The 144179-nt window shown below is 39.0% G+C and overlaps 1 protein-coding gene across 1 annotated transcript; it reads left to right on the forward strand.

Annotated features, from left to right (window-relative positions):
• Positions 1–21321: 21321 nt before the first annotated feature.
• Positions 21322–93936, forward strand: SLC6A2 (solute carrier family 6 member 2; the record flags this gene model as incomplete). The annotated part of the gene is made up of 15 exons (XM_082489527.1): positions 21322–21351; positions 23234–23531; positions 45706–45837; positions 49566–49803; positions 63315–63453; positions 64246–64380; positions 68780–68883; positions 71458–71582; positions 72250–72362; positions 75144–75272; positions 78020–78119; positions 86931–87031; positions 89633–89800; positions 92272–92343; positions 93913–93936. 15 exons carry the CDS (start codon positions 21322–21324, stop codon positions 93934–93936), a joined length of 1908 nt encoding a protein of 635 aa, XP_082345653.1.
• Positions 93937–144179: the final 50243 nt, after the last annotated feature.

Raw genomic sequence — 144179 nt, forward strand, 5'->3', positions numbered from 1 at the left:
AAGTCCTCAGCTTTTCAACCAGCAGTAAGCTTTTCAAGACAACTTCTATTCCAACCAGCGAGAAAAAGACAGGTGGGCAAAGATGGCAAAGACAACCACTTCAAGGTCTTGGAATGCCAAGGGTGCCTCACGCATGCTCCTGTTGAATCCAGCCACGTCCAACAGCTGGAGCACTACGCTGCCTAACAGTGTAGCATATTTAGGACTAGTGATTTTATAAAAACCTGCGAGTCACACAAGCACTTTGCAATTACAGCTAAAAAATGTGCATATAAATCTACATATCCCAACAGTTTAAGGAAGAAAGGCCACAAATGGGTTTGGTATATAGCAGTGATTCAACTATGCTCTGAAAAGAAATCAGCTAAATGTTAGAGACACTAACTCAATATACACACATCTGCTTGATGTGCGGGAAGGGAATACATTAATTTCTAGGCATCATTGTGCCTCAGGGAGCTTTTAAAAGGACCAAACTAAAAGCAGTCTGCAATAAATGGGCATTACATTAAGTGGCAGAGCAGGAACTAAACAGAAGGAGAAGGTTAAAAATACTAAACAGAAAATGGTTCTCAATCAGGCATTGAGGGATGACCCCTTTCTGCCTGAGACTTCCTGAGGTGCAAGTTCTTAATTCTGTGGGGTGCTTAAGGATCATTTTGAGTCCTCCATAGTTGAGCTAGAAAGGTATATGTGGTCCCATGTCACCATAGGAAACATAATTTATTTAATCAGTACTCCTCTGCCATGCTGTAACATGGATTTTAATGATAAATCCTTCACAGATACCAAAATAACACACTGTAGAGTACACAGAAACTCTAGCAATCTTAACAAGGGTGAGAATCAGATGAGGACAAGTCTATTACAAGAGGAAAACACAACTAATTCTCAAGAACAGAGGCCCCATGGGCTGCTGTTTTTCATGTTTTCTGATAGCTATTGTATATGCATTATGAATAAATCTCATTTTTATTTTTCCAAAGCTAGGCTCCTGTTTCTGAATGCATGAAAGGCAATGGTGGGTCACCTAGAAGAGTGGACCTTCCTTGTTCACCCTGGAACAAGGAAGATATTAATACTGTAAATCGTGATCAATTTATTTAAGGAAGGTGAATCAACAGGGTCTCCACTGGCCACACCAGAGGTTGATTTCTGAGGGAAAGATCTGATCCAAGAAAATTAAAATGGTACTTGTACTTCTTTTGCTGTATCCGTGACGCTGCCTAAATAAACGCAGAAATAGAGATACCACATCCAGGTTTCATGTCAGATCATACTGCTATAAGACCTGGTCCTAAACTGCCAAAAATCACATAGCTCCTGGCTGGTTGCTATCCATCAGCAGAACTATGAGGAGCAGTTAACACTTTGACGGAAAGCATCCAAAAATGGATCTCCTATTTTCACAGTCAAAAGCTGCGCAGCAGCATTAGTCAGAGGTACTAAGAGGTAGCTGCTGCTTCTAAGCTTTTGTACTCATCTACATCAGAACAGGGTAGGTGCCAAATTGTATTCCCACAGTGTTCCTGTGGGTGTTACCTCCTCTTCCTTATCAGCTTGCTCCGTATCTTTGGGGGGAAAGAAAAGTTCAGTGATTCTCAAATGGTTTGCAAGGGAAATTTTGAAAGATGGTAAGAGCCCTGAGAGTCCAAAGAAGGGTCGCGTTGTGTGACAGGTCTGATGACTGTTCACAGAATTGCCTGGCCACATCTGTCATCTGCCCACCAATTCCCATCTAAAACAAAGCGTTCCCTGGGCATCAGAAGTCTGAGAAACATTTGTTGAGATCTTTTTTTCTAGGGTGGTCAGCACACCAGGGCCCTATTCCTGGGTAATTCCTCAGGCACCATGCCAGTGCAAATAAACACACCATTCTGCCTGAGCAGGCTTCTGGTGGGATTTGCGTAGGTGCCAAGGGCTACTCAGAATGCATGGATGTGGAAAATCAGGGCCTGAAGCTTAGAAACTAAATGTAAAAAATGTCCTTACATACACAAACACACCCACACTCTTTGGACGGTCTACCTGTCAACTGTTTGACCACAGCCTTCAACAAGGAAAGCAGCCTGAGATTTCATGCTAAGAATTACATAGCTCTCGCTATGAGAATGTCACAGGAAAAAATTTAAAATCCACTTTTAAGAAAGGCTTGGGAGGTTTGTAGTTACGGTCTGTGTGATTTGCTAGGAAGGTTGGACTCTGTTCAGTGGCCTTTGACTTAACATTTTTCCTATCGGTTTTGCAACCCTTGGAACAGCCTACCCTTCTCCCTACTTTCTCCCTTCACGTTTCCACCTAAAACACAGCCGCTACCATCAAAAGCTGTATTCCATAAGGATTAAAGTTAAGAAATTGTAAAATTAAAACGTAAAAATTACTAAATTGGGTGGAATTCAGGGGGCACATGCAGTATTCAGGTAACTACTTTCACTGGCCCGCAGATAGACCAAACTTGCTGAAGGTTGCAAGGGATTTTAACGGCATTTAATTAATTCATTCTAAATCTTTACTCAATGAAATAACATTTATTAGACTGACTAGCGGTAGGGAGACATTTGTCAGCAGTGCTTAAGTTGGCAGACTCTCTGTTACTATACATAGCCAGAGAGGCAGAAAGTAAACATCTTATAGGATTAGCAGCTATGTTCATAGCTGAGATGAAATTTGGGCATTTCATTAGTATAAGATTGATTCTGACATTTCATAAAGCCAAAATGCAAACAAAAAAATGTGTCTGATATAAATACAGTATGCAGCACTTACTCAGATAAAGTTCAAGAAGCGCAGCAGGTTTAGTGCCATGACAAAGGAAATACAGAAAGGTCATTTAAGGACCCAACTTCTGTTAAGCACTTAAGTGTATGCTTAATCCTGTGGGCATCAATCAGATACTTTGTACTTATTAAAAGCACACTAATAATTAGAAAACATGAAAAATTTCCATGGCTAGTTGTTGTTAATGGTGGTAAGAATTACACCACCCTTGCGAAGGAAAACAATATCACAATAAATTAAATTTTATGAAAGTTTTCATTTATTGTGCCATCCTCTTAGTTTAAGATATTCTATAACAACCACACTGGTGAGACTTTAGAGACACATGACAATGATATAACAGGAAATACTTCATTACCTTAGCTACTTACTGTCGTCTTTTTTTTAAGCCCCCCACGCCACAACAGGTGGAAAGTAAATATATGCCCTTCCTCTATTCTCACAACCCGATTATTTTACATTTTCATGCTGTTACATGCTTTCATGTGCTACAAGTAAATCAATTATGTTAACTTTTTTCATCAGTTAGTTTGTATTAGACTATCCAGAAAATATTCTGTTGAAAATCTTCTTTTGCATGTTAAAATGAGGTTATATGAGGCTCATCTTTAAAGTTACACCTGCATGCTCATTGCTTTGTTCTAAACTGGTCATAGGTAAGAGTGAGCACGTTTCCCTATTTTCTAGAAGTCTCCTTGAGCGTGTTATCTCTCGAGGTTATATAATGGCTGCACGAGACTCAATTTATCAGTGTAACGGTACTACAGCTACAACAGGAATCATTTAAACCAGCCATGGGTTTTATATAGGAGATTAGGGACTTGTCTTTTCTTGGAATTGCTAGCAAAATTAAGGCATTTTGAGAATGTTACTTAGCTTATTTTTCATTGGGAATTTGGTATTAGCAAGAGTACCCAGTAAAAACATACAAAAAATTATGCCCTTCCTATAAACCCAGCAAATAGCATTTGTTTGCAGAGGTGAGAATTCATTAGACGAGACCTGTCATTAGAGGCCCCCGCAGAGGAAGACTGCCTGGCCTTGCCATACAGCCTAGTCCATTGCACAACAATCTCTACTGTTAGAAAAGTTTTTCTCATGGTCTAACCCGAACGCTTCTGCAGCTGAAGTCACCAGGTCTTGTGCTCACCTTGCTCAAGGAGAATTGACTAATTTCTCCTTCTTTGCAGAGCAACTATTTATATCTGTACATACGTATACTCAGAGCGCATCATCGTGCTTGTTTCACTCTTGCACCTCCCAGCCTGCCTTTCTTAAGCCAAAAAGCAAAACCTCTCACATTCTTCCCTCACAGGTTGCACTTTCTAGACCTCTGCTTATTTTCATTTAAGCTTGCTGGAAACAGCACTTCAACGCCAGCCCGGCCATTCCTCAGCAGACTAGAAGGCTTTCTTTACGTAGTTTGCAGTCAATATTCCTGCTCATACACATGCAGCATAAGGCCTGGCTTTTCTAAAACAACACAGCATTGCCCACCCATATACCGTCATCGCTGATGTGTAAGCCCTAGATCCTCTTCTAAAGAACTGCTCCTTAACCACCTTCGCCCTTTCTCTCTTCCTACAACTGCTCACTCCTGCCTACTGCAGTATCTTAGCTTTATTCCTACTGAATTTTAAAGATCGGTTTATCAAGAACGTTTTTATCAGCTCAGATTATTGTTAAAAAGAGCTTTCTTCTAAAAAAAAAAAAATAATTACGGCCCTTTTGTTAAGGACATTATCTTCCTAAAACTTCACTAAGCATCTGACAGTGCACTAGAAGCAAAACACTGCAAATTAGAAAGACATGATGAAAGCTTAGAGGCTATAATTGTTCAAAAAGAATAATTTCCTTTTCAAAGGTAAACATCAGCCTTGCAGACAAAGATAAGGCCAAGTGCACAATTAGATACGCAAGTATGTGCTTCTGCTCATATCTCCTGATATCAAAGATTGCAGGAAAATTCAAAATGTTTTCTTAAAACGTAAAAAAGAAACGAACAGGAAAAAGTGTAGGAGACTAGGAGGAGTCATACCAGAACTCCCAGCAGCTTTTAGGAAAGCTGTTTTCCTCAATGCCGGAAGTCTTTGAAACTGCAGATAACCAGCCATGAACTACAGCAGCCATTCAAAGCAGAAATAATTTAAAATGTTTAGATTTTGTACACTGGTCTTCTGAATGAAAGCATGCCAATCTCCATAATGTTGTTTAATTACATGCCTTTGACAGCCCGTCTCTTGTAAGCAGAAAATTAAATCATCAATATATCCTGGGGAGAGAGAAACAGTAACATTTTCACCTATGCAGTCTGAATGCAGGTTTGAACTATCATTAACTCAAAGCTACACTAAACCTTAAACAACCTTTGAAATAAACATGAGCGGGAGCCATTCTTTCTACCTTTGCTGTTGCCAATTTTCAAGGCAAACGTCTAGGCTTGTTATAGTGGAAACTTCTCTTTTAGTAGAAAAGATCCTCTGTGGGCCAAAGAGAAGCAGCCCTCCAGACAATGACAAGTAATAGGAGACACCTTTGGCAAAATTCTCCATTATTATTCATTTTATCACAATGGACTTTGCAGCTCTAAAAGAAGAAACGGCCATTGAACTAAGTATTATATAAAGCACATAATAATGGTTTCTACCTTTCCTGAGTATTTAACAGTTTAAGAATAGAAAAGGCAAAAGGAAAGCGACTGCCTTGCCAACGTTACACAGGAGGGTACCAGCACAGCAGAGGCAGAAATACAAGAGTTCTGACTCCCGATTAAGTGAGTTCCCCATGGGTGCTCATGCTGTCCCAAACCCCGTCAACAAATTTGACGTTCTTTGCTTTAACACCCCCACTGATTTTTCTTTTTTTCAGATGAGAGAAGGCAAACTCAGCATCGGATCGTGAAAAGCACAGATTAAACAGATTTGATAATTTATGGCAAGATGGTGCATTTAGACTTTCAGCATCTCTTTCCCTATCAAAAGACTTGTACTTCTTACCTGCAGCTATCTCTGACTTGCTTGCTGTCACTAGGCATTTTCAGTGATATCAAGCCTGATTCTTTCCACCATGATTTGGTGCACGCTAAGGTGCAAAAGAAAGATCTCAGGTCTCCATACAGTTACACAGGGGTCCGTAAGCAAGCTCTGCCCTAGTAGACAGTGACCTGCCAGCACCGGTCAGTGTCTGACCTTCTGGTGGAGTCAGTCTGTCTCAATTTACTCTTCTTCCAGCCTAATGCGAACAATTTCACAGTAGACTAAAAACCCCTCCCCTCCACCTAATCTCTTATTATTTTCCCAAGTGGAGTCCATCTAGCTTACATCAAAGAATTAGTCTCATTAAGCTATTGTTTTATAAGTCTGTTAATATTTTTCCTGTCCATAATACAGAAGACACTGCTGATGGAAATATGTCAACAGGAAAACAAACAGGCAGCATTTGACATGCTATTAGTCCAAGTCTGGGTGGATAAATAAATCATAGATCAAATATTCATAAGGGGGAAAACACTGTTTACTTCCAATGGATTCATTACGCACATATCTCCCATACAGCACGGTGACAAACACATGCCATAAAAAGGATGTCACAATGTACCCAAGAAAGGACTGTTGATGCAACGAGGACAATGTATGCCCTTCTCAGAAAGTGCTTCTGTCTCTTGGGAATATATCACACTGGCCATACAAAACAAAGGCAGATAGAAGTGTCCTTTAGCTATATCACTGTGTAAGGCAGGGTAATTCATCATGACTGAATCATTCCTAATCACTGCATGTTTCTCTGAAAGTGATTTGTGCTGTACGTGTAATAAATATTAAATATTTCACCCCTTTCTTTAAAATATTGAAACTCCCACAACTTTTCTTAAATGAAAAATATATTTGAATCCTACCCATCAGGGCACCCCACCATCTTCTAAGAAAATACAAAATAACTTAATAACATCAAGTTGTTAGCCATCTACAAATATTTCAGCTCACAATGCTCTCCATAATAAATGATACTGATGTAGCAAAACTGAACCCAATTTATTTGGTGATGCTTCCTAATTAAAAATACCAGTAATATCATCTTGGCAATTGTTTCAAATGCAACTATAATAAAGCCAGGATGATAGAGTTAGCACCTCTTCTCTCCTAAAAACAGTGCTATTGCAATCAGGTCACCCAAACTCTAAGGAATAAAACACATACAGATGTGGAGCCATCAGTTAGTAGAAGTCTAGCTCATGTCTTTAGTGCTGAAATGAGCCATCAAACAAGAATATTCATTTGCGGTTAGAAGTTTGCCACTAGACAGATGCCTGTGACCCACTGGTGGCACCCACTTTCAGACAGTGGGGAATGATTAAAAAAAAAAGCAAGAGCTTTTTTCTATTTCTTCAGAAGCAGTTACTTCAGAGGAAACATCTCAGGTAGGTAAAAATTTACCTTGATCTCTAGATAAATGCTGTGTGAAAGCACCCAAAGACAGAAGGTCATGTTGTTTAAAGCTCAAAGGTACCTCTGTGCCCAAAGTACCATTTTCCAAAAGCCACCTATAGTTTAGAGGACCAGCTATCATTAAAATACATTTTCAGTCTGTTTTTCAGCCCAACCAAGCGCAGGGTACAAAGAGGGTGTGATAGAAGGGAAGAAAATCCCTGTTAACTCCATTTTAATTGTGAAAACCAGCTGTCTGGAGGACCTAAGCACAGGACTGGTTAAAAAGCACAAGCCAGTCTTCCCCCACTGCTTTCTTAGAGCAAAGAAGGCCTGAGGAGAAGCCAGGCAGCGTTCACACTACTGGCAGAAGAACAACTCTCATCCAGGTAATGAGGCAACTGCAACTAGCGGCAGAGCATGACACGGTCCTTTTGGCTTACAGGTATCTCCCTCTTGCCAAACGCCAAGTAGTTTTCACTCAGCATTGCTGTGGGGATAACGGAAGATGTTTGCCACCCAGTGCAACAAACCCCGTGTAGTTTCTTTGCTGAAAGCCTCATTTATGCACAAGGAAGCTCATCTCGTCTATATGGCACAGTAGCACATGGACTTAGTTATTGCTACTGCAAGTCGGTGCCGGCTCACAGGGCAAGTCTCTGCGTGTAGGCTTCCTTCCAACAAAGGCAACTCCTATTGAGTTTTTTCTTTAGTCAGGGCTGGGTGAGGGAACACTGCCGCGGTGCCGTATTTTGCTCTGGCCTCTTCTTACTTACAAGCTTCTACTGTAACTAGTCAATGTTCATGAGCATACTCATTACAACTTTGCTTTCTCATTAATTGATAAATGGTTCAAAAGCCAGTGCTGACTTTCTCTGAATCTCTCATCACCGTGAGACAGAATTTAATTAATAGTTTTAATTGAGCACATTCAGCCCTGGGTTACACCACAGACCTTCTTCCATGGCTTTAGCCTTACTTACCACTCTTGCTATATGGTTGCAATCACATGGTGTGTCCCCTACTCGTTGATTGGAAGAAAATATTTTCAACTATCCCAAAAAAGGAGGGAATACAAACCACCGACCTAAACCACAGCCTTCCAGGAAACATTAATGCTCTTCCAAGCAATATTAATTAAGGTAACTTTAGTTGCATAACTGTTTCAATGAATGTCTGGCAACTAGCAACCTGAATTGCATTTGTTCCTACACAATAGAATAAACTGAACTTACTACTTTTAATTGCTGAAACACTTCCCAAACGGGTGTTTATTCCTCCCAGATTCAGTCAGCACTCAGTATTAAGCCACAAAATTATTTAGATTGTACCGCTTCTCCTTTACCTTCACTGTCCTCATTTCTGTCTCTTCTCTGTACAGAACATTAGACACTGGAAGTTACACAGATTAAGTTTGCATTTCAAATAACTACGCTTACTAACTGGGGGCAAAGAGACTGTATAGTCTCAATATAAAGAACTGTATTTAAATCACATCTGTGCACCACAGTTGTGTGTGAAAAACAAAAAATTCAATGAATCAAGAAATGCAGCAAAAGCCATGCGTAATGTTAAACAAATGAAGGTGCCTTATTACCCCTTCCTTGGACCTTACTAAATAAGTTTCTGGGAGAAGCAGAGCAGCTGAGGCTTTCTCAGAGACAGACTAAATGAGACCTCCTCGCTCCAGGAACAGGTCTCCCTCATTTGTTTGTTTTAAAAATCATTAAACAATCCTGAAACTCAACTGCATCCCTCCAGAGACACATTAAGGGTGACTTTTTACATACTACAGGTAAATGCTCACTATTAAAAAAAAAAAAAAAAAATGTGGGGGGTTTTCCTAACAAACTCCCAATAAAGTCATACATCAAGGTCAGTCGCTTGCTGCAATTCAGTAAAGGATGCATTCCCAACAGGAGATCACATAGCAGATTTTACCAAATTCAGCAAACTTCAAGGGAGATTCAAAGAATTGCTGCTTCATTCCTGCAAAAGGAACCAATTAAAGACTCAGTGCTAAAAGGAATTTTGAATGTATTGCTCTTGAATGAAACAATGTTTGAAGAAGGAAATGAATTTGTTTATGAGACACATTGTTGCCTTTGCTGAGTTTTACCACCACAGTTTTCCTCCAAGAGGAAATATATTATTAAACAAGAAGGAAGAAAGCCTCTTTCAATCCCAGTAAGGCAGCCTAATGTTAATGTCAGCAACAGCATGGTAAGGCTCCTACCGGAGTTTTGTTTGGCATTTTTAACTATAAACCCTCTACAACTGCCAAGTTCCAATTTACATCCAAATTTCTTCCAAAAGGTTGGGATTTTGACTCGAGCCTATTACATATTCTTAACTGTTTGTGTTTTTTTAAAAAAACTTGGATTCTTTAGGGCTTACACTGGCCTTGTGTTAGACATTTTACAGAGCCTATCATAACAGGGCCCCAGACCCCACCAAAATACAAATAGTAATTTATTCAGCACAGCAATCTGACCTTTCAATGTACATTTTTGGAAGCTGCGTTATCAGGTATATCTGCCAAGAAACAGGCCCCAGAAAATAGGTCCTACAAACTGTATACCAGAATCAGGTAATTACATTGTATGATAATGAACTAGTACAGTTAAGGAAGCATCAATACTGCCTTAGTGGTTCCTAAAAGTAAAAAAACTGAATTAGTGTGCCATCAGAGCTGTGTTATAATACCACAGAAAGACAGCATGAAGCTTCCAGCACTTCTCTGTTCCTGGCCTCATACTCATTCCAGTAAGAGGACCGTGCCCTGCTGCTGCCTCGCTAGCTCCCACCCATTTTCTCCTTCTCCCCGTCGGGGCTGCAGAGACTTACCCGACGGCAGGGACTGGAACCAAGTTTTTCCTGAGATCAACTCACAGGAGGGAAAAAAGAATGAGGGTAAGAGAAAATAGGGAAAAGTATAAGATAAATAATATGGGAGTCATCGGTCAATGATAATGATTAATTTATTGAGAATGACAATACTGAAGTGCTGTTGCTGCATTAAACCCTGCTTATGCCTCCTTACAGACACAGAGATCAAGAGTTGCGGGGGCTGAAGCCCTTAGGAAAGGGAGATGTTGGAGACAACTGCAGCAATCCCAGAACCAAAAGAAGCAGGCAAAATAGTAACTGACCTAGATTAGTAAAATGTAGGTAGTTTTGCCTTTAGTAGCCCTCTCCCTGATGAAGTTATTGACCATACCAGCTTAATTTGGTCCTATCTTCTTATTTTCTCTCTTCTAGTCTTGTTAAGTCAGCATATACTGACGTAACTAAATATACAATATTCCTTCAAAGTAGAGTTTGCCTTCCAAATTTTACCCAGGGTCTCCTAGAGCACAGCCCTGATGAAAAAAAAAAAAAAAAAATATGCAGGGAGCTTCAGAGAAGTCCCACACCCAAACAACTCCTCCTCTCATCCTCAAACTCCCCCATAATTTCCTCTGTACTTGTTAATTTGTTGAAAGGGCTCCTGTGCTAACCAGAGATCAGAGTCCAGCAAATACACTAGCCTATTCCTTCTTGCAACCTAAATAAACAAATTGGCTCTTAGCAGCCAGCACATCCAAGTCCTAACCAAGCAGTACCTCTACCTATCTCTTTTTAATTTTTTTTCTGTCCCATAAGAAAAAAAAAAAAAACAAAAGATGAGAAACCACATTTCCCTGCTTCCTCTGAAAGTTTTGAGTCTAACTCAACTCATCTGCATCAGACTGCCTTAGCTCAGAGCCCTCACTGGAAAGATTCTGAACTCTTGGTGGCTGGAGTTGAACTCGAGGCAAACCACACTGCTGTGTGGCCCAGCAGGAGCCCGAGCCCCTCTTAAAGAGGTATTGAATATATTTGACACTCCCTCCCCCAGAAAATCTGCAAACTGCTAATGAGATGCAGAAGCCAGGGATGAGATTGGCCCTTAGATTTCTATTGGCAGTATGTATGGAAGCTCAGGCAGATCCTTATCCAAACTTTAGAAATTCAAAACGAACAAACCAAACAGAAAACACTAGGATTACAAGAATGTATTAAGAAATAGCACTGCCTACATTAATAATATGCAGACTAATAATTAACAACAGCCTGCCATCAACAGCAAAAACTTCTTTGAGGAATTAGGAGTGGGCACGTACAACAACTCATTGTTCTATGCTGCTCAGAAGCTCACACATGTATGCCAGTATATCTTTATTTTCTGTAAAAACATGCTAGTTTGCTTGTGGCTTGACATCCTTTCACACACAGTCAGCTCACCCTCTCCCCCCCCCTTTTTTTTATTTTTAAAATTTCATTGTGCTCCTTTGTGCAGGAAATCTCTGCACTGTACAGCTGCAGGACAGGACAACTGAGTGGAACATCATACAATTAGGGCCTGATCCCATTTGCTTCCCCATCTCTATCTCCCTACCACCACAGACCTGCAGAACGTGAGGTATCTTAGAAAGGTTCTGAGATATCTCCCTGAATGCACAGAAAGAGGCTCAAGTGGTTTCCCTCTCCTGAAGACATTCAAAACCACACTGAAAAACCCTCTTAAATTCACTTTGGGTTTTTTTTCCAAAAAATAGCAAGGCATACATTTTTATTATCCTTCCATTTCTGAGACCTCATGGCTCATATTTTCAAGCTCATGAGCTAGAAATTTCACTTTTTGTTCTTGAATGGAAGCTAGGTTTCTAATAGAATCACATGAATTCAGAAGGTGGGACTTTACGAAAACACCCTAAATATTGTCAGGTTTAGGCAAGCTGGCAGCCCTGGGCCCACCCGCAAGGACGGAGGATCCCGGGGGAGCTGCAGTATAGCAGCCCATCTGCACCAGGCCACACCACCCACCAGCCCTCCCCAGCTCTGTTCCAACTCAGCCTCGCTGCCAGGCACTCCCTGGGGCTGGCACTCTCTCCGATTCTCTTTTACAAGAGATTCCCTTCTGCAGGAGGTCCTTTCAGAGCAGGCACTGCTGTTCCACCCTGCGCTCGTTTTTCTGGGTTCCTCTCTATGGCCAGAAAAGCAACTATATTTGCACCATCCCAGTTCCTCCCCTCACACAGCAAAGGCAGGCCCAGGTCCCATCCCATTCCCACTGCACTGTCCTTAGTGTACGAATGGTGTCACTTAAAACAGGAGTGAATGGTGTCATTTGGGTTCCCATTCTGTACCCAAATCCTAAAAAAACAGCGGCCACAGTTCACCAGAGGCAGAAGCACAGATGTAGGGTAGTCAGGCACATAGAATCATAGAATTGTCTAGGTTGGAAGAGACCCTTGGGATCAGCGAGTCCAACCATCTACCCTACTCTACAAAGTTCTCCCCTACACCATATCCCCCAACACCACATCTAAATGTCTCTTAAACACATCCAGGGATGGTGACTCAACCACCTCCCTGGGCAGTCTATTCCAATGCCCGACCAGCACATAACACAATGTTCTGCCATGCTTGGAGATAAGCTGTGCAGCAACTTACTTTGTCTTTCCAGTGCACAGTCATATTCTCTATCCCTAAATTTGAAAAATCCAAATTACAGACACAGGGAAGGCAGGCAGAACACGCTTCTGAAGGGATTATGTGGATTAATCAAGTCAATAATGACAATCTGCGAAGGGCTATGAGAGACCACCGGCAGGATAGAGAATGGGGAGACTGCAAATGTAGGTGTTCACTACAAAAGAAAAGGAGCAGAGCTGTCTGCTCTTCTTAACAAGGTCAGTTCTCCTTATACCTCATGAAGTGCAATGGGACTCCAGTCACCAACGTGGAATCCTAGTGTTGCCATACGTGCCACCCTGGTCCCTCCTAGGAATGCTAAAAACTTTGTACTCTAATGTGTATCAGAAGAGCAATCATCCTGATATTAACCTACCCAGGAGATGGACTTCAGGTACAAAAGAGACTGTATAGTCTGCAGATGTATCCTCAGTCTACAGAAAAGTCTACAGAAAATTAATATTTAGAGGATCTAATTTTGACCACAGACTAGCAGATGACCTCTTCTACAGCATAATGTGAGCTGCTGGTGGTCTGTCTCCTCTCCCTCTAATCTTTTGCTACAGTATTCTTCTGTCTCTAACTGTGCATAAGCACGGGATGCAGTCCACTGTAGACTCGCTATTACAACAGGGTTCTAGCCGCTGCTATCAAACAAGTCACAATACTCTCTCAGAAACAACACAGGAATTGTTAATGACAGTATAGAGGTGAGTATTTTCAACTTCCCCATCATACTTTCCCAATGCATGATAATTTTTCACCTTGGTCACCTTGAAATTATACTTTCTTATTATAACTTGGACACTGAGAGAATGCAACATGCAAATCTTCAGAAAGCAAAAGAGATTTTTTAATGTTGAGAATGCATCTAATCACCCCATCTTTCCTTCAGCGTATAATGTCTCACAAAGAATCTCTCATGCTGATTAACCTTATGGTATCACTGTTCTTTCAGTACATAAAAATTGAAGCTTTGGCTGGGAAAAGTATCATCTTATTTTTTAATTACATAATTTTACGTTTAGCCATTTCTATGCTTTTGTTTTACCAAGATGCAAGCAATATATACTTTGATTAAGAACAGTCTGAAAACTAAATAATCACAGCAAGAAGGGATGACCATGTTTACCTGCTGGTTACACCTCAGCTCATTTATTTGTAATGAGCAAAGAAACAACCGATTCTTCAAATTTACATCTAACTTCAAAATCAGCGTTTTCATTCCCTTTCCTTTTACGTCAAAGATTCTTGTCTGCTCAGGACAAGAAGCAATCAGGCAAAATTTGGTATTAGCTTTAGGAAACCTACATGGAATTAGTAAGCCACAAAAGTTTCAATTCCTGGAAATGGCAGAGAGACAGAAGACGTCTGGTGCGCGAAAGGGCTGGCTGTCAGGGGGATGTCTGAGGCAGAGCCGTGTTCTCTTCCATTCGCTTGTGCCACAGCAAAATCTTAACTAAAACATTATCTCAGCAACATTTCCTAAACTTTGATTGTTTGACTTTGCAGCTGGGACTGATTCATAGGTCTCATATATATGCTTTAAGTCGGAACATTTGCTGCATCTTTAAGGAAGTTTGTGCCTGCCTTATTTTCAAAGCAGGTGTCTTTAATTTCTGTAGAATATCACTGCGCTCTAGTCATTTTAGAGGTCTAGAGCATTTGATAGGAGTAAGAGAGCAGGCACCCAAGCCAAGACCCAGCTTCCCCGCAGAGATTTTTTTCTGAAGTGTCAGGTTGGGCAGTACCAGCAATCCCAGCTGCCGCCTACGTACCAGCGCCGGCCCGCTGGTCCCCGCGGCTGGAGGGAGGGACAACCAGCAGGTGGAGCTTTAGGGCAAGCCAAAAGCACACTTTTTGCCTTTCCTTCCACAGCGTTTACTTGCAAGTCGCTGTTAACTGTACCCCCAGCGCCAGCCAGGCAAGGCTTCCTGCCAGAAACGCAGAGCCCCTCACAGACCAGAAGCCAAAGCCCCATAATTATCATCTCTCTAGACACTCACTCCATAGCCCCGATTCGGACAAACGCAACCCCATCCTGGCACCTGCTTTATCTGCTCCGCCGGACACACGGCAACACAACGTGCTACAGCATCCTCACCCAGGCAATGCTGCCTCTGCCCATTTGTGTGCCCTCCTTTTCGCAGTTCCAATAGTCATCCGAGTATATGGTCGCTTTAATATATGTACACGCAAAGCAATGAGTCAGGCAAGTATAAGTTCACTTTAATATATTTACACTCGAAGCAATAATGCAAGTATTCTTTTTCTATATCTTTTCATTCTTTGCAAATCGAGTTCAGCGACTATGGAACCATTTGTGCTTAGTCTGGAAACGCAGAGAAGGAATTAGACGTTAAGTGAGCACCAACAGGGAAATCCCGTCTCCTACTACCCTGCGGTATTTCCATCTACATTAAATACATACAGGAGTTTATTTGAAGTTGCTCTCACTGAGTAAAGCTTGTCTCTGACTTTTCAAAGAACAAGTATAGCGAGAAAAATATTTTTTCTTGACTCCATTCTACAGCCTCCCACTCTGGTACTACTCCATTTGCTAGTGCTCAGGCACTGGGTGTCTCCAGAAGGAATTTATACTGTATCCTACATTGCTGGCCAACATTTTGGGCTTACCTGCTTTTTTAACATACACACACTGCACTTCTAAAACATTGACTTCTCCGTGTAATGTGGTTGTCACAGTGCAGCCTTCCCTTTTAATCCCTGAGCTGAAATGCAGTGATACATACAGGTACGTAAGTGTGTGAGACAGTGAGGACTATGGGTCACTTAGGTTTTTTGGTGACAAATGATTTTAGATGCACAATTAACATAGAGATGGCTCATTATAACTTTTTTTCCTCACTTAGAAAATGTGTCCCTTCTGCAGGGATGTGCAGTGTGACATCTCCCCCACTGCTCTCCCCCAGCACTCCCCAGCGGTCTTGCCAATTTGGAAGCTCGTAGCCACTATACTTACAGAGCTCAAGCATCCACAGTCCCTACCACATTTAGGACCTAAAAGTTAACTGTTTTTACCTAGACTCGCTTTTTCCCAGGCCCACCTTCCTCCAATTCAGCTGCTTGCTTCTAACCTTTCAGCTTATCAGCATTGATTTATTTAATATAAAGTAGTGAGGTTACCTTAGATCAATTATACCTTTTTTTCTGTGCAATTTCCAATCCTTAATACATCTGTTACTGCTCAGCCGCAGGGACAACTTGTCCAGCTGGATCCTAAATTATTTCAATCCTTAATTTAATTGTATTTTTGCCACAGCCCAGCCAATGAGCATAATTATTTTATGGCTAAGAAGCCTCTTTAGAAATAATCCAATAGCCCATATTAAAATGTAGGTCATTGTGAAAACTGCCAAGTGCCTGACTTGTCATAACTTTGAAGACAGGCTCTGAGTCTCCTTCAGCATTGCTGATCCTTTCGGTGCTTGGAGGCTTAATTTTAAAACAATCAGCTCAACAGAAACAATTTACTTATAACTGTCCAAACTAGTCAATGTTAGCTGGGAAGCTGATCTGCTACTTGATGCTGCACTTGGATAAGTCCTACAACTGAGGGCAACTGGAGGTTTCCAAATACCAAATCGGTTCACAACTTGATGAACCTGTTGCTACAGAACTGTAAAGGCTTTGGACAAGAAAAATAAGTAAAACCCATTCAAACCTGTAAATGAGGTGACCATGTGAAAACATCTGTAAGATGAATGCGTAAATTTACACATGGAAAAACACACACAAAAGTTCCTAAACTTTGAGAAGAAATTATTTTTGGCTCTTAACTAATACCCATGATGGGACTTGGATCCTTTCAAATGTTTATATTTTTACAGATTCACTTTGTTTTTAAAAGAAATAAAGAACTCGTCTTGTTCAGTGTTTTGGAAAAGACTATTTTCAATTAGCTACTGTTTTGTTGTTTGTTGGGGTTTTTTTTCCCAAAGAGATGGAATCACAGTATCAGAAGCTTAAAGAAATTAGTTGCCTTACGACCACTGACAGACACAGTGGTCTTCTCTCTCAAGCTACCAGCAATGGAAAGCTAATTGCTTCTGGGTGAAGAAGGTGAATCTGACTTTTTTCTGTGCTTGTTCAGCATCTAGCACAAGAGAACTCTTGACTTGGATATAACTGCAGTGTAAGCCTTGGGCAACAGCAGGGTGAGCTGCTGCTTGCACGCCTTCCCTTATTGAAAAGGCAACTTTATTGAGCACAATTCACTTGTTTCTGAGCACTAGAAAAGCCAAAAATGACAAACAGAATTTAGATAAGCGAGGCTTTCATTACCACATCTCCTCTCCAGATCTGTGCATACCATTCTCACTGGCCACAAAGGGAGTTCTGTTTCTATACCAAAGGAAATAATTTGGTCCCAAATGTTAATATTAGGCCTAGTAGAAAGCACCAACAGTCAATAATTTAAATGTTTACACTGTTTGTTTAGGCTTTAGTGTAATCAGTGAAATCAGCTGTTTTGCATTTGGAAAAAGAATCAGCCCTATTGTGTCTTCCGATCTAGGCGCATGACGTCTCTTAAAATGGATGAGGCTACATAAAGATTGGCTTTGAACATGCTCAATAATCAGTGTAGTACAGAATAAACTTAAGATCAGAAGCCCGTGTTAAGGTGTCTATTTCTAATTAAGCAAGATATCGGTGCTCATTCGCAGTCTTTTTTGCAGCCTGCACAATTGGACATATTTTATTCGCTGTACAAGCAGAGATATCAGCAAGAGACTGGCAGCAAGAGAAAGGACAGGTCCTCCCAGCAAGCAAGGACAGATTGCTTCTGGTTTTTTTGTTTAGTCTTTTCAACAGGAGGAAAATAATATCCAGCACCTTGCCATTAGCAGTGCAGTAAAAATATCTAATCTTAGGACCATCTGAAATTCAATGAGTTTTCACATCACGATACATTTTGGGTCATCTCTCAGCCTAGCTTTGGACATCAAACAAGGTGCCTTGTTCAGGGTCTGCAGATGACAGAAATTACAAGTATCTTACAAAAGCCTTAATTTAGGGAGATACACATAATCCTATGACCACACGGAGTTGCCAAGTTAAAACCCTTTTCACAAATTCTACCCATAGGCATATAAGCACAGAAGACTGCTCCATGCAAAACGAGCTTCCCAAAGGAAGCCGGATTAATGTGGTACCTTACTCTGATAACTGCCTTTTACGAAAGCAAGGAAAACGTGGTAGATACTAATCTATCACAACTTCACAAAAGCAGCTGCTACAATGACACTTGTAATTGTTAGTCTGAGCAGAAGAGATGGAGATAAATAGAATTGTTAAGACAGGAAAGGAACTGACTAAAGAGGATATAATACTATGTTGTGCTGTAAGGATAATTACAGGCTTGGAGTGAAATTACCCATCCTGAAAGATCTGTTATTGGGAATGAGGTTATTACATATTTACATTAATAATATGCACCCAAAAGTTTGTGTTTGCTAATGGAATTTCGAGATGATGAAGTTGGCAGGCAATATTAAACCAGTGAAGAATGGGACTCACACAGGGGAAAAAAGGTATCCTAGAGTAACAGAAATGGGACAGAAGCAAACAGAATAAAATGTTAAACCTGGCCTTTAAGGATTAGAGAAATGACAGAAAAGAATGACTTGGTGTTTATAAGCCATCTGTGGACAAACATTTACTAGAGGTGTGAAAAAGGCAAGTGAGATCCCCATCTCATTAAAGCCTTGACTGACAATCCTGGGAAATACTACTGTTTCACTAAATGCTGGTAAGACTTCACCTGAAATCTAGGCCATTTTTGCTCAGAAAAGGTTTACTCCAACTAGAAAATAGAAAGATTACGTGGACATACAACATGGTGAACCCACAGGATGGACCACAGTGAACCCAAGCGTCCTGGTTCTCTTACTGTTCAAAGGAGGGACTAGGTCAGTGTGTGTCCTTGCTCCCTTCTGGACTCTGCACCAGCCAAGATGAAGGGAGGAGGATGGAGTGCACCTCATTCACAGTCAGACTGAAATTGGGAGTGCTCCCAGTTATACATAGCTTTGCAAATTGCTCTCATACGACTATCTCTGAGATAGAATAAAAGTGATGCTAAAGCAGGAGCAAGAGCTAGTGATTCAAAACAGGCCGCAAGAAAGAATATTGTTGAAGCTGGAATTTAACTGCTTCCGGTGTAAAATGTTCCAAAGTAGATCTTTAAAAGACTGTAAGTGCTAGTGAGCTGGAGAGAGGTGAAGGGGTGTGCCTATAGAGAGAGGACAGTGGTGAAACTGTGAGGAGTAAACCTCCTAGACTTCAACATCATCCTCTACACACACACGTACTCTATATGTGATAAAATGATAAAGATGTCACAGGATAGCTTGCTTGGGTGGCACTGGTGGCTCCCTTGAAGAAGGTCACCTGATGCCAAGGGTAGCAGATCCCAGGTAAAATGAGCTTGGGAGGTGTGCATTTGTGACAATCTCAAGCAACTCGCTAAGGAAGATACAAGTGCTACTATCATAAGAAACAGGGAGAGGCCCTGTCTTCCCCTAGAACTTGGCATTCTTGCATAAATGGAATACCAAAACATTGTGGAGTGCTTCTGTAATATTTTCAGTCTGAAGACAGTTTGTAGCATGACAGACACTGACTGTCAAAATGCAGGGTCGGACCAACCCAAATGGGCCCTCTCAGTGAGAGAGATGCGTTTCTTTGGCTTTGGAAGAGATACTATGATAGCAGCCCACTAACAATACAACACACAGCTTTTAAATACTAAGTAAACACTACATTTGCAATGGCAATATGATTTTAGAGATATTATGAAGCAAACCTGCCCAACCCACTCTTAACAGTCCAAGAAGCTGGAGCTGATATATATCTACTGTCATCAAAAGGTGTCTGATACAGTCTGCAGCGTGGTATCCTTTACCTGCTAACCTAGAAAGATGGGCACCCCTGCCGCTGCCATGTTCCTATTGCTGTGAAATTGTTTTAACATTGATTCAGTCAGAATGCTTTTGTCTACTTTATTCCCAGTTCCTGCAGCAACTGGCTATTCCCTGAGTTTCTTCTATCACAGAACAACCAAGCCTAACTTCATTCAGCCTATGCACTTCATTTGAAAAATGTTTAGTCTTTCAGTGCCAGTGAGCCCCGAGGCCAGAATAAGCTCAGAGTTTCTGTGGATGTACAAGGACGTGAAATTAAATAGTTGGTGTATATATCCGCTGCCCCTTTTTACTCTTTTCATTATACCTTGGATTATAATAACAAAGTGATGTCCTGGGTACCCAAGTCCAAATCCTAGCTCTCACAAGCAACTTCATTATACATCCCTGCTCATAAAACAATATCCTAAACCCCAGGTCTTTAGTTCCCACTGTATTCACTTCTTTGATCCTACTGTATTCACTTCTTTGATAGTTAGATCTCTTCTTCTCATTTTCCAACTAAATTTATCATTCATCTTCTGTCCTTTGGTTTAAATGTTGGTGGCGGTGGGTTTTTTTCTCAGTGACATTTACCTTAATTTTTTTATAAAGCAATCATATCCCCCCTCAGTCACTGTTTTGCTTGGCTCAACTGCCAAGCTCTCATGAAAAGTATCAGACATAACATGAAGCAAGATTCTTTCAGATGCACCAACTGTAAAGTGCGAGTTCCAACATATTTGAACACTGTTTGATACAGCCCTTCTCAAAAGCTGGTATGTAGGACGTAACACCAGGGGCAGAGGTGAAGAATTCAAACCCCACTGCCAACAAGCACAGTGAGCCTTCACACCAGCTGCAAACGCAGATCTGGAAGCACACACTAAATTGCTGTTCATCAGGATGTTTTTTTCTTCATAGACACTAACGTATGAGAGTGACAATCCCAGCTTACTGTTACAGCATACGGTATAGTCTCCTATATGTTGCAAAGAGAATGATAGATACAAATTTGAATAACTGATGACTAACCTAGCAACACCTGACTATTTTCTAAAGTAAATTATAGCCTATTTCCCAGTCAACAGTGGGATATTGCTAACAGCCTGCCATCTTGCCCGGCTCCATTGAGGTTTCTAAATACAATATTCCCTTCTCTGACTTCAACTCTACCCGCTGTCAGGGTCCATTAGGCATAACAAGATCCAGACAGATTCAAGATTAAGCAACTTTTTTATAAAATCCAATTGAGGACTTTCTTACCTTGAGGGTGCAGCAGATATTACATTAACCAGATTGTGCACACTTTCCATGCAAGAACTAAAGACGTACGTATATATGCACAGTGAATTAATTCTCTTAGGAAATAAGCGGGGGCTTTCTAGATTCCTCCCACCATAGACATCATGATCAAGCTCAGCTAATTGAGACCTTGTGGGGAAAAGGGTGTTCCTTAGCAAGGCCTTATTTTTCCAGAAGCAATATGTGAGTGCTGCTGTCTAGCGTAGGAAGTCTGTGCAGATTATTAAGGCAGTAATAGTCACGTGGAGAGAGGGGGACCAGGTTTAAAAAGCTCCTTACTGGCTAGGCTACAGCTTCAGCTCCCAGAGAGACTGCAGTCCCAGAGCGGTGGAACCGAGAAGAAGGAATCCCCCTTCAGTCATCTTCCCCCTCCCCATAGGTACCAGGGAATGGGACAGAGACACCCCCAGTGCTACTTGGTGAGTCTGTCCGCAAGACGGCTTCAGGGCTCTGCAGCTGGGAGCGGAGGCTCTCCTTATGCCCAGAGCACAGCTTGTCCTTTATTTGCTATGGGAGAATGGGTGCGCAGGCTCACTGAAACGCAGGGGAGTGTGGGCATATTTGGGGGCACTGCATATAACACAGGTATGTATTTGATGCACATAGTGGCAGTGACTGATGGATGATATGAGGAGTAGGCAGCAGTGTAGCTGCGCGTGAGTGTAAAGACGTGGGTTGTACTGCATGGGCAAACAGTGAGTGTTTACACGGTACTATGTAATGACTGCACAGGGGAAGTACTTGCAGCACGTATGGCATGAAGTATCAAAAATAATAGAGAAAATGGTTTTATGTGGTGTATTTGGAGAAGATGAGGGCAGGAAACCGCGGAGTAACAGAAACAGAACATGAGAGCTGCATGTTCTAAGCATGCAATTGCTCTGAAACAGTACAGCCATGGCTCAAATACTTCACCCAGGCAAGGGCTTTAGGATCCAAGTCACAGTTTGGATCTTGGAGCTTGAACCAAGAGCTTTTTGCACAAGCAGAAAATCTGCAAATTGCCAATAGCTGTCTTACTAGCATCTTTGTAGTCTGTGGCCTAAAGAGAGAGGGCGGGAAGATGCCCATATGCAAGCTTTAACTCTGACTTGGGATTCTTTTTCACATTCTGAGTTTGCAGAGGACCCTGGTATTCTTTGTGAACTCTGACTAGCACTGCTTCATATATTACAATTATAATACTGTGTATTATCAGTCCTAGCAGAGTGAATAAGAACAATAGGCTGTAACACCACTGAGAATCCTCTGCGATCTGACCTATTCTCATTGATGCCAGGCCGAAGGGAAGCTATTAAACATGGGGGGGTGGGGAGTTTCTGCCTTTTGTGCTCAGATTTTATTCCCTAAACAGACACTGAACATACAGTTACTGCTCACAGCTGTAACAGGAAGAGCCCTGAAAACCCTTTTCTGCAGCGGTATTTAGCCAACTTCTGGCACCAATCACTGTTGTTCTGCCAGCTAAATCTTTGCTCATTTTACACCTAAAAGACTCAGGTCCCATTTGGAATAGCGGTAAATAGTTAATGTCCTGCAAATACTTCAACCTGACAGCTGAATCCTCCCAGCCCCATGCCTTCCAGGAAAGAAAAAGCCGGCCATCCATCAATCCTGGCACGGGAATACTAGCAGTGTCCAGCTCTGCCCTTCAACCTGCACCCCCACCAGGTTCTGATGTCAAAAGCCAAATTCTACTGTTTAACTAAAGCCACGCTAGCAGACAGGGGAAAAACCAGCCGGGAAAGAGGGGCAGCGGGCAATCCGTATGAGCTCTACCTGTCGCCTGCTAACGGCACTTTCAGGTTGCTTGACCGGGGGCGCGTATTTAGCCCGGCGGGAAGGAGCAGCCCCGAGCGCCCCGCAGCCTGCGGCAGGACAAGCCCTAACTCTCCGAGCGCAAGGTGAACCTGCCGCTGGTGGCCAAGGGGCAGCGCTGGGCTCCGGCCGGCCCCGCTCCGCTCCCCCCCGGCTCGGGAGGCTGCGGCTCGCTGCCCGCCGGCGGCGGGGCTGCCCCAGGTGCGCGGGCGGCGGGGCGGGCTGCGGGCAGCGGCGGCGCGGCCGCTCCCCCGCGGAGGAAGGGCGCGGGAAGCCCCGCTCCCCGGGGGCACCCCGGTCCCCCCTCTCCCGCCTCATTTGCATGGCTCTTATTACGGCCGTGCCTCGCTCCTGCCGCGCTGACACCGGGCGGGCTGGAGCGCGGAGTCGCCTCCAGCGGGAAGTGCACTTCCGTTATCTGCGCTCCCCCACCCCGCCTCGCCCGCTCCCCCTCCTCAGCTCGCTTCTCTCTGGATGTTTAAGGCAAGGATGAACAAACAGATCCAGCCCGACCGCAAAGTGTCGGTGGTGGCCCCCTTGCCGGAGCGCCCGGGGCCGCCGCCCCCGAGGAAGGACGTGGAGCTGATCCTGGTGAAGGAGCACAACGGGGTGCAGTACACCGCCAGCAGCCTCCTGCCCGCCGCCCCCGCCCCGCGCTACGGCGCCCAGGACAGGGAGACCTGGGGCAAGAAGATCGACTTCCTCCTCTCCGTCATCGGCTTCGCCGTGGACCTGGCCAACGTCTGGCGGTTTCCCTACCTCTGCTACAAAAATGGAGGGGGTAAGCGCGCACCGCTTTTGCGAGGTCTTCTCTCCCCGGCCCCAAACCCGCACCGCCGCGAGGGCGGCATCCCCTCCTCCTCGCCGGAGTTTCGGGGGGAAAGCCGAGAGCCGAGGCTCACCCCGTTCTGCCCGGCAGCGGCGGCACCGCCGCTCTGCCCCGGCGCTTCCCCCCCTTCGCCCCCCGGCACCGCGCGTCCCGCCGAGCGGGCACCCGCCGCGGCTCCGGGCCCCCGCCGCGCCGCTCCCATCCTTCGGGCTACGGACTGCTCGCACGTCCCTCCGAGTTCAGCTGAAGTTTGGAGCACGGGCGCGTTTGCCTTCTGCTGCCACTTCAGCCTGCCTAACACTTTTTTCGTTCGCAAATAAAATAGCATCGGGGAGGGGGGACCCCAAACAAAACCACTTGAGCAGAAACACAACATCTAGAAAAGTTGGCGCCGGGCCACTGAAAGGTTTCTTGGGGGCAGTTTTAACGTGGGATCAGGATTTCTGCCCTCCATTCTGCAGTTTGGGGGTTCTCCCTCCTCCAAAGTAGGTAGGAGACTTGTTACAAACAAAACGTCACCTCCTGCACAGTTTGGCAATGACAGCTACAACAACAACAACAACAAAAAAAAAAAGACACACAATAACTACAGTTAGCTCAGATTGTCTGGCACATCTTCAGTCAGACCTTAACTCCATCATCCCCTTTCATCTCCCTGAAATAAGCTGTGCTGTCAGTGATGACTCCACGCTGGGATGGAGTAACACCATCTGCAAGCCGGGCAGGTGCCTGGGGTGCTTTCAGATCACACGCAGAAAGAACAGACCCTGCCTGGCAGATGGAGGGAGGACTGTTTGTGTGAATGGTGAATGATAGAGCGAGAAGAACCGCTAGATAGAAAGCGTGTTCCGTAAGATAGTTCTGTATGTCTTGATAATGTGGTTGCCTGGTGATAAAGGCTAATGGTTCACACTTGTAGCATAAAATACTTGCTTCCTGTGAAAAGAGGAATGCAGGATGGGAAAATCCCTATCAATTAACATGGAATTACACCATCCTTGGAACTTGACAGGATACTAGAAAGGGCTGGTACTGAAACGCTTGGTCTAGTTGGGTACCTCCAAAACTTCTGAGGGGAGTCAGAAAATCTCTCCGCTTACCACCCAGAAAGGCTGAAGAAAGTAGTAAATACTGAAAAATAACCTCCATCCTTATTTGATTATGTCCAAAAGTAATTCTAGCAATTCACACCACAGCAGCACAATGAATCCAACAGGCTTCCACAGTGTCAGGTGCAGGTGTAGCGGCAGCGTCACGCATGCCACTTAGCACATATGCATCATCACCACATCTCCAGGTCATCTGGCAATTTTTAGGGAAAGAGATATGTTCCCTCTGTCTCACATTGCACAAGGTGACACCCAGAGTGCTTGAACTCGTTTCTATCCTATTTTGGGTGACTTAATTTCCTAACCTGCTTCCTTTATAATTTGCTGCTAGCTCAGGTGCAGGAGGTAACAGTCTGCAACTCTATTGCACTTTGATTAGTCTCCATGCATTATCTTATGTCAGTTCAGCTAGAGAAACCTGAGTCTTCGTCAGCATCTTTTAATTCAAATACTTCCAAATTTCAGTGGAGAGACAGCTAACCACTTCACAGCTATAAGAGGCACCTTTCAATGACAAGTTTGCACCGATTCTTCCAGACCATCAAAGTGGAATCAGAGCTTTACAAGCAAAGGTAGAGAGGCCCTATGCTATCAAAGTCTATCGAGTGGCTGAGAACTGCTTGCTGATACAGAGATTACAAACACTCATTTACTCTGCTCTTCAGTAGAGAACAAACCACAGTGCGAAGCATCTCAAATCAACACCTCGGATGTCATTCCTGAACACACATAATATCACAACATCCTTTACTGGCACATAAAAGACTTATTTTACCATAAAATGAAAGATGTGATAATCCTAATGGTCAAACCCCATCAACAACGGGCTTTTCCTAAGGAGGTGTTCTCATGGAGGACATCAGCTAGCTAAGCTGGACAGACACATCAGCTGTGGTTAATAGGAGGACAAACTAATTTTTACAACTTGATTGGTTTTGGTTTAATGAAGTTTACTCATATCTAGATATTGAGATTATTTGTCTTTTTCTAAGCTGTTTGATAGAGTATGGCCATCAGCATATCAATCATGACAGAATTTCCAGGATAGACCCTGCAACAGGGAATGGAAATATAGCCAGAACTGGTTAACAGCTCTCTTCTCTTTACAAGAATTGTCTCTATGGTATCTTCAAAAATTTCCATTCATTGCCCCCCATGTTGGACATATACATGTATCAGTTTCGTTTAGTAGAACTCCTGTAAGAGATTCAGGCTCTAAAGTACTGTACTAAGTTTCAAGCCAACTCAGTCCCTTCTCTCTGTCAAACCGGGTTTGAGAGCTTGTTTGCTCTATGGGTAAATCTTCCTACAAAAGCAAAGAACATGAGGGCAACAGGCAGAGCTATAGGATATTCTTGGCTTTCGTTGCTATCTTTCCAGTCCTAAATCACAGATATTCTTAAACATTTTTTTTTTCCCCACTGCTACTGCAGAAGGGAACTTTATTAGCACTGCAGCAAGTTTTGCTACCTCAAAAGAATAATCCAATGGGTTTCATGTAAGTGCTGGCTTATGTATCCCTGTACAGAAGACGTAATAAAAATAAAGTACTAATAGACATACAGAAAATTTAATTTCATTATCTTAGTAGTTTTGCTGGACTGCTGAGCAAGCTAAAGAGACAAAATCAGGTGGCGTTTCTATACCTGTATATCATGCTCAAACTTGCTCTTTGAACAGTTTTACAAGATGCTCATAAAAGAGTTATAGTTTGCCTTTTTAGATTTATAAGGAGCTACTAGATAAAGGAAAAAAAAAAAAAACCCGACTGAACTTGAATTGGATGGCATGTATAAAGTAAACCAGTGGAAGGGAAAAGGTTTCCTTTCTTCCTCCCTCAGCTTCTCTTTGTTCTGAAAGCCTCAGCGATTCAACTAGAGCTGACTAGCTTTTTGACAAAGATAGTGAAACGTGGGTTACAAACTTGTGTATCTTCAACACACTGATACAAAACAGGTGGTGAAAAGGAAGGACACTATAATGCCATACGTACTAAGCCACTAAGGTATTTTAACACGTTTTCAGCATAACTTGTGCTATCTAGCAAAAAGAAATTGTTACCCTTCTAAAATCGATACCCACAAAGGTTCTACAAATGCTCTTAGATGTTGAACAACAGCGGCAAGGACACGGAAGTGGTAGAAAATGGCATCCCCCTTTACATCTGAAAAAAGCAACGTGGGTGATGTGGACTGTTATGTTCTTAAGACTGGCTATGATTAATTTAAGATGCCAGCAGACACGCTAAGGGCCTTTCCATGCTTGTAAAAATAGGTGGTTCTCAATAAAGCGTGAGAACTTACAGGAACTCAGAAGGAAAGTATAAATACGTGCTGTATTCCCCTCATTCACTGTTGAATTTTACAAGGACATGGATGCATATACACCCCCACCTTCTTACTAGCCAAATCCTTGAGTGAGTTTCTTTGATAAACTCCTGGGAAATTTCCTGATTAAAAACTAAACATACAGGCTTTTGCGTTAGATCTTGAAGTTCCACACACACAAAACTCTGATAGCTTACTATAGTGAGTTTTACTTACACGAGGCATACACCACCCAGTGGTAGTTAAATAGACTTTTTTATGTTAGGTAACTTTAGAGACAGCACCTGTGGCGTTAACAAAAATCCTATTTGTATTTTAACAAGCTCCCAGTAACAAAAAGCTAGAGAGTACGCAGCATCCAGCAGCACTAACATGCTGAATGAATAGCCAGAAACATCTGTGTTTTGGGAGTAGCCTGCTGAGAGACCCCAATGGGACTTCTGCACAAAGATAGATGGCAGAATGTAACCCTTCTGTGAACAACTGTGATTTTTGGAAACATTCTTCTGCTATTAAAAAAAATAATCCCCAGTCTTTAGTAAGATCTAAAAAGGTAGGGCATTTATTTTTTTTGTAGCAGTTACCTACTTCCATAGGATTTGCCTGCCTTAGAAGGGCAAAGACAGATCCAGTGGCTGTATTAGAATATGAAACGGCCCACAGAAAACTTTCAGGACAATTTAGCATGAACAGACTGGACGAGGTCTTGCCCTCACTGACTTCTTGGAAGTGGGATATGCCCACTATGTGCTCTAAACTACTTTATAAAATGATAGGGAGGCTCTGTACAGATGGAAAAATTCTGCAAGCTCTCATTAAGCAGACACAGCGACACTCCAGAGGGGGGAATTCTCAAACATTGCCTTGTCAGTGTTGCTGATCAATGCACACCACAACTTCCATGTATTTGACTGCTGCTCACAGCACAAAGGAAAAACACTGCAGCAAATCAAATACTTTTTGTGCAGTCCATTTGTGAGAGTTTCAAGGAACGGGATATGTCACTGGAGAAATCATCAACTACGGTCATTTCTACTGGCTATTCTCACAAGTGCTGTATCCTCATTATAACTCATTTCTGGCAAAAGCCCATTTTTTCTATTTTTAAAAAGAGACTCCCTAGCTGCATGACTCTCTAAGTGGTTAGCATCAATGTACTCAAAACAAGCCTTCATAACACATCCAACCTTTTAAGTGCTCCCCAGTTCTGTAAGAGGCTATGCAGAATTAAAGAACAAGAGTATTAAAATTAGACTCTCATCAACTTAGGGAAAGATTTACCCTGATATTTGGATTATATCTAAAATTTTACTGATGCCAAATGAAGTTGAGTAATGCCTAGTATGATTAACTGATGTGCTCACAGTGGGGGAGGATGATGCTTAGTCGTAGTTAACAAAGCTATTGTAGTTTTTGTACAAGATACTTTTAATTTTAATGTTCATTTTTGTTTCATTTTCCTGCATAGTCATAGGCAAAATTAGTATTTCCTATTGAAATCTGTGGAAAAATACTTTACCAACATAAAGTACTTTTTTCCTGAGCCAAAGTATTTGCAAGGTCAGTCATGTTCAGACTACTCATTAGGAAGCATGTAATTGTCGGATTAGTCACTGGAGACTTATTGTATCATAAGAATCAGATTAAGCTTTTCATGAATTTACGAATAGCTGCAGATAAATATTTTAACAGTTCTCTAGCTATCATAATATACACTTTTAATCTCCTCTGAAGCATTACTTTTTAAGTGTTTTTAGACCACACTATTTCTAGAAGAAATTGTTTACTTCAAAGAACAGTTTGCCGGCAATCAATACACTTTAGAACAGAAGTATCTTACAATGTATCCTAATGCTCCCTTTCCTATTCATACTTCCATAAGCTGTAACACAGGGCTGAGCAATCCACGGCACAGATACCAAAGACAGCGTACAACGAAATCTGAATATCCTCAAACAGGGCCAGCACAAAGGCAGGAGCCAAGAACTGTCGCACGTTGAGAATGACCCCTGTGAAAGTATCAGGTCCCACAGAGCTGTGAGCCTGGCTGGTGCACCGCTTCCCCAAAAGCAATGCTGCGATGCTGACCAGAAGCACCTTGCCTTTCTACCAAGCTCTGCCGCCTGCATTTTGCCAAGTGTCTGCCAGCAAATTTAATCACTATTTTGAGAAATAATATAATCTGGTACTTTACACTTCAAAGGTGGATGATGACCTTTGCTTTGTAATATCAGGGTTTACATTCTAAAATAGCATTGATAATGATAAGAATAAATCAACTTCGAAGTAATGTCACTGCAAAGCCTACGCCGAGAGTTTGACTCATCTATCAATCACAGCTTAGGTGCAAATATAGTGATTTTGGTTTCCCAATAAGGTGTTTTCAGTTCCCTTTAGTACATTGAACCAGTGACTTCCGATAGGTTACGCTGACCCCCACACTGTGCCCAGGAGCTTTGGGCTCCTGGGCATCACGCGGCATTGGGGACAACATTCAGTTGTGTGGTGTGACAGTACCACCTTCCCCAGAGCTGGATTCAGTGGCCAGCTCACGGTTGCTCTCTTCCTTTTCCCATGTGACTTCATCACTTCTTTTTCCTTTCCTCGATCAGCCACTAATCACCTGGAGAGCGCAGATTCACCTAGGCTCACCGGCATTGTAGCTCACATACCACTTGCCAGCTGCTTCTCTGAAATCCCCTGTTCTCCTCTACATGTCTTGTTGGCTCTGCAAAATAAATCTTCAGAACTGTAATGTCTGCAAGGTTATGAACTACTGTGTCATACACCTATCACCTATGAAGCATTATGAATAGTTGATAAGGAAGAACTGAATCTTCCTCACCCAAATCTTTCATCAGTTCTAACATTCTAGTTTCTGACTTTGGGGTGAGATACCATGAAATGGTGTATAAGTGGTACACTATATGGACTCTCAGCTAAATACCTGGCTGAGCAGACAAGTTATTTGTCCCTGAGCAATTGTAGCAACCCTTAGATTGACAGTTTTACAAAGGTTCTAGAGATATACAAGCAGAGAAAGTTTCTAGACAAGATTCATAATATTTAGCTTGATATTACACCTTAAGAGGACCATTCTGTGATTAACGCAAGGCAAGCATTCAGATCTGATCTCAGGGGTGCTCCAATCAATCACCAAAACTGGTTTGCATTTTTGGTCCTCCATGTTACCAAGACAATGAAAAAGCTGGTGAGCTGTTCTGACAAAAGCAAAGATACCTCTTTCTAAGCAAGCTGAATCAACACATTTTGATTACCACTCAGCAGCACTTTATTCTAAAGTAAGAGACAAAAGACATCAAGTAGTAAACTTAGTTCTGTTTGGAAATTCAAAATCTGTGCTTAAGGTCTCTTGCCCACCGCCCCTCCACCTTCATTCCTGTATGCCCTCCTCAATTCTGCCAAGAAACTGAAGTACTGAAATATCCCTTGAAAGCCATTCCAATAGGATATATATCCCTCCTGGACAAGTAAATCCTGAAAGTCGCATTAGGAAGCCTTCCATGTTCATATTAACACCTATTAAAACAGATACACGAGTTTCTTAACTTTTGGCTAGGGGTCTCAGGTTTTGGATATTCATTCAAGCTGAAATAGCAGGCACTTAAGCTTCATCTGTTCCTAGTCTGCTTTCTCACTAACATCTTTTTAACTTCTTTATTAAATTTGCTGGGAGCAATGGAAAATAGAAAGGCCATATTAGGAGTGTAGCAGCCAACAGCCCTCCTTTACTGAAGAAATCAAAATATCTCTAAGGAGACTGAGACATGGTCGACATGGTTTTGGGGCAGAATTTCCCTTTCATTTTTTGGCAAAATATCACAAACCTGTCTGTCAGTTCAGTGAATATGTGAATACAGCGCCAGCGGTCTAAAGATGTTATTTCAAGAAAGATATTTTCCTCCCCATGCTTACACTGATACGAAAAAGAACGCTAATACAACAGCTTACACATAAGATCAGAGGGAACGTACAGCTTTAGTGAGTGTTTAGATATGCTGTGAGGGAAATGATTAAAATCAGTCCACAAATTACTGAACCTCTTGCTGTGAATTAAAATGAAAACAAATGGTTTAAAGAATTTTGAGCAGTTCTGAGGAACAGCATCAAATAGATCACGCCTTCATTTTTCCTATGTTTAATGTGAAGCACATCAGCAACTCTGAGTTTTAAAGCCTTTGTCCCAGGTTAACCAATTGATTAAATAGTTAAGAACTGCAGTATGGTTCTCTAATATCAGTTTGTACTGTGAACTCCATAGCATTTACATACATTGTAATGATTTGATGATGTTGTACCTAACTGCTCTCAGCACTATTACAAAATAATAAACCATAACCAAATAAATTCTATACTTAGAGATATATTTATATTAAAATATTATCATTCAGGAGGCAGGAGACAAATTCAAGTGGAGTGTCTTTGTAACACAGTTCCAGATCTTTCAGTACTACCTTGCTCTTAGTACTTTCCAGTCTCTCTGTATATATCCTTCAGCTAGAATATACAAAACCATGATAATGGATTTGGGGAAATCTTTCAACTGACTCTTGACTTCTTGACTTGAAATGTGACAAGAAATTATTATTATTAAAGTTGAAATAAGTCGTATTCAGGACAACTCCACTGCCCTGGTCCAGTTTCAATGAACAGTATGTAAAGATTCCAGGAATATCACACTGATTATAAACCTTCAGTTTCCCTTCCTCAGGGCATTTGGAGACAAAGGATTCATGTCAGTAGCCTATTACCTATGTCTTGACAACTATAATTCCCTCTTCCAACTACAACTCCTTAATCTTCCCCTTTTCCCTGCCTCCGAGTCTTGAACCTTTCATGGCAAGATTTCATCCTAATGGTGTAGATCTTATGCAGTGGTACCCAGTCAGAATAGTTTCAAATGAAAGGCTTTTCTGACATTCAAAATTTGACTTCCTGAAGATGTATACTCGAGTCCTTCAGGACATCAGTGCCAAAAGTGTCTAGACCCCCAGTAATGCTGAATAATCCCTGTTCTCATGGAAATTCTGGAGATAACACTGTAGTATAATTCAGCATCTTAACTTCTGTATAGATTCAACAGACTTAAATTTAGCTATCCAGATTTTGAAATCTTCAATCCATAAAGAAAGGAGAAGAAGGTGGGGGGAATGGAAGGGTAACAGTTAAGTTCCTTGCCTCGTGACATATTATTTTTCATTAAGACTACAGGAAAGAACCACTAAACTACTTGTCAAAGCTATCCTTTGTTTTATTTTCACTCTGCTTTCTCCTTTCCCCTATTCTCTATTTAAAGAAGTTTTGCAATCTCTCTCCTGAAGCATGACAAAGGTGACAGCACAGTACTTCACTTTGAGAACTAGGGTCTACCATTCAGAAACTGAAATTGTCAGCAGGCTTACGTCTGCATACGTAAGCCACATTCTTCTTTACACTCATATTCATCCAAAGCACACTACCAACTTTCCAGTGCACGGAATTTCATGATAACATATTACTAAACAAAACTTGGACAGGATTGGGCAGGCAGTTGTCTTTTGCCAGTCCATAAATGTTTTTTATGACTAGCATTCTGATTGCTGGTATGCAGTAAGACAAACTGCCCTTATTATACAATAAGGCTTTTTATAGAAGACAGTAATTTTTCCAGTGCTCCTACTCTTTAAGGCTTTATGAGCACAACCACTCACTTTCAAAAGCACAAGGGATTGCAGAAGCTGTGCTTTTAATGCAGGTATTAACTGGTTGCTATTGCTTGGCTATTACTATTGTTGCAGAATATATGCTAATTTAAGTGTCCAAAATATGATCCAACACTCCCAGACTGGTGGTGTTAGACTACACAAATATAAAGCCTTTCTTGGACTGCTTTGTTATAGACTGCTTCCCTAGAACAAACCCAGCACCAGAAGAGCAGTACTGGTTTGATCCCGCCCCACTGAAGTACACAGGAGTTGTGACTTCAACAGCAGAAGAGTATTACTCCTTTACAGTCTTTATTTCAGAGCTGGAGCAAAATATTGCATGATTTCCAAGCACTGCAATTAGTGACAGAGCGAGTAAAAAGCCATGTCTTGCTATAGCATTCTTATTAGTTTGAGAAACAGCTTTTGTGGCATTGATGTACAGGAAGGATTGTGGCCGGGTAATTGCATAGCATTCATCTCTACTGAAGTCTGCAGAACTGTGGGAAGCCACTGATTTTCTAGCCCATCGGCCGCATGGAAGAATACACCCTATCTCGTTGCCTCACTGACCATACAAACAAGCTGTTACCATGGGCCTAGTGTATGTACTGAAAAGAGAAGCCCAGTACTGGGGATCTTATTTTTTTTGCTAGCTATTTATAATTTATTCTGCACCTTCTGAACTATGTGTACTGAATAGCACTCTTCACTGATTTAACTTTTATTTCTCTTTCTCTCTTTTTCTCTTCTGTAATCAACCACCTCTCGCAATGTCTATCCTGAAGCGTGCCAAAGGTGACAATGCATTACCTGCCCTTAACATCCGTATCTTGAGGAAAAAGTATGATACTGATTTCAGTCAAATTCCAGTTTAATAAAAAAAAAGGAGGGGGGGAGGCTGGACTTTTTCTGATGCACCACTCTTACAACGGAAAACTTTTTTCAGACCACAAGGTGGAGCAGTAAACCCTTATAGATCTTATTAGATCCTAACCTGATAATTAATGTAACAGCAACCTACTGCATTTATTAAAAAAAAAAAAAAAATTACTGGAGGACCTAAGAGGGTGGCTCATGACTTTCAAATACAGAGCTGCCCAGTAATAGCAATGATTGTTCCCAATCAGACTCTTCTTGGATCTCCTGATTAATTGCATTTATTAGGACATTACAGGAGTGGCAGCTTTTAGTGATGCCTAATTCACATCAAGGAGCTCACTTGTCAGCTCAGCCACAATGACAACAAGGAGACAATCCATTGATAACAAGATGTTACCCCCTGAACGCATAATTTTTTAAATGAGTGCAACATTAAAATGGAGATACACTCTCTTCCCCCCAAGGAATGATGCAGGAGGAAATAATTTCTCAAATACTAAGTTTAGGAGGTTGTTCTCTGCAGTCGCCTCAAAACATTTACCTTTAGAAAACAAACAAGGTCCACACAGACTCGCTATCATTCTACAATATAGAATGCCAGTTCTATATTGTAGAACTATGAAGAATGTTTCTTCTTTAATGTTAACATAACCCGCCTTCCGGCAGGTCTCAGCACCTTGCCTTCTTAGCAGAAGCATCGTCATTTCACAACACCAGTAACAGAAAGCAGAGTTTCAGTGACAAAGAACAATTAATATATTGGACTAACTATGGTGTTAGAAAATTCAAGGCCAAATGTTACCAAAACATCAAGTTCACAGCTTAGAAGTTACTCAGAGGTATCCTTGCTACCCGACTCTTTGTTGGCATGCAGGACTATACCTCTCTACTGATGTCCAATAAGACTGATGCAAGAAGAAAGCTCCAGTGCCCCCAGCTGAGCGGTGATTATAGCTGTACATCGGCATCTTATGTATAAGATTTATCACAAAACTACAGAAAAGCTTGTGCTGTGCAGTGCTTTTGCCTCCTCTCTAAAGAGAAATGCAGATGTGTCAATGAGATCACGAGGCAGGTGTTGGTGAGACCAGAGACACTCCAGGATGTTGTTTTGGGGAAGACTTTGAGCATTTGCTCTTTTTCTGCAGTTTGTTTCTCATTTATGTATGGCTCTACAGCCTTAGTTAAAATCAATAGATTCATAAACCACAAGGGAGAAATCCTGACCCAGCTGAAGTCAATGGGTGGTTTTTTTCCATTGACGTCACCAGAGCCAGGATTTCAACCCAAATAACAGACGTCTCTCTCTTAAGGACTCCTAAGTAGACAGAATTTCCAGACTAAGAATTATGTGAGAAGAAAAACAGAGTAAAGTAATAAAAAACTATTCAGACTAAACTGATACAGAAGACTTCCACTGACTAATAACTGATCTTCACTCAGTGCAACAGCTCAGTACTTTACCTAATAAGCAAAATGTCAGGACTTACATAGATGATGATCATTATTACACAAAATGAATTTAGTCTGTGAGAGTTAGGCTATGACCTCGGCATTCTCCTATGTAGGGCTCAAGCAATAAAAAAAGTACTATTTTAAGAAGTGCTTTTTACTCTCACAGTTTCATAGAGACGAATAATTAGGCAAGAATCTCTTTCTAGCTCTCAAGGCTAAAGAGAAAAGCTGGGAAAATACAAAGCAAGTACAAGACTAAACCCCAGCAGGCAAATAAAAGGATCAGACTAGAAGATCTCCTTTTAAGACATTTTAAATTATCCTGGGGTCTAACCCATGGTTTTTGAAATTGGCGGTTGTAGGAATATAGCTGGCATCGATTACTCTCTCTCCCTTGACTCTTCCCCAAAAGCAAGTGAGTGAAAACAGTTACCAGGCTGTTCCTAAATTGCAGGTTAATCCTTCATTGACGCATACAGAAGCTGATGACATGTCTCCAACCCTAACCCAAGAGATTTGGAGATCTTCAAGATTACCTACATTTTTCCTTCTAAATACTGTTTTACAGTCATGACGTATTATGAGTTTAAAAGCTGTTTAGAAATATGAAAAAATATAGCTGCGTGATAGGTTGAAAACAGCAAGCTCAGCCACACTGATTCATCATAAAGTGTGAGTAATCAGTGAACAAAATTGTCCCACAATCTGCCCTAGCAAAAGTTTGCACTGTGATGAAACAAGAAGGATTTTGCTTTAAACTGTTAATAAGCCTCTGCTTCATCTTGGCAATGAGCTATGATGGGCCCTGAGGTCATTTTCACATTCTTCTATGGCATTTCAAGCCAGGAGGCCCTGCGCAGAATGGCAGTGACAAAGTATGTACTGGACAGCTTGGACTGAGGGGAAAGTTTACTTCATTGCTTGAAGCCTATCAGGAAAATAGTCCACTAAATAAGAACAAACATAAAGCTCGGGTTTCACACTTAAATAAAAACTTCTGTCTGGTTGATTCACAGACAAAAAAAGGGAGAGTAGTCGCACAGAAAACGAAGGAAGGGTGTTGCTAGCCAGTACAGCTAGGCTGATGCAGCACTGTTGTGGTTTACCCTTTGGAGTCAAGGGAACATCAAGGGAAGCAGTTCTTATAGCCCTCCTCTTGCAGGGATGCTACTGAAAAGTTTTGCTTTGTGCCCACAATGCCCAGATTCTCAGAGACCCCACCTGACGGCTCTGCATTGTGTACAGAATATTTCCAGCACTACCCTAGGCCATATACAGATTTTTTTCCAAACGCAGAAGTTTTCTGTAAGGAACGTGTGACAGTTTTTGTGAAATTCTCATGTTCAGTGCTAATGGAAAGGTACAAAGTAAAAAAAAGCCACAGCCATTTGGAAGCTACCCTTGCCCAGACCTTCCAAAATTTTAGCACACTCCAACAGCAACTATAATATTTCATAAGAGTCCAGGGTTTTGCATTGTTCTAGGCAATTATGCAGTAGTAGCCATCACTGTAATGCAAAATTTGCCAAAATCGTTGCTAACAGCTTCACACACAGCCATTAAAGTTTACAAATAATTTAAACGGATGCAACATTTGTCTTCTATAAGAAAATATTATTTATGACTAGCTAGCATACTATCTACTTCAAAATATGTGTGAAAATGTATTTTGTAGTTTACATAGCATGTCTAAGAAATATAGATGTAGGAGAAAACTGTACATAAAGAGTACTTCCATGTAGTGTTGACAGAAAACATAGGTGGGTTTTAATAAAACATGGAGAATGGCTTTATAGTGTATGTAACATTGCCTTCTACTTTAAAGCCCTGTATAAACACCCATTATATGTAGTTTACAGTGTAGTTATTCTGCTTCCTTTAGCAGCATCAGAAAGAACATTCATCCTGAAGGCTTCATTTCTAATGACTGAGAGTGAAGGTTAGATTTACTAGAATTCTTATAGATAGGAACGTATAACTGTCTCATATTTCTGTGACGGAATATAACCCTTGATTAATATAGGATGAATTTAGAGGATTCTGTTGTGCAAGAGTTTGTAAAGATTAACATAGGACAGAAAGTATTCCACTATTGCAAATAAATCTCTAATAAAGCCTGGAAGGAAAAGGAATGTTTTGCTTTGGTTGTTGAGTCCAAAAACTGGAGTTACAACTTAAAATTGGATTAATCACTAAATGGTAAGGCAAGTTCTAAGCGTACCTCAGAGTGTTTGTACTTGATTCTTCTCTAGCAGAATTTCAAGGCATTTACCTCCTATTGGTTTGTACATTAATCCTCCTGAAAGCTGGCTGGCACTTGTCTGGAGCTGATTTAAGATGTCTTAAGCACTTTGTTTTACCCTGGCACAGTTATGAATCTCATGCTGCCTAAAATGGGTACTGCGTCCTCTCCAGAGGGTGCTTAGCTCTGGGGCTTTTCTTTTTTATTTTGACAAGCTGCAAAAGAAAAAGCAATCTTTAAGAGAAACACCCTCCATCTGAGGTTGTGTTGTGAATCAGAAATTGCACTGTTGCCTGTACAGAACAAAGCACTTTTAACATGCCGTGTCCCACTGTGTACATTAGCTACTACTGTGGCTCTAATTAGCTCTGCCAGGGCAGTTTTATCACCTCATATTAGCCACCCAACGCAGGTGGCATAACTGGGAGGTGAGTATCCCCATGTATCCCATGTACAATGTACACAGGACAGTGAGCAGCGAGCGCAGGGGCAATCCTGAGAATGTCAGAAAGAGGAGAAAGACCAAAGCAAGGACTAACACTGCCTGAATGAGGGACTGAATTCCAGAGGGTTCATCCCAGGCTCTTTTCTGGTAAGGTGGAGTGGCATCTCAGGGATAGAAACTTGGCATTCCTGAAGCATCAAATGCTCAGAAAGTGGGTACCGTAGCTTAATGTGGGTACAAAAAGTGCTCGCAAAACCCTTCAGCCTGCCAGTATACGAACCCGTGGCATCAAGAAATACCTATAAGGTGGGAATTTTAGACAGAAAAGCAGGAATCACTATTACACTAATTCATTAGTTTAGTTCACTGAGTCTCTTCAGATTATAAAAAGAAGGCTGAAACACTCAATTGCAGCGCTTAAGCATCTTCACAGAAAGTAAGCAGAAAGTATTGCATGGTATTCTAATTTATCAGGGAAAGCACTGCCACAATCAAATGTCAGATATATTCAAATTAGAAATAATGATTTTAAAAAAAAAAAAAATATTTTTTTATAACACCAAAGTTCTTAACCTATGAAATAAACTACCAAAAAAAGCAAAGGATGTGCCTGGTACCTTCAGATCAGGATTGTATGTTCTTCTGTCTGAAACGCTAGTTTATGTTAGACAGGCAGTTAGATCAAAGTATCCATTCTGGCATCAAATCAGATGGATCCATGAATTTTGAAAACATTCATTTTAGTTTACAGCTGACTGAGGCAAACCAAACACAAATGAACATACAAGTTCTCTGAGAAGGGAGAGAGAACCATGACTAACAGTCTGCTCTGAACCAAAGTAAAACTGTAGTTGCCAAATCTTCCTGGCACCAAGCAAGGACTTCCCTACACTGAAGAGACAGCTAAAGCCGATGAAGTAGTATTTCCTTTCACGTACATGACTATATTCTGTACATCACAGAAAATAGTTTTTCAGTACACGCATTTCAAGGAAAACTTCTCACATGAGGTTATGTTATTATGGATTTTCTAGTGCTGGAATCCACCAAAACCTGCTTCTCTTGATCCACAAGTTCACAGCAAATAGCTTCTAATGTCTTCATTCAAAAATCTTTTTAGCCATAGATGTTCTGCCACCAATAAATCAATGTACATCTCAAGTACAGCCTGCACCTTACATGGGTGGTTTTGTTGGTAATGCAATTGCAGGTGAATACATCCTTGTGTCACCCGTAATAATTGCAAGGTTGGGGAAAAACACAAATAGAGCACTCCTATTAATAAAGTGATAAAATAGTATTTTCTCTTCTTAATTTAGCATCTCTTAAGCTTCCAGTCATGTCTATTGTGAAGCAGCAGCGTTCCCCAGCTAGGCATCTGCACGCTGACCCGACAGTCGAGCACTAGGCACTTCCTCTGACCAGCACCTTCTGAAGAGTTTGGGAACTAGAAAGTTTGCTGTTTTGTTCCCAACAGTGTTAGCTATTCCAGGAAAAGATAGTACCACTCCTACAAACCCTGTCCTATTGAACATTAATAATAGGCATTTTATAAATCACATAACAAAATGGTCTACAAGCTGGCTTCACATTCCAGCTCACACTCTCCATTTTTGTTTAAACCAGTCACATAGTTAAAAAAGAAAAAGCCACAAAATCAACAAGATGGATTTGGGCAGAAATTTTAGTAGCTAGACCTTCACATTGTTACAAACTTCAGGTCAGTCACCAAACTACCGTCAAAACTCCCCTTGATGCTAATTCATTTATTTAGAAACAAAGGGGGCAGCTCTAATAGTACCTCTGCTATAAGGAGGCATGATATGAAAACAAAAGCTATCACTGCAGCCTTTTAAATTTTTGGACTTTCTACAGTCACACTCACGGCAGAAGATGGGAATGGCTCAATTTCCTAAGCTAGCAGCAGTGAGAGCGTTGTGAAGGTCAGCAGCAGGAACCCCCCCCAAAGCTCCAGAGCTCCCACTGCCACACTGGCCATCGTGAACCAACCTGATTTACGTTCTCTCAAACTCACCATGTCTCTTTATTTATTCTTTCATTTCCTATCAAACAACATAGGCCAGGGTTCTGTTCTTGTACGTTCCTGCGATTATCTTTACATTACACACTGTTGTAAATGTGATCATTTCATTAATTTATGTAAACAGGACTTTAGCCAATGACTTGGGTGTTATTTATGAATGAATCATGCTGCTCTGAGTGGCTGGGTATATTTAACTGTCATTAATTTGTTCAAAATAGCTACTAATGAGTTTCTTTAGCTCATTACTCTTGTAATAAAAAGCCAGAGAGATGACTGGGTTTGCATGGAAGGGCTTGGGTAACCCTTTCTGTTGCATCCCACTGTCCAGCTTATAAATACACTTCAAGTCACTTCAAATGATTTCAAGGCAGCAGCAGGTTAACAGCTCAAGACAAAAAATGCCGGCTTCAGCTGGCATCAGCCCATGAACAGCATTGAACCATTTCTGGAAACTATTTGTTTTCACTTTCTTTTGAGTGAAAGGAACACTATTAAAATTGGAATTCTAGAAAAAATGAAGGCTCCAAGCCCAAATTGAGAGTAGAAATATAAATAGGTTCAAATCTAGCAATGGTTTGTTAGAGGGATTAGCTAAACATAAGGGCTTCAAAAGAAACACGTCACTCACCATGGTATAGGTCCACTGGTTTTATGATTCAGAAATATTTTCCATGAAAAAAGTTGCATACTTGGAAGATTTTATTGCATACTTGGAGGATTTTATACGTGCAAAGTGCTGCTGAAGTTTTTATAGTATGTCACGCAGTCTGTTTTGCAGAAAAATGTTATTTTTGACTACTATAATCTATTGCTGGCTGGGCTCAACATCATCATACAGCTGCTGTTAAAATCATCATTTTGGCTTTGACACTGAGGTTACATCATACTCCTTTGTTTCTCTGACTTCTCTTTGCCGTGCCACGCAAACCCTTATTGCATTTAATCTCAGGTCAGTAAAGGTCTACCCTTCGACCCCTTCCTTCCCAGGAGCCAGCAGCAGGTTCAGGCTCGCCTCCTTCAGAGGTGCCCTCAGTGGCTGTGCAAGCCAGCTGGTAGCTAGTCTGCTGAAGAGCCAGAACGAACGTTCATGTACTAAGAAATGCCTGCCTTCCCAATTACCTCGTTTTTCTACCTGTGGCGACCTTGTACGATCTAGATTTCAAGATCTCTGCATCAGGGACTTCCTTTTCCATTCACAAGAGTCTGCACCGATTAGAGTTTCCACCCATTTTCCTCGTTGTCCAAGCAAATGTACTGCATTCTATCAACTGTTTGCTGATATTGTTTGAAGTACTATTCTGTATGGAAAAAAACAAGCAGTGTTGATCAGATACAGAGATTAGCTTATATTTCAATTCACCAGTTGGGAGATCTTTGTTTTTAGACTCTTTTCCTGCACAAATACTGGAAACGCTCCTATCTGAAAATATACTACAATATTTGCTCAAAGTTTGTTGTTTTAGCAGACATTCCCACCAGTTAACATTTTGACTAGAATAACCATGGTAACAAATGCAGAAGGCTAACGAGCACAAATAGTTCAAAGTTGTTTCAACTACCCCTGTCCTGGCCGACTTCTTGTATGTGCATCAACAATCCTTTTAGGATAAGAGCAGCTGTTTAAATGATCTTTTTTCAGTCATTAGTAAATTGATGCTTCTTTCCTTCTGGTATTTAAAAGCAAGATGAGACCTACTTGTAGGAGTAAGAGGACTATTTAGAGCTGCATTTCCCTTTGCTTCCCACCTCTTATAAGATCTGTGAATGCTGAAGAACAGAGGGAAGAGATGCTCTTTGCATGGATTCTGTTATAACAAAATTAAGAAGCTGTTTCAGCACTGAACACAGGAATGCAAAGCCTGTTTTGTATTTTGTCCTTCATTAAGTAAATGCAATAGTGTTGGGGGTGTTTTTTTTAAAAAAAAAAAAAAAAAAAAAAACAAACCTGTGTAAATTTCCACTTGGAGTTTCACACAGATGGTTCCTGTAGAAGCTGAGGGTTTGACCTAATCTAGTTTTGCGTAAGACACAAGGCTGTCTGAACTCCATGTACACACTGGTACCTTAAGGGGTGTATATGCATCTCATGAAATCTGTTAACAGCGAGATGTAGCAATTCACAACAGTCCAAGGCCAACCTGTGGATTTTGAACTGCACATAACTCAGTAGCAAGTCAAGTATGTCTCTTAAATCAGGGCTGTATTACAGATGTTAATTACTTCAGATTTTTAGCTGTAAAGGGAAATTAGGCAACATTGGGGATTGCTGAGACCGGTGTTGCCTTGTGGGATGCAGCTGTGTGCTCAGCCCCATCCCATCACGCAGTAGGGGAGTGGAATCCCCTCGAGTGCTATCAGTGTGTTACTGCCAATGCAACAATCCCACAGATTGCGTTCCCTCAGCTCTCTGAGGTAGGTAGATTTTGGCAAGCTAGTCTGAAGCATTAGCCAAACTGCACGCTCCCTAAGAGTTCAGCTGTCTGGGCTGTACAAATCTGACTGGTCCCTCGGACTCATGCAATTAAAGCACAGCAGTTTCCTGGGGCCAGTGGCGCAGGCAGGAGTGACGCAGCTGGTGTCATGTCGCTCTTCCTGAGACATTTTGATTCCATAGACCAGGTAGGCATTAGCAGTGAGGCTGCTCCTTCAGAGAAGTCTAGTGTGATGCTCAAATTCACACCAGTGGACCTAAAGCAAGAGGCCCACCAGGATGCCGGTTTGCCTCCTCCCTGCCCCACAGATGTTCGCACAGGCAGGGCGGTATGAAGCCTCCTTCCAAACAACCCCTCTTGCTCACAAGATACTGTACACAAACCAGTCCTATGATGGAGCCCCTGCGCAATCACAAAGTGAGGGTGATCATATATCACCCATGTGCTGTTTGTAAGTATTTGCATATCATTCTAGTTTACAGCAATTTGCTCAATACTTTGACCATGATTTATTTTCCTTTGAAGTGCCCACGATCTCAGAAAGGGTTCAGTGAACGCCATGAAGTTTGATTCTGGATATTGGCTGGGAAGAGGAGAGGAAATATCAAGATATTTACAAAATACCTGACTTTTTGGTATTTTTTACCTAATCAGAAGCTGCTAAACGAGAAGTTTCCAGAAGTCTCCAAAACATTAAGTCAACTTAATGTGACTAAGCACCCTTACTTTGAGATTTATCTCAATTTCAAAATATTTCAATCATTTAGTTACCTGAAAAGTAACCCAGCTATGAAATCCTGCCATACTGCGTAACTGCTCTTTGCTCAAAATTACACCACACCTTATTAATCCCTTGCGGGGGCAGGGCGGGGGAAGAAAAAAAAAAAAAAAAAGAGAGAGAAACCTCCTTTAACTAAAGCCTGGAATGACTCGCAGCCAAATAGATGACGCTCAAGCAAGTATGCCTAAGTACAGTACACTTCACAGTTCATCATGGTATTAGTCATACTTAAAAAACACGTATTTTAAACTAACATTTAATATGTATGTCCACTACGCATCTCCAGGATTAATTTCCTCAAACACAAATTTCCCTATTCAATTTGTGGCAAAGTGTTTTCCACAGTCTCTTGACATTGACGTTAATCAAACAGCAGTCCGTGCAGACTCCATACCTCCCAAATACAAGCTAGGTTTGTGAGTCAGCTCCACACACTGCAATACTATAGAAGCAAGACAAGTATGGCACTTTAAAGGCCGTCACTTACAAGACATCTGACAGTAATATCACCTAAAATACTTCTAGATATAGTGAAAGCATTACGTAGTACCCCAGATTGATTTAGCTGAGTATGTTTCAACATTGAACAGAGCTCAGAACTGCAAGGTATCAAGTGTTTGTTGAATACAAATATTTTTTTCTCTACAATATTCAAACATATGACAGTTCAACATGACAACCATAGAAAGCAGCTTATGAACAACACTGAAGTATTATTAAAACATGTATCGCTAGTACTGTAGGTGGCTTATGTAAATACAGGTTGCATTCACACTACACTCCATATAAACTTCATGAATAAGATTCTTGCCCCCAAAGTGATACCAACCAATATATTCCTGCTTTTAGGATACATTCTCAAAGCTTTAAGCTATTTTTTATTTCTGTTGATATACCTGATCTCTGTTTCCCTTGCTAGATTTCAGCTTTCAAATGCCTAAACTTATGACTGACTGCTGAATACATTACCCTTACCATTATGTTACAGCACGTTACTTTTAGAACTAGATTTGTGGTATGACTAAGAGAACAGAGTTTGCTTTTCTATTCTTATTCTCCAGTATATACTCAAAATTCCCTCTCTGAATAGTCATGGTAGGCAGCTTACGCTAGTAATATCTGTGAAAAGCAAACATGAAAGGTAAGGGAGCAACAACTATTCAGACTTTTAAAAGAACGACTGTAGTTTCAGAAGTACCTCTTAAATATGCAGTTTTTTCTGTTTACTGGCATGTTTTAGATAGCTGCAGTCATGCTTTTAGCTTTTATGGACTACACACACCTTCTGCAAGTTTATGTATTTGGAAACAATGCAAACTTACTTCCTTTTGCAAAGGAAGTTTTCAAATTACTACACCAGTACAGCAGATTTTAAAGGTTTGCAAAGGTTCCTTATTACCTGCTGTTGGGAAAAATAGAGAGCTGCTGCTGGTTTTGTTTTTTTTTCTTTTCCTGAACAACATCACTGTGATTTTCACAGTCCAGTTTCTTTTTCATAAGTAACTCCCAAGGACAGCAATCAGTTATTCAGGATGTGTAGTTACTCTTTCAGGTCCTTATTTATCAAAACAATCTAATCTTTTTATACAGACAAATCTTACATGAATTGAACTTTTCTGGACCAAGCTATGCAATAAAATAAAAGCTACACTTTACAGGTACCACAAAGCAGAGGACTGACAGAGAATCCAGTTATTAAACATGATACCAACTATAATTGTTTTATAGTATCATATGTAGCCATGCCCTTTGACCTGAGATCATATAAAATCACTAAGAAATTTTCAGATCATTTCTAATGTTAGATGATCCTTTTGTATTTCAGTTGGCAATACTCTTAATGGCACTGACACATCGGGATTTTTCTACAGGTGATAGTTTCTGTGGCATGGACTCACAGGAGAATCCTCAGTCAAGTAAAGCTCTGTATTTCAGGAAGGTGCAAGCAGCCCCAGCACTGCCCTGCTGCAATATAAAGATGCTGTACTTGGGGCTAGCAGTGAAACCTAGTACATACTCCCCATTAATGGCAATGAGTATCACTAGGTTGGAAAGGGATGTGTTGTCTAACACATTTCATAAGGGAATTTATTATAGCAAAACGCAAAATATGCCATGGAAGCCCAAATTCCGTATGGCTGACCAGTAGTGATTAATTTTCAAGCCAGAGGTTCCTGCAGACACTTTAAACAGTATGATTTAAATCACACTTACAAGAACTTGCACAACATTTCTTTTCCCCTGTTACTGGCCTCCATGCTCCCTTTTGGACATACTACACTAAAAAACACTTGACAAAAATTTTCAGAGTCCCTTTCACTTTTACCTCTGCAAGTGTGTTTGGCATCATTTCTTCAGATAGACATTCATTTTCAGGGACACTTTTTTTTGCCTTTGAAGTCAAAAGCAGAGGGGAAGCATTAGGGGTAAATAGAAGCCATGGTCTACAGCTTTTTTTCAGGGGTTCTGTCTCTGAGACCTTAACAAACAAACAAAAACAAACAAACAAACAAAAAACAAACAAACAAACAAAAAAAAAAAACAAAAAAAAAACAGGAAAGGGACAAAAGAACATGGGTTCTTCCTTCCTGGTATTTCCTTTCTACTTCCCAAAGGCAGTTGCTTTGTCTTTAGCCAGTAGAAGCAAGCAATAAAGCAAAATGTAACTAAAACCAACTACAATATCTAATTATTCTCTTTTCAGGTGCTTTTCTTATTCCTTATATCCTCTTCTTAATCATTGCTGGAATGCCCCTGTTCTATATGGAATTAGCACTGGGACAGTATAACCGAGAAGGGGCTGCCACTGTGTGGAAAATCTGTCCAGTTTTCAAAGGTAAGTGTCCCTCTGCTCACTTGAATAGCACTGTGAGGGTGCCACACAAACAAAGTAAAGGTCTCTCATCTTTCCACAGACAGCATGATATTTGCTGACCTTTCCCCAGCCCTTGAAGTCAGAAGTCTTTTTGTTATCACAGGTGGAGCACAAAATGGGAAAAGCCACAGCAATCATCTTCAGGGTGATTGCTAAGGAGTGCAACAGAGGAGTTCAGCCCCATCCTCCCTTTCCCCAGCATATTGGGGAGTAGGAGGAACTGGGTATCGCTAGGTGGAGGGTGGGGTTGGCAATGCAAGCATTTGGAAATAACAAATCCCATACAGGTCAGTTCAGCCCTGTCTCCGCCAGCAACTAATACAACCACTGTCTCCATTCAGCTCATTGTGCAGCGCTTTCTCTGCAGAAGTCAGCATGCAACTCATATGGAGTTGTAAAGACTGTAGTTCAGCCACTAGACTTGTAACATCACATGAGTTATCTGTGGCTCTGTACCTCAGTTTTCCTGCCTATGAAATGGGAGCAATGATTCTGATAGACTTGGTAAAGTGGTTTTCAAATCCAGCAATGAAAAGCACTTATTAAAACCTAAACATTATTATTACTATTGAGTGTTTTCCATGAGGGTTAACTCCCCAGTGCCACTGAATAAAAGGCTGTGGTCTGTTGCCTTGTGCACTGAGTTGCAATCATTCTGCAAGGAAGAAATAGCTGAGGTTAGATGTCTGGATGCTGATCAGGGTGTTTGGCATTGATCAGGGAGAAAGAGATCTCCCTGGGTGAAAGAAGCCATATGCTTTCTGTACATGAAACAATTCTTGAGGCTCCTTAAATATTTTTCTTAAGCATTGCTTACCAGCAAAAATGGTACGTTCCCCTACATCTATACCAGATTGTATCTAAAATCTTATGTAAAAGCCTTTTCAACACAGAGCTATTTGAAATTAAACCAGTCAAGCTCTGCTGATCTTAGAAGCTTAAAATTCAGATCGTGTTCATCCCGTCACTGACAAAAGCTGAGGAGCTTAACAACAGCAATCCAAACTTGGCGGATCTGGTGCTTGGATATAGGTTACACTGAGTAAATGTTAGTCTTCTTTCTCGAAATACAGCTTTCCTCTTCAAGGGGTCTAGTGCCACAGAATAGGAAAACTGCAGTTTTTTTTCTTATCAGTCAAACCTAAAACTCACAGGAAAATTAGAGATATAATAAAAAATAAATAAGCAAGCTAATAAAAAACGTGCCCCAAAATTTTAAAATGAATTCATATAGATTTACCTAGCCCTTCTATAATCGCTTCATGGGAGACAAAATTCATCCCAGCACCCTGGAACCTGAAGACCCTTGCTCAATCAAAATTCCTGCCAGTATCAGTTAATACCTTTGGATGGCAACAAGGATTTTGAAAACCTAACTGAAAACCTTAGACCTTTAGGATCTCAAAGTGTTTGAGCCAAATACCACTGTGCTCAGAGGTACTCTATCTGTTGACTTCAGGATTGAAAAGATGATGAGAAAGGAAAATAGAACCTTCATGTATAGTCTTGTTGACATTCCAGCTGTGTTTTTAAGCTGACATTTTCAAGGTGGACTAAACATACACTACTGTTGATTTTTAAGTGTTCTTATTACTAGGACACAGAATAGCATAAGTTATTTGATTCTCAAAAACTAATAAGCATTGAGTTGTATTTGCACCTCAGCACTAGTATGAACCCAGGACTTCTAAAGTTTATCAAATCTTCTGATAACACACAAACACATTTCACTGCTAACGCTTTTGAGTTGTTTCTAGGATAACTCAAATCACTCACATAAAAAGTACACAGTCTACACAAATTTATAACAGCTGCTCTAAATGAGCAGCACTATAGTACTAATTTTAGTTACGAATAATATTGCTATGAACTCTAAGGACTCTACTTCTAATGAGATGCTCTCATAACACATGCAATTAAAAATATACCCTGTAACCTTTGCAACACAGTCTGTTTTCATCTCTGCATTTTCCGGGGTCTATTTTAGAGTGTGGGCGGTGCAGCATTACTTTTAAGAAAAGCTAGACCTAGAAACACGAGAGCAAATTCATTCCTGAACATTCTTATGATTTCAGAGGAGTGACATTTAAGATACATTTGATCCAGTATTTTTTAATCTTAGTATTAAATAGCTGTCATTGTCCTAAATTGGAGGAATTTCGGAAAATCATCCAATTAGAGGGCAACATATATTATTCATACTTAGTATTTTAACATTCACATCAACATTTAAGAATTATCCCCCTGGGTGATTCACCCCTCCGCTCCATTCTGTTGATCATAATGCATCACTAGAGTTTGAGCATTAATGTACCGGATTCATTTAAGCACCAAGGATTTGAAGATGCAGTTTCATCTTTACTTTCACAATCTTTTCCCCCAATGTTAGGGATGAGCAAACTGGTCTATGTATCCTGAAGCCTCCTGAAGAGCAAAGAGTAACTTTGGTATATGCAGCAGCCTTTGAACTGCCAACTCCTTCAGGGTCAGCAGCTGTTCCTTATGCAAATTTTAAACCAAGAATTAATGCTCAAAGTGAGTGCTACTTCCTTGCTTTATCAAGAAATATGAAGACCTAATAATCTCCAACTACTAGGCCTCCAATGCAGCACCTCCAAAAAACTGAAGAAAATTAGAAGTACAGGTTTACATTTAGGTGCTGTGACAGTACAGTGATGATAATCATAAAACAGCTGTAGTCTCTACCTGTTGTAAGTAATACAACTTTGGGATAGGATTCAGAGAACAACACTGCACACAGAGTAAAGGAAGAAATTATATAGGCCAAAGTAAAGCAAACTTCCTGAATAATTCTGGCAACAAACTTTTGTTCTGCTCTGACATTAGTACCAAAGCTTCCTCCCAAACCACTGGAAAATGTCCATTTTCATGAGGAGAACATGCACACTCTGGGACTCTCTCCCTAAAGGGACCCTCCAAGCACACTGCACAGTACTCAAATATACAAACCAAATGTTCAAAGTCAAAAGAGAGTGCTTACAGTGGGGATTCTGTAATCCTGGGGAGATAATAAAATGGTTTGAAGGTCCGCACACAGTTTAGCCCCAAGCTTCTTATTCACCAGGATTTAATGGCATGCCCAAGAACCACTTGAGCCCCTCAGTGGAACAGCACAGATTGTTTCATGCATGTCTTGGACCTAGTTAAACACCAGTGGAAACCAATCTGGAGAGTAACAATGGGAAAGAAACAGGAGAGGGATCAGTGTCTGTTCCAAACTAGCTCAGGGTGGGAACGTGAGGCATAGGGAAGCTTCACTTAAGTCTCGAGCTTTACTTTTCCAAGAAAAGTTGCCAAGGACTCTGACATTATGAAGATGAAGTGAGTTTCACTCCTAACATGGGCTTGCAATCTTCTCCATTGGAAGGAAATCAGCAACAGAGTTTTACAAGAGCAAATTTTGACATTGCACTGCTTAATTTCTTCTCTGGCAAACAGCTGGACTTCCTAAAAGCCAGTCATTTTCCAAAATCATTAATATAATTGTTTGTTTTAAGGTCAGTGACACTGTGTCCACATGCGTGCATGCAAACATAAAAAAATTCCTTTTACTGGTCTGAAGATCTAAAATGAATTTGCAACCATGTATGGCTGAGTTTAACTACAGTGTTTGCATATACTGTTGCACATAAAACGCAATGTATAATCTAGTTTTCCTTTGTCTTTAGGTGTAGGCTATGCAGTGATACTCATAGCTCTTTACGTGGGTTTCTACTACAACGTTATCATAGCTTGGTCTCTGTATTATCTATTTTCATCATTCACATTTGAGCTTCCCTGGACAAACTGCGACAACAGTTGGAATAGCCCAAACTGTACAGATCCCAAACTCTTCAATGCATCAGTGCTTGGCAATGGTACCAAATATTCAAAGTACAAGCTCACTCCTGCGGCTGAATTTTATGAGTAAGTGTTGACTTGGCTTTGCTATTTATTCAACATTTTATGTCTAAGAGTGTTTCCTCTAGAAGGTAAAATAGCTTAGCACCCAGCCTCTAGAATAAGCATCAGAAGACTAAGGTTAAAATGGATTTGTAATGTTGATCTGTATACCTGTGTGATTAAGACTCTTGCATCTGCAAGCTTTGATTTCTCTTGTACAAATGCAATACTTGCCACTGAGCAAAATGGAATTGGACAGAAGACACAAGTCTTCCCCAATGTATCACTTCTGCTTGCACCAACTTTGCCAGGGCAAGGAAACACAGCAATATTCTGACAAAGATGACTGTATGCCCAACTGAGCCTACTCTTAAGGCTTTAAAATAATCATTTGTTCAACAGACTTGGCCTGATTCTCTACTTGCAAAATATCTCAGAGCAGACCTCTGTTTGCTCAGCAGCTTCAATAGTTCAATGAAGTGAGAGGAAGTGCTGAGCAGGAGGAGAGCGCCACAGTTGTAGAAAGATGGGCTTTTTCTAATTCCTAAGCAAAAGAGCATTCTGCAATATGGGCCAAGACAGACAAAGGCACACTCAAATCAAACACTTGGAACCAAAACCAAAAAGGTATAGAAATCAACAACCGAACTATAAAACAAAGATATCAATCTGTGTATAAATAATTGCATTATGGACCTGCAGGGGAAAAAGGGATTTGATTAGGATAAAGAAAGGACGATAGGCATCAGGCTAATTGAATCATCTGTTGAATTAATCTGAATAATCAATTAATATTTCTGTGTTGGGAATAGAAGGGTATCAGGGCACACACCTGCTGAGCAGAGAGTCCAACCCTGTAGAAACAAAGGGACACGACTCTTCCCATAAATAACCTAGTGTGTGTTAGAGCATGCCTGGCTACAGTAGGGATCTTGAGGTCTGTGTTTATAGCTCTGAAACATTTGTGGCTGCTATTTCTGCTCTGAAGGCAGCACAGTGAAAGATCAGTAGTGATACATGAACTGTTGGCAGGGATTTGGGTAAACTAAACTCAGTGCTTTGAAAACAATAAGGGGGGTTGAGTTCAAAGGAACTCACTACAATGGCAAATAATGACAGCTATGAAATCCACTGCCCTTACAAAGACAATATATGATGTGTTCGTAATCCAAATGCAAAGATAGATCATTTATAACAAAAGGGTATATATGCATGTAGTCAGTTAAAGAACTTGACTTTGAAGTGAACTAAAAGAAATTATACATTCAGCAACTTCAAACAAAGAACTGCATGATTACAAAATTTTCATTTGAACAGCATTTTTTATAATTTTCTTGTGCTTAGGCCTTTTTAAAGCAAAATACAATCCCTATATTCTTGCTTTGCTCCTTTAAAGTGGTTCAATGCATTTTCTGTTATCGCATCATGCTTGGGGTATGATTTTGACTCTGTAGTGGGTGAGGTTGTCGTAGAATCTATTCACAATGTTTTGATTTAGTTCCACTAATCTGGGAAACAGCTCAATTTGTGATTCTGTCTGTACACCGAAATTTGAAATATTAGGAGTCTTTCTTCACCATGAAATAGATTCAAGGTGCAGTTTTCAGAAGGTAAGAATAAAAAGGGAATTTGACTTTTCATTACACTTTGATCCCTAAATTTTGGGGCCATAATTAAGTCCCTAAGCTCTGTATTTATTAGCAACTAGATTATATTACAAAAATGAGAAGAGTAACCACTCATGTAACACAATCTGTAACATCTGCTTCCCCAGCTGTAAAAACAGGGAATCACAAGGGGCATTATGTTCACTTATCCAGTATTTGGATTAGCTCATCAAGTCCAGCCGTACAGCTCAGGTGTAGACCCAAACTTGTGCAAAGTTTTAGTGTACTCAGAGCCAATCTACTAATGACAGCCCAATTCAGAAAACAGTGTTTCTTCTCTTGTATCAACCTAATTCATTCCCATAGTCTTTTTACAACAGGGAGAGCTGAATCTTCTGATTATAAAGTTTCATATTATGTGCAACAGGGTCAGGAAATAGAAGTGATGATGTAATATTTAATTTGCATCGGTATAGTTGGTTTACAAAATGATGCACCATTTTTGGATGCAGTATGTTAAGTAATAGTTCAACTAAGGGTCTTGACTGGCTACATTCCCTCTGAAAACCCCTTCAAGTAAAGGCTGAATATTCCTTTAAGAATATTGGGTGTCCTTATACCATATTGCACTACTGTTTGAACAGAAGCTGAACTTGACCCAGGTGCTTGTATAGGAATCACACCTGATTCTTCCTGGTAGATAGCCATTAGTCACTTCCTAAACAACAAATCTCTGCCAGAGGAGAACTACAGTTCCTGATAGAATAGTTTGTGTCAGGTCAGTCTATTTCTTACAGCCAGAAATCCTAAATTATTGACTGGATAGATAATTTATCCTTCCTTAGTAATACTGTGGATGAAGAGTTTTTAAGTAACAGCATCATGAAGACACCAGTTTCCAAATTCTACAATCACGTCTACTTTCTTAAGGTTTGTACTGCGATCCAGTGGTGCAAGGTACTAGCAATATTAGCTGTTATTAGCAGTAGCAGAAACAATTACTTTTTGGGCAGTAGATTTAATATGACAGATTTCAGATTTTGAGTTTTGATCAGTTATATAGAGAAACAAGGAAACAGCAGCTACTTTTATACCAGATGGAAATCAAATTATGCCACTCAGACTTCAGTTGGATACCTATGGAAGCCCAGCCCCTGCACTAATACAACCAGGTATCATAATTAGTGTTATTAAAACAGGGATTGAAAACAGCAATAGCAGTGCTGCCCACTGTAAAAATATCATAGAAAGGGGGTGATTTTGTCAGCTGAGGTGAAAATAAATTCCACTATTCTCCTCAGTACTACCAAGACATACAGGAGACCATCCAATTTGGAGTATTTGGGGTTGTGTTTTCAACCACAGTAACTAGCATAACAAGAACTTGCTGCTCTGTGTTACTGGGATGGCACTGCAGCTTAAGGAAAGCTTGTTAAGGATGCTAAATGTGCCCAAGCACTAAAGTCTTCAGCCTCAAGGCTACATGGGAAGTGGTACAGCTTGAACTTGGCTCTCTAGGTTGTATATTTACTTCAAGAACACAGGCAAACTTGCTTTGTGGTGGGCAGGCTGAACTGGAAGCAGGGAGAGCAGAAACACCAAACATCTGTTTTGCAGTTGGAGAATGACCGAAGAGAGGTACTTCAAAAACAAGACACCAGCAGAAAGCTGGGGTGGTTACCCTTAAGAGAAACAGATACTTCTTCTCTTTGGGACACAATTCCCTCACACAAAGCTGGCCTGACCATGAATTTAGTATAGATTATTTCCTAAAACCATGCAGCTGCAGAGCTGACTGATCTCCACCAGCACAGGAATAAACTGTAGGAAGAAGTGGGAGTACTGTGATGTGATAGTTCATCTGTCTTCAAGAAAAGCACCTCCAAGTTCAACAGAAATATGCTGATTCTCACCACTTACATTGAGTGAGAGAAGGGAAAACTTGCTAAGAATCTAGGCCAAATCTTTCAGCTGTCCAGTATTTGGCGGGGAGGGAAAGCAGGGAGAAACCTCTAAGCCTCAGACTTGGAAGAAATCACTTCAACAATTTCCATGCCAAAGCAGTGACAGACAGACTTTGACAAACATATTTGGCTTTTGTTTCCAAGCCTTAAGAGTTGGGCAATAATTCAGGTTGAAGTGGTTTTACACTTAAGACTTCCTAGAGTGTTTCATTTTACTAAGTCTGGTTTCAGTTGTTCAGGCTTAACTCAGGCCAAGGTACCACTGACATAATGGGACAGTTGTTTACAACAGGAAGGAATGGGACCTCTACAATACTTCATTAGAGATAGTTAAAATCAATTATAAAGTAATTGCACACTGCAAACTTAGCAAAGCAAGCACTCCAAAAATCTGATAACAACTGGTGCCCTTGTGCTAGCAATAGTCAGTCATAATAGAAATACAGTTAGGAATAAAATGTCAATTCCATATCTCTTTGGAGGTGCACATTACTTTAATTACTTCCCTCTTGAGAGGTTTGGAATTAAACACACAAAATGCAAAGGATCTTCCATCCTTTCAATGCATGTTAAAAAAAATTCATTATAAATGCTTTTTTGGAAGAACATAAGTGCACCGCTGCAAAAAAGTTCCCCTAGCTTTTCCACATCACTCCTATTTAAATATTTTATCTGAATACAGGCATACTTTATACTTGTTCTCTCCGTTCTTGTGACTGGGAAAAATCTGTTACCATCTTGCTTTGATTTACGCTGACAATTAAAAAATACCAGTTTGGAGGAACAAAAGCACTATTCTTCTCACAAGGTACTGTGCCTGTAAAAAATCACAATCTGCTGTAGGAACAAATCCTGGCAATTTTAAACAAAACAGTGAAATTGTCAACTAATGTATTGAGCTATGTCTATTTTCCTCTGATAGTACTTTTTCACAGGGCTGTAACCCATTCTTTCTGCATAAGTAAAACATTTTTACAGGGAAATTTTTGTCCCAGATTCAGTAAAGAAAATTCACAGAAATCACAAGTCTGCCAGCTGTGAGTAATCACAAAAAGCTACCTACAAACAAGGAGTAAAGGCAACGTTCAGTCACAGCAGTCTACAGCTGTCATATTTATGAACAGCAATTTATGAGGAGTGTGTGAACCAACAATATTCTGAAAAAACCCTCAAAGGTTACTCAAGTACAGCAAAGGTTACTTTTATAGATCAATAGGTTTTTGCTTCGGGGTACAAGTCTTCCCTGGAAATACCACCACAGACCAAAGGGCCCATATAGTTCATTATCATGTCAAACGGAGTGATCAACACTATGAGCTTCAAAGGAAGATGCAGGATCCTATCCCCATAGAACAATTGTGAAGCAATCACTCCCGAGAGAGCAAACACAACTTCAAAAGTAAACATAAGCAATTCTGCCTATAAATGCTTATAAAAACTGAATCAGACAAGAACTAATGAGAGTGGGTAGCCCTATATTCTGCTAATCACATCTGGTAAGAACAGGCTCTGAGCTCATGCTAAACATGATCAGCAGTTCTCAATGATGTACCCCTTTCCTGGACAACAAACCTCCACTGAATATATCTGAAGCTTCTTTAAGAGGTTTTTCTTCATGCAACATCCATACCCTGTAAACGAATTAGAGTTCATAAGCAATGAGAAATTAAGAGCCTCTCTAGATAGCTAGACTTATTCATCTTTTACACCTTAATTGAAAGGAAAGCTGCCAGATGTTTCTGACAGGCTTGAAGTTGGGTAGCAGTCATCTCTTTACCTTCATAGAGCTCACACAATCAAAGACTAACAATAATTCTAGCCAGGTTCTGCACCTTCACCCCTAGAAAACCTGCTGAATGTAACAGAACTCCTCCGATTTCAGTGCACTTAGAATCAGGTATATTATTAAATACTTTATGTGAGAAATTTGTGGCCACATTGCCGAAACTGCAATAAGCAAGCTGCTTTAGATAACAATTCTATATTAAATGCACAGGCATATTTAGGAAGCGTATGGGTGCACTGTTTATTCAACAATAGTCTGAGACTAACACATTGCATCCCTACACGTTGTATATTTACTTTTTGACTGTGTTGACTTTTTTGGACTCAACTAAGTAACTCAAGCTTTCTCTTTTTGACTTAGTGTACAGAAATATCTGGTACGAGTATTTATGTGCATAAAATAAAAACAGCTATCCACAAGTATTTAAATGCACAGCTTTGAAATTTACTTTTCCGGTATGTTCACATCTTCACATTTGTTGACCATTTACTTACACAAAGAGAAAAGAAATTAAATGTGAGTACAGTGGAGGTCAATCCATATAAGCGTGTACATATGTTCTTCGGCTTTGGACAGCTTTATGGAAATTACTCCTAAGCCACAACACACCCTTGTGTAGCAAGTCCAGAAGAGTGGAAGAATGACTACTTTGCCAGCTTAAATTTGCAGGGGGGGTTTATGAGATATTGCAAATGTCAGGAGCTGCAAATTATACTGCATGCAGTTGGCTTGCTTTGTACTAACTTGTAGGAATTCTAAGTGCTTATCTTTACATATAGAATCCTGTGTAGTTTGGTAGCAGTACCAGGCTCTGAGCAATAATTACAGCAGCTGAGGTCAGTGCTGCAGCACCTCCCCTATATTACCTTGCATTTGAAATTCTGGTGAGCAGAAGCAGAGCCCTTCTCTGTGGAACATCACCTGTACATATGGCTCAAGACAAAGCCAATAAAGGTGTCACACACAACACCCACTTATTTGTATTCACCTGTTTCTCATCAAATGACCTCTACAACACAGTACTGACATAGTATCATGGCTAGTGTTTCTGTGTAGCTTCCTACAGGGAAAGTGCTTGCTCATCCAAAACTATCACATCTAAGTATTAATCCATGAAAAGGCTACAGACTTAACCTCACTGTGTAAAGGAGCCAGCAGTACAACAAATGTCAAACCATAAAGTGTCCATTCATTTGTTTAAATGTGTCAGCAGTCCTCACTTTGTTGCACATGGGCCTATGGTTGACTTTGTTCTGGCAACTTTGTGTCCTTTCACGCAGCTTTTCTGAAATCAGTAAAGCTTCGTGAAAGCTCAACAGCTTCTTTGGAGAGGCTGAGGCTCTTTTATGACTCTCCTGTCTCGGGCAGTGCATGGCCCACAGAGAGTGCTGACTGAAGCACCACTTAACTTCCTGACTGAGGGCTGGGGCAGTTGGGAGCACATGTGCTCTGACTGCTTTCCATGTATCCTCAAACAATCCTTTTTCAGGAGTTCAGTATTCATTAGATCTACGGAGGGGTGAAATTCAAGCGTTTCCATGCTATCTGCAAATCTCAATATAATGCGTTTAAAAGCAGATTTTGAAAATCTTTTTTTTTTCTGTGTGCTATGCAGGCTTGAATGTGCTGAAGAGTGGCACAAATACTGGGGGAGGTCAGAATTATTAAGTTAATGGGAGAACTAAGCTGGGTAAAGACTTCAGTGAGTTGAGATAAACATTCTAGGTGAATGAAGAGTTTAGTCCTGGTGGCCACGTATGATTCCAGGATTATCTCAATTCAAAAAGAAATACCATTTCATTCCATACAAATAATAATTTATTATATGGAAGCCAGGGTGCCACTGGTGAGTTATTTTTCTGTGATTCCCAAAAATCTAGCTTGAAGTCCACTACACAGGTCCATTCTCCAACACAAGAGGGAGCTGAAATATCTTGAGAAACAGAAAAACCCAAAGGTGTTGGCAAAAGAGAAGGCAGTATCCAAGAGAGGTGGAGTGAGCGCATCCAGCTGAACCCAGGCCGGCTGCTGCAGAGCCCCTGGCACACCTCTGAAGCATGCCCAGGGTCCGGGAGAGGTATATAGCGCACATGTAGCACTGCACGTCAGATGGCTCAGCACCTTTTTCCTATGTTCTTGTCTGGTGGAGAGCACTCACCTGGAGCCAGGCTATCCTTCTGCATCGCAGTGATGCCATACTGGGATGTTTACAAAGCACCCAGAGGCACCCAAGCAGCTCAGCCAGCGTCTGTATGTGTGGCAGAACTGGGTCTGAGCTAGGCTAACCCTGTTGCAGTCTGCTGACTTCACGTGGAGCCACTCTGCTATCTCTGCACTACAGCCCTATCCCCAGAATTACAGTGAGGAGACACTGGTGTTCAGGCTGCACGGAGCCAACTCGGGTCTGCAGGGTTTGTACCACAGCTGTGGATGCACACCTGGTGGACACAAACTGCCACGGAAGTAGTACAGCTGAATGTAAGCAGTGCTGTACCTGAAGTAAAAATACCTGGAGCCTGGCAAACTCCGTGCAAAAAGAACCCTATCCACATCTGCTTAATGCAGATAGCCCAACCTTCCACAGATGAAAGAACCAACTGTATTTCATACTCTGAAGGTAAGTGGCAGCAACGACAACTGAACTGCGGTTGCCCAAATATATAACACGAGAGATGCATGTAGGAGAGCCTTCTAATTGAGCACAATTATCATGCTTCAAATTGCCTTCTAAATTGAGTATGTAATTTAATTTCTATACATTGCACACTGTATACACTAAGAGTCGTTTTAGCATCTTCAATCTACAATTTGCATTAAGTTTTAAATCATAAAAACTAGTTTAACTACCAGAATAGGACATAGAGCTCAGGAGACCGGGACTGTATCTATTTATATCTTAGCCAATTTGCTGATACTTACTGTATGCAAGCCATTTGGGTTTGATCCCATAAAACTGACTCCTAACTTTTAGAAGTACTTGCAAGTTCTTAGACGTATTTAAGTTTTTAGAAGTATTTAATATGTTAACTAACAAACGAATACATTTGTTAGTTAACATACTAATTTTCTGTCAAGTTGATGACATTTTTGCAATCTGAACAAAGCTGATACAACACATTTAAAAATTGTTTAGATGAGTGATATGCTTCTATTGATCACATCAAATTTAGGCAAATTAACTTTTGCCTTTAATGCAAAGAGAAAGAATGAACCTATAGGAGCTGTGTGATCATATTAGGATTGAAACCTAAAGTTGTAATTGATTTGGGATTGGGAAAATGAGGCCCTACTCCAAGATCTTTAATTGATGTGTTTGTACAAAACCTTCTAAGTTTCCAAAATACAATGATGTAAATCTGCTTAAGGATGAATAATACAAAAGGGTCCTTAGAAAGAGCCAGTCTGACAAAAAAGTCTAGGAGAATTCTACCCCTAAAACTCTTACTCCTGTTTTCTGGCTATGGATTAACTCTTTTGGAGTGAACAAGATACAGAGTAATTTTTAGATCGTGACCCTTGATATTTCTTTTTCATTTGGTTTGGTTCCCTGTTTATACTCAAATACTCACCACTTCCATAAAGAGTATGTTCTGAATTGCTCAGAGTGAAGACAAAGCAAAGGTTTATAATAATCCGTATTTTATAGATGGGAACACTAGGACACGGAATAATTTATTGGTTCCAACATTGCCTATTATTAGAACTATGACTGGATCCTTCATTTACTGAGTCCCACTGAGCAGCTGCCCCCTGCCTCCTCAATAATTTGTCTTTAGTAGGATTTATGTGTGAATACAGCTGGGCTTCCCGTTTCCTCTTCATAATCCAACACCAAATTAAAAAGGACCCAAGTGCTGCACAAAGACAAAACAGAAGACAGTGGTACCAGCAAACAGATTACTGTTTGCTGATTTCAACAGAAGTGAACTATTTCCCTTTAGCTGAACACAGTCTGGAAGTAAGGCAAGAATTGGTGCCAGATTTACTGGGTGACTAGGGGAATCTTGCCAGCAGAAAGCATAGGGAAGGAGAGGACCAGAAGAAACGTCCCAAAGAGAAACTAGAGTCTCTATATGCAGCTTCAATCTGAAATGCCTTCACATTCCTGCTCCTCTTGCAGACAGGCAGAAAGACTCTTGGGACCCATATTTACAGAGATGTACCGTCTCAAATTCATTGCAAATGTAATTTACACTCCCTTACATGGAAAGCAGTCAGCATAAATCAGGCTTCGCTGCACAAATTACTGATAGAAAAATAGTTAATTTCTTATCTCTAGTGCATGTTCTTTGATTCTTGGTGCTGTACTAACTAACTATTGCTAGAGGTATGACAGGAATATCAGAAAGCTTAAACAATTTATTAGCTCCTCTTGTATTTTGCTCAGCAAAATATAATATGTCCCTGTTCTACTTTCTGTCAGCTCCATCTGCTAATGTTTATTCTCAATCTTTCCCCCGTAACATTTTCTTCTCCTTTTTTCACGCATTTCTCATCTACTTTCATTCTGTTCTCAACAACAACATTCCGCAGGCAAAAATACTAATCCTAGTTGTCTTACTGCATCTGATTTTTCCTTTCTCTTTGAATCAGAGTTGTAAATTATAAGAGTTTATTTTGTTAGCAGAATTGGACAAATATCTCTATACTTGTGAAACAACAATCACTTTCAGAAGCTTTTACTTAAGACATTCTCAGTAGCTTTGGACATAATTTAAAGAAGTTGACAGACAACACAGGCTGATACCAATCGGTGCTGTATTTCCTCTGGTTCCCTGGCTTAAGGATTTAACATCAGTTTATGCCGTTCCGTCCATGACTTGTACATGTCTTTACAGTACTGGGAAATGGGACAATCCTACGACTAGTGAAGGCAACTTCAATTCAGGAATGGATGCTGGCCACATTGCATTATTCTGTTGTAACATCAAAAGGCTGAAAATTTGGGTGTTTTGACCTCAGAGCTTCGTCAACGGGGAATCTTGCAGTATCTCCTTACTTCACATTTTCCTCTTTGTGGCCAGCATAAGGGAAGTGACTGAGTATAATCTAAAGGACCCCATGAGGGATTTATTACTAAACCTGCCTTAAAAGACACAGGCTAAAAATAGCCTCAGCTGCTTGATGTGAGATAAGAATAATTGTGGCATAATTGAGCTAACTGGATTTTCTGTAGCATCACTGATGTATGCTAACTTGGATGTACACGATGAATGCAAAGTTCTTTTCAAATTTGCCCTTCTCCAAAAAATGACTGTTTTTCAAAGAACATTACAGAGCTATATCCTCTAAGCCAAGAAAGTTTAGTCTATATAATACTTTGGCTGCTGCTTTCTCCTCCTCAATCTCTACGCATGTCAGCACATCTTAACCTACATCACAGTCTAGCACTAGATGTTTTATACTTTATGGTGCCACTGGAACAGAAATGTAGCTTCTAATAGGTAAACATTCATGAACCACTTCCTAGCAACTCTCAAAAAGGGCATCTTTTGGAAAGCTTCTATGACTTCTCTTCAGAGGTCACAAAGAAAAACAAAAAAAGAAAAAATGAAAAGGAAGCAAAACCCACCAGAACTGCAGCTCAGAAACAGCAGCTGCCTATGGAGGTTTCCTCGCTTAGCTGCCCAGTTACACAGCTGTTTTGACTAGTTTAAAAAGTATTTTTCTCTTCCTATTTTATGATCCGTTAACCTGATTAAGGGAGCAGAACACTTGGAATGGAGATTCTCCTGAAAATCCTGGGAATCCCACATTTGAAACGGCAGTTCTGGCAAGTGTTCCAAACAGTAAGACATTGCTAGCTGCTTCTTGGAAAGCAAACCCTAAAGGAAGCCGGCTTCTTTACAAATCCAGAAAATATTTGGGCAAGAATAATAAAAAGTTAAACGGGCACAAAGAATGCAAGTTCAGATTCAGTTTTTCTGAGTAGACATCTACACATCATAATCCAAATTACTTTTTTTTACAACATCCAGCTCTGATAGTGACAGCAGTGTAACTGTGATAGCACAGATTGCCTAAAGCCTCCCAAGGTCCTGGACAAATGCTCTGATCAGAAGCCTATGAAGCTTTCCCCAGCTACACTTATTGCTGTCCAAGCTGGTAAATTCAGAATGGAATGAGGAAATCCCTGCCCAGGATTCACTTACACCTGTGGATCCTCTGGCAAATTATACTTTATTAGCAGAAATACAGGTAGTTTTTATTCACACTCTAAGTAATGAGAACTACCTATTTATTTGCATTTAAATAAAGATAATGGGGTTTTAGATGAGATAAAGAAGTCTGCCTCTATGACTGTTTCCACAGGTAACAGCTATATTGTTATATAAGAGTTAAATTCACTTCCTACTTTCTAAATAGGAACATTCTTGAATATATGCCACAAACACATGGTCACTTGTTATTAGCCTTACAATGCAACAGAAACAGATCAGCTGTTTAATTTAGGAGGACATTTTCTACAAGTCTTTTATCCAACCTGGGATAAATCACTGAAACAGTTAAAAAATACAGCATTTCTTATTAAACCTGAGAAACTACAGAAGCAGAACTATTAAATTCTTAGCTGATCATATCTTGATGCTTTGGGGATCAAAAGGGAATTGTATGCAACTCTTTCATATTACTAGATGGATCGTTCTAATGGGCCGTAATTTTCCCAGCAAGTTTCTACAGTTTAAGTAGTACAGAGACATTTTTCAGCTTTCCTCATTTAAGTTGACACAGGTTTGGCCTTTCATAGAACTTAAACTATCTCACTCTTCTCTGACTTGATAAGACAAGTAAGTTAATTCTGAAGCACCATCAATCTAGTAAGAGATTGTATGCAGATAGCCAATAAGGCTGGAATTATACTCCTCAGGCTTTAGTTTCTACATGTCTGCAGTCATGCAGGGCAAATCACTCAGTGCTTCAGCTTCTCTAAAACGTAGATGTCTTCATAAAACATGTCAAGGTCCTCCAGTAAAAAGGACTTCTTTGATTTGATTTGTTTGTACTATCACAGTGCTAAGACAAGCCAAAAGAGATCAACTTTCTATTTTACCCAAGCAGTGCATAGCAAATAAAAGGTGATAGAGAAAGGGAGGTGACAAGGAAGGTCATGACTGTTTTATCTGGATGGGCACTAAAACACTAAGAAACTGAATCCCTGAGCCAGCATCCTGTAGATCTGTATCAGACCCAGGAGTTAGCTCTGCGATTCTCCTCTAGTGCAGGGCTCCAGCCACAATGCCTCTTTGCAAATACAGCTTTCAGTAAAGCAAAATCTTTCTGCACTGTTTAGATTTCAAAAAGCAGCAAGAGACACTTTGATAGCATAGAACTGAGTTAAAGCACGGGAGGTCGTTTATGAAATCTCTCCCATATCCCTGTGCCTGTTGCACACAATGTGTTTTGACAACTCTAATTGTAGATATCACCAGTCATGGGAACAAATGCTCTTTCCTACATTTCCATCCATTTCATTATATAGGTCTCAAAAGAATCAGCTTGCCCTGGTAAGCAACAGAATTTCTTCTGCTATCACTCCACTGTCTCAGTGAACAACACAGTTACACAACTACATCCAATTTAAATTTACCAACAGTTTCTTTTCCTATCCAACTACTTTTTTGCAGCCTCACAATAGCCCATTCAAAAAGAAGTTGAAAGTAACTTTGGAACTGCCCAAGTTGGAGGAAGCCACCTGTTTGCTTACCTAGAATCACAAAATAGTTTAGGTCAAAAGAGATCTCTGAAGGTCATCTAATACCTTTTTACCCAAAACAAGGCTAACTTCAAAAGTAAATCAGTCTGCTCAAGGCCTTTACTGGCCAAGTTTTAAGATCTGCAGGGATGGAAATTCTCTGGGCATCTGTTCAGTATTCAAGCAAGAATCAAGGAATGGTATTTCCAAAACCCACAAACACTTCCGGTGAAGGAGAACCGAGTGCTGTTCTTAGGGCACTACAGTGCTAAACAGACACTGATGGGCTAGTGAGAACATAAAGACATTGCAGAAAGAAGCACAATACATGGCTTCTCAAAACAGGTTTCACTAACTGCTAGCAATGTCAGTATGGCAGCTACTACTGCAGCACACCATCCACTTCTGCTGCCCACAGGATGAGATATGTAAAAACCTTTTTCCCCCCGGTGACTTCACTTTGTTTCTGTGTATCTGGTATGTAGGCGAGGAGTTCTGCATCTGCACGAAAGCCGTGGAATCCATGACCTTGGCTTGCCTCGCTGGCAACTCTCCCTCTGCCTCTTGGTGGTGGTAATCATTCTTTTCTTTAGTCTGTGGAAAGGCGTGAAGACTTCAGGAAAGGTAGAGCTAATATTGTCCTTCTATCTCAACTACATTCTGTCTCCTTTAAGAAGTCTAATTTTAGAAAGTGAGAGACTAAATCACTGCTTCTGAGGGATCCTCAGGGACCAAACCATGTGAGATGCCTTCATAGACATACAGTGGAAATACACAACCCAGATTAACCCTTTATTTTATTGACAAGTTTTGCTTGTGCGATGTTCTAACTGGAAATTTCATTAGCATATTATTTTCAATTCAACATGAGTAGTCTCATCTAGAAAATATTTTTAAAGACTAAAGTTTCTTAAATGTGCTTCTTATTCTTCACCAAAAGTAGTAATGTTTTGATGCTTTAAAATGCTTTGGTCTTATTACATAAAATGCTTTGACGAGAAATATGTGATGAAAGTAATTTGAAATTACTCTTTGACATCCCTCAGAAAACAGAAATTCTAGGGCTGGATACATCTGAGAGCTTTTTGTACACTGTCATGAAACATCACCTAAGATCAGGCAATGACTGCACTTGTTCAGTAAACAAATATATAGCTAATTAGCAGTCTAACACACACTGGTAATGTATAAGCACTTCAAGTATTCTGTTTGCCAAAAATGTCTCATATTGGTATCTGTAAACGTACATATGTAAACACTCGCAACGCCTAACAGCATTTTCCCCTGAGATGTCCTATAAAGAGCTTCACCACAAAACCGAAGGGACAAACCCAAGAAAGTGCCAGCTGTATTTTTCACACATTCTTCAATCTTCTGTAACAGCTGATTAACTTTGGGGATCTCTGTTGTTTGCAGGTTGTTTGGATAACAGCCACTTTGCCTTATGTTGTATTATTTGTCTTGTTAATACATGGAATAACCCTCCCTGGTGCATACAATGGAATAAATGCATACCTGCACATAGATTTCAGAAGATTAAAAGAAGCCACAGTAAGTGTACTCTTCTGCTTTCATTCCCTTGTTTTTATTAAACCTGTAGCCTCTCATTAAAACTGAAAATACTAGAGCTAATTTCTGAAATTATATAGCCACACTTCTGCTTTTGCATAAGCACTAGTCCACTATCCCTGATAGCCTAATTTTCCAACACTGTCCCTCGCAGGACTATCTCAGCCTGAACCCAAACTGTTTTGATCACAAAAAAAACCTGTACAAGGGCAGTTTGGGGCGCGGCAGTCCCTTGAAGTCCATGCTTTGACTGTGCACCCTGTAAACTCCAGTATCCTTTATGCATTAAAATTCAGTCATGCAAAAATTTAGTTCTCAAAAGGTTAATAATTCCCTCAAACAAGAAAATACTGCTTTTTGAATAACTGGGTTAAACACTAACCTGGTAAACAAAATTCCTGGCCTATGAAAACCTTGCTAAACATACTAAGTCAGGACTAACTCACCTAATCATGGTCCTTCATACAAATGAGGTTTTCAATAGTACTTTCAATAGTAAGATAAGAACATAATGTACATTTGCCTGTATCATGTAACCACATTGCAAGACATTCTCATTAAATATGTTCAAATCAACTCAATTTGTGGAGCACCTTGGAACTAAGAATTGTTTCATCCATTGTAAAGCAAGATCTACAAGTATAGTCACTAACCCACGAAATCACCAGCATTTCAGACCTATGAAGACCAATGATCTGGTGACTACAGATAGATCTTACCACAGTGCTATTCTAACAATATAATAAATCGCTTGTAAGACAGTGGTATCTCTGTGGTCATGGTCTCATATGGTCATGAGACCATTCAAATAGTTACAAACTGAAAAGTGAAGACATAGTTCTACTAGAAGGTAGTAAACAATCTTGAAAATTTGCAGCTTTCAGAGATATCAGGAGTTTGTACATAGTTGCACTGTACATTTCCTATTTTGATTTTTCCTCAATAATTAAAAAGGCAAAGAGTGTTATAATACAGACCTATTTTATATACTTTTAGCAAAACAATCCTCCTTTGGTTTTGTAATACTAAATTTGGAAACTGGCATTTCTTCAACAAAAGTCACCACCAGAATCCAGACTCTATCTCATCCCATTTTAAAATAGTCAAAGCCAACTTCAAATATGTGACTTTCATCCACCTTTGTCACCAAGGCAGTAGCCACCTCAGTAGTTCACACTTAACACATACACATAAATACAAAGATGCAGGATGAACAAAGGAGGTGCTTAAATTTTTCTTATATATTTTAAGTGGTTTGGAAAAAAAAAAACATCAGAAGTTCAACAACATGCCTATGGGCCTGTGCCAGCTTGCACCGGTTCAGAATCTAGGCCTCCATAATCATAGCTGCCTTCTGCTTTTGGAAGGATATTCTGTGCACTGCTCTTTCTTGGCTTAATATTTTTGCAGCTGCTATTTGGATGACCCTGAAGTTATTTGTTCCGAAGACTAATTTTTTCAGACAACAACAAAAAAAAGTTGCTCTAGAATAATAAAAGGCTAAAGATCATTTATAAGGAGAAGTTTCACGAACTGCTTTGTCATGTCAGCCTTTCTCCTGCTTGGAGACTTGGATACCTGCAGCTGCAATAGGCTTGTGTGTTTAATCTTTGTCCTCAGGCTCTGAAGAACAGACTCCTGCTTCAGCTCTATGTCAATGTGTGCCTGAATCTTCCTGATTTATGATTTTTTTTTTCCTCCCAAATGAAGAATCTAGCAAAGAAACATCATAAGTCACAAACAGTAATGACCTACAGAGGGCTCTGTTCTTCTAAAAGACCTTAGAGCATCCTGATCAGTGTCAAGGTCTGCCTCATTTTATAGGGCCACATACTGCACAGCACTCAGCAAGGCCTCAGACACCTTATTTTCAGGGATATTGAATCCACAAAGGGTGTCTATAAAAAGAGGAAGATATTCAGCTGAGAACCTCTTAACTAGCCCAATGCCTAGCTATGTTCCTTGCTGAAAGTCCACAAGCTACAAAGCCATAATACTCATCTCCGCTGCACAAATGGATACATTAAACATCTGTGTAAAACAGTAGTTACACGTCTGTTCTGCTAAAGGAATTGGAATTAAATACAGAGTGAAATCAGACATGAGAAGACACTTGCTCTTTCACACACCTTAACAAGTTTCTGGAAGATTATGTAAGATCAGGGAGTGCACACAGGGTTTCCTCTCCACACAGCACAGTAATTCTTTAAATCCACATAGACAAGAAAGAATATGCACTAAAGTTATAATAGCATAAACAACCACGAAGAAAGCTGGAAAGATTGGCGACTGCGTCCTGTAAAGTGTGCCTATTTTTTCCATTTTTAATGCATACAAACCCAATATCCTACCACAAAAATATATTAGACTATGCTTCAATCAGAAGCTATTCAGCTGAACAGAGAACATGAGCATAAACTGCAGAAGAACCAGCCCCACTGCCTGTTTCACATCCTGCTTGGATTTAACAAAGGGAATATTTTGCATTTAATCTTAGTTCTAAAGGAATTTCTGGTTTCTGCTCTTTTTTCGCTTCACCTCGATCTTCTCAATTTGTTTCTTAATCAGCTACTACGAGCCCAGACTCTTACTCAACAGATACTCAAGCATATGCATTACTCCTTTGGTAGGCAGCAGGTGCTAACCTCTTATTTGAATCAATAGGACTTAAGCAGATGCTTAGCAGTGCTTGAATACTAAGAAGAGGGAAGTATGAGTACCACTCCCCTGGCAAGACACAAAAGAGCTAGAGAACCACGAAAAACAAATGCCTTATGGTGGCAGCATGCAGATTTAGTTACAGTTTAAGCAAAAATTATTAAAAATAACCAAACTTCAGTAACTTCATTAACACCACAAGTTATGAGGAGTTTTAAAAAACAAGAAAAATTCTAGGAGGCTTTGCATCCCTCCTTCTACACTCTTATCCATATAAAGGCTCCTCAGGGAGTACAACCCTATTTGATCTCACCCTTTGTGTGGAGATAGATGTAACTGAGTATATAAAAGGAATAAGCAATTAATTTTACAGGATTTCCTTGCTATTTACTAAAAGAAATCCATGATACCTAAAAGCCCTGTATGAACTGAAATCTGGAAAAAAACATATCCACCGACGTGCAATAAACAGATCATAGATTGTTCTTCGTATTATCTTTCAAGTAATTAACTCTCAGTTCATAAAATTAAGTTTGTGTACAAATCCAGAGTCAATAAATGGTTCACAGCCTTCAGCAGTCAGTAGTTGAAAGTATCTATCATTTACGTTGAGAAAAAGTAGACCACTGGCATAAGTGCTTTCATATAACATGTTAGGATGGAATAAGGCATTCTTTCTTTCCACTGGGCCAAATGTGGAAACTTAGCATTAAAATCCCAATGCAGATGGAGCTCATAATCTGCTTAGATCTGTTAGAAAGCTGAAGCTGAATATACATTGGATCTGATTTTGTAGAGATGGACAGAGGTGAAATCCAGGGCTTTTTGTAGTCTTGAGCACTTGGCAGATTTAATCAAACATTTAAGATCTCATTTTGAGAAATGTTGAGTATTATTCACTCCATTGACTTCATTACCCTTGTGGAAGATGCTTGTTTAAATACCTCTATGTAACAACTGAATAAGTGGTAGACTATTTTCAGGCTTCTGATTCAGGAGCCCAGCACTGTAGTATTGTTCCTGACTGCTGTCTGCACATCTTGAGCGGGTGTTGGGCTGGAGGGTCACTTTAGAAAGTGTTATAGCATTAAAAGCATGTTTTCCCTACTGGACAATTCTTAAAATGACCAAGCTGCATCTAAATCGAAATGTAATTATCACCACAGGAATAACTCCATCTCCAGCTATGTGGGAAAGGTAACAGATAACCTGCATGGTTCTGTTCACAGCATGTCAGTTGTGCTTCAGCTTCTGAAACAAGAAAGCATCATACTAACAGTCCCCCAAAGAAAGCTCTCTTATGGGAAAGAAAGTGTCCTGTAACTCTTGACCCATTAACTATTTTTAGTTTTCTGGTTGTACATTCCAAACTAACTTGGAACAAGAACTATTGGAAGTGTATTTGTGTCACCCGGGAGAAAAATCATGTAATCATTTCAGTACTCAGTAAAAGCTCAGAAGTACAGATCCAAGTGGTACACCCCACCATGGTGGCTGTGTGTATGCACTGAGAACTGCTTCAGCCCTTACCATTTCAGGTTAAGTCACTGCAGACCGTGACTGTGCTCCGTGTGACATCTCATGGGGGCTGAGAAGCACTTACACTGCCATAAACATGAATGCTGATCATTTCTCAAGAGCCAGTTGTCTTGTATACTCTTGCATTTCACTGACATATCTTTTGGACCAAACTAACACTGTCAATGATGGTGTCATTATGCAGGTATGGATTGATGCAGCTACTCAGATATTTTATTCCTTAGGAGCCGGGTTTGGCGTTTTAATTGCATTTGCCAGTTACAATAAGTTTGACAACAACTGTTACAGGTAAGAGAGCCTATTCTTTCATTACTGCTTCAGAATGATACTATTTTACTCTGCAGCTAGACTAAGTACTACGCTATCTTTTTATCTTCAGTCATTTATTAATGATGGTCAGTCTTGTGTGGACATAGCAACCAACCCAAATCTTGAAACACTGTCTTCCTTACTGAAATTTTAGCAACAAGAACTTGCCAAGATATGTGCTGCACAGCAAAACAGAATGGGATTAGGTTTGGACTTCAGACAGCTGTGTAAACTGTGCTTGTGTTTGCCTTTCAAAAGTACTATTAAGAGCAGCAGTGAACACAGGATGAAATCTTATTGGTCCAGGAACTAAAAGCAAAGGATTCTCGTTTCCAGAAGTGTTTCTGTGCTTTGGTATTATATTTCTGATATTTCATGTTGAGCTCCAATTTAGGAACACACTTTAAATCAAGTCAGTTTGCAAGTGTTTTGCTGAATCACCGCCATGGAAATTCAACCAGAACTGCTCTGCACCTTCTGAGAACTTCCAACATTTAGAAGTTTTGTTAACATTCCATTTTGGAATGAAAACAAGCATTGCTTTAAAATTTCCCATGAAATATAAATTCAGAAAGTACATGTATTATAAATACATTGTGAACTGAAGGATGGCAAAAAAATGTTACAGTGAAAAGATGTAAGAAAATATACAGATTTGAACTGCCTTAAACAGATTGAAAGCCAAAATAATGGAATACTTCCACTGACTTCAGAGAGATTTGTAGTTAAACCAGAGTGATTTTAGGTTGCTAGCTGATTATTTGCAGTAGGTAATATCACCAGGTTTGAGAACCCTTCAGTTAGAACGCTAGCCACAGCAGTCTTCCAAAACAACATTTATTGTCTTCTGCAAATAATTTTGCACTAATCTCATAGAAGCATTGTTTTTTTCTGTATTCTAATTTTGCTCTGAAATGGAAAAAGACTTGAAACTAAGAAAACACCCCAGACTATAAGCAAAATCATATTATTTTGCTCCTAGCTTACTATATTTGTTCAATGTTGCTTTATAAGCCTTGCCTTCCCTGTAAGAGTAAACTGTAGTTTCATTAAATACTGTGTTTTAGTTCTAACCATAAAAGCAAGCTTCAATTCAGTAGCATTTACAACACTTACAAGTATCCTCTTTTGATCAAATAACTCTATAATGCGCTGACATATTTTGTTCAAAAGGCTTTCTTAAAACAGAAGAAATTGAAAGTAGTACTGTGTCCAAATGAAGACCAGCACTCAGCACTATACTATCCCATCAACGCTTCAATATACCTTCCACGAGAGGAATAGTGTCAGTAACGTAAGGTAGAGTAACAATACTGAAAATCAGGGCCAGAAAGTATGAGAATCTGTACTTAAATTATGATCTAGTTTTACATACAATATCCTGACAGCTAGCTCAGCCCAGTTTGTAAGGAGATAAGCATCACATAAGACAGGTATTGACTAAGTGAAAAGAAGCATTATTCACTCACATAAGAACGTTTTTGAGTTGTGGGAAACAAGAAATACTGTTGCCATCTTATCAATGACAAATACCTAGCAATTTTCTTTAATGACTGAAAAGAACTGGAGTTTATGGGTCCAGTCTAGTCTCTGTTGATCCTGCAGCCTTCCCCCAGGAAAGCATTTTAAGAATTACAGGACATAAATTCTTCAATGCTATCAAAATAAAGTAATATAAGGAACAGGATAAAGTTTGGTGTATGGCACCTATGTTTTTGGGTAGTGTAACCAATGAAAGGAAATAATATTTACTTTCTGCTTATTAAAGCACTGTTTGGCATTACTGATGTTCACAGAACCATGTCCTCTGTTCTAAAGGTCATGTGCAGCAAAAGATTACATACAAGACACAGCGCAGATTAGGTAGACATCTAAAGACATACGGTCTACTTATCTTCAAGCTAGGTTTAGTAATAGTGGTTATTAATACCCAGAAAAACACTCACGCATCTATCGTAATACCATGGCAGATTGATTAAAACCCACAACTTTGTACAAACGTTACTATATGATGCACACTGTATAATATTTAATTTTTAAACTAAATTCACTATCTTAAACTGAAACAGAAGTTGTGTTTCTTTCAGAAAAGCCTAGCTGACTTCACAGATGAAAGGACCTCATTACAGATTAAGAATGGTTATCCACTGCCGTCTGAATGGCAGCACAGTTTGCTAAAAATGCACTCCTGGAGTTGTCTGAAAATACTCTTGAATATCTGCTCACATGAATTGATAAATATTAAGGCTCTCTCACTTCAGGCCACCCTCTTGCTACGCTACAGCTACTAGCTAGGACGATGACATTAATATCTTAATATTTAATATAGCTTTGCTGATTTTTTTTTTTTTTTTAACAGAACTCTGTTTAAAATCAGAATAGTAAACAGAAGTTGGTCATTTCCTAGCATAGTATGCTTATATGAGCTTTTGATCATCAGGATAATTGCACAATTAACACCTTCACAAGAATCTTCCTATTGCTATAAGACAATCCCCATCTAGTTCCTAAAGTGCCTTTTTTTCACCAGGCTGTTCTTTTCTCCATCATTAGGGATGCTTTGCTGACCAGTACCATTAACTGTGTCACAAGCTTCATCTCAGGATTCGCAATTTTCTCCATATTGGGCTACATGGCTCATGAGCACAAAGTTAAAATTGAGGATGTAGCCACTGAAGGTAGGAAGTTAATTTTATGTTAGTTTTACCACTTTTTGTCCACCATTTCTTTACAAGTGTGTTTATATTTGTTTCAAACAAGTGTGTGAAAATCCCATGGAAGTGACCTGACCCAAGCAATTAAATTACTTGGAACTAAACCTCTGTGTGTACAAGCCTTGCCAAAATGTGAACTCTATTGTTGCCTGTGCAACAAACAAGCATTTACCACTGCACAGTATCTTGCTAAAGTACTGTTGTTCAGTGCCATAGGTTACTGTTTTGGATGGTTCTGGTAGGCTTAGCTAGAGTGTCCTTTCGCTGATAACAGATCACCCATGATTTCAGTTCCTGTGTCTCTCATTGCAGCCAGGAGCTCTCCAGCCAAAGTGGAGTCCACATCCACAGGGTTCCTTCTCTACTACATAGTTGAAAAATAGCTAGTAAGGTTGTAAATCCCATAAAAGACTATTAGAAGTGGAAACAAATGGGATAGAGTACATTATTAAAGTATTTTGGATATATTTTTTGAATAATGCAAATTTTAACAGCTACTCAGCGTGTTGTGGACTGATGTAAAAGTCAACTTAGTCAGAATTTATCTTATTAAAAATGAACAGTTTTGTGAAGTTAAGAAACATCATTTAGTAATATTTTTTTATTATTATTTATTTATTTTCTATTTCAGGAGCTGGTTTAGTTTTCATCCTGTATCCAGAGGCAATTTCAACTCTTTCAGGATCTACATTTTGGGCTGTGGTATTCTTCATCATGCTCCTTACTCTCGGCATCGACAGTTCTGTGAGTATTTTTTCCTTCTAGCCTTGACATTTTTCCTTTACTGTTATATTCTGTAACTGGAGAGGTATCAGCCATAAACAGGATCTTTATTACATTTCAAATAAACACTCTGTACATTCTCTGAATCTGTTTTCACATTCACAGCCAACATACTAATAGTATTACTCCTGGCAGTATATTTAAAGACTCACAATATTTAAGAAGTTTAGCAAAAGATCAAATCTTTTACAAGCCAGAAAATAATTACTTACTCTTGCTTTTTTATGACCTTACAGAGGGGCTGAAACTTCAGCCCAGAAAATATCCCAAGACCCCTAACAACTTTTGTACTGCTTTGTTCTTGCTAAACAGACATCAAGACATCCTGTTTTATTTAGCTTAAAGGTTGATTAATTTCTGGGAAAAACAAATAGGGTCTTTAAGGAATAGGGAACCATGAACAAACATTTATCATTTTTATTAGGGTAGGGGTTTCTTACTATTCTAAAGTCTCTTTTGTAGTTCCAAGTATACAGAGCTGATCTAGGAATTTCTTGCTGGACGTGGCAAAAAAACTGTTTCCATTGCTTAAAACTTCAGAAAAAATCATTCATTTTCAAGGACAAGAATGGGAAAGAATGAACTGACTTAGAGGAGAGCAAGACTAAGAAAAACGGCATTGCAGCAGGAAGCTTTGATAATCATTGGCAAATAGCTGAATGAGATCTTGTGGAGCGAGGTCTAAGCCGTAAAGGTCAGATTCAGCTCTAAATGTATCCAAAGTGTTTGGATTTTTGGATTCCAGCTCAGGTTCAGGGAAGTTTCTTTTTATACATTAAGATCTGGATCCTTATTCAAAAGTTTGAGGCGAGATTATATCTGGGTTTGTAGCTTGGCCATTTTTCAACTGTAAGCAAACATGAAGAATGGAAAGGAAGAGTTTAGCACAGCAGAAGGGCACGAATGACCAGTAGGAACAGAGCAGAATTAAGCAGCAAATACATGCTCAGAAGCGTTTAGATCCAAAACAGTTAACTTTGGAATGGCAGTGAATTAAGACAGTAAAGAAACATTTGAGTGACACAGGGGTTTAGATTGCAGTACACACTTTTTCTAGATGTAGAGAAAGTATGAACTGATGAACTGTGGCCAAGGTTAGCTGTTTCTTTCTAAAACGGGAGAGATTTGCTTGTTCATGTTTTGTTCAGGATTTTTCATCATTTACCTAAGAAAACTCAGGTCGTGCTGTATTTTTTTTTTTTTTTTATGGTGGTCTTCTCAACTCTCCCCCTACATTTGACTGCTCACATCCCTGAAGGGAAAATTAAAACTTTTTTAAACCTAAAAAAAACCAAATAACTGCAAAACTAAAGAGGAAGAATTATATACGACTAGTTTTATTCATGCCTATAAGCCTGCACTGGCACAGAAATACAGACATCTGTACAAAAATGGAACTGTCAAAATGTTTAAGCAAAGAGAAATCTGATCTTGCAATTTTAAGCAAGCAACAATGAAAAGGACAGAAAATGGAACAAATGTTTGCAAACATTTTTTGGAGTAAGTATCTAGCTTGGCATAGGGAATTAACATGGGGAATAAACTGTGATACATTAAGAAGTGGTGCTTAGCCAAAATAATCCAAGCTGCGTCTTTCCATTTTCAACTTCTCCAAGACCATTTAAGTGCCAAGATGGTAACAACTTCTGAGAACATCAAATATTAACCCATCTTAACTGCAGGGCACTCACTGATGACCCCTCAGATATTAGGAAATACAAGTCTATGCTTGGTTTTGGGACATGTTACATATGAACATTAGTTACCTTTAAAAAACAAATAGGTCCACTCCCCTCAGCAATTTAACTCTAGGCAGAAATCATTCAAATTCTGGAGAGCTAACTCTCTGCTACTGGTTTCTACCAGAGATGTTGGCTTCATCATATTCTTATAGGAATGAGACAGCCTATGTCAGCACCTGCTAACCAACTATTGTATCACACCAAGCACTCCAGGTCTTGCCATGATCTTTCAGAAAAAAGCATGGAATCCAGCTTCTCCAGAACATCAAATAAACTTATTATGACGGGAAACTAGAACTGTTTCACAACTTCTTGGGGGAGGGGGGGGGGAGGCTTTCATTAGTGGAAGGAAATTAAAATTCATAACAACCTACATAAACCACCAATTTCAACGAAAACTTGGGAAGCACCTTTTCCATATTGCAAAACAATGGCTAATGTTTAGCACTAATTTCTAGAAAACAAAGTAAAATTCTTTCATGTTGTCAACAACAACAAAAAAAAAAAATACATCAAGCTTCCTGTGTAGTGATTCTTCCAGGTCTGTAAATATTTCTGTCAAACTGGATTTGGTTAATCAATAGCTAAACTGAATCTTTGGTTCAGTACGTTTCCCCCAGGTGCTTGTGTCTGTCTTTATATTAGAATTCTCTTAAGGAGTTTGGTTACTTAAGCTGCCAGCTTTTTCCCTGAAGTATACTAAAATGTATGTTATTTTTCCCAAAGTACTGTTTACTTACTATCCTGGTGAATCAAAGGGTCTGCAGAGGATACGGCTACCGAGCCATCAACCATCACAGTTGATCTCCAGTTCCCTGACTCAGTTCTCTACCACGAGAAAATAAATTATACCTCAGAATCCCAGTGATTTGCAGCTGAAATGTCAGAAATCATACAGTCAGTGGTTGGGAATTAATTCTACAAGCTCCTTTACATTCGTCCATCTGTATCTAGAACAGTCAGTAGCATTTAACCAGAGCTCTTGCCTTCCCTTTCTCAGATGGGTGGAATGGAGGCTGTCATCACTGGCCTGGCAGATGATTTCCAAATTCTGAAGCAGCACAGAAAGCTCTTCACCTTTGGTGTTTCTTTTGGCACTTTCCTACTTGCCCTTTTTTGCATCACCAATGTAAGTACAACAAAAGTTTCCATTAACAAGCTACCTTAAAAATGCAGTTAACCTCATCAGATAGAAATATGAATAGCTCAGGTGACTACTTTTGTTATAAATTTTAATTCTTAAACAACTTTATGGTCAGAACATTACTTTTAGTCTTATCTACATGAAGCTTCTCTGCTTTTTTTGCATGAGATCATTAGCTATCAACCAAACCTACAAGTCTTTGTTCCAAAGAACTGTCTGTGTTACTATTGTTTTTGTTTGGGTTTGTGTGTTTGGTTTTTGGTTGGGTTTTTGGTTTTGGGTTTTTTTGTTGTTGGTTTGTTTTTTTGTTGGTTTGTTTGTTTTTTTTTTTAAGCACATTAAATGGAGCGGTGTTGAGTGCTTATACCTATGTAAGGAACTAAGGATTTCAAGTGACTGGACCTCTAGTCACCTGGATATTCTCATCTTGAAGCAATTGAGAAGCATTCACTTCTTGTGAAAAGAGTTTAGAACAATCATCTCCCCTCCCCAATGCATTTCTTAATGTTCCTTCATGTACCTAGATCTTACCGCTTACTTTTAACACCATAAAAAGCACATAGATAACTTACCCTGAACATCTAGTAACCTGTATTCATCACTACCATCACCTGAATGATTTGCCTCATCAGGCTTTAGACAATTAAAGGATGAGAATCAATGTCTAGGTTGGAAAGAACTTTCAATTTTTTTTCATAAATATCAAAAAAGCCTTGTAAGCAAAAATGCCAAAAAGCATTAGAAAGCAACTGAAACCTGAGGTACCCACCATAACAGTAGATATGCTGAACCTCTTTCCTTCCTTAGAAATGGTTTCCAGATCTATTATTAAGATTACTGAAATGGTGTAAGTTTATCAACACCAAAGCTCTCTTTACACTAAAAGAATACCCCAATATTCTTACTCTAGTTTCTTCAAACTGTAAACATTTGAGAACTAAAAATCAATATATCATTTAAGGTACCTATCCTTTTAATATCATGCTATCTCCATTGTTACCTAAAGAATTGAACATACTCTTTCCCTGTTCAAAGTTTCAACTGAAGTTTCCTGAAGTACAAGATCCGAAGGAACTGGGTGGTTAAAAACCTGAACACGTGTCAATGGGTGCAATTCCACTGCCTTCAAGTGAGCTAAAGTAGTTCAAGATACCAACCTTGCTTTAGCTTTTAAATAATGGCACCTGTTTAGACTTCAGTTCACCCCACCAGCTGGAATGCACAAAACTGCCCAGACTTGTCCAAATGTATTGCTTCACTAACTGAAGAAGAACATTTCTAATGTGTACAAAATACAAAGAAAAGCCCTTGTGATACCATCACATTAATCTGATTTCGTCCTCTGAAATGTTAAGGCTGTATTTTCAAAACATGTTTCTTGCAAAATCATATTTGTCATTCACTTTACTAAGTTTGATAGCAAAGGCGTTCATTTAGAGCAGGTGTAGAGCAAAAACAAGAGGTCAAACTCAAATGTCACTCAACAAGCAACATCATCCTTCTAACACAACAACCAAAGTTCATTCAGTTTCCGGAAAAGTCCCCACAGAATTAAAAATCTAGACAAGGCCTAAGTACTGTTCTCTCTGTTTTTGTAAATATGTGCAGCTGTTTCAGAAAACCATCTTTTTGTAAGAAAAAAAGAAAACTGATTGATTGCGGAGATTAAAATGAGCTAGAAATCTAAATAGCACAAGGGCTATTTATACCATTGGTAAAAACATGGAAAATAATTCTTTTGTTTCTCCCCTACTGAACAGGCATAGTCAGATTAAGTTTTGTTGTAAAAAAAGATTTTAATGAAAATCTGCTGCAACTGCAAACATTTCAGTTGTTTACATGTGACAAAATGTCCTGAAAGACATTATTCAGGTTCATTTTGAAACAAGTAAACATACCGTGGTCTTCCAATCCTCGTTAGCTCAGACGAAATAAAAAGAGCAGTAATTTACACAAATGCATACCACATTGTGTAATAAGGTAGAAAGTAGTCAAATTGCAACTTAAAAAAAAAAGTATCGGTGAAACAAGACTTTAGTAAATGTATTTACAGTTCTCAGTCATGAACTGAAGATGATGTGGTTTGCTTTCTCCACTGTGCAGAGGCTTGCTAAGTGCACAGCAAAGAAACCAAAGAGGGCAGAGCTGCTTCCACACTGCGCTGCTACCAGAGACTTAACAGGCAGCTGCGCTCTGTGCAGCAACACTGGGAAAGAGATATGCAGGCACTCTGGGAAAGGAGACATCAGCCTAAGACTGCAGATTCACCGGACTATAGAATAATTGGCCATAGGAACACACTGAGTGATAATGGCTTGTGGAAAATTGTGACACTCCATTCCTGCCAATAATTTTGGAAGATCTTCATTAACTGCTGTAGACAGGCCCTGTCCTACAAGCTACCGCGCGCTTCCCCAAACAGCCAATGCCTTCAACTTCCACTGAACGCCAAGTGCCGGGAGCACTCATTAATCACGCTAAGCTGAGGCTTCTGTTTCCCAGTTCAGTGTGGACATAGGTGAAAGGAAGCCCCTTAAAAAGAGTTGCAAGTCTGATTCCACTATTTCTTATGCAAATATGAACTCGTGTGTGCAGCATCCGCTCTACATTAAAATACGTGGGTTAAGATAATGTTTCTAGTAAAGCAGATTTCTGTGAATTAGATACTAAAATACTGAGATGATTCTATTACTAACTGTGTTTTGTTGCATCTTTTAACTCCCCAATGCTAGGGTGGAATTTATGTGCTCACGCTTCTGGACACATTTGCAGCTGGGACTTCGATATTGTTTGCTGTTCTAATGGAGGCAATTGGAGTTTCCTGGTTTTACGGTAAGCACTTCATTTTGCACCTGAAAAGTCTTTTCTAAAATTCCAAGTGCTCATGACAGGCTTTCACAGTGTTTTAAGGGAAAACATCACTGCCTTGTACACATGAAATCATGACAAGCCAGGTTTCATACAGTGATTTTCATCTGATTTATGAATAGTGACAGGAATGCAGACATTCAGTGGGCCAAACTTTGAAACCCTGCACAAAGCCAAAGAAAACTGCCTTGTGACAGAGACTGCAGTGGGATGGAAATGTTGCTACTTTTGCCAATATTTTGCAGCTGTTAACAAAGCTGATGACTTGCAGTAGCAGGTCTATACCTGGGTAGTTTCAAAGCAAATAGATTAGCCTAAATACAGGCTCACCTCTTCCTCCTTTCCATGTTTTCCCCAGGACCAACCTCAAGCTCTCCACATGCAATACAAATAAATGTAGTTTGTCTTCAGAGAGTTAAAAATAATTTCTACAGTAGTGCCTTTTGTTTGAGACAATATTCTACTTAATGGTAAAACAAAAAAAGTTTAAAATTTGTATTATTTCCTAGCATGGTATGGAATACCAAACATCTTAGCTATCAGAAATAATACTATTTCTAGTACTTCATACTAATTTATGCCAGAGAAAAGGAGCAGTAATTTGCTATATCCTCAATATGGCAGCCATTAGGAGTATTCAGTTGATCTCTGGCACTAGGCTGGAATCACTGTGTGCCAATCAGAGTGATGTGCTACGGTACCCTGAAAAAAATATGGCTCACAATTTAAGTCAGGTCTCAGAAGATATACCCAGCTTATTAAATGACTTCCCTAGTCTTATTTGGTCTTCAGTATTTTTTTCCTCCCTAAAGTAACAAATAAAAAGAAAGACTTGATACACAGGTTTCATCAGAAAGAAAAAGTTTTTTTCTTTCCCACTATATAAATGACCACAATAATGGCAAAACAGCCACATAAACTGCTCTAAACCCGTATGAATGCTCCTGGATAACCTTAACTGGGGAAAACCCAACAAACTGAAGTTGTGCTTTCCGCCACAACACTGACTTTGGCAACACAGCAGGACACTGAGTCCGCTTGAGCTCAGTCCTTAGCCTACAGGAACTTCAGAGTCTTGTGACATGTCCTGTGTTGTCTAATTTCACCATGGAGAAAAAAAAAAAAACCAAAAAACAAACCAATCCTCTGCTATAAGTGACGAAGTTTACTACTACTCTCAAAGAATTGAAACAAAAAGGTTAAATTGAATATTGCTTACAGTACAAATATTTGAATACTTGATTACATATATAGCCTGCTAAACCTCCAATTATATGAGAAAGTATCTGGCCCCTGGGTGTTCTCCCCATCCCTAACTCAGCATTTAATAGATTAGGTGTTTTTAAATATCTGAAGTCAGCGTTTCAAACATTGCCCTTTTTCCCCTTACACCCCCAAGATAGAGGAGTACTTTTTATGTTGTGTTCCAGCACTGACCCAGAGTTCAAAATTTCCCCTATCATAGAGGAAGGTATGGCAATCTTATTCACTGGAAAAGATTCTCCCTCTAGAAGGGCGGAAATTACAACGTGCTCTTAAGTCACCAAATCAAGCAGAACAAAACAAGTCATAGGCCTAATTCAGATTAAATTATCTTGCTAAAGAAACAGTGAAAGTGATTTTTCCTTTCTCTTGGGGAGAATGCTGTCAGTTCTTTATCTCGTCACAGACAAGGCTAGTAAAATTCTAAGGACCCCAAAAAGAATATCTCATTTTCCCCCCAGTAAAGAACAGGATTCTGCACCTTAGGTTTTATACAAATCATCTTCCTGCAATAGATCAAACTATCAGTTATATCTGAAATGGCTTGCTGCTGGATTAATCAAGTTTCTTGAGCTCTTGTTTTTCTTCCTCATCTGCTCTTAATTTTCACATCATACCTTCTGGTTGGTCACAACTCTTTTCACTATTACCTGGTTTCAACATCACGGCAGCCTGCAAGTCTTCTTCCCATTGAAGTCTGTATTGAACTAGCTGCCCTGATTTCCAGTAAGATTGTTCTTCCCCTGAAAGTCATCTTCATTTCTATTCAGAAATAGTGTTTATCGTTAAACACGTGATTCAGAAGGGTCTTAAACATTACCATTCTTACTGCCATTTACTTCCCTCAGTCACTTGTTTATGCATTCTGCACCACCATATTCTTCTAGTCAAACAAATTCTCGCTTGCTGTTAGAAACTGTTGATGAGGGAATGAGGTGAAAGAACAGCATTCATGCCTAGTGCCGTTCAATCTACTAAAGAAATAGTTTTTAGCTTTAATGTACTAATTCTGTCATCCAACATCAGCATGGAGCTGGCACCTCATCTGCTGTTCTCTCTCAAAATAGTGGGGCACTAGACTTCACAGCCAACTGTCTTTAATCCCTGTAAAAGAGCTGAATGCAAAAGAGCGATCATAGCTTAGCTTGAAAGCAGAGGCATAAAAATATTCTTCAGTTAGCAAGGGCAAGTTATCTGCTGCTATTAAAATAGGATTTACTGCACTTTACAATAGCTAGACTTTGTCTGTGGCTCACAGACTATGACAAGGTTAGTCAAATTTTGTTTGTTGCACCTTCTGTCCTTCATCATCCTTTCCTTTCTCCCTCCTGCCTCCCCATAACAGGGAAAAAATCTACTCATTTATCTTAAGCAGCTGACAGATGTTTTTACTGACACAGCATGACCTGTTGCTTTATAAAGAACTTATTACAACCCCGGGTGCTATTTAAACTGATTAAATCTGGCATGGTCTTGTCTACCTCTTTTTTCTGACAGACCCCAGTTGTCTTCATGACCCAGCTGAATATTAAGCCAGCCTGAAGGCAAGCATTGACATTTTGGCACAGACAAAAAAGGTGGAAATTTAGTTCAAATTATACCTATGGCCACTTACTGTGAAGTTTCTTCTTGTGAAGGCCACCGGTATGTGTAAGAAAAGGGAGAGCTAGTTAGTTTGACTATGCAGATGTATTTTAGTTATCACTGCTAGCTTGTTACCATTTTTCCTCTTGTGCAACCCTGATACCATCCCTCTGATGCATACTCTCAGTAAGGCCAGACACCTCTCCCACTGACACAAAACCGCTCTTCAGTTTCACTTGCAGGAAAATCCCTACTCAGTCAGATTTTAATGTAAAAATCTTCCTGAATGACTAGAATAAGCTCAGTATGAACTAGCAATGATCTTCATCCTCACCTGTGATCTCATTGCTTTCATTTACTTAAATAATTAAAAAAAAAAAAATCCCTTAGACTGAAATTTCGAAGCAAAAAGGTGCATTTATTTGAAAAAAATCTAAGGTTGACTGTTTGATTTTGCAAAAGGGAAAGAAGTCAACCAAGTACTTACAGCTGGAACTCATCTTTTGCTCACAGATGCTTTTGTATGGATGTGTGCCTGGCATGAGAGACAAAGTATGAAGACATACATTTCCATAGAATGCAAATACAAATAGGGCAAACCAATTTGGAGAGCTTACTGCACTGCCATGGTGGGGAAATGCTTCCTACTGTTCTGCTTGCTTTTATACTAGCACATCTGCCCTTGCACATCTGCCCTTCTTCTTTGGGAATCATACTGGTATGGCTTACTCCCTTACTGCCACCAGGTGATGGTCACCATCAACAAATGTCAACGTTGTTCCAGAGTCAGAAAGAAGACTCAGGAACAAAAAGAGACAATGGTTGTTACTTTACTACACGGCTAATCAACAGATACCTTGTTTTGTCCTCTCTTCTGAATGCCATACAACGGCTTTTATATTCTTTTTATCCCTTCCTTCTGATGTTCCCAATGCCGATGACACTGTTTTTTCACACAGTTCAGCAATCTTTTCTCATCTCCTCCTGGATGAGGGCTTGTGTGACTGAGGTTCTGCATTTGACAGATACATGGTCATTAGGACAGAAGCAGGGGGCAGGTGTCGTCTTTATGCGCAGAAGAGCAACTCAAGTGTAGTGAATGGATGACAGGATGGCAGAGTGCTTGTGGGTCACAGGGCAGAGCCCAGCAAGGCTGACATTGCAGGGAATTACAGAGCACCTGATCAGGGTCAGGAAGTAGAAGCAGCCTTCTTTAGGCCACTTAAAGAAGTGTCCAGATCAGACCCTGGTTCTTGGAAATGAAGGTATCAGAAGCAACTTCTTAGCATAGATGCTAGGTGGGCAAACCCCAAGTGACACTCTCCTGGACCTGCTACTTGCACTCAAAGATGAGCTGTTTGGGGATGTGGGCAGCAGGCTAAATGAGTCAGAAAAATGACCCGCCAGCATATGAAGGCCAACAGCATACTGAGCTGTAACGGAAACATAACCAGGAAATTAAGGTAGTGATTATTCTCTTACTTGGCACTTGTTAGACTGCACCTGGAATACTGTGTCCTGTTTTTAACCCTCAGTAAAAGAAAGTGGTGTTGAACTGGAAAGAGTCCAGTGGTGGGCCACCAAGGCATTCAGGAGCTGGAGCACATGCCCTGTGAAGAAAGTCTGAGAGAATTAAGCTTATTTAGCCTAGAGAAGGGTTAGGGAGGACCCGATAGTGGCCTTCCTATACCTACAAGGAAGTTACCAAGAAAGAGTCAGGCTTTTCACTGATGTGCCCAATGGGAGAACAGAGGACCATGATCAAAATGAAAGGAGGAAAATAATTCTTCTATATAAGGATAATTAAACATTGGAACAGATTGCCAAGGGAGTGCTTGCTGACTCTGTTCTTGAAGGTTTGGAAAACCCAACTGGACAAAGCTGTTCTGAATTGTGCTGACCTTGATTTGAGCATGAGGCTGAACTAGAGACCTCCCAAGAAATCCTCCAACAGGAATAATTTGATGGTTCTGTGATTTACTGTCATTCCCAAGGGCCAAAATATAGGATAGATCAATGAAGCAGTTTCACTACAACTCTTCATTTGCATACAGACTGTGTGAGCTCATACACTGCTATGCACATCCACAGAAGTAAAACAATATTGGGGGAAAAAAAAAAAAACAACAGTGAAGGAACACTCACAGGGAAAGGGAATTAAGTGCAAAATAATCTGAAGATTGATTCAATATACCTTTTTCTTACTACTATATTATTTCAATGTAATTCATTTGTTTTCTTGGACTCATTTAAATCATATGTATGGCATTAAAGGCATTATTATTAATTTTTACTTTTCAAATTAAAAAAAAACCAAGCATATTAAAGAATACTATACATCACACAGTTAAACAAGACAGGAGAGGAAAACAACACATACAAAGATTGCTTGTAGGGATCCAAATGATTGTCTGTGCTGTGACACTAGTTTTCGGAAACGTGCCCACAAATTATTTCAGCTACAGCCACTGAGCAGTTTCACCTCAGGGCCAGGACCTGCTCAAGGACTTGTGTGCAAGTGAGTGGTTCTGAAGCCATTGCTTGATCCTACACAGCAAAATTACTTACAAAGATCGGAAGGCAGTGGGTGCAGGAGGCACCAGTAACGTATAGAATTTCATTCTACCTGAACTCTGATCTCTGCATCACTGAGAGGAAAGAAGGTTGTCCAAATGTGAGGAGGGTAACTTGCATTTATAGCCAAATCTACTTTTCATTTTCTTCCTAATTTGTACTTTTTTTCATATTGATTCAATTCACTTGAAAATACAATATTATATACATAGAGAATGGGCCAAGTTTAATAGACTATTACAGTGGAGGCATTCTCAGGTAGCTGCAGTGTTTACTAGTTCAGAAATTACACTGAAATTCTCTCTGGGTTAAAAGTATCTAATCATAATTTTTAAGTATCTCTTACTTTTTTTTTCACTGGAAAAGCAAGGACATTATTTCCATATTCACCACCAGGTCTCCAGCAAGTAATCTGGAGTTTGTTTGTGATACACCAGTTCCTTCCTGTAATTAATGAGTCACTCTCAGTTTCAGTTTATCCTGCAGAATCACAAAAAAAAAAATGGGTAAACGCTCTCAAGAAGTGAGGAAACAAACAAGCCCTACAGATACCATCATCTGTAGCTATAGCTATTTTCTACTCTACAAGGTGATTCTTCTAACAGTTATTTGAAGACATATGGTATTGAAAAAGCATGCTGTTGAAAAAAGCAGTCTGGGAGCATGGACTACTCATCCCCCATTTTCAGTAGAAACTGGAACACAAAGCACTATTTGAGCTCTGGGGTACGTCTGTCTGGAAACCTATGAATAAAATTTTTTTTGAGATATCTAGTTCTTTTCTTTGACCTTCCGCACAATGATAAATTTCACTCAGTATTCATAGCAGTTGAAATTCAGTCACTTTAAAGTTCACGGAACGCACTGCAAATAGAATTAGATTAAATTTAAAGAGCATTTGCAGATCCTTTTGGCTACTTTGATTCACATGTACATAATATTGGGGGGTGGAAATCAAAGATGTTTACACTCAAATGTCCAGACCTTGTAAATACATTACACCCTGGCTGCTTGTAAAGGACTAACTCAAGCTAATTGTTTACATTAAATAAATCCTACTGAACTGATCCCCATGAAGAGAAACAATTATTATGGTAAACTATACATCCTCTCTAATGAAAAAAATATGCATGGCAGAAAGCTGCATTTCTGCTCTTTACCTAATAGGGTTCAGGATTAGAATTAAACTTCCTGTACACATCAAGTATAATGAATTACAGACTAGTAGTCTGACGTGACAGATTGCACTAGAGAGAACTACTTCTCTGTGAGCCAGTGTCTCTAATGCTTGAAGTCAGAGATTGTTTTCTTTTCAAAAGAAAAATGAGGACATTTTTCCCTATTTTTAGATCAGCGATAATCATCCCATTCTACAATACAGTGTGGAAAATAGCATTGGCTTAGACTAAACTTTTGCAAGATACCTCATACTGGTAAATTCAACCAGAATAGAATCAATAAAAAAAACTGGCAAGAAGCTACCATTCAAATGGACATTTTAGAGTCACTATAAAACACCTACTTGCTTTTCATAGTAAAATTACAGTAAATTACTTAAAGCAAAAAAGTGTTTCAATAAACGCTGAAGATGGAAAATGTCCCACTGAAGATTAGAGCACTTCCAGAAAGTCCAAAGCCTGCAAGTTAACATGAGTTAATACTACTAGAGTTTAAAAAAAAAAAAAAATTCCTACATACAGACAGCTTAATACCCTCGTAGACTACTCAAAATGTTTAGCTAAATCAGGCTAGTACCACTCACAGAAAGCATATTAGAGTTTTGCAGTCCTTCCTGAAGCATTCAGATACAGAATTCTTAACACTTAAATATGTAAAACCCATAAGGAATTAAAAGCCACTAACTGAAATGCCATTTCTTCCTTATTCACTGTTACAGAGTTCGCTATGTCCTGCGGCATCCAGGACAGCAGATTTTTTTTGCTTTCCCCTTGGTCTGTGCAGCATGACCTATTCTAGTTTTGAAGTCACTGTCTAGATAGTGTTTCTAAAGAAGAGTCAACAAGGTCAGGGGATCTTCCTTTCTGCATTGGCTGTGGGAAGAGATTTCTACTGCAACTATTTACACTGTTTTTATAGCTATTAGTACTTCAACTGACAAACTAAATACACGCGCAACACACAAAATCACAGACTAAATGGATTCAAGGAATATTACACACTAGGAATTGGGTATTTGCAGATCTTCTCCCCTCTGGCCATTATGTCACTTGCTAAACACTTTGTTCTGGTGCGTCCATTTCTCTGCACTGCAGTAAATCCCACTGTAAGTAGCTAATGTTTGAGTGATTTTGAATGGAATACTGTTATACAGTTTTCCTGACAATAGAAGTCTTGTACATTACTTCTTGCATGCTAATATACAAAGTCTTATACTGAAATACTCTATGTTACTATCAAGGTTTTGATAATAATCAAGTAATCAAGCCATCCGTGTTTCTAAATAGATATTCCATATTCCTGGTACAATTAGCAGGACTTATCTTCGATATATGTCTTCATTTGATGATTGTCATGTTTTCCTCTTGCTATCTTAATTACTGCAGCAGGTACAATTTCTAACTACTCTCTACTATTTCTGACTACTACTGATACATGAACACATCACGTATCTTCTAAGGCATCTACAAGAGCTGCATTACTAGATATTTAGATGCATACAGAGGTAACAACTTTAGAAAATTCTAGTTGGTATTATAATTTTTCAAAACCACACAGGATACCCTAAAAAAGGCCACCTGTTTCTAGCTAATGTAGTTTTTTTACATACTTCACTGAACAGAAGCAGCATCTACCCAGTTCCTTGGAAAGCTGATAAAAGAAGAAATTACATTTTTTATAGATATAACAAACATTCTGTGGTATTAGTGAAACACTGAAAGAAGGTAACGTATGCCACTAATAGGAACAAATAAGAATCCTTTGATAAATTAAGAATCATATGAATCTATGTAATTGTCAGTAAGCACTGTGTGAGAGCAAGGGTCTGAGTTCTCCTTCAGTGTACTTTTAATAGTATTGAGTAATTAGGTTACAATAGTCCACAACTATTAAAAAAACACGTGTCCCATTCACAACTTAAATTTGAAATATTTGTGAAATCCCACGTTTCAATGGTAATGCTATTTGTAACAGACCTTAAGTGCTCACAGGCATTTAAGTGTTGGATACAGTGATGTCAGACGCATCTAGTCATTGAAAGGAGATCAGTGTTGTTATATGCCTTCTGATTTGGAAGTCATTATTGTCTGCTTTCTGAAAAAACAGATGTTTTTGGATATGCCAGCATTGCATCAGTTTAGATTTACCCCAGTCTGACATTCGCATCCCTTCTAGGTGTGGACAGATTCAGTGAAGATATCCAACAAATGATGGGCTTCAAGCCAGGCCTCTACTGGAGACTGTGCTGGAAATTTGTTAGCCCTGCCTTTTTACTGGTAAGTGTTGATAATTATTACATCATGGAAAGAATGCTAGTATGTTGCTTCCTAGAATATACAATAGGTACCACAAGCAAGACACTCATTGCTATGCCTGACATTGTCAGGATGAATAGAAGACACTAATTTAATTCTTTTTTCTCCTCAGTGGCATTGGTTATATTTTATTAATACATTTCAGTTGTGAAAGAGAAGCTAATTGTGGCTGTGGTCATATTCTGTTCCTTCACTTCAGCAGGATTTAAAGAAAGCTTTTCATAGGGAACACTGAACACTTAGGTAGTGTTCTCCCTGTCCCCCAAGCATTTATGCATACTGAACTTAAATCATTCTGTAGGGGAAATAAACTAACCAGGGATAGTGTTAGCAAGAATTTATGCTTCATTGGAGGATACCAAGATCCCTGAATTGTGGAATGACACCTTAGAACAGCTAACATGCAACTACACCCAGTAATTAGCTATGTGAAACACTCAAGAGATGTATTAAATATACCTTGTAAGATGCTTGATGTGAAAAACAAGTGCTTTGTTACATTTGGGGGGGGGGAATCCCAGAGTGTGAATTTGGTTGCTTTGTGTAAAGGTTAGAATCAGAGCTAAACTGCAGTCTTATATTGTGATATTTTCCCATATATAATTGTAGATCAAAAGGTTGGGGTGAATAATACGGAAATTTGACCTTGCTATGATTTTAGGAGACTATTAATTCCATTAAAGCTGTGCATTCTTGAATTAGTACTGGTATTGCAAAGATACACCAGGTAGGCTTTTATGGCAGCCTTTAGGTCCACTTGGTTGTTTGTTGTTTTTTTTTTTTTATAAAAGCTTCTGGCCCCAATTCATCAGTAAAACATGTATTAATTACCCTTTTAAACCCTGTTCTATAAAGCAGCTTGTATGGAACCGTATCCTGCAGCACTTCAAACAGGCTGACTCAAGTAGAATCGAAAAACACTGCACCAAGGATCATTAGCTTTTACACATTAGGAGATTGTTGAAAATTTAAATTTTACCAAGAGCAGAGTTCTAACAAGCTAGCTAGAGAAAGGTGAGGTGATTGCCCGTCTAACCTTCAGGTGGCTTAAGATTTCTTGGTGAAATGGCCCCAATACCTTCCTACTGAAGCTCACAAACATAAGGGTCAGAATGAATCAATCTGTAGGTAATGCATCTTTCAGCCATCACAATGCACAGATTTTTTTCCAGCTAGAAGTGCCAAACTTGGAACATATCTGCTTGATTACTGGATACCAATATATTTTTAAACCCATGATGACTAGGCAGGGGACATTAGGCAGTTTTGTTACAGCTGTACGTTTTCTCAGTTTTCTAAAAGGCAACATGGACATTACAATCTTAATTTATAGGGGAAAATAAATATAATTTACCGATCTTACAGCCTATCTTTTCATTATTATTTTCATTTCTACTCAGTACATTAAGAAGATAAAGCAAATTACATTAAGTTGACCAAAATGGTTTAACTTAGTAATTTGTAATGGAAAACTATAAAGATGGTCACTAGCATGAAAAAAGGTAGTCCACCATTAGCCTACGTAATTTAAAACTACAAATTCGGTCACTGATCTAAGAAAGAGCATTTTTATACCACCTGTATGAAACATACAGACTGCCTCACCATGGACGTTTAGTGCAAGGTGGCCCCATTTGGGACTAATAATGTTTTACAGCAGTTCCTAATGACAAACTCTGTATAAGATAAATGTAACCTGGGGTTGGTCAGGTCTCTGGCATTAGGAAATATCTCCTTGAAGCTTTTTCTCCATACTGTCTGCAGCTACGTACATCATCCCAAGAAAAATCTCAAAATGGAATTAGTATTTTTCTAACCAGATTTCACACTATCAGCTTCCTTTAATCCACATCATTACTCTCCTTGCGTAGCCTTTGAAACCCTAGGCTTAAAATACTCTAATTTGAAATTGCCATATAGAACAATGTATAGGCCCAGAGAACCAAATCAAGGAACTTTGCATATTACACAACCCATATGCATTTAACAGGATGGAAATAGGGTAGTGCCCCACTCTTTCCTTATTGCATCTAGTACTGGACAGGACACCACCAGCAGGGAAAAAAAAAAAAAAAAAAAAAAAACCAACTGTTTTCCAGGCCTTAAGGCTGCTTGACCTTTCCTCAGTAAACACAGCACACTAGAGTTTACATCATGCCTCTCATTGAAAAAATGGGTATAAAACTTCTAAATGAAGCCTAATGCCTTTGGGAAACAAAGAGGGGAAAAACAATAGATCCTGCAGAGGTTTTTCTTGACTTTTTCTTGACAGAATCCCTTTTTTATATCTGTAACGTTAGTTCAAATGAGGTAGTAGCAGACAACCACCTGATCTTCCCACCAAAATATCAAATAATTGTGTCCAGAGTAGCTAAAATGAACTGTTAATACTAGTAAATGCATCAGAACTTCAACAGTTTAAGCAGTAAGACACAAAGTAAATAGGACGAAAGTAAATGGTAACACCAGGTTGAAATATAACATGAAGTGGCTGCCTAATAAAACACATTAAATCATTCCTTCATCCCAAAACTGTAGTTAATTTTATTTTTTCTTCCCTAGTTCGTCGTGATAGTCAGCATAATAAATTTCAAACCTCTGACCTATGATGACTACACCTTCCCTCTCTGGGCAAATCGCATTGGCTGGGGAATAGCATTATCTTCAATGATACTTGTGCCTGCCTATATTATCTATAAATTTATGAATGTGCGTGGGACCTTTAAAGAAGTAAGTGGAATGCTAATAAAATGTCATTAAATGTCGCTATGAAATGAAATGGTTTGATCTAAGTTGGCAGTCTGTTTCTCTTACTCCTGGAACTTATTACTTATGAGTGACCTTTTGGATCCAACCGTCCGATGGAGTTTTGAGGTAGGATTACTGCATGTTGTTTGAGTTTCTACATAGAAATTAGCTTTCCAGAAAGCATTGTAATAATTCTGAAAAATTATTTTTTATGCATGTAATTAATCTGATTGATGAGATTATTTTTTCCTTATTAACAAAAAATATACAAATTATGGTATCTTCATATTCAGCTCTGAGGTACAGTCTTCACACAGCTCTACCTAAACAGAGTTCAGTCCAAGGTATGCTTTATCACTCTATACTGGAGTGTTGTAAACTGTTATATGTACAAAGTTAACTCAGACCTCTCCTATCTTAGCATTATAAGAGTCGCTAAACACATATCCACATGTTGGGAGGGTGGGATGTGCCCCCAAACTAGCCCTGTGTTCAGGATGGCCTTTGTTCATGTAATGAGCGTCCAGAAAGGACAGAAGAAATACTTTAGTGGGTCACAGCAATAGCTCCATTTAGCCCGGTATTCTGTCTTTAACAGCAGCCACTTTGTATTTGATTTTCTCTGTCAAATATGTATCCTTATCCTCTATTTACTAGAAATATTTCAGCATTCTGCCAAGGCTAGAATTATTGCAGGTCTTTCTGTTGTTCATCACTAATACCAGAATGCTTGAAGAAACTTAATATTCAAAGTAGACCAAGGTGCTGAAAGAGATCTGGAAATCAAGAAACAATTCTGATATAGGCATGGCTTATGGTCTCATCTAGTGTGTTGCTTTTTAACTACTTCATTAAAAGAACCAGGGTACTAGACAGCAGCACCTTGCACTACATAAACCCACTTAATGCATAATATGTCTGGTCTGTGCACCGAATAAAGCAGAAACTGAGGGAGAAACAATTTGTTACCATCTTATTCTAATGATTTGCCTAACAGCAAGTATAACTTTGCAACCTTAGTGTTCTTTTAAATTCATTTATACGTTTTGATGGGGAAAAACCCCACATCTGTATTTCCTTAAGAGTCCACCCCCTGTGCTTTTCTTTATCAGTTCAAAATGGCACCGGATTAAAGTTCACTGACCATATTACTTTTACCACAACTGTCATAGTAAATTATCTATAGTGTTAAAACCTCGAGTGGTGCTCAGAAGTAAGACTGCTCACCACTATACCTCATCAACTGTTGTCCCATCACATGTCCTAATTTTATAACCTAATCTAGATTCTGTTTTATACATATTTCTATTGCTCTCCTTTTCTACAGCTAGAGTTACACAATGCTGTAGCAAGATACTGACACTCTTAGGCAAATCCCTGAGAATTAAGCAGAAAATAGGATCTCACCCTTTACCTACTTAGGGCACATCTCCCTTGCATCGACCTGGCAGGCCCAAAGGGATAAATGCCTGGTTTCCGAAACATTACAGTCGCCTCATTTAATGTTCACCTCAGAAAGGCACCCCAAAGTGGATAAAGAGAAAGCTCTTCACCTGCCCTGTTTTCATCAGCTCTAACATCTCAGTGTTATGCACAATTTCTAGCTCTTATTTCCAGCAATTCTGTAAGCCCTTTCTTTTGTTCCATTCCTGGGGGTTTACAAACCCATTTTCTAGTTGCACCTAAGTGTCAAAAAATAATTTCTAGTGGCCCAACAGGCTTTGGACAGCTTGCACAAGTTTACTCATCAGTAAGCAGAAACCTTTGGCCAAAAACACACTTGCTCATTCATTGTGTAGCATTAGCAAGTTCTGGTTTCTCTTTACAGCTCTGGTAGACAGCAACTCTTCGGTCTCCCCATAAGACATATAGCGAAAGGCTAGAATATTACATCCAAATAAGTATCATAAGATACGATACCCTAAATTGTGGCTCTTAAACGTATGGGGAAAGGTATGCTCTTGGCCTAATAGGAACTCCTTAAGTTGGCTGAAAGTTCATGATAAGCCAAAATCTACGCGTGATCCCAAATGGCACAGCATAGGGTAGACAAAGGAGATGTGGTGGGAAATAGTGAGTACCTCCTTCCTCTCCCACTGGAACTGGTCAACCTCATTACAGCACTAACAGAAAAGTGTGAATTTAGGGGATGTAAGGCCCGTGACACCAACTTGTTCCTGATGTTCTTTTCCATATGCACTTGCTAAATATTTGGACTTAGTATTTGCATAAACTTTTACTGTTGCTTCTTATATTAAAGGCTAATATCAAGGGGCTTATAATAAGCTTGTTCTCTCAGTGACTAAGTTAAAGGCACATGATGCAGTGATATTAAAGATTTAAGGTACCTTTTTAAATAAAGTTCATGCTATATCCTCATTATAGATTGGGGATTACAGACGTAATCCCACTTCATATGGATGACTTTTTCCTCTTCTTCCCATCTGGTTTAGAGACTAGCTTACTGCATCACACCTGAAAATGAGCACCAACTCGTGGCCCAGGGAAATGTCAGGCAATTTAAGGTTTGTACTCCTTTCACCATGCTTCCTCTCTCCTGATACCCTTTCCTGTCTTCAGTAATAACTACCTCTGCAGGTCTGTGCTTCTTTTTTTCTGCCAGCATGACAAGATACAGGAGGCTCTGCACCATACACATCAACTCTGCTGGAAGGCTTTTGGCAGCTTCCTTCCTCCCTCAACTAAGCAGAACCCACAATTTTATAGATCACTGGAATCCAGTATTTTAGGTTGTATCTTAATACAGTGAGATCTCACCAAGAGATTAAGGTATTTCCAAACTATCATATGCATTTGAACAGGTCATAGCCTCTCCCTCAGTTATTGCACAGCAATCTGAAGTCACATTTCCTAAACTAAAATGATGTACCACAACACATGGTAAACAGCAAAACAAATATCCAGTGTCAGAGCTTAGACATAATAGCTGTGATGAAATAATGCGCTAGGTTATGTGGAATAGGCTTTCCCTACAGGCCTACAGTTGATTGAAAACACTGCTGGAGACTTCTTAAGCAGCCATTAAAAATATGCTATAGGTTTCCAAATACTGCTTTCCTTTTAGCAAATAAAATGAGCTTATTGAAACAAAGTCCTTTTTGTAGAAGATAAAAAGGATGCAAATATGAAGCTTGATACTCTTATCAGCATTCATGCTGGACCACTTTCTGTCTTCAAAGTTGAAAGCAACTAGAATTATGCACACCACCTCAAAACATGACCCCGATTTTATAGTGGTGGTTTGTATATTGGTATTGAAAAAGAAATCTGCCTTTTGCTTACTCCGAAAAATACTGAGAAAAAATACTGTTTGAAGTATAATTTTTAATTTTAAAGGAAATAATCCAAGTGTAGATTTATGGGATGCAGAATGAAAGCAGGAAGAAAAGGCTTCCTGTTTCATGACCACAATTTATTTGATGTGGCCAGGAGTATGCCTGCCTTTTCCTTTCCCCATTCCTGCCCTCAGTTGTCTGAAAATTTAATGTTCCAGCTGTAAGCAATAATTCTGTTTTTCCAGAGGCAGATGTTTCTGTGCAAATGGGCTACAGACAGCCATTCCTACACAGTACTGGTCTTCTGAACCCAAATCTATAACGGCAAAAAGTAAATTAGTTTCACTTAAATTAGAAAAGAGATTGTACTCAGAAGCAAATTCCTAATGATACCTCAAACCACGTTAAATACCAGAGCACATTAATTTGTTGCTGTCTTCAACGAACAGCTAGGAATAGCTTTGTTATTGCTAAAGCATTGTTAGTGCTTTGTCCATGATGTTTAAGTTTGTAAACAGAACACTGAGTACCATAACCAAACAAGTACAAAAGTTTTCTTCTCATATATGTTTGCTAATTCTGAATTTTAAAACCGAACTGAGAGTTGACTAAAGAGCCTTTATGTTCAGCACATTTCTCACTGCAAACGAGAATCCACAGAAATGTAGTTATAACCTACTCGTTATTTTGAAACCTTTTTGTAATTCCAGATTTGTCAACTAATGTACTTAAAACAGCTCTCATTATCATCATTTGAATAAATAATGTTATTTAATAACTACTACCGTTCCCTTACAGCTTCAACACTGGCTAACAATATGACAACCAACAGGTTGAAGAAAAAGCCAATATGTTAAGCTAAACTGGGAATACAGAAAAGTTCAAAGCTCCCTCGATTACGCTTGGACCAGGCTGGCTCAGAGCTTATCTACTGACTCTTTGAGGGAAGACATCTGCTCTCTGTTCTCAATGCCTCCCTTCTATTACTTGGCTTCAAACAATCTTTAAAGACTCCGTTTAATTTTTCTTATATGCTTTGGTGCCATGAGATCCCTACATGACCAAAACTTGTGAGTTTTGCTATTGGCAGAAGTGGAGGAGGGGGGAGCAGAGGGGGGCAGAAAAAAGCAATCAACATAAGTTAAATGCTCTTTTATCGTGAAGAAGTGAATTCAACTTTTCTGACAGTAATAATTACTTCAGATATTAATGCCACGACCTATTTTAAACCAACAACACCTGAACATTCTTAGATCTAAGGAAAGAATACATCTCAATTATGAGGAAAGAGCAACTTTAACTATGTACTAATGTCATTAGCTTTCTTGCCATACTATCCTTTGGGATATGAGTTTGCATCCTTCTGAAGTGAAGACTCAGTGCTTCATTTTCAGTGGTTTGTTATTAGTTTCTTCTCTTGGTGAAGAAGGCTGTCTTTGCTGTCTGTATATGTCCATGCCATTTTCTGTCCAGTTTCATTAAAAAAGCTGAAGAGCAGCAGGAACAGATTTCCTGTTACAGCTAAGTACAGAATACAGTTTAATACCACACTGTACTTAATGAAAAACGTATTCCCTTATATCAACAACTAAAATGGCTTTATCATAACATCCACACTACACAGACTTTGTCAGTGAAGCGTGAAAGTTACGTGCAAATAAACAGACATTCATCTTTTTGTTAGATTTTGTTCCAAATAAAGAGCGTAAAACACACAGGAAGAGAGAATCATTTTTAGAATTACATAATCTAGCCAGAGGCACCAAAATGCCAAACTTTGGCTTTATTTTCCTGCTGTGAACATGCTTTTATTCTAATCTAACCTGGGCTCACCTACCAAACCATAGTAAGATTATATTGAAAAATTTAGAAGGATATTTTCGGCATACTCAGCTCTGTAAGCCTATTCCAGCTCTTTTCTCTGGTAGCATTATGCAAGGTAGAAGATAGAGAATAAACTCTGCATTTGGGTGCTGTTCTTATTCTGTGGTCACTTATCACTGTAGTATCTTTCCAGTGATCACTAGATTCGGTAGCTTTGAGTTATTTCTTGTACTTATTTATCACTAGGTCTATAGTAATTTTCAGAGGCAGTAGCTTCTCAGCTGAATCCAGCCCAGAGTTTACCTCTGGACCTTACCTCTGATTTTTTTTTTTTTTTGCCTTTATACATTCAATTCAACTTGTCTTTTAAACATGCGTAGTGCTTCCTCTTTTTAAAAAGACCATTTAAAGGGATGGGGCTTTTTTATTTATAATACAATGTTTGTTGTGGGTTTTCTTTTTTAAAATAGCCCAATTTAAAAGTCCAAAGTGATTTTGGCCTTTTCCATTTAACATTGATTTCTGTTCAAAATGATGGAAGGGAAATTTCTCTCCTTATTTATCCTTTTCCTCCAACATAATCAATACTTTGGAATGTACCAAGTATTGTCCTTTTCTTAAAGAGTCTCTGTGACAAATAGCAGTTTTATTTAAACATGATTTTAAACCCTAAGTGTACTTTTCTTCTAATTATAAAGGAAGTCATATTTTCTGGCCCAGCTGATGGCCAATAGCTGTTTAAACCCTGTTATTAAATATATTTCAATAATAAAGGAATTTCAAAAGTTGCAGTTCTAGTTCTGTAATTACACAAGAGGCCAAACAGTGAAAGTATGTTGAGGGCTTCAAAAAAGCCATCTCACCAACTTCACAGTTAATCCTCTTTTTATTGTTTGCTAAATTACATGAGAATCTTTTCATTGTTTCAAAGCTTACTTCTAAGTAATACAGCTGCCTCAGTCTCCTGCTTGGTATGGCTCAAAAGCTTCTTAGCATAGACATAATTACCAAGTTTTTAAACCCTTGGAGGCTTTTATAGCTGGTCACATTATGTATTGTTTGGTTTGCTCCTGATTAGGAATGCTGACAACCTGCATTAATGTTCACTTGTGACATACCCCATCACCATCACCCCTATGGCAAAACCCACACAGGAAAAGTTACATTTCATCACCACTCTGCTCTGAAATAGGAGCAAAGCTATCTTAAAATGGGAGTAAAATCAGCTTTTCCAGCATGTTAGAGTTTCATTGTAGTTTTAATACCAACTTGCAAGGCAATTACCTACAACATTATTTTTATTTCTATTACTATATAATTTCTTAGGTTTAGCGTAGTGTTTCTAGCTCAGGACTCCATTGCACTATTGCCATTTTGTTGTGAGGTTTTATAGACAAAGTACTTACAATCTATACAGAAGACAATAGGCAAATCAGAGAAAGCAGGAATCTTATTACCAAGAATAGCCCGAATGAGAAAGATAATACACATTGCATGATTGCACAGCTAGGCTTTGAGTTCAGTGTTGCCCAAAGGAAGCCTCCCCCAAAATAATACAACTTCTGTCCCAGAGATGAAGAACAATGTCTGCAATTCTCCACAGAATAAGATGCTTAACTACCTCATGCCTCTTGGACTATAAATGCCCTTAGACACAAACTAGCATCCATTCAAATGAAAAATACTATTGTGAAGAGCAGGTTATGTCCTTTTCCTTGAACTAGTGATATGGTACAGACAGTCCAATAAGAAGCCACAGCTCTGGCACCCAACTCCTCTTTGGCACCTGTTTTGAGCTGCCTAATAAGATTTTTCAATTTGGAAAATATCAAATGCCACTAAGATACTCATCTCCATTCAGTTCAACCACTTGTAATTTAGACAAAAAAATAAAATAAAAAATTAAAAAAAAAAAAATCACACAGTCAGGTCCTTATCACTCATCTGGTTTAACCACAAGTCTTCCTCTCAGTCTTGAATTTTCAGCCAAGCAGCTTGCTCTTTCCTTCAGCTATACTTATTGTGGGAACAGACCCGCCCTGGGGGCTGGCACTCTCCCAGATATCCCTGTGGGATGGCAAGTATATGCTGAGGGAGTAAGTAGCTCACTTCCAAAACAAGAAAATTTCTGATACAAGCTTATTCAAGATGCAGGATCATCTGCTTGCTAATTATGTTGGCTGTTTTGGTAACAAGCCAGTGGGAAAAATTGAGTGAAGCAATTAAATAGCTCATTTGAGAGTTCTAGAAAATATTTTCTTGAAAGCCTTTTTTCTTTGATTAAGGAAGCGGCTGTCATACATTATCATCTCTCTTCTGACTTACTCTTCTGTCAGTGAAAAAGACCTGCCTGTGATCCATATTGTTTCATCAAGCCACAGAAAGTTAGTTAGCACCAAGAGATCCTCTATTTTCTTTGTACTCCTCCTGCTGTCATTCAGCAGACATTCTTCATATACTGTTGTAAAGCTATATTACTAAAACTCCCGAGATTTAGATTTCTTGTAGAAACAGTCAGTCTTTCATAGGCATCAGTCCAAAAAGCACATAGTGCTATTTAGTGTTTGGCCCCTGTTTGAACCATATCTTTTTTGTCTGTCCTTCTTGTGTTCTGTTGTGTCCTGAGGCATACACCCTGGCAACACTTGAAAGACATCTTACCATAGTGCGGGACTTTGCAGGAAATCCAGGATCAAACATGGTATTTTAAATATAGAATATAGGAGAAATACTTGGCTGTTACTATTGTACATGTTCCCTAACTGCACGTGCAATGTATGTTGTATGTAATTTTCCCAGAGGAAATTCCATATAATTGGTCATTTCTTCTCAGCAAAATACCATTTAAATGCTATTTAAAAAGGTCAAACCCAAACATTTTGTGTATACATCCACTTCTTACACTATTGTTTTGACATGAATTAAGTTTATTTTGTAGGAGGCCACATTGAAAGTTCTTTTGCTTTTACTGCCTGTTCTGCAGTTCTTCCAATTCATACAGCACTAATTAGCAGATACTTGCTTTTATGGGAGTAGATAGCTTTCATTCATATCCTGGACTGATTCACTAAGTTTCATGAGGCATTTGCAAACATTTAAATTTCTTTCCTAAGAACCAAATTTAAACCATAGATCAGCAATTTCAAAAGATGTGAGATTTAAAAATGTTTTACTTGCAGTGCCCCATTAAAACATTTTAAAACGTGCCTGAAGGACTCGGACAGAAGACAGTTATCACAGCTGAACAAATGACAGTATATAACATACCTGCAGACATTATGTGTGTACTCTGAGCCTCTTGGAGCAGTAAAATAGGATATGCTTTTCTAATACAGTTTATTTTCTCAGGGCTAAGAATATTTATGATCCACCAATCAGCTCATATGCAAGAACTCCATCTCCTTAAAGGCCAGTATGATGTTTCAGATTAGACCCGTGAACAAGTTTGGAGCCTTGGCTACAGTAAAGGGAGACAGATCTTCTGGAACCACCTCCAGAAAGTCTCCTCCAAAAGAAAACACTTTTTCAGTCTACCTGCCTCTGACTCACAGCCATGTTCCTGTCGGTGACTGTGGGCTGACCTAGCTAATTAGTGGAAAGTTGTTAGAACATGAAGCTAAACAGTTCATAATAAAGTCAGAAACAGAATCTTGAAGTGACCTTACTAGGTTCCTATCAATATACAAGCTGAAAGTAGCATATGGACTATTTCAAGCAAAGCCAGCCAAAAATCATCATGCAGGACTGAATCTGTGAGCTGCTTGGACACCTGGGTTATTACAGATCTTCATTTATTAAACTAATATTAGCTGGTACATGAGAAAGCCAGCCACATTCTGGCTTCCTTTAGGAAAAAGGTACACTAGTACAGGATACTACAAAACCATCTGAAAAATTGTTAAGAACTTAGTTTCCAGAAGTTAAGACTTCATTTAAGCCCTGTTACACCTGTGACCCTGCATCACTGAGTTTCAGAGAGCATCATATACAGGGAATAGTTGTATCTCAAACATCCGTGTTTAAGTGTTTCTGTGCCGTGGAAAATAGTTTTTTGTTCAGCCATTTCAGTCTGTTGTAACTCAGACTTCAACTGGACTATTTCCCTAAGCACTTGCTCCCCTCTAATCCATATTCTCAAAAGACAGTTTCTGATGACAGTCAGCCAAATATCACTCTGACTGACTGACAAGGCACACATGTGTTCCTTAGCTGTGATTAGATGTGCAGTTACTTGGTTTTGCCTGCCTAAGCTTAGCTGGGGAATGAAGAGACTTGTAAGCCATGCCATGCACAGAGGAACCTTTGTCGGCCAAAAAAATTTCAGATTTTTGCACATTGCTCCTACTAAAAATTAAATCAACATAGGACCAAGATCCTCAGCTGGTGATTAATTTGTACAGTGGTGCTGTTCCCTGCCTGGGACTGAATTTAGATGCATTTGCATGCCGAGACTACTACAGAGAACTAGATGGCCAATAAAGACATTTCAACCAACAGAAAAACATAACAGTGCAATACAGCTGCTTTTATAGAATTTGATGTGCTCCTTCACCATTTAAAACAAGAATATGCTCAGACAAATTGCAATCGCTGTATGACAAACCTAGCAGAAGCATGCAGAGAAACAGAAGACAGCCTGAAACTGTAACACAGGTATCACAACTGTATTCAGTGAAAGCCCTCCTTAGAAGAACACATAGGTGTCTATATGCAAGTGATTGGGATGGAGCAAGAAGGGGAGAAGCTGAGAGGCTTAAGTCCAGCAGCACAGCCTTTATGTAAGTTAACCATTACTGCCGTTAGTTCTCACGTTGAGAACAGTGGGCCTTTTTTGCCTGAGCACTGATGGCAAGACTGGGCCACCTGTGTGCTTTGCTTTCCTCCTTTCTGTTAGCTGCCATACTAAACAAAAGTTGCTTATTTTCTTTAATAAGGGAATAGAATAAATTCAGTGAACTAAGAAAATTACTAAGCCTTAAGCTGGCTTTCTTTTAAAGGTGTCCTGTTGTTTCTTGGTCACTGCCAAGCAGCCTCAACCTTGCAGGTGACCTGCATTTGTCATTTATGTTGCACACTCTGTGAACATATCTGCAAGACTTAGCTTCTGATTGCTATGGGTAATATCAATTACAAAGGGAGAATCTCCAAACAGTACATTTTGAAAATAACTTCTAATAGGTCTGATGAAGATCTGCCTTACAAATAAAAGCTTTATAGTGAGCATTTACTTGGTTTACACCAGTGTTTTACTTAATTTTTAATGCCTTTTTATAGCAGTGACTAGACTTTACCTTAGATAAGGGTACTTCTGTATAGGAAATATTTTAATATTTTTACCAGTTTTTTTAATTTTCATAGAATATAAATGTATATTGTAAGGCGAGAAATTCAACTTTGATGTAATAAGGTTATCACACAAGACCTATTTCTCCATTACAAGATTTTGTAGTCAGCCAGTCTACTTCAAATAATATGTTGGCCTTTGATTATAAACATAAAAATGTGATAAAGGAGAATAGAACATTATCTACAGCTAATGCACATTGTAGCACAATATTCTCCATTGCTGCCTTAATCTCATAAAAGGAAGTCATGTGTTTTTAATTTATATTCTTAAAAAAAAAAAAAACAAAAAAGTCTAGAGTGTCCTTTGGCTGCAATTTTGTGTTGTTCAATGACTTAATATTAAACCAAATGTGGTAGCGTCCAGTAGGTCTACTTCCAAAGCAAGAGATCATATTACAGGTTTCAGAAATAAGTTTTCATAGGAGTTTAAAACTTGCCGCTAGTAAAAATACTGTCCAAAGTGCCCCAGTGACCAAAAGTGTCCAAACACAGCCACCACATTTCCATGCCTGATTCCATTAATTGTGCAATCTGCAGGTCCATTTGCCTTTTTTATTTTGTAAGTCTTTGGTTATCTGGGGGAAATGGCATTTCAATTTTATTTTTTTTTAAAGGGAGACACCTACATGCCCATGTGTGTAATTAGAAACAACTACATTTCTTATAAATATGGATATGGATGTGTGTGATGTGTGCTGGTTAACTATACTTAAAATGCTGATAAAGATGGTGAATGTAAAGTATTTGTCCTCATTCCTCTGTCTTTCTGTGATCAGTGTAAATAAGATCTGTTTTAAGCTGTGCATTAATGTAACAGATTATTCCAATATTGTGTATAAACTTATTTAAATAAAATCTGACAAATATGCACATAAAAAGAGTATAAAGAAAAGTCTTATGTACCAAGAATTTACTTATGACAGTCAATTAAAAGCTGAAATGAAAGCTTTGCTTGTTGTCAATACTTCTTGCATCTAAATCTTCACAGTGACAACCAGTCTTTGGGTCTGCAGTGATCTCCCCCAGTGATGGCACACTTGCCTCCCGAGGACAGGCATTTCTGGAGCAGAACTGCCTGACATCAGTGCTGAAAGGGCCTCTAGAAGCCAGTCTTGAGCTGAGTCTTAAGACTAGCAAACAACTAAAAACAAAAATTCAAAGGCAGGAACCCTATATAGCTCTCGAGCATCATGAGTCAGTTCAGATCCTTTCAGTGTCCTGTGGGTGCAGTAACCAGATTTATTTCTACATTTGAACTCCTTTCAGGGATGTAATAACTGTAATGCAACAAATCTTTCACAACCACACATTGAAAGGAAATAATCAAGACCTTTGAGGAAGATTAATCAAAATGCGTAGCACAAAAGCTGTAATTCCCCAAAGCTGCACTGTTTTCCTTTTCACAAGCAATTCCTCTCATGTCATTAACTTTGCCATAAGTAGTGATAGCCATAAGAGCATTATTCTTAATTTATGGACTACTGTTATCTGACATGAAGGAAGAATAGATATCATTATTTTTTACTAAAACCTAAACCACTTTCTTATATTTCCACACGGAACATCACAAAATGATCACTATTTCCAAAGGTACATTTTATTAGGCAATCTCACTTACCTACACACAAATTTCATACTTGGTACATACAGAGACCAATCTACTTCCCTCAGCACTTTCTTTTTTTTTTAATTTAAAGAGATCTCAATATTAAGGTACAGCCTTCAGTTGTTTATATTCCTCTACTGCCTTCAAGCAAGTAAGAAAAACATAGTTGAAATTATTTTTTAATACCTCTGAAAAAATTAATAATGAAATTTTTGTATGTCAGTTTTTAATAATGCAAAACACTTAAAACCACATAATTCAAAGTTAATTAATTTCAAAATACTTTAAGTGTTTCACAGAAGTTTCTTTTAATCTATTTTGCTGTTCAACAAATGCCCGTTTACAAAATTTTCATTTTTCACAACACTTCATTCTCCCATTTACTATTTTCACCAAGCTTCAGTCAATTGGTTAAGTCTTTCAGACTCAGTATTAGCATAGTATTACGTAAGTAAAACTAGGCAGGGCTTACTTAAACTAAGGGAGGAATTTTGGTTTCTGTAATACTTCCAGGAGGACAAGTTTCCTGACTGCTTTTGAATAACTACATCATCTCTTCTGATATTCCCCTAATTTACTCTAAAAGCAGGAACTTAAGTTACATCCTTTTTGACACCCAAAACAGAAGAGGCAGATGAGGTACTGATGCTGCTAATAGTAAAGATAACTGCTTCAGCATCTCAGATTCATACAAGTAAACTTGAAATTTCAATTTGGCCTCTTACCTAAGATAGTATTTATAACCTAAATTCAGTTAAAATGCAGAAACATATCTTTACAAAGAAAATTGAAGGCTGGGGAAAAGTCAGAATACATGTGATTGCGTTTTCATTATAACACATTATAATCAACAATGCTGCCAAAAAGGTAAGAGACTATACTCTTGTAAATGCGAAGAGAATGAAGAGGGAAAAACAGACGTGATGTGTTTATAAGTTGTAACAAGTAACAAGAACTTACTTAAAAAAAGGCTAAAATAGGTTCTCTTTTAAACTTTTAAGTAAAATGTACTGCTATAACTGAGACAACCAGAAATTCTCAATTGCACAATCAACCAATGTGTCATTCCAGCAATAAATCAAAAGCAATTCCTAGAGAACAGAAAGGCTCTCTGCTTCCTCAACTGTAAAACAGCAATAATACTGCATATGTCCATAAAGTTGGACAGACCAGAGCAATGGCATACACAAGCCAAATATTAGAACCCTTCACTCTTACACTTATTAAAACTTACTAAAGCACTGAAACACCCCAGAAAGTTGGACCCTGCTATAAACACTCCTATGTTTTGGTAAGAAATTTGCCTTAGCTTTCTTTCACTTCTGCATTGAGGAGTATTATTTTTGGTTAGGAACTTTAAATCATTCTAGTGGCAAAAGCACTTTGTCTTCAAAAGGGTCTGCATTTTACAAGGTTCAACAGCCTTTTCTGATGAAACAATCTGCTGCTGCCTGCTTCCTCTTCTCCCAGTCCAGCCACATGCCTGCTTCTCTTTCTCCCATTTTCTTCAGCACTATTTTCAGTCACCTATGAATTTTGTGGGGTTTTTAGTACCCTCCTGAAAGCAACCAAGTAGCCTCTTTGTGCCTTTATCTTCCTGGATAATATGAGGATAATAATATCCTCATAAAAGCATGTTATTAGCACTTACAGAAGTCCCAGGCAGACAGAGGTCCACATCCACAAGAGATACCTTGGACATGTCTTGGTTCACAATCTCAGAAGTCCACCATCTCCTCTCAGAGATCTCCTTCTCCAAGAAGGTTTCCTCCCACAGACATATACAGGAAGCTTAGTGCCTAACTCAGTACTGTGGATTCCAGTCTGAGGGTCAAGAGCTGAAGAACTATGCCTTGGGATCCCAAGCCCCCTCATGGGTCCTGCCCTCAAACTTGGCCAAAGTTGCAAGACAGAGAATTTCTTTCACAAAACCAGTGACAGACTTGCAAAATCACTGTGGAACACAGACTAGGAAAAGAATGGCCAGTCACAACCCTTCAGCTAATGGACCACTGCAGCTGTCAAGTTATATTCTGTTGTTTCTCATTATGCTTCTAGATGCAAGCTAAGAGACATGCAAAATTTGATCAGGTACCCAATGCAAGTTAAAAGACACGCAGAATTGGATTCAGTATCCACCTCTGTATTTAAAGTGCTGTGAATATAAAAGATGAAATTTAATTTAGAGAAAGTCACATTTAGAGTGACTACTACAGTTTTCTTCTTACATCAATATGATCTTTCCCTATGCCATCACGATTTATTGTCTAACCATTCCCCATATGATCATCTTCATACTCTTGCTATCAGATTAATAATTCTTTTGCATGGCAAAATAGGTCAGTGCCTACCACGTTCCTCTGGAATACAGGAATAACAGCATATCATACGTTTATAGAACATACATCCAAATACTGAGTATTTTCCACTAAATTATTCTAGATATCAGATTATGTTTAAAATTAGCATTCTGAAGCACAGTTCTCTCAAATGTCATGACAACAGGATAAGGGACCAATCTTCTGGTCTTATGAGAAGCTCATTAGATTTAACTATCCACCTCAGCCAACAATGAAGATCTGGAGCTAGGATGGACTCCAGCAATACCATTTACATAAACATACACAAATAAGTTGCTAAGGGAACAGCCATCGTATCTTCCACTTGCACATTCAAAATAAATTGACAAATTCTAGAGCTGCATAAAGTTGATATCTACCCCAAAAAACCTGTTATGCCAAATCCAAGCATAATCTGCATGGCTGCTTTTACTTCAGATGGGAAAACATCAGTTGTGGGCAGATGTACAAACAGAACGTAATGAGATGCAACAGAAATATACACAGCTGGTGCCATGACTAAATAAATTATTGTGCTAGATTATTTTCAGAATTACTTTAGCAGAATAATCTTGCTGGAGAATTCATTTTCTTCCGATTTAAACACTAAGTTTTAAGTGTCTTAAAAACACAAAGTCTCCTATCCAGACATTACCATTCTAAAGGCTTGACATACATAAAAGAAAGGTTGAGGTTTAAAAATATGGAAGAGTTCCATCCTGGAGGGACAGAATTGTGTATTCATACCACTGAAGGCAAAGCAGAAAATATAGACAATGAAAGTTAAAACGTTTCTACAGGAAAATGAACTTTTTTTCAAAACCAAAAAATAAATATACAATAAACAAACAATTTCCAGCTTGATTGCCTTGCATCACAAGCAGAGGTAAGAGAACAAAACAGAAAAGAACAAAACCAAAATATTCAGTGTTTAGGAACTAAAAGGTTTTTCCTTTTATTTAGTCAGATCAAAAATAGATGAAAGGCAAAAATAAACCAGGTTTGAAGTCTACTCATCAAACAAGTTTAGATCAGCCAGTAGGCGCTAGCCACTTTGAAAATCACTGTTCCAGCTTTTACAAGGCTGAAGACATATGGTGCTCTGCCCTCTCCTCATTTATGGCAGTGAAATACTTGAAAATCACAGCTTCTTATGAAATCAAAACAGGTAACAAGTGAGATATTCTAGAGAATAGAGAGACATTCTAGAGAAGTTCTTGCAGAAATTAAATACAAATAGCTTCAATTTTCAAACATGAAGGTTAAGTCACAGAATCACAGAATTTTCAGAGTTGGAAGGGACCTCTAGAGATCACCTAGTCCCACTCCCCTGCTAAAGCAGGATTGCCCAGAGCACATTACTCAGGACTGCATCCAGGCGGGTCTTGAAAATCTCCTGAGAAGGGGACTCCACAACCTCCCTGGGCAGCCTGTGCCAGTGCTCTGTCACCCTCACCATAAAGAAGTTTTTCCATGTATTTGAACGGAACTTCCTGTCTTCTAACTTGTGCCCATTGCCCCTCGTCCTGTTACTTGGACCCATTGAAAAGAGCCTGGGTCCATCCTCCTTCAGCCCACCCTTTAGATACTTGTATGCCATAATAAGGTCTCCCCTCAGCCTTCTCTTCTCCAGGCTAAAGAGTCCCAGCTCTCTCAGCCTTTCCTCATAAGGGAGATGCTCCAAGCCCTTAATCATCTTAGTTGCCCTTCACTGGACTCGCTCCAGCAGTTCCCTGTCCCTCTTGAACTGGGGAGCCCAAAACTGGACACAGTATTCCAGTTGTGGCCTCACCAGTGCAGAGTAGAGGGGAAGAATGACCTCCCTCGACCTACTGGCCACACTCTTCCCTATGCAGCCCAGGATTCCACTGGCCTTTTTGGCAACAAGGGCACATTCCTGGCCCATGGATAATTTACTGTCTACCACAACCCCCAGATCCTTCTCCTCTGAGCTACTTCCCAGCAGGTCCGCCCCTAACCTATACTGGTGCCTAGCATTCTTCCTCCCCAGGTGCAGGACCTTGCACTTGCTTTTGTTGAACCTCATTAGGTTCTTCTCTGCCCAGCAAGTCAGGAGAGCTCCTTATCAAATATTTCAGCAATTCAGAAGCTTGATACGTCTTGCAAATTAAACAAACATCAATAGCAAGTATGTTTTCAAACATCAAAAGAATTAAAAGGCTAAGACACCACAATAACACAAGGAGTCACAAGTAATAATTCTTTACAGGGTTACGCTCTACCAATGTATGTTTCAACAGACTGGCTAATCAGGGTAAGGGAGTTGATCTCTTCTAAAGTACTTTAAAATCAGTGGATGAAAAGTGCTCTGTAAAAGCTAAGTATTATCCTTACTGCATGTGTTTAGATTTTCATAATACTGGCTGATCTTTTTCAGATCATTATATCTTACACAATGCCAATTCACACCGACTTGGGCAGAAATTCAGCCAAATAGATTCAAAGCCCACTTGACATTCAAAACTCAGCAAGCCAATAACAGGAAAAAATTATTAGCCAGAGGAAGATAGGTAAATTATATACATCTTCAGTCTTCCTGCCTTTTTTTTTTTTTTGACAAAAATCAATTATGTTTTAAATTCTTTGCAGACATACTGTTCTTTTGGGTTTTTTTTTATTGTTACAGAAGAAAAAAATATTCAAATAGCTATACTTGGAATACTTAATGAAAAAGTAATTTCTTCAGTATATTTGAAGTTAAATGATCTTTACGGATACACAACTGAATTTCCCATAAAAGTACAGAAAAGTGTGGTGCTTCAAGTTTCAATCATCTAACTGCCAGATTTTTTCTAGAGGAACAAGTGGAATCTATTGTTCACAACTTTTTTCCTCATACAGAGAAATAGTCAAACTCTAACCACACATACTAAAACAGCTGGCAAACTTTTTTCCCTCCATATAAACTTACTTCTGTGTGAACTTAATTTCCTACCTGTTCTAATGACAGCTCAGAAGAATTTTAATTCACATAGGCATCACTATCCTGCTTTGGTTCTCAAAAACCAAAACGCCAAGGCACCAAACGAGCATGCTATGCCGGAGAATAATGGGCTATAGTGTTTACATCCGATTGCTGTCAGCTCCAAGTGTTTGCTTGATTCATTCTAAAATGTTTTTCTGCTGTTCTGATGCAATAATCTTAAAACCAAAGAGTCATTTCTTTCTTCCTCCTACACAGTTACCCTAAAGAAAAGTAACCTGCTCCTCTGATGCTCAAATCACGGTTAGATGAGGTTTGTGACTTCTTATGATGACCTGGGTTACTCACACAAGCAAGCACTGCTATTTGGTGCTCATTACACTTTTGCTGACTCCACTATGAAGCAACAAAAGGAAATTCTCTGAAAAATGTAGCCTGAATAATTTACTCCTTTAACTCCCGCCTACCACTTGTCATTTTCTCCTTCAAGCTTTCATAGTAACATCACCTCCAAAGGACAACTAAAGGAACTTAGTACAAAATCAAATATGGTGACACACTAACTGCAAAACTATCCCCCCAAAATCATGAAATGTTTAAATAAGCAAACATTTCCTCAAAATTACGTTTAAGAATACAGTTTGAGTCACTGGAAAGATATAGGTGTCGGGGGTTGATTTGATGTAGACATAGAAAACTAGTTGAAAAAAAGGAGTCCCTGCTCTTATAAATCACTGTGGAGTAAGTAGCATTTGTGATAAGGGAGACCCAACTTTAACCCTTCTCATGGTTTGCAATAAAGAATAGAAAGAAGGCAATACTTTTCTTTTTAGATGTCTATACAGTGCCTGTGGAAACATTTATAGATTTTAATAAACAGGTATTCCGTTATTCTATATTACGCAAATCATCATCATTGAACCAAACTGGAAAGCTAAACACCAGTACCTACTGGTCATAATTTCTCATTATGTACATAAGCAGACTAAAAGTTCAGCCACTCATGAATTCATCTCTCTTCAGTGTCTTGTTAAAAGCAAATTGTAAAGTTTACTGTCATTTCAGACAAAAATGTATGGTCAAGCCATTGATTTCCATTTTAGTAAAGATTTAGTTCTCAAACTACACAGAAATCAATTTTCACCAAAATATATGACACTGCATACATTTTCAGAAGGCACCAATATTGAGGTTTTATTACTTGTTGTCACTGAGACTCAAATTATGTTTTGCTTTTTTCTCAGATATTTACAAAACAGTGAAACACTCTAAACTTAAAATCCATTTTTTGCAATTACTTTTTTTTCTGCCAAAGCCAGAAAACAATCAAGCAGGGAATATTGCTGGTCAATAATGTTTTTCTAAATTCCTGATCACAAGTCTCCCACAGACTGGCTTGTAAAACAACACTTGAAGTTCAAGTTGTCTTAACTAATTGACACACACTACCAGTCCTGATAAACTAATGAGATTAATGCTCAGACTAGGTTTTCGGTTTTATCTTAAAAAGTGCTTGCTTTCCACAAATACTAACATGAAAATTATTGCTTCTACAGATACTTCTGCAAGCAGCTATTTGCAACAATGCTAACAAACATGAACACGACAGTTTACAGACAGAGAACAAAACTGGTATTTTGGTCTAAGTGGTTATTCATGAACAATTTTGGGAAATATTTGCTGAGCTGTACCTTTGCAATTCAGACAGCTTGGAGTACAACACTAGACTACGTAGTTTTCACAGGTTGATTTTTGGTCCTCGTGTCCATTTGCATGGCTGATGTGGCATTTCCAGTGCTGTAGAGGAGTGTTCTAGTCCCTTGGGAACTTCCACACTGCATACATCTGCACTTAAAAACCACTCTTGAAACCATTTCATTACATGGTCCTTCATTCTAACACATAGAATACCTTTTATTATTAAATGACTTTGTGCCCTTCTCCTGCCAAACCAAATATATGCAGAACTTGACCATTTCTGCTGTAAAGTTAGTTTTGCAATTCACTGATTCAAGACAACTGAGCAATGCATTAGGACCATGGATGAATTCAGAGTACCTTCATATGGAATCTTAATTGTTCTGAACTCAAGCAAGGACTAGGATTTTGCCGACGACCAGCGTTATTGACATGAGACCAGTCTTCTCTTTTCCAGGCCTGTTATGCTGTGGATGATGAAGGAACAGCTACACTAGCCTAATTCATACGAAGATTCATTAGAGACCTTAGAGACTGATTACACCTTTTTCTCTCAATTGGTAAGCCTCAGTGAACATAAGGCTGGTAGAATTAAAGCCCTGCTTGACCTATTAGCTCCAAATTCTTCAACTTGAAAGACTAAGAACAGAGTGATAACACATTCAAACAGGTTGTCTTTTTAGTGCAGTGCAGTTATTTCAGAACAGAGAAAAAAAGATTTGTGGCTGAGTTTAAAAGTCATAAGGAAGAACTATTCCCATCCCCAATGCTTCAACTCAGTAATTCCAACCCAGTTCATGCAAGTATTTGTTCTTGTAATATTTGTACTTTAGACTGATTTTCACATAGAAGAAAGCTTGTGGAAGAACCTGGCTCACTACTTTGCTTTTACAGGAAAAATCTAATTTATGTCACTGCTTTGTTTATTGTATAAACCGGACAAAGAAAAACAGAGCACCTCTGAAGAAGGGTTCATAATAGCTTATTCTGCGTTCCTTTCAAAGGATGATTATTCAGACATCCATGATCTACACAAATCATTCCCTTATTAAAGATACATGTGACATCTACATATTCTCTACAATGACCAACTTTATAATTGCTAAAGAAATAAGAAAATCACACATTTTTCTCAGCCATGCATAATAGTTCATCATATAGATGCAACGAGTAGCTTTTAATCAAACTGTTCTCTGAAGACTTAATAACCAGTTTTGATATGCCATTACATATAAGCCACATGCAATAATTTGATTGCAACAGATTGCTTCTAAAGATAATAGCTGTATTATTCTGCAGCAGATCTTTTAACAAAAAAATCAAAATCTAAAAAGCCACCATCCTATTTGCCAAACGATCAATTAAGTTTCAGACTAGCAGTTTAATTTCAAAAGCAGAACTGTCACCTGCACAAAGTTAGTAAGGTGCTTGCCACTGACCTTTCCAAATGCCATAAAAATAAAACTTTGATCAGGGGACATGAAAATAACATATATTTAAGGGAACACTGAGACAACACAGTGAAATTTGTGCTAATCATTACCTGCACATTCAACATTTTCTGTACATTACGGAATGGGGCTCAAGGAAAAGCAAGAAGACTTTTCTGAAAATGTCGTTTTCAATTTTTCATGCACGTGCATACTCTGAACACACAAAGACAGAGGTTGCAGTATTCCTCACTCCCCATATCCAGTTGATAGGTAGGTACTTGTACAGAATGCAAAAAAATCTAGGTCCAAATCCTTTTCTAATTCAAGCAGACCTGCTTTTAATCTCACTTTTAAGTGGTCTATCTACAGAACATTATTCATTTTGATTCAGTGCCACAAATTGTGATTTCAGCCCAGTTATTACAAGCAACTGCTCCTGATCCTGTTCTGAATCTGGCAGTGACTATGCAGTTTGAGATTTGTCACCTGTCTATAACTTTGACTGGAAATTCCATTTCCTTTGACAGTTTCACCAACACCAATATAGTGCCATTACATTTTGGTTTTCATGATTCATTACCTCTTACCTAAACCTTCCCAGACTGCTACAGTAGAAATAAAGCATATGTATATAGAAAAAAAAATTCACAAAAATCTGTCATTTCTGGCAGAGGAACAATACTACCGCCTTTCAAAGAGATGCTTCACACTTCATTCTGTGGTGCCCATGAAAGCAAGTCTTTTGAGAAATCCGTATATTTTGACATTGATCGTGACTGGAAATGGTCACAGTTATAGCTATTCAATTGCAAAATTGAAAGCTTCACAAGTGATACCTTTTTTTTTAATTTGGAAAAGTGAAAAAATTCAGAGACAGGAAAAATTTCACAAACCAAAAAAGGTGTTTCTATTACCTCTATCCCTTCAGCAGCAGAATTCTCTAATAATATTGACTACCTTAGTGAGAGCTGCCAATCTGAAAACCTCTGCAGAGAGGCTCAGATACCCTCATTCAACATGGAGGAAATTTCACAAGGATTCGAAAGACATGACATAAAATGTGGGACTAAGTTTAACCTTGTCTTCATAGTTCCCTCTGTTCTCTCATGCAGCCTTAAGTAAAAATTCCACATCTACCCAAACTTTACTTTGGTATCTTATGGTCTGAAGAACCCTTAAAAATTACAATGAGAGACCACTTAAATGTAATATTCCATACAGTAATAACTTTACATCTAAGAAAATCACGTACTGTTATTCTTTCAATGAACATATTAGAAGAGCAGAAGCCACACACTCCTGTCCTAATACTGTCAAAATTCTCCTTTCTCTTCTAATGGAAGCATACTGGATGCCCCACTAACATTGTAGCCAGACAAGACAATTTTGGGAAATATCACAAGCCATGTGGTGTTACTTGTCATTAATATAATCTTAGTCAGCAGTAACCCACATACTATTATTACACATAGTAAGCCTATTCAAAGAATTGGAATGTCAAGAAAAAAAAAAAAAAACAACAAACAAACAAATCCACACATGTTGGCACAACTTTTCAAAAGGCCTGAAGCAGCTTACCTCCACAGGCAAAGCTGTCTGACTACCGATGACCATACTTAATATAAATTACATATTACTCCTAGTCTATCTGCATATAAAACCTCTGCTAATCTGCAGATTGATAAATGTGCCAACAACATTCTTTTTCATTGTTAAGTATGTATCTTTCCTCATTAGTGCCTGCAGCTGAGCAACTATTGCTTATGAACAATAGGCCACCTTAAAAATATGAACACATATATCTTTAAACCAACAACATTTTACAACTAGGAAAGGTATCCTACACATCCTTCTAAGCTTGACCATAACAACTCTGGGTATTTTACTTTTGATCTTTTGCCAAAAAAGTTCTATTAGGGAGTGCCTAGGTACAAATATAGTAGAGTTTAAGGATAAATTTTTCTTTCTGAAAATCAGTGGGGTTTCCTGCAAATCATGATTTTCTTCTTTGGTAGATGGAAAAATTGACAACAAAACATGCATTTTGCAAAAGATGTTTCAAGTCAGTAAGGCAAAGTGGAAGCTACTGACAAAGTCTTCCAAGATAATTCCACCCATTGCCAAGTTCATATCTACACATGTATATACAGGTGAACAGAAAGAACAGAAAGGCAAAAAAATCTCTGCAAGACCAAAAGGTCCAAGGATGTCATTATGACCATTAATCACTTCCAAGTCAACTGTTAACTAAGGAGCTCAACAAAAAACTTATACTGGCATTTCACCCCAAGAGCAGACAAGAGACACAGAAATAAAGCTAAGCTGCCACAAGTTGATAAGCATGAGAGCCCATGAACTGGAATACAGCAGCCACCTGACTGAATATCCACTTCTTCCTGAAGAAAGTTTGTGACAAATCCAGCCCATAACAGAGCAAGCCTTACTCTCCATTGTTATTGCTATCCCACATGCAGACGGTGACCACCATAAACCTGCCAGGGTGCAGTGTTCCATCAAGTGACAAATGCAAGTGAAAAATCACCTTTCGCAAATTTAAAATAGTACCACAGAAGAGTGATGCTTCGTTCTTATATTTATATGGCGAAAACCAGAAAATCTAAAATAAAAGATCAAATATTTCATTGTGGCTATTAACATTATGCATGAGTCAATCCTGGGAGACTGATGTGAAAAGTTCCCCACAAAAAACCTGCTCTGTGGCCCGAGTCACCAAAACAGAGATAGAATTAAAGTGGCTCTCTAGGAACACCTGACTCAAAGGCTATTCTGAGTGCAGGTGGCTCAATTATACAGATAGCTTATGTTCTTTCTCCACATGCAATGTAGGGTACAAAAAGAAGGAGATCTGTTCAGTATATACTTAACTAAGGCTACTTCTTCCCTCCCCAAGAAGGGAAGCTTATCTTGAATCAAGACTTAAAGCAAATATGGGTGATTTGCTTGCAACCAAATACACATGTATCTAAACCATTTTCTGACTTTTTTCCAGAATAAACATTATGAGAACCAGAGACCACAACTTTTGAGCCTGAGGTGAAACAGACACTGACTGCAAGATAATGGATCTTGTCCTGGATTTAGTTCCTAGAACTGATTGATTTTTCTGCCACCTACTATCTTCATTGAACTTTGGTCCTGAGAGCTGAACAACATGTTCTGCTAAGAGGTCACTGACAGCTTCCCTTAAGCTTCTGCTTTCAAACCATAAAGTTAATTAAACCTGATTGTAAAGAGTATATTGATTTAACTTTATGGCCAATTTTTAATTCTGCTGTCACTAAGCTTTCACCATCAGTAATGAAAATTCTGAAAGGGACAAATGCATTGTAGGACTGCGTGGTGAAAAACACAGATCACCAGAAGTTTCACATAGTGAAAGGAGAGCCCTCTAAACAAGCATAACAGCATTAATGAAGTAAGGCCACGGCACACATTGACTGGCATCAGCCCTGACACTACTACTGTTCCCTACCTGCACTGCACCGTGCTACAGGTTACTGCCTTGTCTTTCCCATCACCTCAGGTTTGCCAGCTCTGCAACCCATCGACAGGTTTCCTAATCCTCTTTACTCAAAAGGATTCAAGTCAGCTATGCTACGTAAATCGTTTGTAGCTCCTTTGGCTAGGACAAGTAATAGAGCAGCTGGCACAAGAAAAATATAACCTAACATCCCTTTGAAACGGAACGAAGCATTAAGTTTTCCATTAAACACTGCATAATCTAAGAAAACATAGATAAGGTCTGCATTTGAAAACTATGAAGTGTGAATATTAGAAAGAGCTTATTTTATTATGTAAATACCAAATTTGGCTTCCTGTTTCAGTGGGCTTCAATGACCCCATTCCTACTGGGATAGCAAACAAGGCTGAGAATTGACTGTGTAAGAACTTGGATTTCCTGTTTTGGTAAAAGAGCAAACTTTTTCAATTTCTAGCTGTCTTGTCCAGAAGAATGGCAAGAAAAGCTTGGGTGCCAAGTAAGTGCCAGTGCACCTACCTAGAAAGGCCAGAATCCCACATCAGCCTTCCTCTAGTTTGAAACACTCAAGAAGCCTAGGAATTTAAAACTCTATCTTTAAATCACTATTCTGCTCTTTTGCTTTTTGTTAAGCATGTTGCAGAGCAAATAACTGAATGCACCTACTGAACTGACCTTGATTCCCTTGAACTATCCTGCTCTTTGTTTTTAAATCTATTTCATTTAAAAATTAAACCTGAAATACTAATGTCCCTCCTAGGCATGTAGAATATTCTTTGTTACCCAAGAAAAGAACGAGCTGTTTTCGACTCATCTGATTTGATGTTTTTGTCCTTGCAATATGCCAGTTCAGTAGTTCACATTTTCCACTGACTTTTCAATGCTTTCTGAGGCTCAAATGACATTACCCTTTAAGTACATGAGGATGTTGTCATCAAGCAAGAGGTAGCACAGAAAAGTCACTGGATACAAAGCTAAGATACAATTAAGCGACTGAAAAGATAAAAAAAAAAAAAAAAAAAGAATCACGATCAACGATTTCTGCTCCCATTCACCCCTTCCGTGCAGAGTCCTGTTGGAGATATATCGTCTCTGACATTCCTCACAATACAAATGAGGATAGCAGGCAAGTTCAGGTCAGAAAGAGTTTACTCAGGCTCTATTCTGTGGGTTGGGTTTTTTTTGGTTTTGATTCCCAGGCATAGGAGTCCCACGTATGACAAAACTTCAAAGATAAAGCAAAACATCTAGAAGAGGTGGTAAGTTAAGTAATAGCCCTTGAAACATCTTTTTAGGCATTATGTAGGGCCTGTTCTTAAGACTTCTGAGATATTTCAGTTTCATATTTTAAGGAGACTTATTTCATTTTTCCCTGGGTTTCAATTTCTAGTCCATGACAAATGAGTTTTCACTGCTATGTCTCATTAGCTATCATTAGCACCTATCAGCAATACCAGCTCTATTTCCAGGAATATCTTCAATCCAGCTACATATCCTATAGCTACACCAGAACAGATTTTTTGTATTATTTTCTTGTCAGCAACCTGTCTCTATACAATTAAAATTACAATTGATCAAATGAGGGCCTCAGTCACAAAAATGGATATTTTGTAAAATATAGACTGTATTTTCAGGCAATATGTTAAAACTTCTGTTGAGAAAACTAAGCTAACCCTTCCAAAATTTTGTTTCAGAAAATTTTTCTTCACAAAGGAGAGATTATTTACCACTTTGTTCTATATCACATTTTGCTATGATTTCAGCAAAAATAATCCTATTGTGTATACTGAATAGCTAAGTTTTTCCTCATATATTTAGTAAGACTGGAATATGTAATACAGAATAAGTACATATGACAGAGAAAGTTAAATGACTTTGACTGGGCCAAAAATGAAGTGACAACCTACAAGGATGTTTATTAGACTCCACATACAAAAAAATGTTCCGTACAGATTTTGATTCGGTACACACAAAATGGGTAGAAATTTATTGCTATTAACTTTGCTGATTTTTCCTCTACTTGTATTCGGTTTGAAACAACTCCGTACTCACACTTTGGGTTTGCATAATCCTTAAAATCCTTAATTAAATCTTTACATGCCATATTTCCATTTTAAGTCAAAGTGATAAATAAGAGTTCCACAGAGATTGTCAGACATTCCCAGGGATTTTCTTCCTTTATTTGTGAAGGATGTTATTTAACAGGTTTTGTATGCTAGTAGTATACAAAATACTACTAATAAGTAGTTACTACCTAGTTAGAACAGATATATCATGAGGGTATCAAAGTATTTAAAGAGCAACTACCACCAATTCTTAATTTTCAGGGCTTTATTTCCAACAGAGCAATAAAGACAAACTGCTGTGAACCAAATACTAAAAATTTGAAAAATATCCCTTAGAATTATTTTAGAGGTTTCAAAGATCTTCTGCAGTTTTAATATAATCCATCTTCAGTAATGATTATATGCTTTAGAAAACCTGGCATTTCAACAGTTCTTTAGCCAGTTGGTTTCCTTCCAAACTCCTGCTGCTATCTGATGTTACAAAAGGTCAAACTTACAAAATTCCTCAAAATTTATTTAAATAATAAAAGTCAGTAAACTGCCCACAAACTACAACATAATTGCTGTGACTACAAGAGTTTAATCCAATTCAAGGGGAAAAAAATTGTTAGCTGTCTGGTATCAAACTCATTCAGACAATTTCAACTCTAATCTAATTCACAAAACATTAATCTGTCTGGTTCCTGATCTAAAAGCCACCATTCTCAAAAGCCTGCACTTGATCTTATTTGAATGTTTTCAAGCCTGTTAAATATCTTCCAGCAGGAAAAAGTATGTGCAAGCACACTATTTTGATCTTTGTAAAAGCTTCCAGAAAAGACTTTTCCATGATTTACAAATATTAAACATTAAATACCATCCCAAATTTAAAGTAGTTAAGAAATATCCAAGAAAGCAAAGTACTTCCTGAAGCTAGAGTTCCTGTAGTGTGGTTTTTTTTCATTCAAAAAACATGCAAAATAAAACAGAATAGCCTGATGTCAAGCAATGCAGTGTGCCCACTTATAGAAAGCTTCTTTAATAGAGAACTGCCACAAAACACAAACTTCGTGTAAAAAAAAACAAAACAAAACCTCTCAGCTGCTGTTTCAGTTTTCTCCAAATCTCAGAACACTTCATTCCAATCCTGTCCCTATTACCATTCAAGTATGCAAGTATGCAAAGTTACAGATTCCTCTTTATTTCTTATGTACTTTGTGTGCCCAACCACTGGCAACTAAATTGATCCATGTTTACTCCAAGAGAAAACTCTTATATTAAATCTGACTATAATAAACTATAAACTCAAATCCCCTGATGACAGTTAGCATAATCCCTAGAGAGGGGGCTTTCATTATTTACTAAAATTTCCACAGCAGCAATACTTTCATAAAATACCAACCCAGAAATACACCCAGATTCAACTGTGCGAACATGGCCATATCTGTCTAGTGAAAGGCATTCAGAAGATCTGCAGAAAATTTCAAGCTCGGTCATTCACCAAATAGCCAATCTCTTTTGGAATGTTCAAAGACAAATAAAATTTAGGGCAGAGGAAATACAGAGGAACATCTTACACAAATATTCATTGGAATTCAAAACACAATTTTGAACTGACAAGTCTCTGCAAACATGGATCTTTTTTTGCTTCTGAGGCGCTAATTTCCATTCTATGTATAGCATATGTTAAACTCCTACATAATAACTTAGGACCACAAAGTTGTGCAATCACGCACCTCGATAAAAGTGAAGTTACACACTTAGATGACCATGTTGTCTTCATTGTTCTGTGTCACACATTACTTTCAAGTCACAGTAAAAGGCAAACTTCTAATATTACTGAAAACAGTGTGATCATGAACTTCTGCAGACACCACCACAGAAGGCCAGGTGCACTGAAGACTGCTCTGATATCCCTCCACGCAACCCAAACATGAGGAAACGTTGAAAGCACAATCCTGATCTGAATTTAAATACTAATGTATACACATTTAGACTTCCTCTGCAGTCAGCCGAGAAAGGCATAATCAGACAGCGGTAAATATTCAGATCTTTAATAGGCTGAATTGTTTTCCAGAAGCTTTGTCTTTGCTCTTCATCAACTATATCCTTTAATTATGAGCCTCACTTACGGTATGATAGGTTTATATGGAATAGCACCCTAAGTGACCACCAAATTTTACTTTCCCTAACATCAACTCTTTTTAAAGCCGGATGGGTAAACAAGTACATTTGCAGTCATATCTTCTGATATGGCCAGTCTGAGAACACAAGTACTCCTGAGTGATACAGCATACATTTGAATTAACCATTTCAAAGAATAAAAAAAAAGGGCCGAAAAACACAATGAGAAAGAACTTCGAACAATAAATGCATTCAAGGATTTTATCTGTTTAACAGAAGCATCATACCAGGAATAAAAGGAGGGATGGAGGGGTTGTTTTGTGAGCCACTAACAGCTTGACAGCTGTGTTTTGCAGCATACAAAGCAGATGAGCAGAGCTTCCAACAGTTCGTAATGATTTTGCTTTTCTGTTAACTCTGAAGAACTTTAGACTTCGTTCTGTTTAGCGCAGTTTTGTTTAAATTTTTATAAACTATAAAAGGTGTATTGTACACAAATACATGAAAAAGCCATCAATTCAAGAACATAGCAAATGAATTTCTGAACATTTAATCTGAAACAACAGTTACATAATTTCACGCTAAATATGGCTATATTTTGCATTCTATACTATTTTAAAATAGTAAACAAACTCGTACCGTTATCTTGTCAGTTGAGGTAGTAGAACAACATCTGTAGTTTATTCCATGCTTCTGTCAACTACAGTACAGGCCTTGATAAATGAATATGTGAAAATGTTTTCCAAACATTTTTAAGGAATCATGCACCCTATCTTACTTTTTCTGACACTACCCTTTTCTCTGAGAAAACAAATGGACTCCTCTCGTGATCTCATTTGAACCAAAGAAAAAGCATATATAAACTCCCAGAAAAATGTCCAGGATTAGACAAGCATCAGGTTATTGACATATAATTGTGCTAACAAGCAGATGAAAGTTTTTCATTAGTTGTTGCTGGAATGATTTTTTTTTTTTTTTTTTTTTTTTTTTAGAGTCTGCAACAGCATTATTAGAATTCTAGAAAGAAGCTTTCCTTTCCCCATCTTAGTAATATTAGAACGCATTCTCTAAGAAAAAAAGCCTCAGCCATTTACAAACAAGATTTACTACTGGCTATGCAATACATTCCTTATAAATAACACTTTTCTTGTCAAATATCAAAATCCATTACCAAAACATTTTTAATTGTTCCCAAGTCATCAGATTAAAATATTTAAAGGGTTTACAAACACAGAAAGAAACTGTACTCCTGCTATACATGGGCAAAGAATTTCAAGCCTCTGACCTGGCAAGCAAGTCAGAAGCACAAGAAAAACTATAACCTGTAAAACAAAATGACCACTCCCTTCTGAATAAATAAAACTTTTATGCAGACATGAAGACAACCGAACTCCCAAGGACCACAATGAGCTGCAGAAAGGTTTTACTGTCCCAAAAAGGAGCACTGGCAGTAATCCTGTCTTTGAAATCAGTCACCATCAAAAGCTCCTGTGGGGTACAACTGGCACAGCTAGACCAGGAAGAAAAGCAGAAACTTCAGGACCGCTATTAGACCTGGTCTCACAACACATATATATTGCTGTACAGTGATGTGCAAGGTACACAAACATTGTGACTTCTGTCTCCTGACACACAGCACCAGAGATGCCTAAACATTGCCACGTGGCAAAAACAACACGACACACAATTTTACTTCAACTCATATATCCTTTTCCCATTTCTCGCCAACTATAAGTAAGCCAAGTCAAATGTAATTTCCTAGGCAGCAAAATTTTTAAAAAGTTGCAGTTTCACCACAGAGTGAAACAAAAAAATCATTGTTGGAGAAGTTGGTATTTATCCTAGGGGTAAGCTGATACGCACATGCTTTTGGTGCATAACATGACAATAAACAAGGCTTGCTCTATATATTTTCTGGCTCACAGACAAATACCATGCAATTAAGCTTCAAATTAACTTGCGTAGCAACTGCTAATAGTTTTCACATATTTGGAAAACAGAGCAATTGTTGTCTGTTACAAATTATTTAAGGCTGACTCATTTTCAAGGTTTCTTAGCACCATAGGGGGCTCCACAGCTTTTTCATGACACTGCCTGGCTTTCATAAAAATAACACCAAAGAAATTTTACGAGTAATGATAATAAACAAGCCTGACATGACCTACTGGGGCTTTTTATTACAAATACTATTTAGACAACAATATCAAGAGGCAGAGGAGAGTTCTTTAGTAATAACAATTAAATACTTTTAGCTTCAGGAGGCACTTCTTTCTAGCATATCTCACCCATACAAAAATTTGGTGTTAGCCTCTGGAGTACCTAACAGTACAAAGATTTGGGGTTTGTTTTTTGTTTTTAAATGCGGAATAAGTACTATGCAATTCTAAATGCACATCACCAAGGTCCATAATATTACCTGAAGGTACACTCATGGCATAGGTTTAGGTAACCCTGCCATGCCTTATTCTTCCTCTGTAAAGTGAATGCTGTGGTATTTAATTCCTTCACAGAAATAAGCCTATTTATACAAGTTCTCTGAACCCTCCAAAGGAAAAAACAATGAAAATACAATTTCTCCGTTTTTCTGGTTAATACACTATACACAGCTGCTATTCTTGATTAATTTCAGTTGCAGCCTTCAACTTGGGTAATGCTGCTTTTCTCTCCCATACAGTTAAAGGAGATAAATATTAATATTTCCCATACATTTGCAAATATCTTAACTTACAAGTTTGTTAAGCTACTTTTTTCCCCTATGCAAGCCTACTAAACTTACAGAGTCTACTTCTACCTGCAGCTTATCCATTTAAAATAGCAGCTACCTCCAGAATTACACAAATAAAACCAAAAGCGGTTTCAAGCCTAATGAACAAAGATTAGATCACTCAGAAGCAATGGAATACATTTAAAAGTATTTAACATAACTATAATTGAATAAAATGCAAATATATAGATAGATATGAAATACACATTTTGCACTCCAGGAAGAACTTTGAAGCAATTCTGTTTTATACCATGTATTTTCATATGAAACAAGCTTGTAACTGTACACACTAAAACAGCAATGAGAAACAGGAGTTGTTATAACTAATAACTAATACTTTTAGAAAGCCAGGGGGGCTGATCTTTACAAATTCCATTTGTGATTGGTTCAGCTTGAGAATTGCTCCTCAAATTCCAAATATCAAAAAGGAACAGAGTGTACACAGCTTGAAATATCTGAACTTATACGTGCTCAGTAAAGCATCAGTGTATATCACCCCATTCAGATATAACATTCCTACAGCACAACATAGTTTCCTCTTCTGTGCACAAGTCTCAATCACTTATTTTCCCTTGGTGGGTCTGAAACAGGGTAGAGTTTGATTTATTTAAAAGACAGAACTATAAATCTTTATGTTTGCAGTGATTCAGACATATCCCTTAAGTTACAAATGAGGTACAAAATGTGTGTGTGTACAAATAAATCATTCTTTTATTCAAAGTTGCCATAGAGACACACTACTTACTGTTGACCAGAATGGCAGCTCCTGTTGAAGTAAACAGGGCTGAGAAGACAATAAGATAATAGACCATGAGATTTAACAACTAAGTCCCATTAATCTACCTCCTTAATAAAACTCATTAGTTACACAGAAATGAATTTGGTGCTTAATATTGCTGTGGACTATTGTAACCCACTGACTTCAATGGAGTTACCTCAGCCGTGAATTTGCCTCTCAGTTATACTGAGGCCTTCCATTCCTGATAAAGCTTATCTGCCAGTGCGGAGCTGAACAGGAGGACTGGGTCAATAACAAGCTATCTCCTAACTTAACCTGTAGTAACAACTCTGCTGGCCTAAATGAGAGGCCTCAAAATACCTCCCCACAAGCTTCATTGTCAGAGCTGCTAAAAAACCCCAAAAGATTGTCAGACCTCAAATGAATTTTATACTAAACTGATTTTAAATGCCCCTTGCAATTCAGCAGATAATTTTTTATATATAGACATATATAAACACACACATAGAGTCTGTTACAAGTTTTAACTCCTAACTTCCAATTCTTCACTATGCCTTCTCTTTGCTAGCTCTGCTGATCATCTACACATCAATTTACACAAGATTATTCTCGTACCTTATCAGTGCCTTTCTCCTGGTGGATTATTCAGAAACCTTCTTCTGCCCAGCATTTCTGACATCCATATTAGGCTGGAAACATGACATCTTCAGGAAAATAAGACTAGACCAAGATCATTCCATTCAAAGTAAAACCCTACCCCTCTAGTAAAGCAAGTGAGAAGCAAAAGCCAAAAGCACCAGGAAGCCATTTTACCATCACCCCAAAAGTGTAATTTGGTTTGATTCAGACCAGTTAAGGTCCTCTTATTTAAGTAAGGCATACACTGACATCCAAGCCAAGAGCTTGGTCAAGTCAGAAAAGTACCAGTTCAGTCTATTTAACGATTATTAGAGCAATAGGTACATTTCAGCCAATGCAGAAATAGTAGATATTCCTGCAGGACTCTAGATAAAATGATTACAGAAAGAAGATGAGACTTCAAACCAAAGTTGTATTTACTACCAGGCAGGTCACAACTTTGCTGCCTGTTCACTCAACTAAGATGACCCATTTACATCACGATGGTAGGACACTGGTCTTTCATACAACAGACGAATGATGAAATGGAAGAGTGGGAACTGAACTAACAGCTATGATCCACCTCATCTCACTTTTTTTTTCCTCCAGTGTTAGAAAGACCCACAACAGCTGAGTCTGGAAAGCAAGGGAGAATCAAAGGCTGGATTGCTAAACCATTGTGTGCTCCCTTTTCTTTTCTATACATTTATTCTCTACCAGGGCAAGTAGTGTTACGACAAATACCAGACAACTATCAGCATACTTTGCAGAAGACAGTTGTGACAGGACATCAGCAAGCAAGAAAGATTTTCTTATTTCAGACACATTGCTACAGGTATTTCCCTCTGCCCACAACATTTTAAACTTTTCACAACTAAGTATGTGTTTTATATGTCAGACAATTTCTTATACTTTGCTGCTATCAGGAAAAGCAGCCACAGCACCAGTCACACAAATAAATTATTTAGTTCTGAACAGAATTTTTAATACTATCACCATAAAGACAAATAAAATCTAATCAAGTGATGTCATACGATTTGCAAAGACACATGACATTTAAAAATGGACAACAATCCACATCCTTCAAATCTTTTGTAATTTTTTTTGAATGAAGACAGACTTACTTGTTCTTACATCCTGATTTTAATATGGAAATAACCACTTTTGCCACCAAAGAAATACGATGGCTATAGAAATGCACATAAAACTAAGCAAAAACCTTGCTAGTTCAAGCTGATTTTATTCAAATTGCAGTCAAAAGAGTGAATAATGCAAAAAGATACAGGTTTAAACATGACAGAAGCATGCTCTGAAATGAGAGCTATTTTCAACATTCAGTCCCCTCAGATTGAAACTGTCCTCGGTTTTACGAGTCCATAAGCAGAACCTGCTGTGTACTATATAGCAACTAGAGCTGTAACTAACAGTTTCACCTTCTTGGAGGGGGGGGAAAGAGTAATTTATCTTGTCATTTGTTGTCATTTGTTAAACCACAGACTGTAAATAGTTCTGCTGGGAAAGCCATTCTAGGACAGTTTAAAACACGGTAAGATTTGTGACTAGTCCTCCCAACCCTTTCCTTCCCACTCATTCTCTAAAAAAACAAAGGGAGGCTATGGATGATTGAAGATCAATAGATAAGGCTCCCAGAAAATACACCCTTAGTTTTCAGAGACCTTATTCTTAGAGAAGCCACTTAAACATCTCTAAAACCACCCCCTCAAAAGGAAACAGAAGAAAGCAGAGAAAACTAAGCACAGTAAATTATTGATGGTGTGTCACCTGCAGAAGGATTTCACTATTATACTAAGAGGACCTTCCAAAGAAAAAGCTACTTTTTCCTTGCCTTCTAGTCAAAGGTGAACATCCAAAGCTCCACACCTTTGGCCCTGAAGGGTTTGGTGCTGATCAGGCTTTCTGAAAATATGAGTAAGAAAAATCCATTACATCTGCTGTATTCACTTCTTTCTGACTGGAGGAATAGGCTGACACTCCCTTTTCTCTGTCATTAGTAGGTCACGTAGGAGTTAATGTCATCAGGAACTTTGCTTCAAGTTTTTTTGCTCTCCTTCTAGATTTTATAACCAAAGACAAAAAAGTAAACTTGCCTGTGCGATCCACTGTAGCAGTAACAATAATCTTCCAACATTAACTCCTTACTGAAAACTGTATCACATCTAAGACATTACTATAAAAGGACATCTTTTTAGCCCCTATGCATTACTGAGAAGTCATTGCACTATTTACAGGATCTTGCAGAAATATAATAGCTCATTAAAAACAAGAAAGCTGGAGAACAACCTTATCTACCAATTCCAAAAGTCATCATGGGGCACATGAGGTCAGCTTATACCCTTATGTCATGTGTCTCACAGCATTAATCTCTCTATGACACAAAGAGACTAAAGCTGCTGGGAAAACCTGCAGGCACCACAGTGTCTCCAGCAGCATTTCAAGGCCACTGACACAGCACAATTAATCAGCGTGTGCAAGAGCGTGTTCCATAGAAGTTATTCATTTCCATCTATATCTGTTCCCCTTATAGCTGTAGGGCACTCACATCTACAGTGCAGCACAGCTGCGTTGGCTTCCAAACAATTTGGAAAGGTGAGGGATAGTAATATCAAGGGAGAAACAGTATAAAGCAGAGATTCAGCTACAGCTTTTTCTTTGAGAAAGAGGCCTGAATGACCTTCCTCTCATGACATTCTAAACACAGAGCCTGCCCCTCACTCACGCATGAGTGTCTCTGCCAGCTCCTCTTCTCCCTGCGGTCTGTGCAGAAGGCATGCTACAAGGGTTTATTTCCCCCTTTAAGAAAGGGACAGACTAATTGGGTTTGCCAGAAAGATACATAGTTACACAGCTTTCACTTCAGGGATCCGATGGCCTGTTACACACAATTTCAGACAGAACTAGAACTATGACATGGCCCCAGAAAATTGGTATCTCTAGATTTTTAAGATTATTTTAGAGGCAGAGGCCACAGTGATTATTGTTGTATGGAAGGGGAAGGAAGGTACAAACCCAGCTCCCCTTCTCTTCCAAAGGAATTAGAAGATGGATGTCAAGACTGCTTCTGAACCCTTCCACGGTTTCCTCTCAGAGAGAGGTGGCTCACTTTCAGTGTGTATTTTAGCCTGCATATCCAGATGGCCAAATCATTCATCTGTCATTATCATCTATTGCTCACATAGATCCTCCCAACAGTCTCTTCTGAAGAAGCCAGGATGCAGTTGTCTCATTTCAGTTCTCATCTCACTTTCCTCCGCCCATTCACAATTTGTGCATGAATACCAACTATTAGCCTACTTCTACACTGATTTTGTTTTCCCATTCAGTTCTCCCTACTACATTTTTCTTCTTGTTTATCAGATTTTACCACACATAGATCCTCCTGTTTTGCTAGTCACTTTAGCACGCTCAAAGATTCCAGGACTTTGTATCACAACTTCCATAGATTTATCTTCCCTGCATCTCCTCTGTCCCCAGACAAAAATTCTGGCAAGAGAGTACTTTCCTAATGAGACCATTTATCAGGACCTATAGATATACCTAATTTTCATCCCAGTTATGTCAATGGTGAGCTTCATATCTCGAACACAGGATTTTGGTCACCAAAGGAAGACACTTCATACTGAACTTTATATAGCAGAGAATCTCTAATCTTTTTATATAGTTAGAACTGGGAACTAGCTACATGGCCATTTGTAATAGCACAGCTTCCTGTCCCAACAATAGCAAAAGAAACTATGCCAAGCCAAAGGATTTTAAATCCTCATCTTGTAACTTAGCAGACAAACCCAAGAAGTTATCAAAACATGACTATCAATCTATGGATCAAAGTTTGGTAAACGCTGCTTTAAAAATATCATCATAGCTGAGTCAGAGATAATAGCCTTTCATGTGGTGTCTTGTAACTCAGAAAAGATTATTTGCAGCACAATGTCCATAAATGTGCACATATATCATATTAATGCCAACTGAAATTATATTTTGGTGTGGAGTACATAGCAGATATTTGAATACTTCTTTTTGAATCAAAATTACAAATCATGTATTTAATAAACTCATTAAAAAAAGTCTTAATGCACTTACTTTAGCAAAACAGGAAAGATGGAAATAAAATAACAAATTGGGTTTTGGGAAGGTCTCTCATTGTAGATAACAGCTCTCTATGTCAGGATAAGACCTCAGTAAAGCAAGCCAAACTCTTTCTTGCCCTTCTCACATACATCCTCATACACATGAATGCAGTTTCTATTTTGCAGGGGCAAAACCCTCAGAAATTATTAATTTTATTAAATATTCTGTCACAGACTATGCATTTCGGTTCAGTAGAGGGTTTGGCCTGAGGATGTAAAAAAAAGAAACAAAGACCTCAAAACAAATGGGTGGTATTGCTCAGACTAACCCAGTCTTCAGGAGTACATTTCATTTTCCTTAGCAGCTCCTCTATGTGAGAGCAGCAGAAGAAAGAGACTAAGTCTCCCATTCCACTGAATAAATTCAGATTTCCTTGAATCAAGGGACTCGGACATTTTGAGTTACAAGTGCTTCTGTTGAGTCCGAATATGAAGACAGACAGGCAACTGCTGCCCTTCATTGTTTCCTTCCATTTGCTGTAATCATTTAAGTGGTAAAATTGAAACATGTTTATTTCCATCATTTACACACCTTTTAATTCAAGTTGCTGATGCAATATTTAAGATATGCAATTAATTGATATGCAATGAATTGATATGCCAGAGAACATAAATCATAATAAATCATTCCATTCATGGAATTAGAGATAGCTTATACAGCCCCTTTATTAAACAGTGTTCACCTCGAGGGAAAAAGAATCTCAACTTAAATTTCACAGGGGATTTCCTTCTGAAGGATGAAATATTGCAAGGTCCAATATAAACCCATCAGTTGAGCACAGTTAAAGAATCTCCGACACATCTCTGCAAGTACAGAAGCCAGAAGATCCCCACCACACTTAAATGAATCAAAGCAGGTAGCTTAGCAGTGTCACAGTCAGGACTCCCAAGGCCGTAGCAGGTTCTGATAAAAAATTTCTAAACTGTGACAAAAAATGGATAAAATCTCCAGGCCCCATTAAAAATCACATTTAAGAAAAAAGACCAAACACCTAGGCATAGCGGTTTAGAAGTTATAAAAGGAACTTAATGGGGTTTTAGACTATTTCTACACCAATGAACTTTAACCAAATAGGTATTTTTAAAAAAGAGTCAGTTATCAGCTTTTGTTCAGCTGCAATGCTAAATTTTTGGATTAAAAAACTGGCAGGCAATCTGTTTACATTTCAACACTATGGTTTCGGGTCACAAGGTGCTTTTATAAATAGTAGTAATAGTTTATGCTGCTTCTTTTATAAAGACAGACAAGAATAGCGACAACCAAAATATACAATGCATTCACAGGAATTCCTCATTCTACAGAAAAAGCTGCAACTCAGCGAAGTTTCATGTAGACCAAGTATACTTTGGCAAGCCATGATGTGCGGTTTTCTTGAGCCAAAAGGCATTTGCTTGCACTTTGCTTCAATTCCCCCATATGAAACCAAGGATGGGAATTCCTTTTACTGTGGACACGGTACAGATATGAAACTTTGCGGAATGGATCCTCAGACCATTTTACTTTGCTAAGCTAAAATGGGCACTCAGGTGCCCATAAGATATAAAGATAGTGCAGAAACTGCATTAGAAGTATGTGTGAAACAAGTATATGCACTGGAAGTGAAAATGGCACCAAATTAATTGTTCAGCTATGTTGGTTTTCCCCAGTATCTCCCTGACAGAAGTGTTAGTTCAGTGTCATTTACATTTAATATTTTAACAAGAAAAACTTTCTATATAAGCCCTTCATTAGTGGTCATAATCTATACTCAGTTATTCAGTGTTTTAAGTTCTCAATGAGGAAACCACAGCTGTCATCTTCTAAAATAGTTTGAGAAGACTCTATAGTCTCTCAAAATGTCATAAAAATTAATTTCTTCCTAACATTAACTTCAATATACTTTTTTTTTAAAAAATAGCATTATCACTTAACTACCTAAACTTTGAAAACTAAGACAAGGAGAGGGAAGGGATATTCAGGGAGGAATGAGGTCTCCCAATGCTCAGCCTACTACTTCTGACCATTAAAGAAAGTTTTTAATACACATTACATTTTCAGAAAGAAAAAAAAAAATTACCTCTTGGCAAGTCTTTCTCCCTGCCCAGAGCAAAATGCAAATGCAAGCAGTAGGAAATAAGTGCCCATTTTTATATGGCTGACCTTATTTCACTGATTCTAACCATCAAAATTAAGAGCTGTTTCCCTAATAGCTGTAGTCCCAAAAAAGGATGCCACCTTTCAAAGGTGACCAGACTGCCAATAACTTGCTAAAAGAATTTAAGTGAGGCATTTAAAACAAATAAAATCTCCAGTGGTCACTATTAAAATGTCAGAACTCTACTGTAAATGCTGAAACTATTGACATTTTAAATGTCAACTATTTTATATTTCCAACACTGTAGCAGAAGCCCTTTATCATTTAAAAGGCACTGTCCGTTTTTTTTAAAACTTCATATTTGTGGAATTCCTTTTTAATTTTCATCAGTTCATTCAAGACAATATTACATACTATTTAACTCAAGCACATATGTCCCAAACTTAGATTATTTCATTTCCCCTTTTACGGTAGCCAGACCAAATTAAGGCAAAGCCCTTCTGGTACCTTTTATTACAGTGTCATCACTTGTCTTCCTTCTGTCTAGAGCACATAATTTCTGAAGTGCAGAATTACAACTGTGCATGACTAATGCCAAGCTGGTAGTAGTCGCACCACCATGAACTCTGTGGTGCAGTGATATTTCCAAAAGGATTAATTCTAAACTCACTTTCTGTTTTCCTTCCATTTATTTCAATGGAAGAAACAGGACAATAGTGACCATGCTTGAAAAATGCACCAATCTAAAGTAAGTGATTTGGGAAATACCGACACCCAGCTCTTGAAAATACAACACAAATTAATTCTTATGGTCGTACAGGCCCCAATGCTGAGAACTACTCTGCACAAGCAGCTTTCCTTGCTTAACGTTCCACGGAATAGGAGGAAGTCCATAGGCCTCCAAGGAGAAGACTGCTCAAACCACCCGTAACATTAAGCAAAAAATCGCTAATTATGGCTATCTTAAAAAAAACAAAAAACAAAAAAAAAACAACAACCAAAACCACTTTATAGGTGAAGGTAACGCAGTTTTCTCAGCGTTCAGAAGCACCTTTACCACAAATCTGCAGTCTCACAACACTCAGTGACAGCTGACTGCATTAAAGCTCTTCCTCTCTCCCCCCACTCTGCTTCTAGCTGAGAGCCCTTGCTCAATTCCTGCTAACAGAAGAATGGAACAAGGCATGTCTTCGGCAATCAGACACTTTGAAGCTATATGCTTACAAGCACTCCTTGAAAGAAGTGCTTCCTACACAAACAAAAATAAATCTTCCTGGAGTAAGAATGTGAAGCCCAACACATATCGGATAAACACTGGTAAAGAGAGGCACTGGAAGATTTTTCCTGTGTCACAGTAATCCTCAGCATCAGGTTCATTTCCTAGTTTCTGCCATCACTGTAACGGTTTGTTACAGAAAATTTCATTTCCAGGAGTGACTAACATCATTAAGTGAGCAGCTTTAAGATCATCCTCGGACACAGTGCCTTGGTGCGCACTTAAGTTATAGGTAAATGCTATAGACTGTGTTCCTGCTTCCCAGTGCCACTTTCAAACTCTCCCCACCACTTTAATTGTTCTGACAACTCCCCCACAGCCTGAATCTTTACCTTCATTTCTGTGATGCTTAATTCAAATCTCTAGTCAGTAATTAGTATTTACTTCTGCCTACGAAGCTGACAGTTCAATCGCCTTTAAACTCAGGTTATAACACAACTAAGCCAGCAAATAATGGAGAAAATAGCATATGTTAAAACAAACAAGGGCCAGATTATGTTTTAGATGCAATGTAGAAGGATTTCCTGTTAACAATGGACAAAAACATTAGAGTGGACAGTTAAAAATGCACATGGCACATTTGCTTGCCTTAATTCCAAGGAGCTACATATTTGGATATCAAAAAATAGATAAACATACAAACTGATATCCCTCAGAACAGAAGAAATATGACAATTTCTGCAATGATTTATTCAAAAAAGGATACCAACTGTCTTCCAAATATCCACCTATGTCAACTATCATGAAAAGAAAGTACAGATACCAAGTGACAGCAGTTTTACTATACTATTTTAAATGATGCTTTTCCACTGTTCAAACCCCATACTTCCAGGCCCACATTTAGACTAAAAATTAAACACATTCTTGATCACTTCAGAGTTAACTTACTCAAGCAGTTGTTAAAATATTGAGTAGAAATAATGGATTTTGATGCTCGGATCTTCCTTTTTGTATTCCAGCTTTTTTTCTGTGTCCCTTCTTTTTGTTTGTCAAGTACATTCAGTGTTGGATAAGACATTATTATCACGAACAGTCTTTGGGGCCTTCCTTCCCCTCAGCTTCACCCATCTTTTCTCACAATTGACACAGGTTTAGAGCAAGAAATGATCACATTTTCATACAAAGGCTAAATGGCGGCCTCTTCTGCCAGTTCAGTAAGATAAACTGGCACTTTTCTCCTGCTACTATTTGTAAACCAGAAGCAAAGAAACCATTCCATGAACATACAGAAATCAGGTACGTGAATTGGATAAAGGCTCTGGAATGAACAGGGCTGGTAAAGAAGCTCGTTATCTCTGAATCCTCGTTTACAGTCTTCATAGCCCACATTGTCAAGTACCTTAGAATACGTTAAAAAGTGTCAGTGATTGTAGTTGGTCACCGCTAAAAATAACCCAGATAATATCATTTCCTACCACCTGCATTTCCTTTGCTTTTAGGTCTGATCTCTGTAATCTTCAAAGTGTGGGGCTTTATATTCTGAAGTTATTTAAAGAGCTTAAAGGTTGCCACTTTTTAAGAACTCTACTCCTGCAACAGGGGAAACTTTGTAGTGGCTTCGTTACAGCTGAATGTAACAGTGCTTCTGTTATCAGCCTTCTACTCATGAAGGATGTTTTATCAGAATATAAATATGTCCACAGATCTGAACGTGGAGTGCTCCACTTCTGTATACCACCAGCTAGCTTTTACCTACAGTAGCAGAGCAACAGATTGTTCACTGCTTTTCAAATTCAAGCTGCTGACTAGCTGCGGGAAAGTGAGGATTTATTGGTTCATTGACACTCCAAGGCCTTCCCAAAAGTAGAATTCCAATCCCATCCTTGATTTTTGAGGCCCAGAGAACAGAGTCCACATTAACATGTACAATGACTACTATGATTGGGTACAAAACGGATTAGTATGTATTGATGACCACGAATGAAAACCCAAGTTTAGCAATCCACTGTACAGCTCATGTACACTTTCACATATACAGTATGTGAATCCTGTTTTTTTTTTTCTGGGGCATATGCTCATTTCCAGTCTTTTGTAAATCATGCTGCATTGTATTCAAACTGTGGAAGGCCATGAGTTATGCTTCAAATGCGATACCTCTCAGAGCTAAGGCATCTACAGTTGGGGTAAAACCCCTAGTCTTTTTGTGGTCACCTGAAACAGGCCTGTTCGGTTTCAGCAGACAGAATTCAAAAGATCACAAAATCATAGAATGGTTTGGTTTGGAAGGGACGTTTAAAGGTCATCTCATCCAAACCCCCATGCGATGAGCAGGGACATCTTCAACTAGACCAGGCTGCTCAGAGCCCCATCCAACCTGACCTTGAATGTTGACGGGGCATCTACCCCATCTCTGGGCAACCTGTAAAGACTCCTTTATACAAGTCACAAGGCACTTAATACTTCCCACCTGTGACAAGCAGCAACAGTTAATTCCCAAACAGCTTTCTCTAGGAAGGCAACACAAGTATTGATCTTCTATCTTTTGATAAACCTCTAAGGAAATATGCTTGAACCTCTCTGAAGCTAACTGGTTCCCATTAAAGAGAAATGTACAGACAGATTCAGGATTCTGTGACTATTTTGCATGTTCCTTTTTACAAAATTTAGGTGTTACTTAACTAGCAGAATCTCAGTAACTTTTGTTTAAGTCAAGCAAGGGAACATTATGCATGCCTTTGTTATTCAGGGAGCTGTATTACCCATTTGCAACAGAATCCGCCATCTAAATTACCACCACTTCCCCTTATACTGAAATGCTGCACATTCAAATAAAATACAACACAAATCTCAAATGGAGACCAAACACTGAACAGTCTGACCACCTTTGGTACTGGATATGATAAGGTTTGAAGTGAGTGAAAGGGTATGTTCCCAAGTTTACAGTGCTGGACTGGGACTAGAGCAAGAAAACACTGTCAGACCTTGTGTCACTGTCTCCCCCTGTGACCTTGAAATCTCACTATAAGGTGAGATTTCCAGCAGGCTAGCTTCCATATAGAAGCTTCCATTGTAGGAGGCCAGATTTTCAAGACAGCTTAAACATGATTGGATGCTAGCTCCAAATCTTTGGTTGTTGATCCACATGCATAAAATTAAATTTCGTCTCCCTGCCAGGTCTGGTCTGGCACAATGCTTCACGCTGTAAACTTCAGAGACTCTCATTACGCATTTGTAGTTTTCCATAGCACAATGGAACTAAGATTTATTAGGGCCTCTAGCCATAATACTCAGTAAGTTCTTAAGGTTCTATAAAAACTAAGTAAGGTTCTAAAAAAACTCCCTTTCTCCCCTTCAAGTGGCTCTTTTACTTCACTCACTGACAATACAACCCCAGGAGAGAGGTAACAGACAAAGGAGAACAAACACACAAAAATATTTGCCTTACTCTTTCAAAGCAGTAACCAATGTCCCACTGTTTTCATAATCTTTGCTATGTCAAAGGCCACTTATGTTTAACTAATTAAAAATAAAGCCAAGAAAGAACAAATAAAAGAAAAATGAGATAAAAGAAAATGAGAAAAATAAAATATATTTGGGAAGTACAAACAAAATGGAGTAAATGTGAAAAAGGAAAGGGCTAACATGACTCAACAGTACAACTCCCAGATGGTCTAAAGAGACATTTTTGGATATAAACGTATGAATGAAACCACATTAAACAAATATTACCCTTGGCATTTTTCACTCATCATTTTACACTTTTTCCTGGAATTTTCCATAGCAGCTACACTTCAGTCTGCAGCCAAAGTACATCAGCAATTTGAAGAAAATATTTCAGGTTTTTTAGTAGTAAAATATACTGCTGTTGAGAATAAGTAATTGCCCAATTTATTGGTTTTAATAATGTCATTTCTAAGTAACTGTCATTTCTACATGTTCACACGTGAGCTGGAAACAAACATTTAAAAGAAAACCTTAGAAAAGAATTTAAAGTTTAGGAGATGTTTAAATAACTACCAAGTCCTTAGCTGGATCATGATCAATATTAGATAATCTATTACTGGCAACAAAACTATTGATACCACCTAAGGAGAGAGAGAGAGAGAGCAGAGAAAGTGAGAAATGCATTCATTCCAACAGAAAACAAACCACCTTCCAACTGAAATTTTGACAGAGTGGCCAAAATGGTTAAGTAGTGTAACAGACCAATGGTAGCCTGAAACGGGGAAAAAAACACAAAAAGAAAGCTAACACTATTTGAAAAAACCTCACTATAGCAGAACATACCAGCAAGTCCTAAGTCAAGCATCAATGGCAAAAATCACAGGAGACATCACAGAGGCAGTTACAGGATTTGTTTCTTCCCACTAACCTCTATCATCTCCTAGCTTCTTTTTGCTATAAGAGGATTGGTAATTTCTTGTATCTATCTAATTTACACGTCCCCAAGCATAGTGCAATTCAGAGGAACACTTACCTCTAAACCAAACAAACTTCTATACCTTATTGCATTGAGTTCCACAGATTAGGCGTTAAAATATTTTTTTGGACAGAGAACACAAGTAACACCCTTTTGAGGCTTGTAGCTATGCCTTCTCACTATAGTTGCAGTCATAATAAGGATAACCTTATTCAGTGCCTTAGAACAAATGAAAAAAATATACTGTAAGCATCTCCGTCAGTACACAGTGGGGAATCTAGGCCGTACTCCAGGATTTGTTATTCCTGTAAAGCAGGCTTGCAGGTCATTGTCTCACACATCCTCCACAGATTGCAGCCCTCCAAAAATTTAATTTTTGTTTAACTCCGATGACTTTAGTGATCTGGCTTCAAGCCTCCATGGAAAACTATGGCAGTGGTGAAATGCAGGGGTGGGAACTCACAGCCTGCAGGGAGGTAGGGCCAGGGCAGCATTTCACAAGGTAGTTTTCTAAACTATTGAAGTTACTACATCAACACCACAGGAATTTATGAAAAAAAAAAATCAATCCAAGCCACTACAAAATGCTTCTGTGTTACTTCTAATTAATCTGGTCACTCTGGAAATAACTTTAAAGCACCAACGATAGCATAGCATAATACAGACTAACTACTTAATACAAGCTTTTCATGGTACACAGCTTGTTTTGGAAGCCACAAAACTTAATATTTGGAGTGAGATTATCAGGAATTGCTGTGCCATAACAAGTGACACAGGAAGATTGACTGTGACCTCAACTATTCAAATACAGTGAAAGTTACAAACACCAACATCAGCTAAATAGAATGTCTTACTGACACAATTCACAAGCTTGTGCACTGTCAACAAACAGAACACAAGGGCCACCAAATGAAATAAGTGTTCTATCTGACATGGATAAATGCTTTCCTCAAAAGACGTTCTTTCAGTAGGTCTTCAGCCTCATGCTCACATCTGCTGAGCAAGCAGGAAAATTAACGTAGGAAGTCCCACTGTCTCCCAGACATCTGATTTTCCTCTACACCTTCTTCTAACTGCCCTTTCTGTCCTACATCGTCATTCAATCTGCAATCCAACTACACCATATAAAAACAACTCCAGAGGAAGATACAGCTTTTCCCACTCTTTCGAGATAAATAGCAACAAGGAGAGGTACCAATAAACCACCAAATGAATGAACAGACCACAGCTCAACACTGCACCTGTCACATGCAAGTTCAAAGCATGTGTCCATGAACTATCGTAGCCAGTATCACAGCTTTAATACTTTCACTTTTGGTTAATTTTTCCTTTACTGAATACTAGTCAACTTCCTCATAAACCAGCATGACATTTCTTCAGCTATGGAACTAAGCCTGATGGAGTCTCAGTTCTCAAGATCTTGGACCACATTTAATGGTTCTGCATCATGGTTACACCATGTTTTTTCCAGGGGATTTTATTTCTTCAAAAACTAACTTCCCACTGCCTTGCTCTCACAGAGCTGTGAACAGTTTGGGGGAAAGAGAGAGACACTCTAGATTACCACCAACAGATGAGAAAGGAGAAGAATTTGATTTATTTTGGGTTTTTGTTTGGGGGTTTTTTGTTTGGTTGGTTTTGGGTTTGTTTTTGTTGGGTTTTGTTTTGTTTTTTCACAAGCACTGCTCTTGCATGTCTCCCCAGGCAAGACTGTACCTAAAGCATTCTACCACATTTCAGTAACGACTGATCTCCTAATCACTGTGATAATACTTCCTCCCTGGAGGATCTAGGATCATGTTAGATTGGGGCATCTGACACATGGTCTCCAATTTCATTCTTTTTCTAGAAAGGAAAAAAATTAAATTACGGGTAACAAGCAATTATATCAGGGACTGGTTTGATTTCAAACAATGGAACACCAAGATATAATGAAACTTCACCATGCAACCATAAAAAAGTTGCTAGTTTCCCTCCTTCCAAACCAATGACCTGAAATAAATAACCATTTTCCACCAACGGAGAAAATACCTGGTTTCAAATTTATTTGAAAGTGTTTGCGCTGTAAGAAATTGAAGAAATATGCAGCCTCTTACAATAAAACACCTAAAAGACATTATCAAGCTTTACAGGATATATACCTTCAAGATACCTTCCTAAGCACGTTTTTTTAGTCCAGGGAAACAGTACTGTTATCTTAGCAACCAAGCTGGCTGAAGACAGTAAGAGCACACCACATTTTTAGTATTAAATATATGGGGTTTTCTCTGAGGCAAAAAAGGCACAAATCTAGTGACCAATACACGGTGAAACTGGTAAATAGTACATAATATACCACGGAATAAGATTAGATTACTTCAAACATTCCTTAATGCCATTACAATAAAAATAAAGGAAAAAAAGGTGAATTTTTGGATGGCAAAGTCAGTTCAAGTTTTCAATTTGTGAAGGTGAGCTTCAAAAGGTCTGGATCTGACTTAACACATAAGCTTGAACTTTTGGCTGTTTATCTGAACTAGAAGTCTCAGGAGAGCAGGCATTTTCATAAGCTTTCTAATATCTCACAAGGTAGGACAGGGGTGGTAGAAGAGAGGAGGGAAAAGGAAAAAGCAACTTCTCTTACAGTATTTCATAGCTATGGATTTCCAAGCCTGCATAAAAATCTAGAGAACTGGAACACGAGAATGTTATATAGTAAAAAAGGAAAAGGAACATTTTAAAACTTAAGTTTTGTTAAATAAGGCCTGGCCAGAAAATAAGAATTCCTCTAGTCAAAAATGCTGCGTTTTCTACAGTTTTGTTCTGCATCCAAACAAAAATTTAAAACTTTAAAAATAAATTTTAAAAGACAGCGAATTAAAGAAGCCAAAACTAACTCAGCAACTATAGCCAGCAGTAGGGCAGTCATTTTACAGATTCTCCTCTCTTTGTTCCAAATTTTAAAAAGTAGAAATTTGAATCCATGTCCACAGTAAAAAAACTAATGCTGGGTGTTCTGGAATCATTTACTTAAAGCCTTTGTCTCCCTTTACATTCTTTGGAAAAGGAGTCAGAATTCACTTCTATTTTACTTCTGCTTAACTATGTAATTAACGAATAGAAACTCTTAAAGGGATTCCAAACACTCCCCACCTATAGCAGCATTATCATTTTAATCTACTTTTACTTACGCATTTACCTACTTGTCAGGTACTATGTACGTAGCCATTGAGGGATGATAAATAATTCCCTGACAAAGCTTTTGGCAGAAAACTGCCTTTTCAATTAAATTTTGGTAATTTGGGGTAACACTCTTCTTTAAACATTTTTGGTGCATCAGAAATGTTTGGGTTTTTTCAGTTAGTCAGTTTTCTGCTGTTTTTCCTGATTTTAGTGTGACTGCTGGAACTGCTGATGCTTGCCTTTCTAGAGTTTCTCCTGGACTCCAAATGGAATGGGGTATTCTCTTTTTCAGTATCTAGCTAGGTGCATTCCAGCCACACCTATTCTTCATACATTTATTTGGGACAATGTGGCAGTCGAAGTACCTGGCTGGTAATATATTTCTAGGTCATTTCACTTTCAAAACACAACACCAAACAAACATTAAAGCTTCAGAGGTACACTTTCAGTTAGGAAAATCAGGACACAAGTAAATACTGTTAGCAGAAGAAAAACTGGTTTTGGAGGAATAACTAGAAGACTATGTAATTAAATGCCAAAGTTAGGAAGCTGAAGTCCTATTAACAGTCAGTACTTTCTAACAAATTATTCCCTTGTGAGGCGAGAGAGGAACCAATACTATTCTGAGCCAACACACTGCCATTCTTGAAAAGATGATCGAGGACAGAATACCTTCTGACTACAGAGGTAACTGCAGCAGATCAGCTTCAAACCACGTTACCAGATTAGCAGTGGAGACAGATTCCAAACTGCCAAGTAATGACTAACTGTGAGACCAATTCTCAAAACAATGAACACAGCACTTTCTTACTTTAAAAGCCTGTAATACTACAACACCACACAACCAAAAGTACATATAAAAAAATAGCAGGAAGCAGTGGTCTGTTGATACTCTGAACAATTTGGGTGTGTTAACTGCCCATTATCAGAAAGGTGGTACACTTACTATTCTTACTTAAGGACAGACACTTACATTGGAACAGAAAGCAATTCTCTCTTGTGTTTGGCACACTGACATTCTCTCTTCTTGATGATATTTACATTTACTAAAAGCGAGAAAAACGTACATAACTTTGTTCCATCTTGTACTTTTGTCCCCTCTTAGAAGATTTTGTAGTTAAGCAAAGCCAGTACATGGGGCTTTTCTATAAACTGTAATATTGGCAGAATGTCAATGTCATACTTAAAAGCTTTTAGATCCAGATTTAAAAGCTACTCAAAAAGTCAAGAAAAAAAGAGCTAAGACTGTCAACACCACTAACTCCCAATATAATTTTCTTAGAGCGTAAATTAAATGCTTCAAAACAAAGTCAAGAAGACTTATAAGCCAGAGACTTCACAACTAGCTAGGATTTCAGCAGAATCCCTTTTATACCAGAAAAGCTCCAAGATAATACTTTTAGAAAAGCCACCATTTTGTAATAAGTAACATACCTGATAATTTAGTTATCATACTAGTAAAATAAGCCAAACTATCCCAGCAGAGCTCATAACTTGAAGCATCAAATATTAAAAAAAAAAAAAAAAAACCACATTAAATGCATGACACCCTTAGGACTTTGTTTCTGCAGTATCAGCTGTAGACGTTTTATTCAAGTATATATTTTAGGCTTACCTTGATGACGTGCTCACTGTAGGAAGTTCTGATTCTGTCAAGTCATAGGCTGCTCCTTGAAGGGCCTGAAAATTCATCTCGGGGTAATTTCACCAAGGTCTCAGCAGTAAAACTAAAAGAAGTAAGAAGGAGTTTTGAAGTCTCATTTTTAGGGGACAACAGCCTACATAAAGAGACAACAGTTTCAAATACAATGCTTGCTATGGAATCAAAAGAATAAAAAAAAAAAAATACATATAACCCCCCAAATGTAACTTTTGACCATAATTGTGTAGATGGTTAATTCATGTTTTCATGACATGATTTCAAATACATGGGGCAAAACTGTACCAACACACCAGTAGTACTACACAGCCAATATCCTACTGTTCAAAGCTTTCAGAATTTTCTTGCCCAGGTTCTAATCCCAATTTCTCATCTATTAAAAGTAACCTAAACTATGTATGATTTGCTAATTACAAAGAAATAAGGGGCTTTTTCTATGGGTAGAAGTAGGATAAGGAAAAAACCCCAAACCTGTTCAGTTTCTCTCAAAAATTAAAGGCTCTTCTTGTCTCATTGCAACAGAAAATAATTGAAGTACTGATGAAATTACAAATAAAGTTTTATACAGTCACAGAATTTTGCAGCTAAAGTTCACAGGTGATTTGAGTCAGCACTAGTTTATGACCGAGTGTATGAGCAGATCCTTGCCTAGAGCTACATTTGAGATTCCGGCTTTTGGTGCGAAGCCACCTCTACTTTCACACACCCTGAAACAACCTAGGCTCTAGATGTGCATATATTATTTGCTTCCTACGTTCTTCTTCAGAGCTCCAGCCATCAAAAATGCCGCCACAGGCACAAGTCTGCTCTTTGTTAATAACAGAATTTTAAAAATCTTCTATTACGGCACCAAATCCGCGTGCTTGCCACAGTTCGAAACTAACCCCTCACAGCACCTACTCCAGAAAACGAAGGCAGACCAAACGTCTGTCCCAACTACCAAACCGTTCCTCGAGCTCTCCTATTCCCAGCCGAGCTGGGCCAGGAACTCCAACACCCCAACTCCCCTCACTTGCTCCCGAGCTCCCAGGCAGCCTCCGGGTGTTTGTGGTCAGCAGGGGACAGGTCCTGCCGGGCACAACCCCACAGGAGCCGCTGGCAGACTACCGCTCCGCTGCCCCGCGGCGCCTCCGGGCTCCCGCCGCCTTCGCGCCTTTCCCTGAGGGGAGCGGCTGCCCTGGCGCCCCCTCCGCAGGCCGCCCCACACCGGGGAACCTCGGCGCGCCGCGGCCAGCACCGCCTGTGAGGAGACCGACGACGGCCGCTGACCCGCACCTGAAGTGCCTCTCTTCCCTTTCGACGGCCATAAAGCTGGCGGGGGCGGAAGGCGGGAAGCGTGAGGCGCCGCGCGCGGTCCACCCCCCCTTCCCCGCCGCCCCTCGGGCAGCGCTGCCCGCCGCCGCCCGGAGACCCCACGGTGCGGCCTGCTCAGCACCTGAGAAGGTAGAGTGCTCCAGACTACGTCTTTGTGCCTCATTTATGGTGGAAAAAAAAAACAAACCTGCTTATACGCACTTTAGGCAGTTCAGCAACAGCTATCATTAGCTGTATTTCAAACCATGCGGCATGCCGTCGTTCCTCCCCCCCTCCCTCCCCCCCCCAACTGCCGCAGAAGAATCCTGGGAGGGCCCCAAATATCTCCCGGGTAGAAATTAAGTTCTTAAATTCTGGGTATTCTTACAGATCTTTATATAGATAGCATCTGGGTCTTCCCCTCCCACCAACTGTAAAAGGCAAGAGGTAGTGAATAAAGGCGAAAAGAGAGCAAGAGGAATAAGAGATCTGGGTCCTAGCAGCCAACGTTGTTTTCATAAATGTTCCAGTCTAGTCAGTTGCCATAAGTAACTAGAGGTCAAGGTCTACCATCTATTTAAAGATCTGGAATTAGATTCACAGGTAACATGCCTATAGCAAATGACATTTGCCAGTGCAAAAGAACACTGCAAGGCAGTAGGGGTCCCCTCCACCTTCTCCTGTAATGCCCACAGGCCTGCCTGGGTATCAGCTGTAGCATTTAGGGGGGAGGGAAGATGAGAAACAGCCAGTTATTATTGCAAATTCATCAGTAACAGTAGCACAATTGTCTTAACTTGGTAAGCTCCTTCTCCTCAAGTATCAGCAAAACTAGAATTACCGTTTCCCCCCTCCTAAGCAGACTTCTGGACTAGTTTCATGGTGGAAAACACTATTGATACCATTTTTCAGAAAAACATTACTACTAATTGTGACTTATAAGCTGTTAGTAAATACCACAAAATGGAAAATTACCTGTTGTGTCTTTCCATGTAAACAGTTAGAACCAAAGTGACCTTTGCACTTGCCGTTTGCTTTGTGTCTAATCTCGAAGTATATTTTATGCTAAAATATCACAAATGTCCTCAAATAACAAATACTGCAAAAGAAATTAAGGTTTTATTTATACCTACACAGGTACTTTCTAATATGGGTTTTCTTTAGGCAAGCTTTTTGAGAAAGTCTGCAGCCACGAAAGCTGCAGCTATTTACAAGCTATTAGAACTGATTAAAGAACACAGCCCTGGTTCAGTGCTGTAAGACCACCATTGAACAGCTACATATGGCTAATCCTTTTTGCAGCATCACAAGGGTATGTATACTGAAGTACCACTTGCTCAAGCAAGCCATGCCCAAACTCAAGCAGAATAAAGCATTTGCTGATCTTACTTTCTGACAGCAGCTTCCACTCTGACAACTTGTTGCTCTGTTCTTAAACTATGAAACTGTTTTAATTTCACCCATCACAGTATGAAATGCTTTCTCTATACAGTAAGGAGCAGAAACAAGGTAAGTACTTGGCATGGTCTGTAGTCATTGTGGAATAACTACTAAAGTGATCAATAATACAGCATTGTTCACGCATTAAGGAAAGGTATAAAATCAAAAGGTTTCTAGGGTAAAATACAGCCCCAGCTGGTATGTTAAGAATCCACTACATCTGCGATTCCCTGTACAATATTGCTTTCAAAGCAACATGGGGAGTGGAGACTCCAAGGCCAAACCCTGTGATAATCCAGCAACATGGAAACGAGATGGCACCATGGAACTGATGCGTGCTAACTCTAAGAAGAAAAACAGTGCAGAGGATGGAGCAGAGTGGAGACACCGCAGCCAAACTCTCTGATAAAATGGGAACTTGAGGGCCAAATGGAACCCTTGAAGGTCTTATGGAACTGATAAGCTGCCTACTTGTTACCCTGAACCAACAATCTGTCATTTTTTGATGAAATGCTGTCCTTTGGATGAACTTTGCTTATTATAATGTCATTATAATACCAAAACACACCTCCATCCCAAAGGCTACCAGCCTCCAAGGTGTGACCACTCCTCCTTGAGTCTGCGCCCTGAATTTTTCATAAACTATACCTTTAAGTGAGAGGTGAGAAAATTTTACACCAATCATAATGAAAGTATTTATAACTAGAGTCACTCAAACTCCACCTTGAAGATAAAAAATAGTATAAAAATAGCCTGAGAAAAGGAGGAAGTTAGGGAAGACACCATCGTGAACAAGTCGAGGAGGACTCCATCAAAGACTGCCTTGACTTCTGGGATCAGTTGACGGGCTGAGCCTCTCTTCCCCCCTATAAGGACGCTTGTGGGTAAGAATTCGAACACTTGGCTATACCAAGTGCTTCCCTGGGAAACTTAGAAATCTCTATAGAGTTGTTTTATAACTTAGCGCATTTATAACCAAGCTATATTACTATCATCTTTAGTATTCGTACTTGCTTTGCAGACAGTCACTATCACCAGCAATCCAAAAGAACTTGTGTATCTGTTGCTTAAATAAACTGTACTGTGAGGCAGCTAGTCATTTGAGTTTCTCGTTGAACATGACCAAAGAGTGGCCATGCTAGTTCATGAGCATGACTGGGCTGAAGGTGCAGTCCACTATTAGTGCATTCAGAACTGTTACAGTTTAATATATATTAAACATGCCTGGACCAATAGTGGTGAAATCGGGCATCACTCAGAATTTAAACCTAGCCGCACCTAGCCTCCCACCTCGGTGAGGAGTGTTAGAACGCAAGGGGGTTTATTTTCTGCCAAAACTACTTTGCCCCTTTAAAGCAACAGTCATGCACCCTCCTTCGAGAGTGCATGGTTTACCATTTTTATTAACCTTGATATTGACAAGTTTTCTGATTGCTGGAAAGTTTCATACAGTAAGTGTAGTTGTTATACTGGAATTCCTTAGAATTTACATTCAGTTGATGAGATCTACTGTGTATCATGGGTTAGAATAAAAATTCAAATCCCCTTAGCTCACCACAGCATTAATAGAGAATGACATTTAAGAGAAAGTAATACCAAGTTATAGCAGATATATTTTGCAGTTTCTGCTTTTCTTGCAGGCTGTGAAGCACATTGAAAAGCTTGTCTACTTCTGAAATAGACTGCTCCCCGTGCTTTTCATCTGGTGTGGTTCAGCTGAAGGAATTAAGTTACAGCAGTTAATGTTTTCTTTTAATCACATGCACAAGGGACAAACAAAACTGTTTATGCAGTTTGCTCACTGTTGGAAAAGAAATTGATGCTTGTTTGTTGTTGTAGTGTTGGATTTTTTTTTAAGACAAACTAGGACTTGAGTATTTAGCCAGAAGATGCCATCTCTTACTCCCTTAGTGTTGCACATGGTCTAACACAGGAATAGATGATGAAATAAATGTTTGGAAGTTAGTCAAGCAAAGGACTGCTGGTTACTACATTATCAAATGATAGGGTCTGTTGTAGGAAATTAAAGAAGCAATTTCCTGTCCTACATTTGTTTCACTTCAGAGTTGCTATGTGAAGTAAGTCTTCTTTAACTCAGCAACTATTTCTTGTGATCCTGGCCACAAAAGAGGTCATGAAAAAGTCAGCTAGATAAATGAGATAGCACATCTCTAAGCAGCAGCTGTCAGCTGAGGACACTCTTAACAGGTAGGGCAGACTGCTCTCTAGTTCCATCAGTTAGGCAGAAAGGCAACCAGCAGGCTCTGTACTTTTAGAAGGCCAAGACTCTTCCCTACTACTTAAGAGATGCAGGAAGAAACATGCATCTTTAGAAGGGGGATGATATCCTAAAGTTGTATACAGCCCTGAATTTTGAAGAGTCCAGGAAGTCTTGTCATCACAGAGAATCTCCACTGTTCTTTGTGGAAGACCTACCACCTTCCCAGTATTCCAATTCCTGCAAGACAAAGTGCACTGAGAGCATACATTGTTAGCTTGCAGTCATAGAAAACTGGACTTAAGTCATGGCCTATGATACGTATGTAGTGGTTTCTGCATTCCCATTTATACTACAGTATCCATTGTGAGAATGACAGAGGTGAAATGTTTTAACTTCATTATAATGAGAAAAGTTTTTTTTCCCCCTCTGCCCTTTCATCAGGGTGGCCTGCTGG

The sequence above is a fragment of the Vanellus vanellus genome (assembly GCF_965231255.1).
Source record: "Vanellus vanellus genome assembly, chromosome: 12".
Classification (NCBI taxonomy): Eukaryota; Metazoa; Chordata; class Aves; order Charadriiformes; family Charadriidae; genus Vanellus; species Vanellus vanellus.